General features: G+C 56.1%; 5 protein-coding genes across 7 annotated transcripts; all 5 read left to right on the forward strand.

Moving 5' to 3' along the window:
- Positions 1-10,514: 10,514 nt before the first annotated feature.
- LOC136389627 (butyrophilin subfamily 1 member A1-like) lies at positions 10,515-22,373 on the forward strand. Of its 2 annotated transcripts, none has more exons than XM_066361467.1 (10): positions 10,515-10,833; positions 12,019-12,115; positions 13,388-13,735; positions 15,253-15,534; positions 16,129-16,338; positions 16,599-16,619; positions 17,034-17,060; positions 18,467-18,493; positions 20,310-20,336; positions 21,188-22,373. In XM_066361467.1, the coding sequence occupies exons 2-10, from the start codon at positions 12,031-12,033 to the stop codon at positions 21,871-21,873; spliced, it is 1,713 nt and encodes a 570-aa protein (XP_066217564.1). In that variant the 5' UTR covers positions 10,515-10,833; positions 12,019-12,030; the 3' UTR covers positions 21,874-22,373. The 2 variants fall into 2 exon arrangements, with proteins under 2 accessions (XP_066217564.1, XP_066217563.1); XM_066361466.1 differs by lacking the exon at positions 10,515-10,833 and adding an exon at positions 10,905-11,087.
- A 10,760-nt stretch (positions 22,374-33,133) lies between these two features.
- On the forward strand, positions 33,134-120,927 carry LOC136387782 (butyrophilin-like protein 1). Of its 2 annotated transcripts, XM_066359818.1 has the most exons (10): positions 33,134-33,265; positions 34,426-34,522; positions 35,790-36,137; positions 37,656-37,937; positions 38,330-38,539; positions 115,622-115,642; positions 116,062-116,088; positions 117,472-117,498; positions 119,325-119,351; positions 120,206-120,927. In XM_066359818.1, exons 2-10 carry the CDS (start codon positions 34,438-34,440, stop codon positions 120,889-120,891), a joined length of 1,713 nt encoding a protein of 570 aa, XP_066215915.1. In that variant the 5' UTR covers positions 33,134-33,265; positions 34,426-34,437; the 3' UTR covers positions 120,892-120,927. The 2 variants fall into 2 exon arrangements, with proteins under 2 accessions (XP_066215915.1, XP_066215914.1); XM_066359817.1 differs by lacking the exons at positions 33,134-33,265; positions 34,426-34,522; positions 35,790-36,137; positions 37,656-37,937; positions 38,330-38,539 and adding exons at positions 110,970-111,362; positions 112,629-112,976; positions 114,492-114,773; positions 115,154-115,363.
- Positions 38,777-45,053, forward strand: LOC136389071 (butyrophilin subfamily 3 member A3-like). Its single transcript, XM_066360882.1, has 5 exons — positions 38,777-38,816; positions 39,240-39,266; positions 41,077-41,103; positions 42,956-42,982; positions 43,867-45,053. Exons 1-5 carry the CDS (start codon positions 38,777-38,779, stop codon positions 44,496-44,498), a joined length of 753 nt encoding a protein of 250 aa, XP_066216979.1. The 3' UTR covers positions 44,499-45,053.
- LOC136389159 (butyrophilin subfamily 1 member A1-like) lies at positions 59,144-77,100 on the forward strand. The gene is made up of 9 exons (XM_066360967.1): positions 59,144-59,435; positions 66,688-66,784; positions 68,043-68,390; positions 69,906-70,187; positions 70,551-70,757; positions 71,450-71,476; positions 72,878-72,904; positions 74,777-74,803; positions 75,693-77,100. The coding sequence occupies exons 2-9, from the start codon at positions 66,700-66,702 to the stop codon at positions 76,322-76,324; spliced, it is 1,635 nt and encodes a 544-aa protein (XP_066217064.1). The 5' UTR covers positions 59,144-59,435; positions 66,688-66,699; the 3' UTR covers positions 76,325-77,100.
- LOC136389235 (butyrophilin subfamily 1 member A1-like) lies at positions 66,287-99,135 on the forward strand. The gene is made up of 10 exons (XM_066361069.1): positions 66,287-66,372; positions 88,993-89,089; positions 90,327-90,673; positions 92,190-92,284; positions 92,344-92,471; positions 92,841-93,014; positions 93,707-93,733; positions 95,135-95,161; positions 97,024-97,050; positions 97,939-99,135. Exons 2-10 carry the CDS (start codon positions 89,005-89,007, stop codon positions 98,568-98,570), a joined length of 1,542 nt encoding a protein of 513 aa, XP_066217166.1. The 5' UTR covers positions 66,287-66,372; positions 88,993-89,004; the 3' UTR covers positions 98,571-99,135.
- Positions 120,928-124,436: the final 3,509 nt, after the last annotated feature.

Consider the following 124,436-nt stretch of genomic DNA (forward strand, 5'->3'; position numbering starts at 1 on the left):
ACCAGCCAATCACTCTTCTCTTTCTTTCACGCATCACACCCAGGTCACTAGACAATCCTGTCACTTCTGTCTTCCGAATGAGTCTCCCCTGTGTGTCCCCATGTAGCGCCCCCTACAGGCGGTCTGAGCAGTGGGGCCCAGACAGGACCTAGACTCGCGCCCACCCCGCTCTGCCCTGCGTCTCCCTCCGCAGGGGCCTCTGCACCGGCCGTGCTTCCCTCCTTCCGAGTCCCTTCTCCACGTGGTAGCTGAATGGCGGTGTGGGAGCGGAAGCCCGCTTGTTGTTCCTGGGGTATGAAATGGCAGGAAACGCTCACGCTGACAGATGAAACGATATGAGACCCGGATCTGCTTCCCAGCGGGAGGGGTGTGCGTGGGAGTAGATGTGGTGGCAGCTGGGAGACAGCTAAGCCAGCATTCACTAGACTGTTATTATTTTATTATTTTTGCTGAGAGGAGGGGAGATAGTGAGGCAGACTCCTGCATGCACCCCAACCAAGATCTACCCAGCAATCCCATCTAGGGCCAATGCTTGAGTACTGGATTATTTTTAGTGCCTGAGGCTGATATGCTCAGGGAGCTATCCTCAGTGCCGGGGCCCACAGGGCCCACTGGCTGTGGGAGGAGAAGAGGGACAGAAAGGGGAGAGGGAGGGGGAGGGAAGCAGATGGTCACTTTTCATGTGTGCCCTGACTGGGAATCAAACCCAAGACATCCATACACAAGGCCGACGCTCTATCCCAGGGGTCAGGAAACTTTTTAGCTGAGGGAGCCATGAATGCCACATATTTTAAAATGTAATTCCATGAGGACCATACAACGACCCGTGTACGTTAGGCATTAACCAATAAAAATTTGGTGTTGTCCCGGAGGACAGCTGTGATTGGCTCTAGTCACCCGCAACCATGAACATGAGCGGTAGGAAATGAATGGATTGTAATACATGAGAATGTTTTATATTTTTAATATTTTTTTTTTATTAAAGATTTGTCTGCGAGCCAGATGCAGCCATCAAAAGAGCCACACCTGGCTCGTGAGCCATAGGTTCCCGACCCCTGCTCTATCCACTGAGCCACCAGCCAGGGCCTAGACTCATTTTTTTAATGCCATCTCATTTAATTTTGTGTTTAAAACATTTTATAATAAAGGAAATACAAAACAGTTCAGTAAAATCATACAAATCAGATAAAAAACTTCAAAATGCCCTCCAGCTCTCTGAGGGTCAGAATGTGAAGCATGAGGTGTAGAAAGATGCCACTCTCGGTGCCCAGGCCACACCCAGACCGGCTGACTTGGGAACTGTGGGTGGCACGGAGGCGTCCGCAGTGCCCGCTGGCGCTGACGTGGTGTCAGCATGGCCTTGGGAGCTGTTGGAAATGCACACTCTTGGGCCCTGCGGGCGGGGCCTTGAAGTCTTTCTTGGCAAAACCCCTCAAGGTGATTGGGTGACCGGAGCCTGCGTCCCCAAGAGTCCCGCCGGCTGAGGAAGTTGACGCCGGGTTCTGGAGGGACCAGCTGTCAACGTCAGTGCAGAGCTGGGGACAGTGGGGCTGACCTCCTGTCCCCTCCACAGGGGAGGGCGTGTGTGCTCAGGACTGCAGTGGGCCGGGGATCCCACACCCAATCTGCAGGGACAGAGACGAGCGCCCTCCCGCGGTGAAGACATGACGGTGCCCCTGGGGCGCCCAGGGAGGGTGATGGCTCCCACCTCAGCCCCATCCGTGGCTGTGCGCTGGATCGGTTCGGGCCTCCTCTGCATGCGCAGGCCTGCCCACTGGGCAGCACTACCACGCTCTCCGCATCCGCATCTTGTGACTGCCTCGTTTCGGCTGCAAGGGCGGGCAGGGTGTGGGTTCATATGTCCCGGACCTCAATTTTTTGTTTTTAAACAAGTCTAGGGGCCCTGGCCGGTTGGCTCAGCAGTAGAGCGTCGGCCTAGCGTGCGGAGGACCCGGGTTCGATTCCCGGCCAGGGCACACAGGAGAAGCGCCCATTTGCTTCTCCACCCCTCCCCCTTCCTCTCTGTCTCTCTCTTCCCCTCCTGCAGCCAGGGCTCCATTGGAGCAAGGATGGCCCGGGCGCTGGGGATGGCTCTGTGGCCTCTGCCTCAGGCACTAGAGTGGCTCTGGTCGCACCATGGCGACGCCCCGGAGGGGCAGAGCATCTCCCCCTGGTGGGCAGAGCGTCGCCCCTGGTGGGCGTGCCGGGTGGATCCCGGTCGGGCAGATGCGGGAGTCTGTCTGACTGTCTCTCCCTGTTTCCAGCTTCAGAAAAATGCAAACAAACAAACAAACAAACAAAAACAAGTCTAGGTTAACTCCAACCATTTTTAAAAAATATATAGGTCTTCCCACAGCGTCCCACAGACAAAGGTTTCCCTGCCCCCCCATCCCCGGAGCTCCGCCCCTCCTCTTTTTTCCGAATCTCCACTTTAGATAACGGAGTCTTTGCTGAGAGGACCGTCTCTCTATGGGGTGCTGACTTCTCAGTGGAGGTGAAGGTTGGAGCCCCCCCTGGCCCCCCAGGAGTGCTCTGGGCGGGTAGATGTGGGCGGGGGCTCCCTGAATCCTGCCCACCGGAGCACAGGAGCATGTGGGGACGGAAGATGTGGGGAGAGGAGGGGAAGGACCGCGGTGGCCTGATTCCACTGCCACCGGTTTCAGAACACCAGGGACACGGAGCTCAGAGCCTCGTGCTGGGAACGCTTCTTCCTGTCCCTGTGCACGTGTCCCCTTTCACATTGTGTACGCAACGCTCTGTAAACTCTCCGAGTGTGAGCTGAGGAAGGAGAGGCCACTCCTCCTGTGGTCTGGGGGTGGTCGCAGCAGAGAGGAACGCAGCGGACCCTGTGGGGGTTGGGCGGTGAGCCCTCCAGAACCCGCCCCCGGCTGTGCATTCGCCCCGCTGAGCCCCCTCCACCCAGCAGCTATGAGGGGGCTCAGCCGGCAGCAGCCCCTCAGGGTGCGCTGGGCGGTGGCCTCTCATCTCTGAGAGGGGACCCCAAGAGCTCTGGGTTGTCCCACACCAGGGCCACCTGGGCTGTCAGTCTGCCTCTGCCCCCTCCGTGTGCACCTACAGCCCCCACGCAACGGGCTCGTCCCGGGGTGTCCCTGGTGCCCACATCTCTGTGGAGGGGGTTGTCACCAGGCAGAGCAATAGTTAGAAACCTGGGGAAGTGCCCCCTGTAGGGACTGCTGGGGGGTTCCTATATGAGCCCCTCCCCCGGGCCCATTTGTCCTGGGTCCTGTGACTCTCGGTAGCCCCGTCCTCCCCTCCCTTTCTCATTCCCCCCTGACCTGGGGACCTTTCAGAGAGACTGGCCTCTGTGGACTGATCCTGGCTGCTCCCTGGGGACTGGGGACTCCTCCCTCCCTCCCTCCCTCTCGTGTCTGGGCTTCTGGGACAGCAGTTGTCACCCTGCTGTTCCTCCTCCTCTAGCCCCTCCTGACTGGAGTGGGGGCGGCTCCCCCTGCCTCAGACCCCCCACCCGAAGTTCCGTCACCGTACAAACAGCCCCTCTACAACGTGGAGCCGTCTCCGTGGAATTCTGCTTCCTGAGGGGACCCTCGGTCTCCACTGTTCTCTCCTTGCCCTCAGCGGGCGGGCACGGGCTGGTTTCCCGCGAGGGGAGGGGAGGCTCCCTCACTCGGGGCTGTGCTCCGTCTCAGCAGAAACCGGGGTAGAGTCTCTGCTCCCCCCCCCCCCCCCGGGGCTCAGCCTTCAGCCCCTCCCCCTGCCTGACCGTCTGGCTCCGGCCTCTGAGTCAGTGTCCCAGGCTTTCACCGAGAGGTCAAGTGCCCACCGGCCTGGCCGTTCTCAGCTTCCCATTGCCGGGCGATCTGGGGCAGCTCCAGGGGGACCTGGGGGGGGTGTTAAACTGGGAACTGAGCCACTTCTCCAGCAATGCTCACCGGCTCTCCGTCCTCCCTGAGGGGTGTCCTAACTTGGATGCATCTGAGGTCCTCTGCCTTCTTGTCCCCGTGGCGGTGGGATTTTCTCCACTTCACCTGGTACCCGTCAGGTGGCCACGGTGTGAGGCTGTTCAGGGCAAGAGCCTCTATCTTCCTTGGTGCGGGGGCTTGGCCAGCTGTCAATCAACGCCCACTACGCCATGTGTGGGCAAGTGTGTCCGGGAACCTTCCGTAGGGGCAGCGTTGGGGCGAAAGGGGAGGCCGCACAGGGAGGAGAAAGTTTTGGATTTGGGGGACGTGGCAGAGCCACGGTATTTGGGCTTCTTGCAAAGAGAGGGTGTGTGTGTGTGTGTGTGTGTGTCTGCGTGTGTGTGTGTGTGCGTGTGTGTGTGCCTGCATGTGTGCATGTGTGTGCCTGCGTGTGTGCGTGGTGTGTGTGCCTGCGTGTGCGTGTGTGTGTGCCTGCGTGTGTGTGCGCATGTGTGTGTGTGCGCGCGTGATACATGACAGGAAAGACTGTTACCCTTTCATACCTCTGCGAGCAGAGAGATTGGGGAGCGAGGAGAGACAGTCCAATGTGTGGAGACCTGCTTGGACAGAGATGCTGACACAGTCCTAACATGCCCCGGTGGGAAGTCAGCTTTGCTGTTAAAAAAAAGAATAATAGCTTGAGCCCAAGGTCGCTGGCTTGAGCAAGGAGTCACTCGCTCTGCTGGAGCCCCCGGGTCAAGGCACATATGAGAAAGCAATGAACAACTAAGGAGCTGCAAGGAAGAATTGATGCTTTTCATGTCTTTCCTTCCTGTCTGTCTGTCCCTATCTGTCACTCTCTCTGTCTCTGCCAAAAAAAGAATAATATTGTTTTCTTTTTTTTTTCTTTTTTTTGTATTTTTCTGAAGTTGGAAATGGGGAGGCAGTCAGACAGACTCCCGCATGCGTCCAACCGGGATCCACCCGGCATGCCCACCAGGGGGCGATGCTCTGCCCATCTGGGGCGTTGCTCTGTTGCAACCGGAGCCATTCTAGCACCTGAGGCAGAGGCCACAGAGCCATCCTCAGTGCCTGGGCCAACTCTGCTCCAATGGAGCCTTGGCTGCGGGAGGGGAAGAGAGAGACAGAGAGGAAGGAGAGGGGGAGGGGTGGAGAAGCAGATGGGTGCTTCTCCTGTGTGCCCTGGCCGGGAATCGAACCCGGGACTCCTGCACGCCAGGCCACTGAGCCAACCGGCCAGGGCCTAATATTTTATTGAAACAAACATAAAACAGATAGAATGAAGCACATCTAAACTCTTCAGCAAGTGACTAAGCAGTGGGTTCCGTCCACACCACCGCAGGTCCACTCCCTGGTGTCCTTTCCTGTCCTGAACGCGCCCTCCCCCCCAGTCTACCAGGTAACTCCTTGCTTGTATAGCCCGCTCTCTAACTTCACCCACCAGGAACCCTACAGCCTGCGGACCCTGGCTCCTGGCTTCCTGCGCTGCAATCGGTCTGTGCACGTTTCTAAGCTCGGTCCCACCCTTTCTCAGTGACGCGCAGGGAAGCGCCCCTTCTGTCTGCCACGTGCGGCCACAAGGGGGCAGCAGAGCCCCACGGCCCCTGGCTAGTCCTGACTGGCCGCAAGTCTACTGTTGCCTGGGTTACTGCCCCCACCCACACAGCACCCTCCTTCTGGGAGCGTGCCACGTTGGGTGGTCCTGCCTCCTCCCTCTGAGACCTGCCGCTTTAGAGAAGATTTCTGCAGCATAGTGTTTGGAGCGTGGGGGTCTCCAGATTCTTTGGGTCACAGGCTCCATCCAGGAACTCACTTTGACCACGCAGTTAACAATTATGTTGTAAAACGTTATAAAGACATGTCAAAAGAGATAAGAGCAAGCTCTGTGCAGGGGTCTAGCCCCGGGGGGAATCCAGGGGTCCCACAGGAAGAGACAGCCTCGCCAGGAATCGAGTGAGAGAGCCGGATTCCTTTTTCTCTTTAGCATTTACTGCCAGGCAGCTCTCCCAAACGCTGGTCTAGCTTTATTTTTATACACACACACTAAGTTACAATCACATGGTATTCAGAATACATTGATTAATAATTGCTTTTGTTTCACTATGGTTACATATTTCTAGGCAACAGTTAATTCATTTCTATAAGCTATAAATCAGGTGGTAAGTCATTCAAAGTACAGTTATACAATAACTTGAACAGCAATAATAATATTGGTACAAACTTCTAAAAGGTCAGTACTGATTAATAACTCTACCTTATCTAATGTCCTATTGTCTAGTCAAATTTTATTTATTACTATATTCATACTCTAGTTAAGTTCTAACTCTATTTTTCTCAGAGTGTTCCACCACCTGCAGGTCAGGTATGCAAGAAGAAAGGAAAGTTTCTCTACTCTACCACATGAAAAGGCTAGGGAGGAAAAGTGATGAATTAAGTGAAGGCTGAAAGGTGCTCTGTGTATAGTAACTGTTTCCTACCTATTCATAAGTCACAATCTATTCTTTCTAACATGATTATTAAGAAGGAATTCTTCTACAAACAACCCTTTACGAGGGATATCATAGTCAGCCTCTTATGTCTATGAGCCCAGGCAAAGGGGCTTACAGGCTTTTCTGTGGAACTCACACCCTCTGTCTCATTTCCAAAGAAATTACTATGAATCTAGCAGGGGTCCCCAAACTTTTTACACAGAGGGCCAGTTCACTGTTCCTCAGACCATTGGAGGGCCGCCACATACAGTGCTCCTCTCACTGACCACCAATGAAAGAGGTGGCCCTTCCGGAAGTGCGGTGGGGGGCCAGATAAATGGCCTCAGGGGGCTGCATGCGGCCCGCGGGCGGGCCGTAGTTTGGGGACGCCTGATCTACAGGGAAAGCATGGTACTATTATCCCTGTGCCCTCAATGATAGCACACACCCAGAAAAGGGGGGATATAAAGCCAAATTAATTCAGAAGGTCAAAGGGGGAAGTATCATTGTGCCTTTTCTCTGCTGTGACTTTGTCAGCCAGCAGTTGTGGATCGGCTTCCGACAGCACTGAATTTTTAAAAACACTTTTATTCATTGATTTTTACAGAGGGTGGCGGGGTGAGAAGTATCAACTCATAGTTGTTTCAGTTTAGTTGTTCATTGGTTGCTTGTTGTATGTCCCTTGGTGGGGCAAGCCCAGGGGTTTTGAGGTGACCTCAGAATTTCAGGTTGACACTGTATGCACTGCACCATCACAGACCAGGCAAGAGTAAGATTTTTCTTTTTTAGATTTTATTTATTCATTTTAGATAGAAGAGAGAGAGAGAAAGGGGGAGAGGAAGAGAAGGGGGGGAGGAGCAGGAAACATCAAGTCTCATATGTGCCTTGACCAGGCAAGCCCAGGTTTTCGAACCAGTGAACTCAGCGTTTCAGGTTGATGCTTTATCCACTGTACCACCACAGGTCAAGATCCCATTGCCACATTTTAAAAATCACAGCTCATTTGCCGGACCAGGCGGTAGTGCAGTGTATAGATTGTCAGGACTGGGATGCGGAGGACCCGGGTTCGAAACCCTGAGGTCGCCAGCTTGAGTGCGAGCTCATCTGGTTTGAGCAAAGCTCACCAGCTTGAGCCCAAGGTCACTGGCTTGAACAAGGGGTCACTCTCTCTGCTATAGAACCCCCCCCCCCATGCAAGGCACATCTGAGAAAGCAATCAATGAACAACTAAAGAGCTGCAACGAAGAATTGATGCTTCTCATCTTTCTCCCTTCCTGTCTGTTTGTCCCTATCTGTCTCTCTGTCACAAACAAACAAACAAACAAAAAACAAAAAAACAAAAAACCCTGCTAATTTCATATTCACCTTTATTAAATGGCTTAGGTATTTACCCGGAGCTGCTCTGAAAGTGTTGAAGCAACTGAAAGATCAGAGGCGCTGTGGGCTGTTAAGGAGGGAAGGGGACTACTCACCTCGTTAGCGTCAGGATACTTTGTACTAGAGCAAGAAACATCACTCCTGGTTAGTGAACAGCTTTCATTTAAAAAAAAAAAAAAGACTTTACAGAGAGGTGAGGGGAACAAGAAATAATCAATTCATAGTTGCTTCACTTTAGTTATTCACTGTCGGATGTGCCTTTACCAGGCAAGCCCAGGGTTTTGAACCGGCAAGGTGAACATTCCAGGTCGGTGCTCTATCCACTGCCCACCACAGGTCAGGCTGTGAACAGCGTTTATTTCTTTATTTGTGTGTGTGTGTGTGTGTGTGTGTGTGTGTGTAAGATAGAGAGAGAGAGAGAGAGAGAGAGAGAGAGAGAGAGAGGGGAAGGGGGAATGGAAGGAGAGAGGCATCAACTCACAGTTGCATCACTAGTGTTGTTCATTGATTCCTTCCCTATGGGCCTAGACAGGAGCTCAGGCTGAGTCAGTGACCCTTTGCTCAAGCCAGCGATCTTGGCCTTCAAGCCAGTGACCTTTAGATTAAAGCCACCGATCCTGGGATCATGTCGATGACCCCCCCCCCCCTGCCCCAAGCCGGCGACCTGGGACCTCAGCATCTCAGGCCCGGCGCGCTCCACTGCGCCACCACCGGTCGGTCGGGAGGACAGCGTGTATTGTTTAAGCAGCCAGGACGGGACACCGGGGTGCGGGGAGAGGGCAGCGAAGTTGCTGATGTCCTTCCTGACAGCGCTTCCCGCGTCCTTCCTTCCGGTGTTCCTCAGGAAAATCTGCTGTCACCCCTCCCCCCAACACGGAATCAAAGGGCTGGGATTCTGGGGAGATAAGCTTCGGGCCCCATCATCCTGGGGCGTTTCTGAGTCCAAGGTCCCTTTCTGCTGCTCCAGGCCGGGACTAGTGAGTGCGCAGACGGGGTGGGCGGGCTGGGGGAGGGGCGCAGGGTTCTCTTTGCGACTCTACCCCGCCTCTTACAGTTCCTGGATTAAGGGTTATGGATGGCAGGGCGCTGCTCTTATTTAATCTGTTAGCATGTGGGAGAACGGAGAGGCAGGAATATAAATATGGTCGCCCAGCCCGTGTGCTGCTGAAGGGACCTCTAGACCAGGGAGCCGACGACAGGTTCCTGCGTGCTCACCACGTTCCAGACACGCGGGCAGGACACAGTGCCTCTTCTCGTGGATGTCACAGACACCCCACAGATGAGCCCACGTCAGGGCTGTGAACAGGGTGCCACAAACCCCTCGTCCAGTACGGGGCAGGCCATGGGGGTCGGGAGAGTGGTGAAGGCCCCCGGGGGAGGGGCACTAGGTGAGACCGCGGGTGACAGTCTGGTGGACAGAGAGCGGGAGCACCAGTGGGAAGGTCCCAGCTGGGAAAGCTGTGAGTGGGAGGACCTCCCCTGGGGCCAGGGAGGGAGCACTGGGGGGGGGGGATGGAGGACGGAGAGGAGGTCAGACAGGCCCCAGAGGCCTGAGCCACAGAGAAGAGGTTTAGGCAGAGGAATCCCTCCCAAGGACAAGGCAGAGAGTTCCCAGAAGCTGACTTGTGAGGACCTTGTCCTCGGAAGCACAGTGAACCCGAGGAGGTGAGGCTGGACGTGAGTCAGGGACCCCCATGGGGCGGCCGTGGCTTGGGCTGGATGACAAACGAGGGTGGCTTGGAGCCAGGTGCTGTCTGTGGCTCAGGGCACAGAACACAGCGTCTAGGATGGCCCCCATGCATCTGGTAGAGACCACTGTTGGACACAGGCTCCCCTCACTGGGAGAGGGACAGCCCAGGGACAGGGGCTGCAGAGATGGACCCTGAGCTCTGGGGCCTTCCCTGGGGCCTTCCCTGCATATCCTGAGGCCTGGCAAGGACAGGGTCTGAGTGACTGAACTCAGGCCGTGGACGATGTTAAATATTAGCAAGCCGCAGGGCCCTGCCCACTCAGCGTGGACAGGCCAGGGTCTTGGAGTCGGTCCTGAAAGGTCCTGATGCCTGGTGTGAACCCCTCGGCGGCCAGGTTGTGGGGCCCCTGGGTCGTGTGCTGGTGAAGAGGACAAACAGCTGTACTGGCAGCGTGTACAAAGCCTCGGGCCAGGGCGGTTACCAGCCAACAAGGGTCACTTCTGTCATGAGCAGACCTAGGCACACGGCTGTGCCACACTCAGTCCTACCTGTGGTTTAGAACAAACCCTGGCTAGCTGGCTCAGTGGAAGTGTCCACCCAGCCTGTGGAATTCCCGGGTTCAAATCCAGGTCTGCGTACACAGGAAAAGCACCCATCTGCTTCTCCACCTCTCCCCCTTTTCTCTCTCTCTTCCCCTCATGCAGCCATGGCTTGAATGGCTCTAGCAGGGTGGCCCCCGGCTCTGAGGATGGCTCCATGGTCTCAGGCTAAAATAGCTCAGTTGCTGAGCAACGGAGCACAGCTGCAGATGGGTAGGGCATGCCTGGTGGATCCCGTTGTGTGTGTGTGTGTGGGGGGCATGCGGGAGTCTGTCTCTCTGTCTTCCTGCCTCTCACCCTCTCACTAAAATAAAATAAAATAAAATAAAATAAAATAAAATAAAATAAAGACAAGCAACAGGAGTGTAGCAGCCTTTCCACACACGCGGCCCTGGCCTGAGCCTGTGTCCGCCCCCTGCAGGGCTGTTTCAGCCCCTGGGCCGCCCTCTGCTGCCCTGACTCCGCTGTGACCTCCAGACACCCGGGCGCTGTGCAGAGGGCAGGGCAGAGTCTGCGGGGCGCTCTCGGCAAGCTTTCGCTTTCTCCCGGTGGAAGGAGCCGGAGAAGGGCGGCTTCTTCACGCCTGGCCCCAGGGCCCGGTCCCCGCAGATGCCCCTGCAGCCGGGCCAGGCTCTGCGGCGCCCATCTCTCCGCACGAGGGTCCTGACACCAGCCTTGGGTCCGGCAGCAGGTTTGGGGCTCTGAGCGTGGACTCGGGGTCTGCCGGGGTCCCTGGTCCTTCTCTCGCTGCTGCTGCGTTTAGCGTCGCTCGGGCAGTCCCGGACTTTCGCAGCAGGTAAGCTGGTCCGGACACCGGGGATCCAGAGGAGGAAGCAGGGGGCGCGGGCTGGGAGGAGGGGCTGGTGGGTGCGGGCAGCGCGGGGAGATAGCGGAGCTGCAGGAAGTCCCGGGAGAGACGACCGGGATCCTCGCAGAGAGAGGAGAGTCCGCGCCGGTCCGTCCGCCCGTCCGTGGGCCTGACCGGGCACCTGCCGCACGCAGGGCCGTCCTAGGTCCTGAGCAGGAAAGGTGGGAGGGATGGAAACGAAGGTGAGTCACAGAAGCGCGCAGAGGAAGCGCACGTGCTGTGCTGGGAGCACGGTTTCCAGAGGGGAGAGGGGGGCTTAGTCTGTTCCGATGCTTCTCAGCGAGTCCCCGCTGTCATCAGGAGGCTAGGGGCAGACAGAACTATGAGCAGGGGCCCACACGTCCTTCCTGGGAGGGGACTGAGTCTGCAGGAAGACAGGGGACCCTCTGACCTGGGGAGTCACCGGTGGTGTGTAAACAATGGAGAGGAAGAGGGGCAGTGTCTCCCATGGACGCAGGGGATGAGGATGGAGGGACTCCTACCCCCCCCCCCCCTTCTCAGTGAGAGAAGAGAGAGAGACAGACTCCCGCATGCGCCCCACCCGGCATCATCCGGCAACCCCATGTGCGTCCATGCTCACAACCGAGCTATTCTAGTGCCCGAGCCAGAGGCTCCACGGAGCCATCCTGAGCGCGCTGGAAGCAGCCCAGCCTTGGCTGCAGGAGGGGAAGAGAGAGAGAGAGAGAAGGAGGAGGAGGGGAAGGGTGGAGATGCAAACAGTCACTTCTGTGTGCTCTGACAGAATCACCCCGGGACTTCCCCATGCCTGGACGTTACCACTGAGGCCACAGCCAGGGCTGGATTGTTTCTTCTGAGCAGCTTGTCCCTGCGCTGTGGGTGCCGTCCTGGGTGGGAAGGGATGGATGTTTCCCCCAGCAAACGTCAGGGTTCTCTAGCTCCACAGAGGCCTTCAAAGAAGACGGGAAAAGCCCATGTCAGTCCTTTCCTGGTATCAGGGTGGCGTGGGGCCCACCACGCCCTCAACGTAATGACCCAGGAGGGAAGGCTGTGCTCAGGCTGGGACAGCTGCCAGCCCCCAGCGCTGTGGTCCCTTGCGAGGTCCCCGAGCTCCCTCTGCTGGTCTCACCCGCCTCCCGCCCGGCATCTCCCCAGCTCCAGGCGGACATGGAGCGTCTCTGCAGCCTGGCTGTGCGCCGCCGTCTCAGCTCCCTGCTCCTGCTCCTCCCGCTGCTCTCTGGCGGGTCCACAGGTGAGTGTGTCCCTTCTCCTCCTGCTGCGCCTGGTGGGTGGGAGCCGGGAGAGTGGGGGGACACGTCCCCCCTCTGCCAGCTGTCTCCGTCCCCTGCCCCCGCAGTGGGGGCTGTTGGTGAAGGCCTGCCTCTGGATACTCCCCAACCACTAACTGTAGTCAGACATTTAAGAACATTTACCAAACCACGTTTTACAAGTCAGTTATCAGAAATGCAAGAACACTCTTCCCTCGCTCTCGCTTCCTTTCTCTTTTTAGCGCGTGTGTGCAACAGAGACACACAGACAGACAGACAGGAAGGCAGAGAGATGAGATGCATCAACTCATAGCTGCAGCACCGTAGTTGTTCATTGATTAATTTTCATACGTGCCTTGACCCAGGGGAAGGGGCTCCAGCCGAGCCAGTGACCCCTTGCTCAAGTCAGGTACCTGGGCTTCAAGAAGCGACCATGTAGTCATGTCTGTGATCCCATGCTCAAGGTGTTGACCCCGTGCTCATGCTGGTGAGACCGCACTGAAGCCAGTGACCTTGCTGGAGACATTGGTCTTTCGAACCTGGGTCCTCAGCATCTCATGCTGACTCTCTATCCACTGTGCCACCGCCTGGTCAGGCTGAGCTTTCTTTCTTAACAAGCAGTGTTTTGTGTTCCCGTGAGTGATGGGAGTGAGGACAGGATTGTAAAGAAAGTAGCAATTGTCTTTAGTTTTTGGGTCACAGGGAATTCAGCAGAGGGAAGGACAGGGCACCCACAGTTAGGGGCGGGGTGTGGCTGAGTGACCAGGAGCTCAGACCTGGGCCACCGGTGTGTGCTTTGCTCAGTTTCCAGTCCTGTCCTAGGAGGACCAGGGTGGAGCTGTGGTTCTCAGAGGGTGGTCCCCGGGCATCCCTGCCAGCTCCCTGGGGAACGACTTGGAAATGCACGTACGTCCTCGGGCCCCAGACCCACTGTGCAGAGGCTCTGGGGCGGGGCCCAGCGACCTGTGTCCAGGCCCCCTGCTGATTCCGATGCTCCCTGGACGAGAGAACCCGGCTTACAGCCCTTCCCGGAGGGGTGGGGACAGGAGCAGAGGGGATGAGGGGGTCGTTTTGACATCCTTTTGGGGTCACAAAGTTGTGGTCAGAGGACTGGGCCCTGACTCAGAGTCGTCACAGCTCAGCCCAGCAGAGCCAGTTAGATTGTCACTGGCCCCCACCTGCCGGGGCCCTCTGCCTGATGTTCCGACCTCCATTCAGCGTGTCCCCATTTCTCTCTCTTGTGTCTGTGTCCACAGAGGAGTTCTTGGTATTTGGACCCGGGGAACCCATTGTGGCAGTGCTTGGCGGGAACATCTCACTGCCCTGTCGCGTGGAACCGGGCATGAGTGCGGAGAACATGGAGCTGAGGTGGTTCCGCTCCAAGTTCTCCGAAGCCGTGTACGTCTATCAGAACGGCTGGGAGCAGACGGAGGAGCTGATGGCGCAGTACGCGGGGTGGACCTCGCTGGACAGGGAGTTCCTCACCCAGGGGCGGGCGGCCGTGGTCATCCACAAGGTCCAGGCCTCCGACAACGGGCTGTATTCCTGCTTCTTCAGAAAGGGACGCTTGTACGATGAGGCCACTTTGGAGCTGAAGGTGGCAGGTTGGTCACTTGATCGGTGCTCTGGGGTCCTGGAGTTGGGGGAACCTGGGGGACAAGGTCATTCAGCCGCTCATTTTGCAGACGAGGAAAGGGAGCCCATCCGCTCATCCGCTTACTCAGTACGGCACATGGAGGCCCTCCGCTGTGCCAGGTCCTGTCCGGGGCCCCTGGGGTGTTCCAGTGACTCCGAGGTCCCTGCCCTGTAGAGTTGTCGTCTGGAGACGGTACACAGACGCATAGTTAGATGGTAGGTTAGAGGGGATGTCAGGGGTCGTTAGGTCTTAGGATAAAAGGTCAAGAGGAGCAGTGGGAGGGGCCCTGAGTGTGGGGCGGGGCGGGAAGGGAGGTGTCACGGTCACACAGGGCTCTGACGGGTCCTCTTGACAATCTGAGCAAAAGTTCTGAGGAAGTCGGCGGTTAGCGGGTGCTCATCTGGGGTGAGGGTGCTAAGCTGAGGGAGCACTCCGTGTAAAACCCGAGCCAGGAGTGAGCTGTGTGTCTGGGCTCCCGAGGAGGCCATTGTGGTTTGTCTGTAAGATGAGTGAGCCAGTGGGAGGTGAGGGGTGACCATACCGGAAGACAGACCCCTGGTGTGGGTGGGATTGCTGCCCCCTCCCGCAGCTGTCAGGGAAAGTTCAGAGGGAGTGCTCACTCCAACGGGCGCTTGAGTTCACCAGCCAACGTCCTACAGCCCACTTGAGGTGTCCGGACGGACTAGGAGGTGAGGAGACAATGACTGGTTTCCAGCAGTGAACAAAACGAACAGTCCGTGTGGCCGGAGTGTGTGGCCCAGAGGAGCACAGGAGGTGGGAGCTGGGGTTGGGGTTCAGTAGAAAGAGCAGAGCGAGGGGAGGCAGACACCAGCTCATGGGGACGGTATGCTATGGACTTTGGATGCATCTCTGGGAGAAGTCTACCACGTGGTGCGGACGCACTCCCCTTGCAGAGGTGAGGCTGTCTGGGGTGAGCAGAGCTGAGGCGCAGGCGCAGGCGCAGTTACGTGGTGGGGAGGGTGGTCGCCTGGCCGCAGGAGCGGCACTAGGTTGCGCAGGGAGCATCAGAGAGCTCATGAGGTTTACAAAGTTGATCTAGCTGAGTGAGGAGATTTGGGGACGCAGACAGTTTCAGGGAGAAGACTGGGCTGCAGAGACTCCCAGGGTTTTGCTTTGGCTTCTGGGGAAAGACTTTTTCGTATTAAATAAGCATTGCACCAGAATGCGAGGCTCACCAAGCGATCTACCGGATAGCCAAGCAGATGCGACCACTGCACGCATGTCTCTGATGAGCAATTACTAGTTCTCAGGAGAGAGGACGTGAGAGCGTCACTGTCCGACATGGTTCACCCTATATTTACCTGGTAATTGGGGTCTTTATCACAGGAGGTGGTTTTACAACTTAGAGCACGTGCCCCCTTGCTCTACCCCTGTCCTCCCACAGGCAGGGGGACAGTGGGGTGCTCCCTGCCCCGATGTTGACATTTGAAAGACATGGTTGTATTTGTCCCCCCCCCCCCGCAGGTGTGGGCTCTGCGCCCCGAGTGCACATCACGGGGCCGAAGGAGGATGGCGTCCGCGTCGCGTGCAGCGCCTCAGGGTGGTTCCCGAAGCCACAGGTGCAGTGGAGAGACCTGAGTGGGGAGAAGTTGCTGGCCTTTTCTGAGGCCCACGCCCGAGACGCTGAGGGGCTGTACAGCGTGGAGGCCGCCCTGGTGGTGAGAGAGCGCTCCGCGGGCAACGTGACCTGCTCCCTGCTGAACCCCATCCTGGGCCAGGAGAAGGCGATGGCCATCTTCATCCCGGGTCCGTGCTGCTGGTCTCCCCGCGGAGCTGGAGGGGGCGGGGTCTCCCGGCGGAGCTGGAGGGGGCGGGGTCTCCGAGCGGAGCTGGAGGGGGCGGGGTCTCCCGGCGGAGCTGGAGGGGGCGGGGTCTCCCGGCGGAGCTGGAGGGGGGCGGGGTCTCCCGGCGGAGCTGGAGGGGGGCGGGGTCACCCGGCGGAGCTGGAGGGGGCGGGGTCTCCCGGCGGAGCTGGAGGGGGGCGGGGTCACCCGGCGGAGCTGGAGGGGGCGGGGTCTCCCGGCGGAGCTGGAGGGGGCGGGGTCTCCCGGGGAGCTGGAGGGGGTGGGGTCTCCGAGCGGAGCTGGAGGGGGGACAGGGTCTCCCGGGGAGCTGGAGGAGGCGGGGTCTCCCTGGGTTGATGGAGCGGGGCGGGGTCTCCCGGGGAGCTGGAGGGGGGCGGGGTCTCCCGGGGAGCTGGAGGAGGCGGGGTCTCCCTGGGTTGATGGAGGGGGACGGGGTCTCCTAGCAGATCTGGATGAGGGGGCGGAGCCGTGATCCCGCGGGGCGGGGCTGGGCTGTCCTGAACTAGGATTCTGATGGGTCCCTGGCTGGGTGCAGAGCCCTTCTTCCCCCAGGTGTCTCCCTGGCCACCAGGAATGTGGCTTTTCCTGGGGAGCCTGGCCGCGCTGGGGCTCCCACTCCTCGGGGCTGGCTATTACACCTGGAGACAGCACTCCATGTGGGCGAAGGCGCGCGGAGAACAGGCGAGGTTGCGCTGGGCTAAGAAGAAGGACAGGGAGACTAAGGAGAAGGCGTTGAAGGCCAGAGGTAAGGCTGGTGGCATGGAGGCCATTGCCGAGAGAGACAGGCCGGTGGCCATGCCAGACTCCAGGGCTTCAGTGCTCCAGAGAGACACAGGGCCCTCAGCCCGGAGCAGGAGGCTGCGGAGATTCAGGGAGGGCAGCTGGAAGCTTGGGCAGAGGGGGAGGTTGGAGTCGGAACTTGTGGGGTAGAGAGAGATCCTTTGTCGTGGGTGCCCAGGCTCACTGTCTTTCTGGGAATTCAGGATGGTTTTCTCTCTCTTTCAGATGAACTCCAGGCTCAGCTCGGTAAGTTCTGCTTCTTCTCCTGATCTGTTTGTGTCCCCTTCATGGGACACATTCTGGTTCTTTTTTCTTTTTTTAAGTGGGAGGAGGAGAAATAGTGAGACAAACTCTCACATAACATCTGGGGCTCATGCTCTAATCAAGTGAGCTATTTTTAGTGCCTGAGGAGCCACTTCCGATGAGCCCTCCTCAGTGCTCAGGGCCAACACTCAAACCAATTGAACTAGTGGCTGTGGGAAGGAAAAAGAGAGAGAAGGGAGAGAGGGAGGGGTGGAGAAGTGGATGGTTGCTGTGTGCCCTGAATGGTAATCAAACCCAGGACGTCCATATGCCAGGCTGATGCTCTATCCAGTGAGCCATCCGACCAAGGCTGACATTCTGGTTCTTAGCTCTTGTGTTTCCTGTGTTGTCTTTCAGAGTGGAGGAAGGCAGTTTACCTGGCTGGTGAGTGACTCTCCACATGTCCTTGGTACTCTGTCCCACCTGTGCCTGGGAGTCCCTGTCCTTGTTTCTGTCTCGGCACACACATGTGGACCCCTTTTCTTGGGGCGGAAGTGGGAGCCTGCGGGAAGTACAACCCTGGTCCCTGGGCTCCACGTACGGTGGCTTCCGTTTGGCCCCCAGTGCTGGGAACCAGGTTGGATGGAGGCCCCGGAGACTGTCATCACCCTGAGTCTCATTCCCGCCCTGACCCGCCCACCGTTTGGCTAGTTTTCTGGTCTTCAATGCCCCTGCTCCCGGTCAGCACCTGGAATGCAGCCACGTAAATAAACGAGGTCAATCAGTTTAGGATTGTGGCCTCCTCCCCCCCTGAGACACCAGCCAGGGAGTCTGTTCTTCCCAGTCCCTTAGGTGCTTGCTGATCAGAATGTCCTGGGAGGACCGGGTTACCACACAGGGGACGGGATGGGAGGGTGTCAGTGCCCCAGGACAGAGATGCTTAACTTTAGAACTAATTGACCTGAGAGAGATTGGCCCCCTTTACCCCAGAGCTCACCTCACACCCCTTCCTTAAGTTAATGCCTTTTGTGAGTTACACTTGTTTTATTTATTTTATATTTTTTAAATTAAGTGAGAGGCAGGAAGTCAGACTCTGGCATGTGCCCTGACCAGGATCCACCCTGCATCCTCCTTTCCAGGGGAGTTCTGCCCTTCTGGAACTGTTGCTCCATTGCTCGGCGACCAAGCTATTTTAGCACCTGAAGAGAGGCCATGGTACTATCTTAGTTTTTGGGGCCAACATGCTCGAACCAACAGAGCCATGGCTGCAGCATGGGGAGAGAGAGAAAGAGAGAGAGAGAGAGAGAGAGAGAGAGAGAGAGAGAGGGAGAAGGAGGGATGATTGCTTCTCCTGTGTGTCCTGGCTGAGAATCAAACACATAATATCCACGCACAGGGCACTGCTCTATCACTGAGCCAACAGGCCAGGGGCAAGTTATACCTTTATTAGAATGAGTTTGGACACAAAAGTGCTTAAATAGAACAATGGAAAAATTTATATTTTATTTCCTAAATGTTTTCCACACCAAGCATAGTTTTTGACCCCGAATGGCAGCCCCGAGCAGCAAGGGACACAGGAGATTTTGAGGTCGTTTCAGCACAGGACTGCTAAGTGGCCTACCACAGGTCACATGGCAGCAGCTGGCAGTGGTGGCACTCCGCCTGTAATGCAGGCTTCCTGGCTGGCGGTCGGGGTTTCCCGCCACCCCTGCTGGCCGCAGGTGGCAGAGGCCGTCCCCTCCCAGCCCCCGCCCTGTGGGTGGTCTCCCCTGTGGGACAGAGGAGGCAGGAGACGGGTGCTGAGCAGGCTTGTTGGGGCTGAGCTCTCACTGGGGTGTGTTCCCTTTCAGCCTGGAGGAAGGCCCAGCTGTATGCAGGTAAGGGACTCACTTCCTGTGGCCTCCCCTCCCCGGCCTTGACCCTGCTCCTTCTCTGTCAGTGCACCCCACACCAGGGTGGGGCTGGCGTCCCTGCTCTCCTTGTCACGTGTGTGCCCTCCATCTGAGAGTGCAGGGACCCCTCACTGGGACACAGCTCTTCTGCCTTGTGGGCCTGTCCTGGATTGCAGGTCACCGTTAGGGCCAGACATCCATCCTGAACACTCCCTGCTCTATTGGTACTTCTTCTTCCTTTCTTTTCTTTGGAATTTTTTTCTTAGTGAGAAGCAGGGAGGCAGAGAGGCAGACTCCTGAGTGTTCCCGACCGGGATCCACCCGGCATGCCCACCAGGGGGCGATGCTCTGCTGCAACTGGAGCCATTCTAGCGCCTGAGGCAGAGGCCATGGAGCCATCCTCAGCGCCCGGGCCAACTTTGTTCCAATGGAGCCTTGGCTGCAGGAGGGGAAGAGAGAGATAGAGAGGAAGGAGAGGGGGAGAGGAAGCAGATGGGCCCTTCTCCTGTGTGCCCTGGCCAGGAATCGAACCCGGGACTCCTGCACACCAGGCTGATGCTCTACCACTGAGCAAACCGCCCAGGGTCTGTATTCGTACTTCCTGGTGCAGTGACAGAGGAGAGGTCAGTCGTGAGGACAGATCAGCGATGTCTCTCTGGAAGGTGTCAGCGGTGCTGGGCATAGGACATGGACATCTTTGGGGGGCACAGCAGGGTCTCTCCTGGGAGCTTTCAGTCTCTCTGGGGAGCAGAGGACAGGTCACTATTTTTAGGTTCATCTTTATGGAAAGGGAGTTGATTTTTGCTTCCACAAACGGTGAAAAGAAGAAGAAAATCTGTTAGTGTCTGTCCTCTTACTGAACGCTTGTCTTTCCTGCTTTGACCTCGGTCTCCCTTCCTAGCCTTCTCTCATTGTCTCCTAACTGGGCGGGACTTCTCTGACCCTGGATCCAGAGTTCTCTGCACTCACAGCTCAGTCATCCTCTGAGTTCAGCCCAGACAGGCTGCGTTCTCTCTTCTCACGGCTTACAGACAACTTACAAATTCAGCTTAATCCGTTCTTCATTAATAAATGGACATTTTTCCCCCCTTAAGTGAGAAGCGGGGAGGCAGAGAGACAGAGTTTCGCATGTACCCTGACCGGGATGCACCTGGCTAGCCTCTTATGGGGCGTTGCTCTGCCGATCAGGGCCATTGTCCTGTTGCTTGGCAACCGAGGTATTTTAGTGCCTGAGGTGAGGCCATGGAGCCTCAGCGCCTGGGGACAATTTGCTCTAACTGAGCCACGGCTGTGTGAGGGGAACAGAGACATAGAGAGAGAGAGAAGGGGAGGGAAAGGGGTGGAGAAGCAGATGGTTGCATCTCCTGTGTGCCCTGACCAGGAATCAAACTTGGGACATTGACATGCTGGGCCAATGCTCTACCATGGAGCCAAACGGCCAGGGTGTAAATGGACATTTTCATACCCAGTTCTTTTCAAGAAAACCTAGCGTTCAGGATGGTTGTGTGGCTCAGGACTTGAGAAAGCAACTCTGATACTCAAGTCTGGGTCCCTGTGTTCAGGACGGCATCTGGACTCTCAGTGCCTGAGTGTTTAGCTTTATGGCTTAACTTTCATGGGGAGGTGGCAGCGTGACAACTGTGTGTGTGTGTGTGTGTGTGTGTGTATCAAAAAGAAACAGATGCACCAGCTGAGTGTTCCCCAAACACCTCCACTGTAAATCCTGCATCAGTGTGTTTCAGAAAAGTAGGTTCCGACCAATGTCTGCAAATCTCTGACGTGATACGTGGCTCTCTTGCAGATTGGCGGCAGGAGAAGTTCCCGTCCTGTGAGTGACTGTGTTTCTATTTATCAAGTGAGAGGCAGAGGTGGTGAGATAGACTTCCAGCATGCACCCCGACTAGGCTCCACCTGGTATCCCCCATCTGGGACAACGTTCTGCCCATCTGGGAGGGATACTCTGTTGCTCAGAAACCCAGCTATTCTAGTGCCTGAGGCAAGGCCACGGAGCCATTGTCAGTTCCTGGGGCCAAATAGATCATTCCAGGCATGGCTGCAGGAAGGGAAGAGAGAGAAAAAGAGAGAAGGGGGAGGTTGAAGGGTAGAGAAGCAGATGATCACTTCTCCTGTGTGCCCTGACTAGGAATTGAACCTGGGACTTCTACACGCCAGGTTGATACTCTATCGCTTAGCCAACCCGACAGGGCCAAGTGCTGTGTTTTCTGGGTGCTCCTCCAGCTGTCCCCACAACCTCGGCCCTCCTCAGTGCTCTGTGGTGATGGAGATGCCGGCGCCATCCCTGGAGCTGGGCTATCCTGAAATCTCCAGGATTGGATGAGGGCTTTTATGAGAAGGGTGTGATGTTCTGTTCTCTGTGTTTCCTGCTCTGGGATGGACGGAATACATGTTTAAACCATGTTTGGGGCTGGTGGCTCTGGCTGACACTGGAGATATTCCTCACTGTTGGTGTCCAGGTTGGTCCTCAAAGTCCATGTGACACATCTAACCCCAAATAAGTCCTGTGTTTCCTTCTCCTATTTGGAGGGCCGTGGGCTTGAGTCACAGGGCTCTCACCTCAGGGGGCTTAGCCGTCTCCCCCCTGCAGCTAAATGTGGGGGGAGTTGGTTCCGTGTTGAGGGGCAGGACAGGGCTTCTCAGCGTTTGCCCCTCTCTCTGCAGGGCTCGTCACCCTCGATCCAGACTCTGCTCATCCCGGCCTGGTCATCTCTCAGGAAAAGATGAGTGTGACCTTGAAGGACTCCCATGAAGACTCAGTTTCTACCTGCAGCGTGCTGGGCCTTGAGGGCATCACATCAGGGCGCTGGCACTGGGAGGTGGCGGTCTCCGATTCGGACAAAAGCCAGTGGGCTCTGGGGGTGTGCAGGGGGGATGTGAAAAGGAAAGGCTGGTACAGAGAGTCCCCAGAAAGGGGGTTCTGGGTCGTGGGGCGGCTTGAACGTGGCTATTGTGCCTGCACTGTCCCTGAGACTGTTTTTGAGAAGAGGTTTTCTGACAGGGTGGGGGTTTTCTTGGACTACGACGCAGGGGACGTCTCCTTCTACAACATGACTGATGGCTCCCACATCTTCTCTTTCCCTTCAGCCTCCTTCTCAGGGACCCTCTTTCCATATTTCATGTTGAGATCAGGGGGTGTGTCCCTGACCATCTGCCCCAAGGTGGGTGGGCCCGAGGGGCCTCCTGTGCCCCTGAGCCTCCCAGGGGCGGGGCTCAGCTCAGACTCTGGTGTTGATGAGGTTGAGTGTTCACTACTGTCCTTCAATGTGGAGCCCACGCTCCCGTCAGTGCCCTTTCCCATTCCTGACTTTCCTTCTGAAGATGAACTTTCCTTGTGGCTAAAGCTCTGAGGTCAGTCCCGCCAGGTGGAGAGTCACCCTCCTGCCCGGCTGCCGGCTCCGCCCGTGCGGTGACAAACACCGTCAGGTCCTGCCTTGTGCTCGGGCAGCAGGTTACGGAAGGTGACCGAGCTGGTTTGGGACAGGCCATATTTTGATGTGGACGTTGTTTTCCTCTCTGGAGTGAAACACATTTCATGGCCTCGTTTTACTGTTCGAACCCGAAGGGGCTGAGGGGCTGAGCTGCTCTGCAGAACCGAGTGGGGCTTCCTTCATCCAACGTGGGTTTGTGCAGAAAATCCGCTGGGCTCAGTGAGGGTCGTCTGCAGGTCTGTTCTGGGGGCTTCTCATGATCTGACTAGAAAAGTAGGCTCTCCAGAAATCTCCAGGGAAATGGATGGCTGAGGGCTTTAACCAGGAGAGGGGTCTGCTGTTCTGTTCTCTATGTTTCCTGTTCTGGGAGGGACGGAACCCTTGTTCAAACGCAGTAAAGTATCTGTTACGTGTGAGAAGGCTGTGCCGTGTTAATTTCGGGAACCAAGGAGAAGCCCGTGGGCCCCCCCTTTAGTGTGTTAGTACCGGGCAGAGAGAAGAGAATGCTACCCGTGGTCAGTGTGAATGAGTGACCCAGCGATCCCCCTTCTGGGACTGTATCTGAAGAAACCAAAACACTAATTCAAGAGAACACAGGCCCCTATGTTCACTGCAGCGTTCTTCACGGGAGCCCAGATGTGGGAGCAGCCCAGTGCCTGTCAGTAGGTGACTGGATAAACAATCTGTGCTATATTTACGCAATGCTATACTCTTCAGCTGCAAAGAAGGAAGGAACTCTTACCTTTTGCAGCAGCACAGATTGAGCTGGAGATTACTGTATGATGTTAAGTGAAATAAGCCAGGCAGAGAGACACAAATAGCGTATGATGTCACTCATATGTGTCATTGAATGAACTAAGTCAGCTAACAAACAGAATAGAAAGTGACTGCTGGATACAGGGAGCAGCCTGCCAGCGGTCAGAGGGGAGGGGCCGGGGGCCTGGTGAAAAAGGTGAAGGTGTAATCATATCAGCTTCAAGGCCTGAGCGGTGAAAGCCCGTAGTACCGTGAGAAGCAGGCGCTGGTGTGAAGGAGAGAGGTTTCTTCAAGAGCCAGCAGCCTGAGAAGACGGGGGAATGGCTGTCCCCGAAACCCCATGAATCTCTCAGTGCAGACAGGGTTTTTATGAGGAGGGAGATGGAGAGGGAATCAACAAAAATAGAACAAAGCAATCAGAAGGAAGGGGTTGGGAGTTCTCTGCTGGGTGTGGGTGGCTGGCACTCGTGCGGGCAGCTCGGGGTGTTCAGATCACTGGTGGAAGGTCCAAGAGTCTCCCGGAACCGGAGTATCTGAGGGTCGGCGTCTGTTCTTTGGTTGTTACAGGAACTGAAGCTAGCAAGCAAGTTATCGAGTAGGGGCGTTGTCCTCTGCAACAGGTGACCCCCCATCCCTGCTGTCAGGTTGTCCTCTGGGCCTTAAGCAGGACTCAGAAGTGGCCCAGTCAGTGTGGTGGGAGTGAGGAGGAGGAGGCCGCGTGAGGTGGGGTCATGTAACTCCTGCTTCCGTTTATTCTTCTTGCTCTGACGTTAACCTGTGATGCGCACTAGCTGAAGGGGAAACAGGCTTTCCAACTGTCACCTGTACTTGGAGAAAGCACTGGATCAATCACATATTGTCATTACAGACTACATCACTTTGCTCACTGAACTAGCAATATCGAATCATGGTTAGAAGAGCCACAGTGTGGATTTCACATTCTACAGAAACTCTTTGATAAGCTTACCCTGTAACTACATTCTTATTTAGCTCTATGTTATGGTAGTCAGACTAAGGTCAGTCAATAAGCAATATTACATATTTATTCCCAGTGACAAAGGGATTAAACATGCCCGGCCTGTGGTGGCGCCGTGGACAGAGCGTCAACCTGGAACGCTGAGGTGGCCGGTTTGAAACCCTGGGCATGCCCGGTCAAGGCACATAGGACAAGCAATCTATGAACAGCTGAAGTGAAGCGACTGTGAGCTTGTACTTCCTGTCCCTCCTCTCCTCTCTCTGCAAAATCCATCAGTGAGAATCTTTACCAGAAAAGGGATTAAGCGAGGGACAAAACATACCTAATAGAGAGACAGCAGTGTGGTCGGAGGTATGAGAGAGGGAGAGGTGGGGAGGTAGAGGGCGGCAGGGGGAGGTGGTGGGGGGTCAAGGGGATGAATGGTGATGGGAGAGGCTTGGGAGGTGAACACACAACATACAGTATACAGATGATGTATTGTGGAATTGCACCCATGAAACATGTAATTTCATGAACTAATCCCACCCCAATAAAATCAATACAAAACAAGTGAATGTCTTTCTAAAGGTTAAAAAGAGAAAGGTGGGCGTGAAGAAGAGAATTTCTAGGTGCAGGGTGAAGGTTAGAAAGCTGTGGCCGGGAGCATGCTTCCAGTCATCAGTGTATCGGCTCTAGTACTCCTAGGTCCAGTGGTAAGGTTAGTAGTAGTAATAATAATAATAATAGTAATAAAACCTTAGCAAAGAAAAGGAAGCAGGGCCCTGGGGACTTCGAGCTGCAGGAAGGAAGGTGTGCTCACTCTGCCTGCAGAGAACTCTGATTGGCTGTGCTTCTCTCTGCAGAGAACTCTAATTGGCTGTGGTTCTCTCTACAGAGAACTCTGATTGGCTGTGCTCTCTGCAGAGAACTCTGATTGGCTGTGGTTCTCTCTGTAAGAGGAAAACCAGAGTGGGAAGTGGAAGCCAGGAGTCAGGAGATCAGATCTGACCTGCTACTGATTAGAAACAAGGAGAGAAGTGGAAGCTTTGCATGTCTTCTGTATCTTCTGTGTTGTGTGGTTGTTTATACAAAGTAACCACTGTCTTCCGGCCTCTTCTCCGTACCCTTAGGTGTTCACAGAAGTTGTTGGGGGTTATGTTTAGATAGTCTTTGAGGTAACAGTCAGCTGAGTTGTGAATTGTGAGGCAATTTGCAATACAGATAGAGCAGTGTTAGTTACAGTGCCTGGGACTCTGTCTTCTCATTCTGTGGATAGGGTGAGAGTTTCTTCACTTGTCAGTAGAACTTTGTCTTTTTATTTATTTATTTATTTTTACTTTTTTCTTAAGTGAGAAGCAGGGAGTAAGAGAGACAGATTCCCGCATGCTACCCTACTGGGATCAACCTGGCATGCCCACCAGTGGGCAATGCTCTGCCCATCTGGGGTGTTGCTCCCTTGCTTGGCATCCGAGCTATTTTAGCACCTGAGGTGTTAGCCATGGAGTCATCTTCAGTGCCTGGGTCAACTTGCTCCAACCGGGCCAGGGCTGTGGGAGGAGAAGGGAGAGCGAAGGAGAGAACTGAGACGGGTAGGGGTGGAGAAGCAGATGGGTGTTTCTTCTGTGTGCCCTGACTGGGGATGGACCCAGGACATCCACACGCTGGGCTGTCACTCTACCACTGAGTGAACTGGTCAGGGCTACAAAGGATCTTAGTGAAAGTCTTTTTTTTTTTTTTTTTTTTTTAATGTGCCTTGACGCGGGCCTTCAGCAGACTGAGTAACCCCTTGCTGGACTCAGCGACGTTGGTCTCAAGCTGGTGAGCTTTTGCTCAAACCAGATGAGCCCTCACTCAAGCTGGCGACCTCGGGGTCTCGAACCTGGGTCTTCCACATGCCAGTCTGATGCTCTATCCACTGCGCTACCACCTGGTCTTAGTGAAAGTCTTGCTGGTGGTTTTCTAGCTTTTTCATTTCATCATATCAAAGATAGAGGATTTTTTTTGGATCAAAATTATTCTTCAAAAAGGGATTCAAGGTCAGTGTTGTGGTTGAGTTTGGCCCCTTCTGAGACCCCCTCCCCACTGCCCAACACCACCCAGAGTGCCTCTCAAAGATTCCTACCAGGTCTAGGGTTCTGGGGAACAGTTTGAAAACTGCTCACTTTATTCTAAAATCCTCTCCTTTGCTAAGATCCAGGGAGAGGTGACCTGGGATCCTGCATCGGTGCCCAGTCCTGCCCTTGGTCAGGTGTGGCTGCAGAGGGCATGGGGCAGGCAGGGCAGCGGTGCAGGTGGAAGCCAGGACCTCAGTTCTCGCGTTCTTACTGAATGGCTCGAGTGGACACTGGGGCTGACCCTCCTGTCTCCTCTGCAGGCAAGGATGGGCGTGCTCAGGACTGCAGTGGGCTGGCAATTTCTACACCCAATCTTCTGGGAGGGAGATGAGCGCCCTCCCGCGGTGAAGATGTGATGGTGCCTCTGGGGCGGTCATGGAGGGTGATGGCGCCCATGGAGGGTGATGGCTCCCACCCCAGCCCAGCAGCTGTGAGCTCCATGGGTTCGGGCCTCCACCGCATGCGCAGGCCTGCCCACTGGGCTACACTACCATACTCTCCGCATCCCGTGACTGCCTCATTCCGGCCGCAATGCTGGCAGGGTGCGGCTTCATATGTCTGGGACCTCAATTTTTTGTTTTTAAACATATCTGGGTTCACTCCAACCATTTAAAAAATATAGGTCTTCCCACAGCGTCCCACAGATTAATGTTTCCCTAGCCCCCACCCCCAGAGCTCTGCCCCCTCCTCTTTTTTCCGATTCTCTACTTTAGATGACGGAGTGTTTGCTGCGGGGACCACCTCTCTATGGGGTATTGACTTCTCCTCAGTGGAGGTGAGGATGGGGAGCCCCCTGAGCCCCTAAGAGTGCTCTGGGTGGGTGGATGTGGGCGGGGGCTCCCTGAATCCTGCCTGTCTGAGCCCAGGAGCTCCACTTGAGGCCTGACTCTGCCCTCCTGTGAGCTGGGGGGCTGGGGAAACAGGAGCCCCCTGTCCCTGCCACCCCCACCCGTCAGAAGCTCTGTGGTTGAATGTGACCTGTTACCCGTCCCCTGGCAGAAAGGCTTCCTTGACAGCTGTCTGGACCTCCACCCACCCAGGATGTCCAACTCTTGGTGGCGGGAAGGGAGGAGCAGGCTGACCCCCGTTCCAGGAGGCAGAGGTGGGTCTGTGGCTGGGAGGGCCCTTCAGCCGCTGCTGCCCGTGCCTGCCCCCTGGGTGCAGCTCCAGGGCTGGGCAGGACCCTCACTGGTCAGGGGGACAGCGAATGGGAGAGCCCTTCTTTCTGCTCTCCACTGCTCGCATTTTTAACTAAGAAAATGAAAGAATCACTTCACAGGAGGAGAGGAGAGAGTGGGAAGTGGTGAGCGGGTTAGTGAACAACTGGGACTTCCAGCTGTGAACTGGGTGTTTCTGGTACCACTCACTCTGGGTCTCCGGACACCCACAGGCAGAGTTCCAGGAGGGACTGCGCAGAACTGACTGGCTGGACAACCCAGGCTGGTCAAGGGACAGTGAAGATGCTATTTGCTTCCCAAGAGCTAGACTCTGTGGGTGGCAGGAAAGCAGGTGCAATGGATAAGGACAGTGCAGGTGGGTGTAGGTGGGCCAGGTGGGAGCAGGTGGGCACAGGTGGAAGCAGGTGGGCACAGGTGGAAGCAGGTGGGAGCAGGTGGGGGCAGGTGGGTGCAGGTGGAAGCAGGTGGGAGCAGGTGGGAGCAGGTGGGCACAGGTGGGAGCAGGTGGGAGCAGGTGGGAGCAGGTGGGAGCATTGGGAGCAGGTGGGAGCAGGCTGGCACAGGTGGGCGCAGGTGCGGACTTGTGGGAGCAGGGGGTGGCAGGAGGGCTGGGATGAGGTTAGGCACTGAGCTTCCCTGAGAAGGAAATGGGACACGGAAGTCCAGGGGGCACAGGGGACATTTGGGGAGCTGAGCCAGGGGCACAGGGCGCAGTCTGGGAGCAGCTCACTGGGTCGGGTGATGTGGGGAGAGGAGGGGAAGGACCGCGGTGGCCTGATTCCGATGCCACTGGTTTCAGAACACCAGGGACACGGAGCTCAGAGCCTCGTGCTGGGAATGCTTCTTCCTGTCCCTGTGCACGTGTCCCCTTTCACATTGTGTACGAAACGCTCTGTAAACTCTCCCGAGTGTGAGCTGAGGAAGGAGAGGCCACTCCTCCCATGGTCTGGGGGTGGTAGCAGAGGGGAATGCGGCTGACCCTGTGGTGGGTCGGGCGGTGAGTACCTCCAGAACTCGCCCCTGACTCTGCATTCGCCCCGCTGAGCCCCCTCCTCCCAGCAGCTCTCAGGGGCTCAGTTGGCAGCAGGCTTCTCAGGGTGCGCTGGACAGTGGCCTCACATCTGGAGAGGGGACATCAAGACTTCTGGATTGTCCCACACCAGGGCCACCTAGGCCACCAGTCTGCCTCTGCCCTCTCCGTGTTCATCTACAGCCCCCATACACTGGGCTCATCCCGGGGTGTCCCTGGTGCCCACATCTCTGTGGAGGGGGTTGTCACCAGGCAGGAACAATAGTTAGGAACCTGGGGAAGTGCCCCCTGTAGGGACTGCTGGGAGGATTTCTGTATGAGCCCCTCCCCGGGGCCCATTTGTCCTGGGTCCTGTGACTCTCGGTAGCCCCGTCCTCCCCTCCCTTTCTCATTCCCCCCTGACCTGGGGACCTTTCAGAGAGACTGGCCTCTGTGGACTGATCCTGGCTGCTCACTGGGGAGGGAGGGACTCCTCCCTCCCTCCCTCCCACTCGTGTCTGGGCTTCTGGGACAGCAGTTGTCACCCTGCTGTTCCTCCTCCTCTAGCCCCTCCTGACTGGAGTGGGGGCGGCTCCCCCTGCCTCAGACCCCCCACCCGCAGTTCCGTCACCGTATAAACAGCCCATCTACAACGTGGAGCCGTCTCCGTGGAATTCTGCTTCCTGCGGGGACCCTCGGTCTCCCACTCTTCTCTCCTCGCCCTCAGCGGGCGGGCACGGGCTAGTTTCCCGCGAGGGGAGGGGAGGCTCCCTCACTCGGGCCTGTGCTCCGTCTCAGCAGAAACCTGGAGAAGAGTCTCTGCTTCCTTCCCCCCCCCCCCCTCCGCTCAGCCTTCAGCCCCTCCCCCTGCCTGACCGTCTGGCTCCGGCCTCTGAGTCAGTGTCCCAGGCTTTCACCGAGGGGTCAAGTGCCCACCGGCCTGGCCGTTCTCAGCTTCCCATTGCCGGGCGATCTGGAGCTTCCCCATAGGGCCCTGCCCCCCGGGGAGGGTCAAAGCTGGGAAGTGAGGCCACTTCTCCACCACGCTTCCCTGTCCTCCGTTCGTGCACGTTTCTAAACTCGGTCCCACCCTTTCTCAGTGACGCGCAGGGAAGCGCCCCTTCTGTCTGCCACGTGCGGCCACAAGGGGGCAGCAGAGCCCCACGGCCCCTGGCTAGCCCGGACTGGCCGCAGGTCTACTGTTGCCTGGGTTACTGCCCCCCCCCACACAGCACCCTCCTTCTGGGGGCGTCCCACGTTGGGTGGTCCTGCCTCCTCCCTCTGAGACCTGCGGCTTTAGAGAAGATTTCTGCAGCAGAGGGTTCGGAGCGCGGGCGTCTCCAGACTCTTTGGGTCACAGGCTCCATCCAGGAACGCACTTTGATCACGGAGTTAACCATTATGTTGTAAAACGTTATACAGATAACATGTCAAAAGAGATAAGAGCAAGCGCAAGCATTGAATTTTTTTTTTTTAACAGCACACATTGACCTATGCCCAGGTTTTTATTTATTTATTTATTTATTTTAATTTTTATTTTATTTATTCATTTTAGAGAAGAGAGAGAGAGGGAGAGAGAAAGAGGAGAGAGAGACAGGAGGGAGTAGCTGGAAGCATCAACTCCCATATGTGCCTTGACCAGGCAAGCCCAGGGTTTCTAACTGGTGACCTCAGCGTTCCAGGCGGACGTTTTATCCACTGTGCCACCACAAGTCAGGGTCCCACACGGTCACTTTTTGAAATAACAGCTCACTCATATTCACCTTCATTTAATGACTTAGGCATTTACCCGGAGCTGCTCTGAAAGTGTTGAAGCAACTGAAAGATCAGAGGCGCTGTGGGCTGTTAAGGAGGGAAGCGAACTACTCACCTCTTTAGCGTCAGGATACTTCGTACTAGAGCAAGAAACATCACTCCTGGTTAGTGAACAGCTTTTATTTATTTATTTATTTATTTATTTATTTATTTTGTTTTTGAAAAGACTTTACAGAGAGGTGAGAAGAACAAGAAGTTATCAATTCATAGTTGCTTCACTTTAGTTATTCACTGTTGGATGTGCCTTTACCAGGCAAGCCCAGGGTTTTGAACCGGCAAGGTGAACATTCCAGGTCGGTGCTCTATCCACTGCACCACCACAGGTCAGGCTGTGAACAGCGTTTCTTTCTTTCTTTCTTTGTGTGTGTGTGTGTGTGTGTGTGTGTGTGTGTGTGTGTGAGAGAGAGAGAGAGAGAGAGAGAGAGAGAGAGAGAGAACGAGAGAGAGGCATGAACTCACAGTTACATCACTTGAGTTGTTCATTGGTTGTTTCTCATGTGCGCCTAGACAGGAGCTCAGGCTGAGCCAGTGACCCCTTGCTCAAGCCAGGGACTGTGGGCTTCAAGCCGGTGACCTCTGGGTTCAAGCCAGCGACCCTGGTATCATGTCGATGATCCCCACTCAAGCCGGCGACCCTGTGGTCAAGCCGGATGCCTGGGGACTTGGGACCTCAGCATCCCAGGCCCAGCGCGCTCCACTGCGCCACCACCGGTCGGGCAGGACAGCGTGTATTGTTAAAGCAGCTGGAACGGGACACCGGGGTGCGGGGAGAGGGCAGCGAAGTTCGCTGCTGATGTCCTTCCTGACAGCGCTTCCCGGCGTCGTTCCTTCCAGTGTTCCTCAGGAAAATCTGCTGTCACCCCTCCCCCCAACACGGAATCAAAGGGCTGGGATTCTGGGGAGATAAGCCTCCGGCCCCATCATCCTGGGGCGTTTCTGAGTCCAAGGTCCCTTTCTGCTGCTCCAGGCCGGGACTAGTGAGTGCGCAGACGGGGTGGGCGGGGCTTAGGGGTGGGCTGGGGGAGGGGCGCAGGGTTCTCTTTGCGGCTCTACCCCGCCTCTTAAAGTTCCTGGATTAAGGGTTATGGATGGCAGGGCGCTGCTCTTATTTAATCTGTTAGCATGTGGGAGAACGGAGAGGCAGGAATATAAATATGGTCGCCCAGCCCGTGTGCTGCTGAAGGGACCTCTCCACTGATAGATACGTGAATTCCAAACTGCCCTCTTGCTATTCCGCTTATCTGTCAGACCTCACCCTTACTGGACTATCGCCCCTGAGACAGAGGAATTCCAAAAAGTTGACAACCCGCCCCAAAGAGGGGCTCCAGACATACCAGGACTTTTGGTTCAACACCCACATGCTTGAAGCCCCCCAAGGAGGAGCATTCCGGACATACCAGGACTTTTGCCTCAGTATCCCCTCAGGCTCTCCCAAACACTATATAACTCGCCCCTAGTCTGTAACTGGTGCTCTTCTCGCCCGGGAGAAGTGCCCGGCAGGGTTCCTTTCTTCCTTTCAATAAAGCCTGTGACTCTGGTCTTTCGGACTCCCATGGATTCCAACATCCACCAGGGAGCCCACGACACGTGCCTGCGTGCTCACCACGTTCCAGACACGCGGGCAGGACACAGTGCCTCTTCTCGTGGATGTCACCGACACCCCACAGATGAGCCCATGTCAGCGCCGTGAACAGGGTGCCACCAACCCCTAGCCCAGTACGGGGCAGGCCATGGGGGTCGGGAGAGTGGTGAAGGCCCCCGGGGGAGGGGCACTAGGTGAGACCGCGGGAGAGAGTCTGGTGGACAGAGAGCGGGAGCACCAGTGGGAAGGTCCCAGCTGGGAAAGCTGTGAGTGGGAGGACCTCCCCTGAGTCCAGGGAGGGAGCACTGCGGGGGGAGGGAGGACGGGGAGGAGGTCAGACAGGCCCCAGAGGCCTGAGCCACAGAGAAGAGGTTTAGGCAGAGGAATCCCTCCCAGGGACAAGGCAGAGAGTTCCCAGGAGCTGACTTGAGAGGACCATGTCCTCAGAAGGACAGTGAACCCGAGGAGGTGAGGCTAGGTGTGGGGCAGGGACCCCCATGGGGCGGCTGCGGCTTGGGCTGGGTGACAAATGAGGGTGGCTTGGAGCCAGGTGCTGGCTGTGGCTCTGGACAGAGAGCACAGCATCTAGGATGGCCCCAAGCATCTGGCAGAGAAAACCGGGGGACACAGGCACCCCTCACTGGGACAGGAACAGTGCTGGAATGGGGGCTGCAGAGAAAGACCCCAAGCTCAGGGGTTTTCCCTGGGGCTTTTCCTGCATATTCTGCAGCCTGGCAGGACAGGGTCTGAGCGGCTGTACTCAGGCCATGGGCGATGCCAAATATTAGCAAGCCACAGGGCTCTGACCACTCAGTGTGGACAGGCCAGGGTCTTGGAGTCGGTCCTGAAACGTCCTTGTGCCTGGTGTGAACCCTCAGAAGCCCGGGTGTGGGGGCTTCTGTGTCATCTGTTGGTGAAGAGAAGACAAGCAGCTGTACCGTCCAGTTTGTATAATTCTCAGGCCAGGGTGATTACCAACCAACAAGGGTCACTTCTGTCATGGGCAGACCCAGGCACATGACTGTGCCACACTCAGTCCTACCTGTGGTTTAGAACAAACCCTGGCTAGCTGGCTCAGTGGAAGCGTCCACCCAACTTGTGGAAGTCCCGGGTTCAAATCCAGGTCAGTGCACACAGGAGAAACGCCCATCTGCTTCTCCACCTCTCCCCTTCTCTCTCTCTCTTCCCCTCATGCAGCCATGGCTTGAAAGGTTCTAGCAAGTTGGCTCCTGGCTCTGAGGATGGCTCCATGGTCTCAGGATAAACTAGCTCGGTTGCTGAGCAACGAAGCAGCAGCTGCAGATGGGTAGGGTATACCGGGTGGATCCCGTTGTGTGTGTGTGTGGGGGGCATGCGGGAGGTTGTCTCTGTCTTCCTGCCTCTCACCCTCTCAATAAAATAAAATAAAATAAAATAAAATAAAATAAAATAAAATAAAATAAAATAAAATAAGACAAGCAACAGGAGTGTAGCAGCCTTTCCACACACGAGGCCCTGGCCTGAGCCTGTGTCCGCCCCCTGCAGGGCTGTTTCAGCACCTGGGCCGCCCTCTGCTGCCCTGACCCCGCTGTGACCTCCAGACACCCGGGGCGCTGTGCAGAGGGCAGGGCAGAGTCTGCGGGGCGCTCTCGGCAAGCTTTCGCTTTCTCCCGGTGGAAGGAGCCGGAGAAGGGCGGCTTCTTCACGCCGGGGCCCCAGGGCCCGGTCCCCGCAGATGTCCCTGCAGCCGGGCCAGGCTCTGCGGCGCCCATCTCTCCGCACGAGGGGTCCTGACACCAGCCTTGGGTCCGGCAGCAGGTTTGGGGCTCTGAGCGTGGACTCGGGGTCTGCCGGGGTCCCTGGTCCTTCTCTCGCTGCTGCTGCGTTTAGAGGCGCTCGGGCAGTCCCGGACTTTCGCAGCAGGTAAGCTGGTCCGGACACCGGGGATCCAGAGGAGGAAGCAGGGGGCGCGGGCTGGGAGGAGGGGCTGGGAGGGTGCGGGCAGCGCGGGGAGATAGCGGAGCTGCAGGAAGTCCCGGGAGAGCCGGGCGGGATCCTCGCAGAGAGAGGAGAGTCCCTGCTTGCCGTCCGCCCACCCGTGGGCCTGACCGGGCACCTGCCGCACGCAGGGCAGTCCTAGGTCCGGAGCAGGAAAGGTGGGAGGGATGGAAACGAAGGTGAGTCACAGAAGCGCGCAGAGGAAACGCACGTGCTGTGCTGGGAGCATCTTTTCCGGGGGAGAAGGGAACTTGGTCTGTTCCGATGCTTCTCAGCCAGTCCCCGCTGTCATCAGGAGGCTAGGGGCCCACAGAACTATGATCAGGGGCCCACACGTCCTTCCTGGGAGGGGACTGAGTCTGCACCCTCTGACCTGGAGAGTCACCGGTGGTGTGCGAACAATGGAGAGGAAGAGGGGCAGTTTCTCCCATGGACGCAGGGGATGAGGATGGAGGGACCCCCCCCCCTTCTCAGTGAGAGAAGAGAGAGAGACAGACTCCCGCATGCGCCCCACCCGGCATCATCCGGCAACCCCCAGTGCGTCCATGCTCACAACCGAGCTATTCTAGCGCCTGAGGCAGAGGCTGCACGGAGCCATCCTGAGCGCGCTGGAACCAACCAGCCTTGGCTGCAGGAGGGGAAGAGAGAGAGAGAGAGAAGGAGGAGGAGGGGAAGGGTGGAGATGCAAACAGTCACTTCTGCGTGCTCTGACAGAATCACCCCGGGACTTCCCCGTGCCTGGACGGTACCACTGAGGCCACAGCCAGGGCTGGATTGTTTCTTCTGAGCAGCTTGTCCCTGCGCTGTGGGTGCCGTCCTGGGTGGGAAGGGATGAAGTTTTTCCCCAGCAAACGTAAGGGTTCTCTAGCTCCACAGAGGCTTTCAAAGAAGATGGGAAAAGCCCATGTCAGTCCTTTCCTGGTATCAGGGTGGCGTGGGGCCCACCACGCCCTCAACGTAATGAACCAGGAGGGAAGGCTGTGCTCAGGCTGGGACAGCTGCCGGCCCCCAGCGCTGTGGTCCCTTGCGAGGTCCCCGAGCTCCCTCTGCTGGTCTCACCCGCCTCCCGCCCGGCGTCTCCCCAGCTCAAGGCGGACATGGAGCGTCTCTGCAGCCTGGCTGTGCGCCGCCATCTCAGCTCCCTGCTCCTGCTCCTCCCGCTGCTCTCTGGCGGGTCCGCTGGTGAGTGTGTCCCTCCTCCTCCTGCTGCACCTGGTGGGTGGAAGCCGGGAGAGTGGGGGGACACGTCCCCCCTCTGACAGCTGTTTCCGCCCCCCTCCCCACAGTGGGGGCTGTTGGTGGAAGCCTCTCTCTGGATGCTCCCCAACCACTAACTGTAGTCAGACATTTAAGAACATTTACCAAACCACGTTTTACAAGTCAGCTATCAGAAATGCAAGAACACTCTCCCATCGCTCTCGCTTCCTTTCTCTTTTTAGCGCGTGTGTGTGCGACAGACACAGACAGACAGGAAGTCAGAGAGATGAGATGCATCAACTTATAGCTGTAGCACCTTAGTTCTTCATTGATTGATTTTCATACGTGCCTTGACCCAGGGGAAGGGGCTCCAGCCGAGCCAGTGACCCCTTGCTCAAGTCAGGTACCTGGGCTTCAAGCAGCGACCATGTGGTCATGTCTATGATCCCATGCTCAAGGTGTTGACCCCGTGCTCATGCTGCTGAGACCGCACTGAAGCCAGTGACCTTGGCTGGGGACATTGGTCTTTTGAACCTGGGTCCTCAGCATCTCATGCTGACTCTATCCACTGTGCCACCGCCTGGTCAGGCTGAGCTTTCTTTCTTAACAAGCAGTGTTTTGTGCTCCCGTGAGTGATGGGAGTGAGGACAGGATTGTAAAGGAAGTAGCAATTGTCTCTAGGTTTTGGGCCACAGGGAGTTTAGCAGAGGAGAAAGACAGGGCACCCACAGTTAGGGGCGGGGTGTGACTGAGTAACCAAGAGCTCAGACCTGGGCCACAGGTGTGTCCTTGCTCAGTTTCTGGTCCTGTCCTAGGAGGACCAGGGTGGAGCTGTGGTTCTCAGAGGGTGGTCCCCGGGCGTCCCTGCCAGCTCCCTGGGGAACGACTTGGAAATGCACGTCCTGGGTCCCCAGACCCGCTATGCAGAGGCCCTGGGGCGGGGCCCAGCGACCTGTGTCCAGGCCCCCTGTTGATTCCGATGCTCCCTGGACGAGAGAACCCGGCTTACAGCCCTTCCCGGAGGGGTGGGGACAGGAGCAGAGGGGGATGAGGGGGTCGTTTTGACATCCTTTTTGGGGTCACAAAGTTGTGATCAGAGGACTGGGCCCTGATTCAGAGTCGTCACAGCTCAGCCCATCAGGACAGGATGGACTGTCACTTGTCCCCACTTGCTGGGGCCCTCTGCCTGATGGTGTGTTCCGGCCTCCATTCAGCGTGTCCCCATTTCTCTCTCTTGTGTCTGTGTCCACAGAGGAGTTCTTGGTATTTGGACCCGGGGAACCCATTGTGGCAGTGCTGGGCGGGAACATCTCACTGCCCTGTCGCGTGGAACCCGGCATGAGTGTGGAGAACATGGAGCTGAGGTGGTTCCGCTCCAAGTTCTACAAAGCCGTGTACGTCTATCAGAACGGCTGGGAGCAGACGGAGGAGCTGATGGCGCAGTACGCGGGGCGGACCTCGCTGGACAGGGAGTTCCTCACCCAGGGGCGGGCGGCCGTGGTCATCCACAAGGTCCAGGCCTCCGACGACGGGCTGTATTCCTGCTTCTTCAGAAAGGGAGGCTTCTACGATGAGGCCACTTTGGAGCTGAAAGTGGCAGGTTGGTCACTTGATCGGTACTCTGGGGTCCTGGAGTTGGGGGAACCTGGAGGACAAGGTCATTCAGCCGCTCATTTTGCAGACGAGGAAAGGGGGCCCATCCGCTCATCCGCTTACTCAGTACGGCACATGGAGTCCCTCCGCTGTGCCAGGTCCTGTCCGGGGCCCCTGGGGTGTTCCAGTGAACCCGAGGTCCCTGCCCTGTAGAGTTGTCGTCTGGAGACGGTACACAGACGCACAGTTAGATGGTAGGTTAGAGGGGATGTCAGGGGTCGTTAGGTCTTAGGATAAAAGGTCAAGAGGAGCAGTTGGAGGGGCCCTGGGTGTGGGGCGGGGCGGGAAGGGAGGTGTCACGGTCACACAGGGGCTCTGACGGGTGCTCTTGACAATCTGAGCAAAAGTTCTGAGGAAGTCGGCGGTTAGCGGGTGCTTATTGGGGGTGAGGGTGCTAAGCTGAGGGAGCACTCCGTGTAAAACCCGAGCCAGGAGTGAGCTGTGTGTCTGGGCTCCCGAGGAGGCCATTGTGGTTTGTCTGTAAGATGAGTGAGCCAGTGGGAGGGGGTAAGGGGTGACCATACCGGAAGCCAGACCCCTGGTGTGGGTGGGATTGCTGCCCCCTCCCGCAGCTGTCAGGGAAAGTTCACAGGGAGTGCTCACTCCAACGGGCGCTTGAGTTCACCAGCCAAGGTCCCACAGGCCACTTGAGGTGACCGGACTGACTAGGAGGTGAGGAGGCAATGACTGGTTTCCAGCAGTGAACAAACGAACAGTCCGTGTGGCCGGAGTGTGTGGCCCAGAGGAGCACAGGAGGTGGGAGTTGAGGTTGGGGTTCAGTAGAAAGAGCAGAGCGAGGGGAGGCAGCCACCAGCTCATGGGGACGGTATGCTATGGACTTTGGATGCATCGCTGGGAAAAGTCTACCACGTGGTGCGGACTCACTCCCCTTGCAGAGGTGAGGCTGTCTGGGGTGAGCAGAGCTGAGGCGCAGGCGCAGTTACATGGTGGGGAGGGTGGTCGCCTGACTGCGCAGAGTGGCCCTGGGTTGGGCAGGGTGCATCAGAGAGCTCATGCGGTTTACAAAGTTGATCCAGCTGAGTGAGTAGATTTGGGGACGCAGACAGTTTTCAGGGAGAAGACTGGGCTGCAGAGACTTTCAGGGTTTTCCTTTGGCTTCTGGGGAAAGACAACTTTTTTGTATTAAATAAGCATTGCACCAGAATGCGAGGCTCACCAAGCGATCTACCAGATAGCCAAGCAGACACGACCACTGCACGCATGTCTCTGATGAGCAATTACTAGTTCTCAGGAGAGAGGACGTGAGAGCGCCACTGTCCCACATGGTTCACCCTATAATTACCTGGTAATTGGGGTCTTTATCACAGGAGGTGGTTTTAGAACTTAGAGCACGTGCCCCCTTGCTCTACCCCTGCCCTCCCACAGGCAGGGGACAGTGGGGTGCTCCCTGCCCCGATGTTGACATTTGAAAGACACAGTTCTAATTCCCCCCCCACCCCCGCAGGTGTGGGCTCTGCGCCCCGAGTGCACATCACGGGGCCGGAGGAGGATGGCGTCCGCGTGGCGTGCAGCGCCTCAGGGTGGTTCCCGAAGCCGCAGGTGCAGTGGAGAGACCTGAGCGGGGAGAAGTTGCTGGCCTTCTCTGAGGCCCACGCCCGAGACGCTGCAGGGCTGTACAGCGTGGAGGCCGCCCTGGTGGTGAGAGAACGCTCCGCGGGCAACGTGACCTGCTCCCTGCTGAACCCCATCCTGGGCCAGGAGAAGGCGATGGCCGTCTTCATCCCGGGTCAGTGCTGCTGGTCTCCCCGCGGAGCTGGAGGGGGGCGGGGTCTCCCGGGGAGCTGGAGGGGGCGGGGTCTCCGAGCGGAGCTGGAGGGGGCGGGGTCTCCCGGGGAGCTGGAGGGGGGCGGGGTCTCCCGGGGAACTGGAGGGGGCGGGGTCTCCCGGGGAGCTGGAGGGGGCGGGGTCTCCGAGCGGAGCCGGAGGGGGCGGGGTCTCCCGGGGAGCTGGAGGGGGGCGGGGTCTCCCGGGGAGCTGGAGGGGGCGGGGTCTCCCTGGGTCAATGGAGGTGGGGCGGGGTCTCCCAGCAGAGCTGGATGAGGGGGCGGGGCCGTGATCCCGCGGGCGGGGCTGGGCTGTCCTGAACTAGGATTCTGATGGGTCCCTGGCCGGGTGCAGAGTACTTCTTCCCCCAGGTGTCTCCCTGGCCACCAGGAATGTGGCTTTTCCTGGGGAGCGTGGCCGCGCTGGGGCTCCTGCTCTTTGGGGCTGGCTATTACACCTGGAGACAGCACTCCATGTGGGCGAAGGCGCGCAGAGAACAGGCGAGGTTGCGCTGGGCTAAGGAGAAGGACAGGCGGACTAAGGAGGAGGCGCTGAAGGCCAGAGGTAAGGCTGGTGGGCGTGGAGGCCAGTGCCGGGAGGGACAAGCCGGCGGCCATGCCAGACTTCAGGGCTTCAGCGCTCTAGGGAGACACAGGGCCCTCAGCCCGGAGCAGGAGGCTGTGGAGATTCAAGGAGGGCAGCTGGAAGCTCGGAGGTGGGAGTTTGGAGTCGGAACTTCTGGGGTAGAGAGAGATCCTTTGTCGTGGGTGCCCAGGCTCACTGTCTTTCTGGGCATTTAGAATGGTTTTCTCTCTTTCAGATAAACTCCAGGCTCAGCTCGGTAAGTTCTGCTTCTTCTCCTGATCTGTTTGTGTCCCCTTCATGGGACACATTCTGGTTCTTTTTTCTTTTTTTAAGTGGGAGGAGGAGAAATAGTGAGACAAACTCTCACATAACGTCTGGGGCTCATGCTCTAATCAAGTGAGCTATTTTTAGTGCCTGAGGAGACACTTCCAATGAGCCGTCCTCAGTGCCCAGGGCCAACACTCAAACCAGTTGAGCTACTGGCTGTGGGAAGGAAAGAGAGAGAGAAGGGAGAGAGGGAAGGGTGGAGAAGAAGTGGATGGTTGCTTTTCCTGTGTGCCCTGACTGGTAATTGAACCCGGGACGTCCATATGCCAGGCTGAAGCTCTATCCACTGAACCAGCTTACCAAGGCTGACATTCTGGTTCTTAGCTCTTGTGTTTCCTGTGTTGTCTTTCAGAGTGGAGGAAGGCAGTTTACCTGGCTGGTGAGTGACTCTCCACATGTCCTTGCTGCTCTGTCCCACCTGTGCCCGGGAGTCCCTCTCCTTGTTTCTGTCTCGGCACACACATGTGGACCCCTTTTCTTGGGGCGGAAGTGGGAGCCTGCGGGAGGTACAACCCTGGTCCCTGGGCTCCACGTACGGTGGCTTCCGTTTGGCCCCAGTGCTGGGAAGCAGGTTGGATGGAGGCCCCGGAGACTGTCATCACCCCGAGTCTCATTCCCGCCCTGACCCGCCCACCGTCTGGCTAGTTTTCTGGTCTTCAATGCCCCTGCTCCCGGTCAGCACCTGGAACGGAGTCACGTAAATAAATGGGGTGAATCAGTTTAGGATTGTGGCCTCCTCCCTCCCTGAGACACCAGCCAGGGAGTCTGTTCTCCCCAGTCCCTGAGGTGCTTGCTGATCAGAATGTCCTGGGAGGACCGGGTTACCACACAGGGGACGGGATGGGAGGGGTGTCAGTGCCCCAGGACAGAGATGCTTATCTTTAGAAATAACTGACCTGAGAAAGATTGACTCCTTTACCCCAGAGCTCACCTCACATCCTTGTCCTTAAGTTAATCCACTTTGTGAGTTATACTTTTTATTTAAATTAATGAGAAGAGAGAGGCAGAGACTGACTTCTGCATGTGCCTCAATCCAGATCCACCTGGCAAGCCCAGTAGCAGGTGAACTTCTGCCTATATGAGGGTTTGTTTGAATGATTGCCCGGCAACGGAGATTTTTTTTTTTTGTATTTTTCTGAAGCTGGAAACGGGGAGAGACAGACAGACTCCTGCATGAGCCCGACTGGGATCCACCCGGCACGCCCACCAGGGGCGACGCTCTGCCCACCAGGGGGCGATGCTCTGCCCCTCTGGGGCATCGCTCTGCCGCGACCAGAGCCACTCTAGCGCCTGGGGCAGAGGCCAAGGAGCCATCCCCAGCGCCGGGCCATCTTTGCTCCAATGGAGCCTTGGCTGCGGGAGGGGAAGAGAGAGACAGAGAGGAAGGAGGGGGGGGGGTGTGGAGAAGCAAATGGGCACTTCTCCTGTGTACCCTGGCCGGGAATTGAACCCTGGTCCCCCGCACGCCTGGCCGACGCTCTACCGCTGAGCCAACTGGCCAGGGCCTCAACGGAGATATTTTTAGCGCCTGAGGGGGGTATTGAGACATCCTCAGCACCTAGGGCCAAATTGCTCAAGTCAATAAAGACATGATTTCTGAGGAGAAGAGAAAAAGAGAGAGAGAGAGAGAGAAAGAAAGAGAGAGAGAGAAAGGGGAGGAGTGGAGAAGCAGATGGTCACTTCTCCTATGTGTCCTGTCTGGGAATCAAACCCAGGACATCTACATGCCGGCTGATGTTCTACCACTGAGCCAGCCAGCTGGGCCTGAGTTACATACACCTTTATTAGAAACAGATTAGACAGAAAAGTGTTTTCATACAACTATGGAATAATTTATATTTTATTTCCTAAACGTTTTCAATACCAACTATAATTTTTCACCCTCAATGGCAGCCCTGAGCATCAAGGGACACAGGATATTTTGAGATTGTTTCAGCACAGGACAGCTAAGCGGCCACCCACAGGTCACACGGCTGCGGCTGACAGTGGTGGCACTCCGCCTGTAATGAGGGCTTCCTGGCTGGCGGTTGGGGTTTCCCGCCACCCCTGCTGGCTGCAGGTGGCAGAGGCTGTCCCCTCCCCAGTCCCTGCCCTGTGGGTGGTCTCCCCTGTGGGACAGAGGAGGCAGGAGACGGGTGCTGAGCAGGCTTGTTGGGGCTGAGCTCTCACTGGGGTGTGTTCCCTTTCAGCCTGGAGGAAGGCCCAGCTGTATGCAGGTAAGGGACTCACTTCCTGTGACCTCCCCTCCCCGGCCTACACCCTGTCCCCTTCTCTGTCAGTGCACCCCACACCAGGGTGGGGCTGGCGTCCCTGCTCTCCTTGTCACGTGTGTGCCCTCCATCTGAGAGTGCAGGGACCCCTCCTTGGGACACAGCTCTTCTGCACTGTGGGCCCGTCCTGGATTGCAGATCACCGTTAGGGCCAGCCATCCGTCCTGAACACTCCCTGTTCTGTTGGTACTTCTTATCGTCTTTGTATTTTTCTGAAGTGAGAAGCGGGCAGTCAGGCAAGCAGACTACCTCATGCGCCTGACCGGGACCCAACCGGCATGCCCACCAGGGGGCGATGCTCTGCCCATCTGGGGTGTTGCTCTGCTGCAACTGGAGCCATTCTAGTGCCTGAGGCAGAGGCCATGGAGCCATCCCCAGCGCCCGGGCCAACTTTGCTCCAATGGAGCCTTGGCTGCGGGAGGGGAAGAGAGAGACAGAGAGGAAGGAGAGCGGGAGGGGTAGAGAAGCAGATGAGCACTTTTCCTGTGTGCCCAGGCCAGCAATCAAACCTGGGACTTCCACACACTGGGCCGATGCTCTAGCACTGAGCCAACCGGCCAGGGTCTCTATTGGTACTTCCTGGTGCAGTGACAGAGGAGAGGTCAGTCGTGAGGACAGATCAGTGATGTCTTTCTGGAAGGCGTCAGTGGTGCTGGGCATAGGACATGGGCATCTTTGGGGGGGCACAGCAGGGTTTCTCCTGGGAGCTTTCAGTCTCTCTGGGGAGCAGAGGACAGGTCAATATATATAGGTTCATTTATACAGATAGAGAGTTGATTTATTTTCTTCCACCAACCGTGAAAAGAAGAAGAAAATCTGTTAGTGTCTGTCCTCTTACTGAACGCTTGTCTTTCCTGCTTTGACCTCAGTCTCCCTTCCCAGCCTCCTCTCTGTTGCCTCCTAACTGGGCGGGACTTCTCTGACCCTGGATCCCGAATTCTCTGCACTCACGGCTCAGTCATCCTCCGAGTTCAGCCCAGACAGGCTGCGTTCTCTCTTCTCACGGCTTACAGACTACTTACAAATTCAGCTTAATCCGTTCTTCATTAATAAATGGATATTTCCCCCCCCCTTAAGTGAGAAGCGGGGAGGCAGAGAGACAGACTCCCGTGTGCACCCTGACCGGGATTCACCTGGCTAGCTTCTTATGGGGCGTTGCTCTGCCCATCTGGGGCCATTGTCCTGTTGCTTGGTAACCGAGCTATTTTAATGCCTGAGGTGAGGCCATGGAGCCATACTCTGCACCTGGGGCCAACTTGCTCTAACTGAGCCACAGCTCTGGGACGGGAAGGGAGAGATAGAGAGGGAGAGAGAAGGGGAGGGGAAGGGGTGGAGAAGCAGATGCTTGTTTCTCCTGTGTGCCCTGACCAGGAATCCAACTTGGGACATTGACATGCTGGCCCAATGCTCTACCATGGAGCCAAACGGCCAGGGTGTAAATGGACATTTTCATATCCAGTTCTTTTCAAGAAAACCTAGTGTTCAGGATGGTTGTGTGGCTCAGGACTTGAGAAAGCAACTCTGATACTCAAGTCTGGGTCCCTGTGTTCAGGACGGTATCTGGACTCTCAGTCTCTGAGTGTTTAGATTTATGGCTTAACTTTCATGGGGAGGTGGCAGCATGACAACTGTGTGTGTGTGTGTGTGTGTGTGTGTGTGTGTATCAAATAGACACAGATGCACCAGCTGAGTGTTCCCTGAATACTTCCGCTGTAAATCGGGCATCAGTGTGTTTCTTAAAAGTAGGTTCCGACCCAATGTTTGCAAATCTCTGATGTGACTCGTGGCTCTCTTGCAGATTGGCGGCAGGAGAAGTTCCCGTCCTGTGAGTGACTGTGTTTCTATTTATCAAGTGAGAGGCAGAGGTGGTGGGATAGACTTCCCGCATGCACCCCGATTAGGCTCCAGCCAGTAATCCCCATCTGGGACAACGTTCTGCCCATCTGGGAGGGATACTCTGTTGCTCAGAAACCCAGCTATTCTAGTGCCTGAGGCAAGGCGATGGAGCCATCGTCAGTACTGGGGGCCAACTTGCTGATTCCAGCCATGGCTGAAGGAAGGGAAGTGAGAGAAAGAAAGAGAGACAGAGAGAGAGAAAGGGGAGAGGGAGAAGGGTGGAGAAGCAGATGGTCACTTCTCCTGTGTGTCCTGACCAGGAATCAAACCTGGGACTTCTACATGCTGTGCCAATGCTCTACAGCTGAGCCAACCAGACAGGGCCGAGTGACTGTGTTTTCTGGGTGCTCCCCCAGCTGTCCCCACAACCTCAGCCCTCCTCAGTGCTCTGTGGTGATGGAGATTCCGGTTCCATCCCTGGAGCTGGGCTATCCTGAAATCTCCAGGGAAATGGATGGCTGAGGGCTTTAACCAGGAGAGGGGTCTGATGTTCTGTTCTCTGTGTTTCCCGCTCTGGGTTGGACGGACCCCTTGTTTAAACCGTGTTCGGGGCTGGTGGCTCTGGCTGACACTGGAGGTTAAATAGATATTCCTCACTGTTGGTGTCCAGGCTGGTCCTCAAGGTCCATGTGACACATCTAACCCCAAATAAGTCCTGTGTTTCCTTCTCCTGTTTGGAGGGCAGTGGGCTTGAGTCACAAGGCTGTCACCTCAGGGGGCTTAGACGCCCCCCATGTAGCTAAGTGTGGGGGGAGTTTGTTCCGTGTTGAGGGGCAGGACAGGGCTTCTCAGGGTTTGCCCTTCTCTCTGCAGGGCTCGTCACCCTCGATCCAGACTCTGCTCATCCCGGCCTGGTCATCTTTCAGGAAAAGATGCGTGTGACCTGGAAGGACTCTCATGAAGATCCAGGTTCTACCTGCAGCGTGCTGGGCCTTGAGGGCATCACATCAGGGCGCTGGCACTGGGAGGTGGCGGTCACTGACGGGGACAACAGCGAGTGGGCTCTTGGGGTCTGCAGGGGGGACGTGAAAAGGAAAGGCTGGTACAGAGAGTCCCCAGACAGGGGGTTCTGGGTCGTGGGGCGGCTTGAACGTGGCTATTGTGCCTGCACTGTCCCTGAGACTGATTTTGAGAAGTGGTTTTCTGACAGGGTGGGGGTTTTCTTGGACTACGACGCAGGGGACGTCTCCTTCTATAACATGACTGATGGCTCCCACATCTTCTCTTTCCCTCCAGCCTCCTTCTCGGGGACCCTCTTTCCATATTTCATGTTGAGATCAGGGGGTGTGTCCCTGGCCATCTGCCCCAAGGTGGGTGGGCCCGAGGGGTTTCCCGTGCCCCTGAGCCTCCCAGGGGCGGGGCTCAGCTCAGACTCTGGTGTCGATGAGGTTGAGTGTCCTCTCCTGTCCTGCAGTGTGGAGCCCATGCTCCTGTCACTGCCCTGACCCCCTCCTGACTCTCCTTCTGAAGATGAAGCTTCCTTGTGGCTAAAGCTCTGAGGTCAGTCCCGCCAGGTGGAGTGCCACCCTCCTGCCCGGCGTGCTGGCTCCGCCCGTGCGGTGACAAACACCGTCAGGTCCTGCCTTGTGCTCGGGCAGCAGGTCACAGAAGGTGACTGAGCTGGTTTGGGACAGGCCATATTTTGATGTGGAAGTTGTTTTCCTGTCTGGAGTGAAACACATTTCATGGCCTCGTTATACTGTTCGAACCCGAAGGGGGTGAGGGGCTGAGCTGCTCTGCAGAACCGAGTGGACCTTCCTTCATCCAACGTGGGTTTGTGCAGAAAATCCGCTGGGCCCAGTGACGGTCGTCTGCAGATCTATTTTGGGGGCTCCTCACCATCTGACTGGAAAAGTAGGCTCTCCAGAAATCTCCAGGGAAATGGATGGCTGAGGGCTTTAACCAGGAGAGGGGTCTGCTGTTCTGTTCTCTGTGTTTCCTGTTCTGGGAGGGATGGAACCCTTGTTCAAACGCAGTAAAGTATCTGTTACCTGTGAGAAGGCTGTGCCGTGTTAATTTCGGGAACCAAGGGGAAGCCCGTGGGCCCCCCCGTTAGTGTGTTAGTACCGGGCGGAGAGAGGAGAATGCTGCCCGGGTTCAGTGTGAATGAGTGACCCAGCGATCCCCCTTCTGGGACTGTATCTGAAGAAACCGAAACACTAATTCAAGAGGACACAGGCCCCTATGTTCACTGCAGCGTTCTTCACGGGAGCCGCGATGTGGGAGCAGCCCAGTGCCCGTCAGTAGGTGACTGGATAAAAAATCTGTGCTATATTTACTCAATGCCATACTCTTCGGCTGCAAAATGGAAGGAACTCTTACCTTCTGCAGCAGCACAGATCGAGCTGGAGATTACTGTATGATGTTAAGTGAAATAAGCCAGGCAGAGAGACACAAATAGCGTATGATGTCACTCATATGTGTCATTGAATGAACTATGTCAGCTAACAGACAGAATAAATAGAACCTGACTGCTGGATACAGAGAGCAGCCTGCCAGTGGTCAGAGGGGAGGGGCTGGGGGCCTGGTGAAAAAGGTGAAGGTGTAATCATATCAGCTTCAAGGCCTGAGCGGTGAAAGCCCGTGAGAGGCAGGCGCTGGTGCGAAGGAGAGAGGTTTCTTCAAGAGCCGGCAGCCTGAGAAGACGGGGGAACGGCTGTCCTGAAACCCCATGAATCTCTCGGTGCAGACAGCGTTTTTATGAGGAGGGAGATGGAGAGGGAATCAACAAAAATAGAACAAAGCAATCAGAAGGAAGGGGTTGGGAGTTCTCTGCTGGGTGTGGGTGGCCGGCACTCGTGTGGGCAGCTCGGGGTGTTCAGATCACTGGTTGAACGTCCAAGGGTCTTCCGGAACCGGAGTATCTGAGGGTCGGCGTCTGCTTCTTTGGTTGTTACAGGGACTGAAGCTAGCAAGCGAGTTATCGAGTAGGGGCGTTGTTCTCTGCAACAGGTGACCCCACATCCCTGCAGTCAGGTTGTCCTCTGGGCCTTAAGCAGGACTCAGAAGTGACACCGTCAGTGTGGTGGGAGTGAGGAGGAGGAGGAGGCCGCGTGAGGTGGGGTCATGTAACTCCTGCTTCCGTTTATTTTTCTTGCTCTGACGTTAACCCATGATGCGCACCAGCTGAAGGGGAAACAGGCTTTCCACCTGTCACCTGTACTTGGCCAGGGGAGAAAGCACTGGATCAATCACATATTGTCATCACAGACTACATCACTTTGCTCACTGAACTAGCAGTATTGAATCATGGTTAGAAGAGCCACAGTGTGGATTTCACATTCTACAGAAACTCTTTGATAAGCTTACCCTGTAATTATATTCTTATTTAGCTCTATGTTATGGTAGTCAGACTAAGGTCAGTCAATAAGCAGTATTACATATTCATTCCCAGTGACAAAGGGATTAAACATGCCCGGCCTGTGGTGGCGCCGTGGACAGAGCGTCAACCTGGAACGCTGAGGTGGCCGGTTTGAAACCCTGGGCGTGCCCGGTCAAGGCACATAGGACAAGCAATCTATGAACAGCTGAAGTGAAGCGACTGTGAGCTTGTACTTCCTGTCCCCCCTCTCCTCTCTCTGCAAAATCAATCAGTGAGAATCTTTACCAGAAAAGGGATTAAGCAAGGGACAGATCATACCTACTAGAGAGACAGCAGTGTGGTGGGAGGTATGAGAGAGGGAGGCGTGGGGAGGTAGAGGGCGGCAGGGGGAGGTGGTGGGGGGTCAAGGGGATGAATGGTGATGGAGAGGCTTGGGAGGTGAACACACAATATACAGTATACAGATGATGTGTTGTGGAATTGCACCCATGAAACATGTAATTTCATGAACTAATCCCACCCCGATAAAATGAATACAAAACAAGTGAATGTCTTTCTAAGGGTTAAAAAGAGAAAGGTGAGCGTGAAGAAGAGAGTTTCTAGGTGCAGGGTGAAGGTTAGAAAGCTGTGGCCGGGAGCATGCTTCCAGTCATCAGTGTATGGCCTCTAGTACTCCCAGGTCCAGTGGTAAGGTTAGTAATAATAATAATAATAATAATAATACCACAGCAAAGAAAAGGAAGCAGGACCCCAGGGACTCTGAGCTGCAGGAAGGAAGGTGTGCTCACTCTGCCTACAGAGAACTCTGATTGGCTGTGGTTCTCTCTGCAGGGAACTCTGATTAGCTGTGCTTCTCTCTGCAGAGAACTCTGATTGGCTGTGCTTCTCTCTGCAGAGAACTCTGATTGGCTGTGCTTCTCTCTGCAGAGAACTCTGATTGGCTGTGCTTCTCTCTGAAGGGGGAAGACCAGAGTGGGAAGTGGAAGCCAGGAGTCAGGTGATCAGATCTGACCTGCCACTGATTAGAAACAAGGAGAGAAGTGGAAGCTTTGCATGTCTTCTGTATCTTCTGTGTTGTGTGGTTTTGTACATAGTAACCACTGTCTTCCTGCCTCTTCTCTGTACCCTTAGGCGTTCACAGAAGTTGTTGGGGGTTATGTTTAGATAGTCTTTAAGGTGACAGTCAGCTGGGCTGTGAATGTGAGGCAATTTGCAATACAGATAGAGCAGTGTTAGATACAGTGCCTGGTACTCTGTCTTCTCATTCTGTGGAAAGGGTGAGAGTTTCTTCACTTGTCAATGTAGGTTTGTCTTCTTATTTATGTATTTATTTATCTTATTTATTTTTACCTTTTTCTTAAGTGAGTGAAAGATGGAAGACCCCTATATGCCGCCAATGTGCGAATGAGCAAAAGAGCAATCAGCCGAATAAACAGAATCAGGCTTTATTGGGAGCTCCGGGCGAGTTCACTGACCCTAGGACGCAGGTCTGTGAAGGCGCGCCCGGGTTAGGACTTTTGGGTTTTTTATATTTGCAGGAGGGGGTTGGTAACGGCCAGCGGGATGGGGGTTTGGTGAAGCGTGCAGTTCCCGGAACAACCTCAGGGATGATTCCGAGGACTTGGGCGGGTGCGGTTTCGGTGAGATTAGAACCTGCCGGAAAATTCAGGGCAAAGGAGGGTTTCACAACCCAACCCCAAGGCAACTACCGGACAGTGAGAAGCAGGGAGGATGAAAGAAAGATCCCTGCATGCTCCCCCACTGGGATCCACCGGGCATGGCCACCAGGGGGCGATGCTCTGTCTATCTGGGGCCGGTGCTCCTTTGCTTGGCAACCAAGCTCTTTTAGAACCTGAGGCGGTAGCCATGGCGCCATCCTCGGTGCCTGGGGTCAACTTGCTCCAACTGAGCCATGGCTGTGGGAGGAGAAGAGAGCGCGAAGGAGAGGAACGAGAGAGGGAGGGGTGGAGAAGCAGATGGGTGTTTCTCTTGTGTGCCCTGACTGGGAATGGACCCAGGACATCCACACGCTGGGCTGTGGCTCTACCACTGAGCCAATGGGCCAGGGCTGCAGAGGATCTTAGTGACAGTCTTGCTGGTGTTTTTCTAGCTTTTTATTTCATCATATCAAATAGAAAATTTAAAAAAAAAATATTTTATTTATTGATTTTTAGAGAGAGAGGGGGAGAGAGAAAGAGAGAGAGAGGGAGAGAGAGAGAGAAGGGGGAGGAGCAGGAAGCATCAACTCCCATATGTGCCTTGACCAGGCAAGCCCAAGGTTTCGAACTGGCAACCTCAGTGTTCCAGGTCGACGCTTTATCCCACTGCACCACCACAGGTCAGGCTGAGAGGAATTTTTTTTGATCAAAACTATTTTTCGAAAAGGGATACAGGGTCAGTGCTGTGGTCGAGGCTAGCCCCTCTTGGGGCCCCTCCCCACTGCCCAACACCACCCAGAGTGCCTCTCAAAGATTCCTACCAGCCCTGGCCGGTTGGTTCAGTGGTGGAGCGTCGGCCTGGCGTGCAGGGGTCCCGGGTTCGATTCCCGGCCAGGGCACACAGGAGAAGCGTCCATCTGCTTCTCCACCCCTCCCCCTCTCCTTCCTCTCTGTCTCTCTCTTCTCCTCCCATAGCCGAGGCTCCATTGGAGCAAAGATGGCCCGGGCGCTGGGGATGGCTCCTTGGCCTCTGCCCCAGGTGCTAGAGTGGCTCTGATCGCGGCAGAGCGACGCCCCGGAGGGGCAGAGCATCGCCCCCTGGTGGGCAGAGCATCGCCCCCGGGTGGGCGTGCCGGGTGGATCCCGGTCGGGCGCATGCGGGAGTCTGTCTGACTGTCTCTCCCCGTTTCCAGCTTCGGAAAAATACACACACAAAAAAAAGATTCCTACCAGATCTAGGATTCTGGGGAACACAGTTTGAAAACTGCTCACTTTATCTGTTTTCTAAAATCCCCTCCTTTGCTAAGATCCAGGGAGAGGCGACCTGGGATCCTGCATCGGTGCCCAGTCCTGCCTTGGTCAGGTGTGGCTGCAGAGGGCACGGGGCAGGCAGGGCAGCGGTGCAGGGGGAAGCCAGGACCTCAGTTCTCAAGTGTTCACTGAATAGCTCGAGTGGACAGTGGTGCTGACCCTCCTGTTTCGTCTGCGGTGGAGGGGGCGCCGGGTTCAGGACGGCAGTGGGCGGGCGATCCTACACCTTATGTGCTGGAACAGAGATGAGCGCCCTCCCGCAATGAAGACATGACGGTGCCCCTGGGGCACCCAGGGAGGGTGATGGCTCCCACCCCAGCCTGGCAGCTGTGCGCTGGGTCGGTTCAGGTCTCAGCTGCATCCGCAGGCCTGCCCACTGGGCTGCACTACCGTGCTCTCCGCATCCTGTGACTGCCTTGTTCCCGCCACAAGGGTGGGCAGGGTGCGGCTTCATATGTCCTGGACCTCAATATTTTGTTTATAAACAAGTCTACGTTCACTCCAACCACTTTTTAAAATATAGGTCTTCCCACAGCGTCCCACAGACAAAGGTTTCCCTGCCCCCCTAGCCCTGGAGCTCCGCCCCTCCTCTTTTTTTCAATTCTCCACTTTAGAGGACGGAGTCTTTGCTTCGGGGACCATCTCTCTATGGGGGACTGACTTCTCCTCAGTAGAGGTGAAGGTGGGGAGCCCCTGACACCCCAGGAGTGCTCTGGGCGGGTGGATGTGGGCACAGGCTCCCTGAATCCTGCCCATCTGAGCCCAGGAGCTCCGTGGGTGAATGTGACCTGTTACCCGCCCCCTGGCAGAAAGGCTTCCTTGTGACGTGGGCACTGCCTGGACCTCCACCCACCCAGGATGTCCAACTCTTGGAGGCAGGAAGGGAGGAACAGGCTGACCCCCATTTTCCAGGAGGCAGAGTGGGGTCTGTGGCTGGGAGGGCCCTTCAGCCGCTGCTGCCCGTGCCTGCCCCCTGGGTGCAGCTCCAGGGCCGGGCAGGACCCTCACTGGTCAGTGGGGACAGCAAAGGGGAGAGCCCAGGGTCGGGCAGCCTGGGCACAGTCATTGGGCGCCCTTCTTTCTGCTCTCCACTGCTCGCATTTTTTTTTTTTTTTTACAGAGACAGAGAGAGTCAGAGAGAGGGATAGATAGGGACAGACAGACAGGAATGGAGAGATGAGAAGCATCAATCATTAGTTTTTTGTTGCATATTGCGACCCCTTATTTGTTCATTGATTGCTTTCTCATATGTGCCTTGACTATGGGCCTTCAGCAGCAGACTGAGTGACACCTTGCTCGAGCCAGCGACCTTGGGTCCAAGCTGGTGGGCTTTTGCTCAAACCAGATGAGCCCACGCTCAAGCTGGCGACCTTGAGGTCTCAAATCTGGGTTCTCGGCATCCCAGTCCGATGCTCTATCCACTGCGCCACAGCCTGGTCAGGCTCCACTGCTCGCATTTTTAGCCAAGAAAGGATCACTTCACAGGAGGAAGGGACAGAGTGGGAAGTGGTGAGCGGGTTAGTGAACAACTGGGACCTCCAGCTGTGAACTAGGTGTTTCTGGTACCACTCACTCTGGATCTCCGGACACCCGAAGGCAGAGTTCCAGGAGGAACTGCGCAGAACTGACTGGCGGGACAACCCAGGCTGGTCAGGGGACAGTGAGGATGCTATTTGCCCCCCAAGAGGTAGACTTTGTGGGTGGCAGGAGGGCAGGTGCAATGGATAAGGACAGTGCAGGTGGGCACAGGTGGTTGTAGGTGGGCACAGGTGTTTGTAGGTGGGGACAGGTGGTCAAAGGTGGGTGCAGGTGGGAGCAGGTTGGTATAGGTGGGTTCAGGTAGGTGCAGGTGGGCACATGTGGGTGCAGGTACGCACAGGTGTGTGTAGATGGGCACAGATGTGTGTAGGTGGGCATAGGTGGAAACAGGTGGGTTCAGGTGAACGCATGTGGGCACAGGTGGGTGCAGGTTGGCCACAGGTTGGTGCAGGTGGCCACAGAAGGGTGTACGGTTCAGAAGGGCTGGGATGAGGTTAGGTACTGAGCTTCCCTGAGAAGGAAATGGGACACGGAAGTCCAGGGGGCACAGGGGACACCTGCAGGCTAATCCAAGGGTGCAGGGCAGAGTCTGGGAGCAGCTCACTGGGGCGGGAGATGTGGGGAAAGGAGGGGACTGAGGTGGTCTGATTCCACTGCCACTGGTTTCAGAACACCAGGGACATGGAGCTCAGAGCCTCGTGCTGGGAACGCTTCTTCCTGTCCCTGTGCACGTGTCCCCTTTCACATTGTGTACGCAACGCTCTGTAAACTCTCCCGAGTGTGAGCTGAGGAAGGAGAGGCCACTCCTCCTGTGGTCTGGGGGTGGTCGCAGCAGAGGGGAACAGGGCTGACCCTGTGGGGGTTGGGCGGTGAGCCCTCCAGAACCCGCCCCCGGCTGTGCATTCGCCCCGCTGAGCCCCCTCCTCCCAACAGCGAGCTTCCCTGGGGGCTCAGCCGGCAGCAGGCCCCTCAGGTTGTGCTGGGCAGTTGCCTCACATCTGGAGAGGGGACCCCAAGAGCTCTGGGTTGTCCCACACCAGGGCCACCTTGGCTGTCAGTCTGCCTCTGCCCCGTCCGTGTGCACCTACAGCCCCCACGTCCCTGGGTGTCCCTGGTGCCCACATCTCTGTGGAGGGGGGTTGTCACCAGGCAGAGCAATAGTTAGAAACCTGGGGAAGTGCCCCCTGTAGGGACTGCTGGGGGGTTCCTATATGAGCCCCTCCCCCGGGCCCATTTGTCCTGGGTCCTGTGACTCTCGGTAGCCCTGTCCTCCCCTCCCTTTCTCATTCCCCCCTGACCTGGGGACCTTTCAGAGAGACTGGCCTCTGTGGACTGATCCTGGCTGCTCACTGGGGGACTGGGGACTCCTCCCTCCCTCCCTCCTTCTCGTGTCTGGGCTTCTGGGACAGCAGTTGTCACCCTGCTGTTCCTCCTCCTTTAGTCCCCTCCTGACTGGAGTGGGGGCGGCTCCCCCTGCCTCAGACCCCCACCCGCAGTTCCGTCACCGTACAAACAGCCCCTTTACAACGTGGAGCCGTCTCCGTGGAATTCTGCTTCCTGCGGGGACCCTCGGTCTCCACTCTTCTCTCCTCGCCCTCAGCGGGCGGGCACGGGCTGGTTTCCCGCGAGGGGAGGGGAGGCTCCCTCACTCGGGGCTGTGCTCCGTCTCACAGAAACCGGGGCAGAGTCTCTGCTTCCTTCTCCTCCCCCCCCCCCCCCCCCCCGGGGCTCAGCCTTCAGCCCCTCCCCCTGCCTGACCGTCTGGCTCCGGCCTCTGAGTCAGTGTCCCAGGCTTTCACCGAGGGGTCAAGTGCCCACCGGCCTGGCCGTTCTCAGCTTCCCATTGCCGGGCGATCTGGAGCGTCCCCATAGGGACCTGCCCCCCGGGGAGGGTCAAAGCTGGGAAGTGAGCCACTTCTCCACCACGCTCCCCTGTCCTCCGTTCGTGCGGCCACAAGGGGGCAGCAGAGCCCCACGGCCCCTGGCTAGTCCTGACTGGCCGCCGGTCTACTGTTGCCGGGGTTACTGCCCCACCCACACAGCGCCCTCCTTCAGGGCGCGTCCCACGTGGGGTGGTCCTGTCTCCTCCCTCTGAGACCTGCGGCTTTAGAGAAGATTTCTGCAGCAGCGGGTTCGGAGCGCGGGGTCTCCAGACTCTTTGGGTCACAGCCTCCATCCAGGAACGTACTTTGACCACGGAGTTAACTATTATGTTGTAAACGTTGTACAGATAACACGGTAAAAGAGATAAGAGCAAGCTCTGAATTTTTAAAAACAATTTTATTCATTGATTTTAATGGGGGAAAAGAGCCAGAAGTATCAACTCATAGTTGCTTCACTTTAGTTGTTGATTGGTTTCTTGTTGTATGTCCCTTGGGGGTGTATGCCAGGGGGGTTTTGTGGTGACCTCAGCTTTTCAGGTTGACACTCTATCCACTGCGACATTACGGGCCAGGCAAGAGTAGCTTTTTCTCTTCTTTTCTTTTCTTTTTTTCCTTCTTTCTTCTTTTCTTTTTTTAAAATTTATTTTAGTTATTCATTTTAGGGAGAAGAGGCGGGGGGAGCAGGAAGCATGAACTCTCACGTGTGGTGTGCCTTGACCAGGCAAGCCCAGGGTTTCAAACTGGTGACCTCAGTGTTCCAGGCTGACATTTTATCCACTGTGCCACCACAGGTCAGGATCCCACACGGTCACTTTTTGAAATAACAGCTCACTCATATTCACCTTTATTAAATGGCTTAGGTATTTACCCGGAGCTGCTCTGAAAGTGTTGAAGCAACTGAAAGATCAGAGGCGCTGTTAAGGAGGGAAGCGAACTACTCACCTCGTTAGCGTCAGGATACTTCATACTAGAGCAAGAAACATCACTCCTGGTTAGTGAACAGCTTTTATTAAAAAAAAAAAAAGACTTTACAGAGAGGTGAGGGGAACAAGAAATAATCAATTCATAGTTGCTTCACTTTAGTTATTCACTGTCGGATGTGCCTTTACCAGGCAAGCCCAGGGTTTTGAACCGGCAAGGTGAACATTCCAGGTCGGTGCTCTATCCACTGCCCACCACAGGTCAGGCTGTGAACAGCGTTTATTTCTTTATTTGTGTGTGTGTGTGTGTGTGTGTGTGTGTGTGTGTGTGTGTGTGTGTGTGAGAGAGAGAGAGAGAGAGAGAGAGAGAGAGAGAGAGAGAGGAAGGGAGAGAAGCATGAACTCACAGTTACATCACTTGAGTTGTTCATTGGTTGTTTCTCATGTGCGCCTAGACAGGAGCTCAGGCTGAGTCAGTGACCACTTGCTCAAGCCAGGGACTGTGGGCTTCAAGCCGGTGACCTCTGGGTTCAAGCCGGCGACCCTGTGGTCAAGCCGGATGCCTGGGGACTTGGGACCTCAGCATCCCAGGCCCAGTGCGCTCCACTGAGCCACCACCGGTCGGGCAGGACAGCATGTATCGTTAAAGCAGCCGGGAGGGGACGCCAGGGTGTGGGGAGAGGGCAGCGAAGTTCCCTGCTGATGTCCTTCCTGACAGCGCTTCCCGCGTCCTTCCTTCCGGTGTTCCTCAGGAAAATCTGCTGTCACCCCTCCCCCCAACACGGAATCAAAGGGCTGGGATTCTGGGGAGATAAGCTTCGGGCCCCATCATGCTGGGGCGTTTCTGAGTCCAAGGTCCCTTTCTGCTGCTCCAGGCCGGGACTAGTGAGTGCGCAGACGGGGTGGGCGGGCTGGGGGTGGGCGCAGGGTTCTCTTTGCGGCTCTACCCCCCCCCCCCCAAAGTTCCTGGATTAAGGGTTATGGATGGCAGGGCGCTGCTTTTATTTAATCTGTATTTGCATGTGGGAGAACGGAGAGGCAGGAATATAAATATGGTCGCCCAGCCCGTGTGCTGCTGAAGGGACGCCTCCGCCAAGGAGCCGACGACAGGTTCCTGCGTGCTCACCACGTTCCAGATACGCGGGCAGGACACAGTGCCTCTTCTCGTGGATGTCACAGACACCCCACAGATGAGCCCACGTCAGGGCCGTGAACAGGGTGCCACCAACCCCTCGTCCAGTACGGGGCAGGCCATGGGGGCCGGGAGAGTGGTGAAGGCCCCCAGGGGAGGGGCACTAGGTGAGACCGCAGGAGAGAGTCTGGTGGACAGAGAGCGGGAGCACCAGTGGAGAGGTCCTTGCTGGGAAAGCTGTGAGTGGGAGGACCTCCCCTGAGGCCAGGGAGGGAGCACTGGGGGTGGGGGGAGGGAGGACGAGGAGGTCAGACAGGCCCCAGAGGCCTGAGCCACAGAGAAGAGGTTTAGACAGAGGAATCCCTCCAAGGACAAGGCAGAGAGTTCTCAGAAGCTGACTTGAGGGGACCTTGTCCTCGGAAGGACAGTGAACCTGAGGAGGTGAGGCTGGACATGAGTCAGGGACCCCCATGGGGTGGCCGCGGCTTGGGCTGGGTGACAAATGAAGGTGGCTTGGAGCCAGGTGCTGGCTGTGGCTCTGGACAGAGAGCACAGCATCTAGGATGGCCCCAAGCATCTGGCAGAGAAAACCAGGGGACACAGGCACCCCTCACTGGGACAGAACAGTGCTGGAATGGGGGCTGCAGAAAAAGACCCTGAGCTCAGAGGTTTTCCCTGGGGCCTTTCCTGCATATTCTGCAGCCTGGCAGGACAGGGTCTGAGCGGCTGTACTCAGGCCGTGGGCGATGCCAAATATTAGTGTTGGGCAGATAAAATATATTATGTTCACTTTGTTAAAGACAGCGCTGCCCACGTGAGGCCGTCGCCCAGGTGATATTAATGTGTGTTGAGAATCCTTGTAGCCTGGGGCTTGGTTTTGGGATTAAGCCTTTCCCACCCTTTTTGATGTGGGGTGGTACAATCCAATCATGCCTCAGAGAAGTGACTTTGTATTAGAGACTTCCCTATTTTGTATATTGGATTAGAGGTTGTGAAGCTACAATATAAAATGGGTACGGAGCGGGAGCTTGCTCTCTTGGTTCCTGGGATGATTAGAGGAGAGAGCAGAGCAGGAGGCCACGTGGAGGAGGCCAGGAGAAGCAGCCAATATGGCGGAGTGCTGAGTGAGATGCCAGTTTGTGTAGAGTTTGTATCTGGGATAAGGAAGGAGATGGGGAACTGAGGAGATTAAGGCTGGTGAGCTAGAAACCTTTAATTCTAGGAAACTCGGTGTAAAGCCAGGAGCCACGGCCAGGACCACAATCAAAGCAGCCCAGCCCATGCAGGTTCGCATTGGATTCGGACAGTCGGTAAAGAAACAACGGAGCCACAAACTGGTGGGCCATAGTCTTTAATCCTAGCTTGCACTCGGCGGGCAAGTAAAAATACACACTGGGCTCCAAAACCCAATCACATTCAGTGCTCACAAAGCCACTGACTTATCCGAGTTTCCTAGAATCAAAGGTTTCTAGCTCACCAGCCTTATTCTCCTCAGTTCCTGTTGGGCAGATAAAATGTATTATGCTCACTTTGTTAAAGAGGTCGTTGCCCAGGTGGTATTAATGTGTGTTGGGGTGGGCTAAAGGCAGGCAGAATCCTTGTAGCCTGGGGCTTGGTTTTGGGATTAAGCCTTTCCTACCCTTTTTGGTGTAAGGTGATACAATCCTATCATGCCTCAGAGAAGTGACTTTGTATTAAGAGACTTCCCTATTATGTATATTGGATTAAGGGTTTGGATTTCTACACTATAAAATGGGAACGGAGCAGGAGTTTGGCTCTTGGTTCCTGAGGTTAGCATGAGAGAGCGGAGAGAGGAGAGCCAGCAGCTAAAGGAGGCCACGTGGAGGAGGCCAGGAGAAGCAGCCAAGATGGCGGAGTGCTGAGTGAGATGCCAGTTTGTGTAGAGTTTGTATTTGGGATAAGGAAGCAGATGGGGAACTGAGGAGAAGAAGGCTGGTGAGCTAGAAACCTTTGATTCTAGGAAACTCGGATAAGTCAGTGGCTTTGTGAGCACTGAGTGTGACTGGGTTTTGGAGCCCAGTGTGTATTCTTACTTGCCCGCCGGGTGCAAGGTAGGATTAAAGGCTATGGCCCATCAGTTTTTGGCTCCATGGTTTCTTTACCGACTGTCCGAATCCAATGCGAACCTGCATGTGAATGGCCACGATGGCGGCTCCTGGCCTTACAGTTCCCATCTCCTTCCTTATCCCAGATACAAACTCTGCACAAACTGGCATCTCACTCAGCACTCCGCCATCTTGGCTGCTTTTCCTGGCCTTCTCCACGTGGCCTCCTCCCGCTGCTGGCTCTATTCTCTCTGCTCTCTCATGCTAACCTCAGGAACCAAGAGCCACAAACTTCCGCTCCGTTCCCATTTTATAGTGTAGAAATCCAAGCCCTTAATCCAATATACATAATAGGGAAGTCTCTAATACAAAGTCACTTCTCTGAGGCATGATAGGATTGTACCACCTTACACCAAAAAGGGTGGGACAGGCTTAATCCCAAAACCAAGCCCCAGGCTACAATGATCCCCAACACACATTAATATCACCTGGGCGACGGCCTCCTCGTGTTATCTTTAACAAAGTGAGCATAATACATTTTAACTGCCCAACACTCGGATAAATCAGTAGCTTTGTGAGCACTGAATGTGAGTGGGTTTTGGAGCCCAGTGTGTGTTTTTACTTGCCCGCCGGGTGCAAGCTAGAATGAAAGAAAATGGCCTATCAGTTTTTGGCTCCATTGTTTCTTTACCGACTGTCCGAATCCAATGTGAGCCTGCATGGGCCGGGCTGCTGTGATAGTGGCCCTGGCCGTGGCTCCTGGCTCTACAATTAGCAAGCCACAGGGTCCTGACCACTCAAGTGTGGACAGGCCAGGGTCTTGGAGTCAGTCCTGAAAGGTCCTTGTGCCTGGTGTGAACCCTCGGAAGCCTGGTTGTGGGGGTCTTCTGTGTCATTTGTTGGTGAAGAGAAGACAAGCAGCTGTACTGGCCAGTTTGTATAATTCTCAGGCCAGGGTGATTACCAACCAACAGGGGTCACTTCTGTCATGGGCAGACCTAAGCACATGACTGTGCCACACTCAGTCCTACCTGTGGTTTAGAACAAACCCTGGCTAGCTGGCTCAGTGGAAGCGTCCACCCAGCCTGTGGAAGTCCTGGGTTCAAATCCAGGTCAGGGCACACAGGAGAAGTGCGCGTCTGCTTCTCCACCCCTCCCCTTCTCCGTCTCTCTTCCCCTCATGCAGCCATGGCTTGAAAATTTCTAGCAAGTTGGTTCCCAGCTCTGAGGATGGTTCCATGGTGTAAAGCCAGGAGTCACAGCCAGGGCCAGGGCTATCAGGGCTGCCATCACAGCCGCCCAGCCCATGCAGGTTCGCATTGGATTCGGACAGTCGGTAAAGAAACAGCGGAGCCAAAAACTGGTGGGCCATAACCTTTAATCCTACCTTGCACCCGGTGGGCAAGTAAAAATACACTCTGGGCTCCAAAACCCAGTCACACTCAGTGCTCACAAAGCCACTGAGTTATCCGAGTTTCCTAGAATCAAAGGTTTCTAGCTCACCAACCTTATTCTCCTCAGTTCCCCATCTTCTTCCTTATCCCAGATACAAACTCTACACAAACTGGCATCTCACTCAGCACTCCGCCATCTTGGCTGCTTCTCCTGGCCTCCTCCACGTGGCCTCCTTCCGCTGCTGGCTCTACTCTCTCCGCTCTCTCATGCTAACCTCAGGAACCAAGAGCCAAGTCCCGTTCTGCCCCCATTTTATAGTGTAGCTTCACAACCTTTAATCCAATATACAAAACAGGGTAGTCTCTAATACAAAGTCACTTCTCTGAGGCATGATTGGATTGTACCGCCGTACAGCAAAAAGGGTGGGAAAGGCTTAATCCCAAAACCAAGCCCCAGGTTACAACGATCTCCAACACACATTAATATCACCTGGGCGATGGCCTCTTTAACAAAGTGAGCATAATACATTTTATCTGCCCAACACATGGTCTCAGGATAAACTAGCTCGGTTGTTGACCAACGGAGCAGCAGCTGCAGATGGGTAGGGCATCCCGGTGTGTGGGGGGGAGGGGCATGCAGGAGGTTGTCTCTGTCTTCCTGCCTCTCGCCCTCTCAGTAAAATGAAATTAAAAAAAAAAAAAAAAAAAAAAGACAAGCAACAGGAGTGTAGCAGCCTTTCCACACGCGGCCCTGGCCTGAGCCTGTGTCCGCCCCCTGCAGGGCTGTTTCAGCCCCTGGGCCGCCCTCTGCTGCCCTGACCCCGCTGTGACCTCCAGACACCCGGGCGCTGTGCAGAGGGCAGGGCAGAGTCTGCGGGTGCTCTCGGCAAGCTTTCGCTTTCTCCCGGTGGAAGGAGCCCGAGAAGGGCGGCTTCTTCACGCGGTGGCCCCAGGTCCCGGTCCCCGCAGATGCCCCTGCAGCCGGGCCAGGCCCTGCTGCGCCCATCTCTCCGCACGAGGGGTCCTGACACCAGCCTTGGGTCCGGCAGCAGGTTTGGGGCTCTGAGCGTGGACTCGGGGTCTGCCGGGGTCCCTGGTCCTTCTCTCGCTGCTGCTGCGTTTAGAGTCGCTCGGGCAGTCCCGGACTTTCGCAGCAGGTAAGCTGGTCCGGACACCGGGGATCCAGAGGAGGAAGCAGGGAAGGAGGGGCTGGGTGGGTGCGGGCAGCACGGGGAGATAGCGGAGCTGCAGGAAGTCCCGGGAGAGCCGACCGGGATTGTTGGTCAAATAAGTTTGTAAATGTGATATATATGTTTGCTCGCTTGTGACTTATATTGGGTGTGGGGGACAGGCTATAAGCAGGCCAGGTCATTGTAGCCTGGGGTTTGGTTTTGGGACTAAGCTTTCCCCCACACCCTTGAATGATTGTATTATCTGGGTGGTGCACTCTCATGAGGAATCCAATTATGCCTTGGATGGGTGACTTTGTATCGGAGACTTCCTTGTTTGTATATTGGATTAAGGGATTTTGGTTTTCTACACTATAAAGTGGGACAGACCAGGAGCTTGGACACACAGTTCCTGCTATCACAATTGCAGGGGCTTCCCTGATCCCTTGTCCTTCATGGGAAGAGCTGGTTTTCTGCTTTTCCCTTGTCTTCTTTTGTGGTTTGCCTGTCTTGGTGAGACACCAATAAATAGGATGGCCCCCCGTCCTCTGACTCCGCCATTTCTTTATCGTCTGCCCGAATCCAATGGGAACCTGCATGTGAATGGCCACGATGGCGGCTCCTGGCCTTACAACCGGCGTAGTTTCCGGCAGGATTCAGAGATTGGTATGGAGGCACCACCCTTGATGGGTGGGATAGAGTACTGGTTGCTGCTCTGGCTCCCCATGGCTGTCCTTTTAGGGGCCATGGGCTACATGTTTTTTATTCAAGAGGAACTGCCCGAGGTCAAAAGCTTCAGTATGAATTGCAAATAGAACGGCAGAAAAGGCTGGAATTGGAGCGAGCACTGGAGAAGGAATTACGGGTTCGCGAGTTGCAGTTTACCCTGGAAGTTGAACGTGTTCACCGGCAGTTGTTGGAGAAACAACTGCGGATTCAAGAGCTCGAGTCTCAGCTTCTGGCCAAAAGCCAGCAGCCACAGGAGCCTAAACGGTCACCAAAGGAGCAGCAGCATCCGTGCCGGTGGATTGGCTTTGAGTCAGCGGGAGCAGGCGCTTGCGACTCCTCTTCTGAGGATGAGAAGGCTCAGGCTGAAGCTGCCATACACACACTGAGAGCCCGACCAGTTGTCGCCAAGAAGGTAAAAACCCAGCAACAAAGAGTCCCTCAGGGGCAGCCACAGCCTCCAGCCCAGGTAATGGAACACTCTGTGGTCCGGCCCTATACCCAGGCAGAGCTGATGGAGTTGGGGGCACAATTTAGGCAGAAACCTACTGAATCCCTGGTAGCCTGGTTACTATGATTATGGGATATAGGGGTGGATGGCATCATGCTCTCCGGAACAGAGATGGAGAAATTGGCCGCCATTACCACACACTCTTCCTTGAGGCAGCGTCTTCAGAACTGCCATGGCAACCCAGGAGACCATACCCTATTAGAATGGGTGATGGCTGCCATTCGTATGGTCTGGCAGAATGCTGGAGAACTGCCGGGGGCAATGAGTCGGTGGCAGTGCTACAGTGAGTTAGTAAAGGTCCTTGGAGAACTAGGTATGAAGAATGCTGTTTTCAACCCTGGGTCTCGTGGGCCAGACGAGGAAGTGTTTACGGCCAAAATGAGGGAATTTGTCCTTGCTAGCGCCCCGTCAGCCCTTTTTGGGTCACTTGTGGCTATCTTGGGCCCCTATGTGGGGCAGCCCATCAATGCAGTTACACAGATGGTAGCAGATTTGGGAGAGCTGGAGGCCGCTCGGGATCATAAAGCAGTGAGGGCTGCTGCCTATGTTTCCCCCCAACTAACAAGGGAAACGGGCCTGTAAAGGTTACCCGAACACAGATGTGGGTAGACTTGATTGCAGCTGGAGCAGATAAGGGGAAATTGGATGGCCAGTCTAATAAAATTCTTTTGGAGCTTTGGCGGCAGCTTAAACCAGAACAGAAGTTCCAGCCACTGAGAAGAAAGGCCCCAGCAGCTACCAATAAAATGTTTGGTGCGCGCACAGCTCGGTTACAAGATTATATGATAGAGACGGCCGAGGGAGAGGGGAACTCCCAAGACCCACTGTACCAGTTTGAATAAGAAAAAGGCCGAGGGACCCGTCTAACGGGGATGGGCGGGGACCGGAGGCCACATGTGGAACTGGCTATCCACTGGTCCCCTTCCAATGTACAACAGGTGTTGGCCTTGGTGGATACAGGTGCAGAATGTTCCCTTCTCTATGGAAACCCAGAGCGGTTTGCTGGGACCCCAGTGGCCATTGACGGTTATGGGGGCCAAACTGTTCAAGTGAAGCCAATAACTATTCCATTGGGGATAGGGAGACTGCCTCCTAAGCCATATAAGGTGTATGTATCTCCTATTCCTGAATATATTTTGGGGGTAGATGTCTTGCAAGGACTGTGGTTGGAAACTACAGCTGGGGAGTTCCGGCTGCGGATCAGGGTTGTGAAGGCAGTATTGCGGGGACATGCATCACATTCCCCTTTGCAATTACCCGTCCCTCGGCGTGTGACTAACACCAAGCAGTACCGCCTGCCAGGTGGTTATGAAGAAGTCACAGGGACAATCCTTGAACTAGAAAAGGTGGGGATCATCCGGCCAGCACACAGTCCTTACAACTCCCCAGTATGGCCTGTGCGCAAAGCAGATGGAACCTGGAGAATGACAGTAGATTACAGGGAACTTAATAAAGTTGTTCCCCCTTTGCACGCTGCTGTTCCTTCGATAGCTAACATGATGGATCGGCTAAGCCATGAGTTGGGGACATACCACTTTGTGGCAGACTTGGCCAATGCTTTTTTCTCTATTGATATAGCCGCAGAGAGTCAAGACCAATTTGCCTTCAGTTGGGAAGGGAGACAATGGACCTTTACAGTGTTACCCCAGGGCTATTTGCATAGCCCCACCTTGTGCCATGGGCTGGTGGCTGCTGACGAGGCTAAATGGAAACAGCCAGAGGTAGTCCGCATGTACCATTATATTGATGATATTATGCTAACTAGTGATTCTCTTTCAGAATTGGAGCAAGCAGTCCCTACCCTGCTATCCCATTTGAAAGCATGTGGCTGGGCAGTTAACGAGAACAAATTACAAGGACCTGGGTTAAATAAATCTGTTAAATTCTTGGGAGTTGTCTGGTCGGGTAAGACAAAAGTTATCCCTGACGCAGTTATAGATAAGATTCAAGCCTACCCCGTGCCCACTACGGTAAAACAGTTACAGGAATTCTTAGGTTTGTTGGGGTATTGGCGAGCATTTATACCGCATTTGGCTCAGTTACTACGCCCCTTGTACAACCTTATTCGAAAGGGGGTTCGCTGGGATTGGACTGAGCAGGCGTAAGGTTCATTTGCAGCTGCTAAGAGAGCTGTCAAGGTGGCACAGGCCTTGAATGTGTTTGATCCTGCCAGGCCCTGTGAGCTGGATGTTCATGTAACCTCGGAGGGGTTTGGATGGGGCTTGTGGCAGCGGACAGAGCGGCAACCTACGGCAACCTATTGGATTTTGGTCCCAATTGTGGAAAGGTGCTGAAGTTCGTTACTCATTAGTAGAGAAGCAGCTGGCAGCTGTGTATGCTGCCCTCCTGGCAACTGAGAGTATTACAACCACAACACCAGTTACAGTCAAAACAACATACCCTATAGCTGGATGGGTGAGAGATTGGGCAACTAAACCACGTAGTGGTATGGCCCAAATGTCTACCCTGGCCAAGTGGGGTGCCTATCTGCAACAACGCTGTGCTCTTAGCACCAGCCCATTGAGAGCAGAACTGCAGGAAGTCTTGGGTCCAGTCACCTATGCGACTTTAGAGTCAGGTGCAACTGGGGCTCAGGAGGCAGAACCTGAGGTCAGTCCCTACCAGGAGGGGCGGGTGCCCATCCCTGAAGATGCCTGGTATACTGATGGTTCCAGCAGGGGCCAACCTGCCAAATGGACGGCTATCGCCTTCCATCCGGCCACTGAGACTATTTGGATGGACACGGGTACAGGCCAAAGCAGCCAATGGGCAGAATTAAGAGCTGTTTGGCTAGTTGCCCATAATGAACCTTCACCTCTGGTGATCTGTACTGACAGTTGGGCTGTCTATCGTGGACTGACCCTTTGGATTGCTACTTGGCACATTAACCAGTGGATGGTAATGCACCGTCCATTATGGGGTCAGGCCATGTGGCAGGACTTATGGGAAATAGGACACCAGAAGCAGGTGACAGTATATCATGTCACAGGGCATGCCCCTCTAGCCCATCCTGGGAATGATGAGGCAGATACGTTGGCAAGGGTGCGATGGTTGGAGACTGCACCTGCAGGTGATGTGGCACAGTGGCTCCACCGGCGCCTGCTCCATGCAGGACAGAAAACTATGTGGGCTACGGTTAAGGCTTGGAACTTGCCTGTGTCCTATGCAGAGGTACTTGCAGCCTGTGAGCAATGTGCAGTATGTTCCAAGGAACACCCTCGGAGACCACTGGTGTCACCTGGACAGATCCAGAGGGGTCATGTCCCACTGACACGATGGCAGATAGACATCATTGGACCCTTACCAAAGTCAGAAGGGTACCAGTATGCAGTCACTTGTGTAGATACTGCCACCGGGCTGCTTGCTGCTTACCCCGCTCGTAACCCTGACCAGAGGGCAGTCATACAGGCTCTGGACCGCCTGAGTGCTGCATACAGGCGACCGCTGGTCCTTGAAAGTGACAATGGTACCCACTTCACTGGTTCAACGGTGAGGCAATGGGCTCAAAAGCTGGGGGTGGACTGGAAGTACCATGTTCCCTACCACCCCCAGGCTGCTGGTATCATTGAGCGTTATAATGGACTCTTAAAGCAGGGACTGCGACAGGAGGGGGGCACCGGCTCTCTTACTGGATGGACATGCCGCTTATGGACAGTACTTCGGATTTTGAATGAGCAACCTCGACGGGGATGCCCAGCTCCAGTAGAGGCCCTCCTGCATCGGACAGCTGCCCCTATTCAGTTGCAGATACGCACCAAGGACATTTTACTCAAGCCAGGTTTCGGACAGCAGGGCAACGTGCTCTTGCCTGCTCCAACAGCCCTTCTTAAAGGACAATGGCTTCAATGGACTTGGCCCTGGACTGTACAGGCCCCCCATCTGAGATGGGTGGCCTTGTTGGCACCATGGGGAAAGGGGTTAGAGGTGGACCTCCAGTTAACTCCTTGGGCAACCAGCACCTGGCCACCTAAGGTAGAAGTGTATTATCCCTTGAGTGCTCAAGGGGACAGCATTTTGAAGGGCACCTTTGTAATTTCTTTATGGCCAATAATGAGTTCCCCTATTTTACTACACATAGAACCAGCAGATGCTGGTGTATTGGCCAATAAGGTTTGGTATGCCCGCTCAGGGCGGCCTCTGGTGCCAGCTACGGTGCTGTCTGCAGACAAAACTCTGGCCTGTATTCTGCCAGAGGGAAAGGATTTGCCTCTCTTGGTGCCACTGACAGCTCTCTCATTTCGCCTATAGTTTTTGATCTGTTAATCCTATTGCTGTAGTTGGTACTATTTCTGTTTATGCAATGTATCCTACTCCTTGCACAGTGACCATCATGGAAGATGCCTGTGGTTTAGATTGTAAAGCGAGCAAAAGGGGTGGAATGTTGGTCAAATAAGTTTGTAAATGTGATATATATGTTTGCTCGCTTGTGACTTATATTGGGTGTGGGGGACAGGCTATAAGCAGGCCAGGTCGTTGTAGCCTGGGGTTTGGTTTTGGGACTAAGCTTTTCCCCACACCCTTGAATGATTGTATTATCTGGGTGGTGCACTCTCATGAGGAATCCAATTATGCCTTGGATGGGTGACTTTGTATCGGAGACTTCCTTGTTTGTATATTGGATTAAGGGATTTTGGTCTTCTACACTATAAAGTGGGACAGACCAGGAGCTTGGACACACAGTTCCTGCTATCACAATTGCAGGGGCTTCCCTGATCCCTTGCCCTTCATGGGAAGAGCTGGTTTTCTGCTTTTCCCTTGTCTTCTTTTGTGGTTTGCCTGTCTTGGTGAGACACCAATAAATAGGATGGCCCCCCGTCCTCTGACTCCGCCATTTCTTTATCGTCTGCCCGAATCCAATGGGAACCTGCATGTGAATGGCCACGATGGCGGCTCCTGGCCTTACAGGGATCCTTTACCCTGAGACAGCAACCTCGCAGAAAGAGAGGAGAGTCCGCGCCGGTCCGTCCGCCCGTCCGTGGCAGGACCCGGCACCTGCCGCACGTAGGGCCGTCCTTGGTCCTGAACAAGAAAGGGTGGGAGGGATGGAAACGAAGGTGAGTCACAGAAGCGCGCAGAAACAGCGCACGTGCTGTGCTGGGAGCACCTTTTCCAGGGGGGAGAGAGGAACTTGGTCTGTTCCGATGCTTCTCAGGGAGTCCCCGCTGTCATTAGGAGGCTAGGGGCCCACAGAACTGTGAGCAGGGGCCCACACGTCCTTCCTGGGAGGGGACTGAGTCTGCAGGAGGACAGGGGACCCTCTGTCCTGGGGAGTCACCGGTGGTGTGCGAACAATGGACAGGAAGAGGGGCAGTGTCTCCCATGGACGCCAGCTGATGAAGAAGGAGGGACTTCTACCCCCCCCCTCCGTTCTCAGTGAGAGAAGAGAGAGAGACAGACTCGCTTATGAGCCGCAACCGGAATCCACCCGGCAACTCCCAGTGCGTCCCTGCTCAGAACCGAGCTCTTTTAGCGGCCGAGCCAGAGGCTGCAGGAGCCGTCCTGAGCGCGCTGGAACCAACCAGCCAGGCTGCAGGAGGGGAAGAGAGAGAGAGAGAGAGAGAGAGAGAGAAGGAGGAGGAGGGGAAGGTGGAGATGCAAACAGTTACTTCTGTGTGCTCTGACCGGAACCAACCCGGGACTTCCCCACGCCAGGCCTACGCTAACACTGAGCAAACCGGCCAGGGCTTGGTCTGTCTTTTTCTGAGCAGCTTGTCCCTGCGCTGTGGGTGCCGTCCTGGGGTGGGAAGGGATGAAGTTTTTCCCCAGCAAACGTAACGGTTCTCTGGCTGCACAGAGGCCTTCAAAGAAGACGGGAAAAGCCCATGTCAGTCCTTTCCTGGTATCAGGGTGGCGTGGGGCCCACCACGCCCTCAACGTAATGACCCAGGAGGGAAGGCTGTGCTCAGGCTGGGACAGCTGCCAGCCCCCAGCGCTGTGGTCCCTTGCGAGGTCCCCGAGCTCCCTCTGCTGGTCTCACCCGCCTCCCGCCTGGCGTCTCCCCAGCTCCAGGGGGACATGGAGCGTCTCTGCAGCCTGGCTGTGCGCCGCCGTCTCAGCTCCCTGCTCCTCCTCCTCCAGCTGTTCGCTGGCGCGTCCACAGGTGAGTGTGTCCCTCCTCCTGCTGCTGCGCCTGGTGGGTGGGAGCTAGGAGGGTGGGTGGGCACTTCCCCCTTCTGCCGGCTGTCTCCGCCCTCCCCGGAGTGGGGGCTATAGGTGAAGGCCTTTCTCTGGATGCTCCCCAACCACTAACTGTAATCAGACATTTAAGAACATTTACCAAACCACGTTTTACAAGTCAGCTATCAGAAATGCAAGAACACTCTTCCCTCACTTTCGCTTCCTTTCTCTTTTTAGCGCGCAGGTGCGCCAGAGACAGACAGACAGACAGATAGTCAGAGGGGAAGGCAGAGGGAAGAGACGCATCAACTTATAGCTGCAGCACCTAAGTTGTTCACTGATTGATTTTCACACGTGCCTTGACCCAGGGGAAGGGGCTCCAGCCGAGCCAGTGACCCCTTGCTCAAGTCAGCTACCTGGGCTTCAAGCAGCGACCATGTGGTCATGTCTATGATCCTTTGCTCAAATACTGATCCCGTGCTCAAGGCAGTGACCTTGGCTGGTGACCTTGGGGTGTTGAACCCGGGTCCTCAGCATCTCATGCTGACTCTCTATCCACTGTGCCACCGCCTGGTCAGGCTGAGCTTTCTTTCTTAACAAGCAGTGTTTTGTGTTCCCGTGAGTGATGGGAGTGAGGACAGGATTGTAAAGGAAGTAGCAACTGTCTCTAGTTTTTAGGTCACAGGGAGTTCACCAGAGGAGAAGGACAGGGCACCCACAGTTAGGGGCGGGGTGTGGCTGAGTGACCAGGAGCTCAGACTGGGCCACAGGTGTGTGCTTTGCTCAGTTTCCAGACCTGTCCTAGGAGGACCAGGGTGGAGCTGTGGTTCTCAGAGGGTGGTCCCCGGGCGTCCCTGCCAGCTCCCTGGGGAACGACTTGGAAATGCACGTCCTCGGGCCCCAGACCCACTGTGCAGAGGCTCTGGGGCGGGGCCCAGCGACCTGTGTCCAGACCCCCTGCTGATTCCGATGCTCCCTGGACATGAGAACCCGGCTTACAGCCCTTCCCGGAGGGGTGGGGACAGGAGCAGAGGGGGATGAGGGGGTCGTTTTGACATCTTTTTGGGGTCACAAAGTTGTGATCAGAGGACTGGGCCCTGATTCAGAGTCGTCACAGCTCAGCCCATCAGGACAGGATGGACTGTCACTTGTCCCCACCTGCTGGGGCCCTCTGCCTGATGGTGTGTTCCGGCCTCCATTCAATGTGTCCTCATTTCTCTCTCTTGTGTCTGTGTCCACAGAGGAGTTCTTGGTGTTTGGACCCGGAGAACCCATTGTGGCAGTGCTGGGCGGGAACATCTCACTGCCCTGTTGCGTGGAACCGGGCATGAGTGCGGAGAACATGGAGCTGAGGTGGTTCCGCTCCAAGTTCTCCGAAGCCGTGTACGTCTATCAGAACGGCTGGGAGCAGACGGAGGAGCTGATGGCGCAGTACGCGGGGCGGACCTCGCTGGACAGGGAGTTCCTCACCCAGGGGCGGGCGGCCGTGGTCATCCACAAGGTCCAGGCCTCCGACGACGGGCTGTATTCCTGCTTCTTCAGAAAGGGACGCTTGTACGATGAGGCCACTTTGGTGCTTAAGGTGGCAGGTTGGTCACTTGATCGGCACTCTGGGGTCCTGGAGTTGGGGGAACCTGGGGGACAAGGTCATTCAGCCGCTCATTTTGCAGACGAGGAAAGGGAGCCCATCCGCTCTTCCGCTTACTCAGTAGGGTACACGGAGGCCCTCCGCTGTGCCAGGTCCTGTCCGGGGCCCCTGGGGTGTTCCAGTGAACCCGAGGTCCCTGCCCTGTAGAGTTGTCGTCTGGAGACGGTACACAGACGCATAGTTAGATGGTAGGTTAGAGGGGATGTCAGGGGTGGTTAGGTCTTAGGATAAAAGGTCAAGAGGAGCAGGGGGAGGGGCACTGGGTGTGGGGCGGGGCGGGAAGGGAGGTGTCACGGTCACACAGGGGCTCTGCCGGGTCCTGTTGACAATCTGAGCAAAAGTTCTGAGGAAGTTGGGGGTTAGCGGGTGCTTATCTGGGGTGAGGGTGCTAAGCTCAGGGAGCACTCAATGTAAAACCCGAGCCAGGAGTGAGCTGTGTGTCTGTGCTCCCGAGGAGGCCATTGTGGTTTGTCTGTAAGATGAGTGAGCGAATGGGAGGTGGTAAGGGGTGACCATACCGGAAGCCAGACCCCTGGTGTGGGTGGGATTGCTGCCCCCTCCCGCAGCTGTCAGGGAAAGTTCACAGGGAGTGCTCACTCCAACGGGCGCTTGAGTTCACCAGCCAACGTCCCACAGGCCACTTGAGGTGACCGGACTGACTAGGAGGTGAGGAGGCAATGACTGGTTTCCAGCAGTGAACAAACGAACAGTCCGTGTGGCTGGAGTGTGTGGCCCAGAGGAGCACAGGTGGTGGGAGTTGGGGTTGGGGTTCAATGGAAAGAGCAGAGCGAGGGGAGGCAGACACCAGCTCATGGGGACGGTATGCTATGGACTTTGGATGCATCTCTGGGAGAAGTCTACCACGTGGTGCGGGAGCACTCCCCTTGCAGAGGTGAGGCTGTCTGGGGTGAGCAGAGCTGAGGCGCAGGCGCAGTTACGAGGTGGGGAAGATGGTCGCCTGGCCGCAGGAGCGGCACTGGGTTGGGCAGGGTGCATCAGAGAGCTCATGAGGTTTATACAGTTGATCCAGCTGAGTGAGGAGATTTGGGGACGCAGACCGTTTTCAGGGAGAAGACTGGGCTGCAGAGACTCCCAGGGTTTTGCTTTGGCTTCTGGGGAAAGACTTTTTCGTGTTAAGTAAGCATTGCACCACAATGCGAGGCTCACCAAGCGATCTACCGGATAGCGAAGCAGACACGACCACTGCACGCATGTCTCTGATGAGCAATTACTAGTTCTCAGGAGAGAGGACGTGAGAGCGCCACTGTCCCACATGGTTCACCCTATATTTACCTGGTAATTGGGGTCTTTATCACAGGAGGTGGTTTTACAACTTAGAGCACGTGCCCCCTTGCTCTACCCCTGCCCTCCCACAGGCAGGGGGACAGTGGGGTGCTCCCTGCCCCGATGTTGACATTTGAAAGACACGGTTCTATTTCTCCCCCCCGCCCCGCAGGTGTGGGCTCTGCGCCCCGAGTGCACATCACGGGGCCGGAGGAGGATGGCGTCCTCGTGGCGTGCAGCGCCTCAGGGTGGTTCCCGAAGCCGCAGGTGCAGTGGAGAGACCTCCGTGGGGAGAAGTTCCTGGCCTTCTCTGAGGCCCACGCCCGGGACGCTGCAGGGCTGTACAGCGTGGAGGCCGCCCTGGTGGTGAGAGAGCGCTCCGCGGGCAACGTGACCTGCTCCCTGCTGAACCCCATCCTGGGCCAGGAGAAGGCGATGGCCATCTTCATCCCGGGTCAGTGCTGCTGGTCTCCCCGTGGAGCTGGAGGGCGGCGGGGTCTCCCGGGGAGCCGGAGGGGGCGGGGTCTCCCGGGGAGCCGGAGGGGGCGGGGTCTCCCGGGGAGCTGGAGGGGGCGGGGTCTCCCGGGGAGCTGGAGGGGGCGGGGTCTTCCTGGGAGCTGGAGGGGGGCGGGGTCTCCCGGGGAGCTGGAGGAGGCGGGGTCTCCCGGGGAGCTGTAGAGGAGGCGGGGTCTCCTAGGGTTGATGGAGGGGGGCGGGGTCTCCCAGCAGAGCTGGATGAGGGGGCGGGGCCATGATCCCGCGGGCGGGGCTGGGCTGTCCTGAACCAGGATTCTGATGGGTCCCTGGCCGGGTGCAGAGCCCTTCTTCTCCCAGGTGTCTCCCTGGACAGCAAGAATGTGGCTTTTCCTGGGGAGCGTGGCCGCGCTGGGGCTCCTGCTCCTCGGGGCTGGCTATTACACCTGGAGACAGCACTCCATGTGGGCGAAGGCGCGCGGAGAACAGGCGACGTTGCGCGGGGCTAAGGAGGACAGGCAGACTAAGGAGGAGGCGCTGAAGGCCAGAGGTGAGGCTGGTGGGCGTGGAGGCCGGTGCCGAGAGGGACAGGCCGGTGGCCATGTCAGACTCCAGGGCTTCAGCTCTCCAGGGAGACACAGGGCCCTCAGCCCGGAGCAGGAGGCTGCGGAGATTCAGGGAGGGCAGCTGGAAGCTCGGGGGTGGGAGTTCGGAGTCGGAACTTGTGGGGTAGAGAGAGACCCTTTGTCGTGCATGCCCAGGCTCACTGTCTTTCTGGGAGTTCAGGATGGTTTTCTCTCTCTTTCAGATGAACTCCAGGTTCAGCTTGGTAAGTTCTGCTTCTTCTCCTGGTCTGTTTGTGTCCCCTTCATGGGACACATTCTGGTTCTTTTTTCTTTTTTTAAGTGGGAGAGTAGAAATAGTGAGACAAACTCTCACATAACGTCTGGGGCTCATGCTCCAATCAAGTGAGCTACTTTTAGTGCCTGAGGAGACACTTCCAATGAGCCGTCCTCAGTGCCTAGGGCCAAGACTCAAACCAATTGAGCTAGTGGCTGTGGGAAGGAAAGAGAGAGAGAAGGGAGAGAGGGAGGGGTGGAGAAGTGGATGGTTGCTGTGTGCCCTGACTGGTAATCGAACCTGGGACGTCCATAGGCCAGGTTGAAGCTCTATCCATTGAACCAGCTGAGCAAGGCTGGCATTCTGGTTCTTAGCTCTCGTGTTTCCTGTGTTGTCTTTCAGAGTGGAGGAAGGCAGTTTACCTGGCTGGTGAGTGACTCTCCACATATCCTTGATGCTCTGTCCCACCTGTGCCCGGGAGTCCCTCTCCTTTTTTCTGTCTCGGCACACACATGGGGACCCCTTTTCTTGGGGCGGCAGTGGGAGCCTGCGGGAGGTACAACCCTGGTCCCTGGGCTCCACGTACGGTGGCTTCTGTTTGGCCCCCAGTGCTGGGAACCAGGTTGGATGGAGGCCCCAGAGACTGTCATCACCCCGAGTCTCATTCCCGCCCTGACCCGCCCACCGTCTGGCTAGTTTTCTGGTCTTCAATGCCCCTGCTCCCGGTCAGCACCTGGAACGGAGTCACGTAAATAAACGGGGTGAATCAGTTTAGGATTGTGGCTTCCTCCCTCCCTGAGACACCAGCCAGGGAGTCTGTTCTCCCCAGTCCCTGAGGTGCTTGCTGATCAGAATGTCCTGGGAAGACTGGGTTACCACACAGGGGACGGGATGGGAGGGTGTCAGTGCCCCAGGACAGAGATGCTTATCTTTAGAAATAACTGACCTGAGAAGGATTGGCCCTCTTTACCCCAGAGCTCACCTCACACCCCTTCCTTAAGTTAATGCCTTTTGTGAGTTATACTTTTTATTTAAATTAATGAGAAGAGAGGCAGAGACAGACTTCTGCATGTGCCTCAATCCAGATCCACCTGGCAAGCCCAGTAGGTGGTGAAGTTCTGCCTATATGATATGAGGCTTTGTTTGCATCATTGCCCGGCAACCGATATATTTTTAGCGCCTGAGGGGGCTATTGAGACGTCCTAAGCACCTGGGGCCAAATTGCTCAAGCCAATCAAGCCATGACACCTGAAGAGAAGAGAAAAAGAGAGAGAGAGAGAGAGAGAGAGAGAGAGAGAGAGAAAGGGGAGGAGTGGAGAAGTCACTTCTCCTGTGTGCCCTGTCTGGGAATCAAACCCAGGACATCTACATGCCGGCTGATGTTCTACCACTGAGCCAGCCAGCTGGACCTGAGTTACACCTTTATTAGAAACAGATTGGACAGAAAAGTGTTTTCATACAACTATGGAATAATTTATATTTTATTTCCTAAACGTTTTCAATACCGACTATAATTTTTCACCCCCAATGGCAACCCTGAGCAGCAAGGGACACAGGATATTTTGCGATTGTTTCAGCACAGGGCAGCTCAATGGCCACCCACAGGTCACATGGCAGCAGCCGGCAGTGGTGGCACTCCGCCTGTAATGAGGGCTTCCTGGCCTGAGGTCGGGGTTTCCCGCCACCCCTGCTGGCCGCAGGTGGCAGAGGCCGTCCCCTCCCCAGCCCCCGCCCTGTGAGTGGTCTCCCCTGTGGGACAGAGGAGGCAGGAGACGGGTGCTGAGCAGGCTTGTTGGGGCTGAGCTCTCACTGGGGTGTGTTCCCTTTCAGCTGGAGGGAAGGCCCAGCTGTATGCAGGTAAGGGACTCACTTCCTGTGGCCTCCCCTCCCCGGCCTCCACCCTGTCCCCTTCTCTGTCTGTGCACCTCACACCAGGGTGGGGCTGGCGCCCCTGCTCTCCTTGTCACGTGTGTGCCCTCCATCTGAGAGTGCAGGGACCCCTCCTTGGGACACAGCTGTTGTGCACTGTGGGCCCGTCCTGGATTGCAGGTCACCGTTAGGGCCAGCCATCCATCCTGAACACTCCCTGTTCTATTGGTACTTCTTATCGTTTTTGTATTTTTCTGAAGTGAGAAGCGGGCAGGCAGGCAGCAGACTACCTCATGTGCCCGACCTGGACCCACCAGGCATGCCCACCAGGGGGCGATGCTCTGCCCATTTGGGATGATGCTCTGCTGCAACTGGAGACATTCTAGACCCTGAGACAGAGGCCATGGAGCCATCCTCAGCGCTCGGGCCAACTTTGCTCCAATGGAGCCTTGACTGCGGGAGGGGAGGAGAGAGACAGAGAGGAAGGAGAGGGGGGAGGGGTGGAGAAGCAGATGGGCGCTTCTTCCGTGTGCCCTGGCCGGGAATCGCACACAGGACTGCCACACGCTGGGCTGATGCTCTAGCACTGAGCCAACCGGCCAGGGTTTCTATTGGTACTTCCTGGTGCAGTGACAGAGGAGAGGTCAGTCGTGAGGACAGATCAGCGATGTCTCTCTGGAAGGTGTCAGCGGTGCTGGGCATAGGACATGGCATCTTTGGGGGGGGGCACAGCAGGGTTTCTCCTGGGAGCTCTCAGTCTCTCTGGGGAGCAGAGGACAGGTCAGTATATATAGGTTCATCTATACAGATAGAGAGTTGATTTTTTTTCTTCCACCAACTGTGAAAAGAAGAAGAAAATCTGTTAGTGTCTGTCCTCTTACTGAACACTTGTCTTTCCTGCTTTGACCTCGGTCTCCCTTCCCAGCCTCCTCTCTGTTGCCTCCTAACTGGGCGGGACTTCTCTGACCCTGGATCCCGAGTTCTCTGCACTCACGGCTCAGTCATCCTCCGAGTTCAGCCCAGCCAGGCTGCATTCTCTCTTCCCACGGCTTACAGACAACTTATAAGATCAGCTTAATTTGTTCTTCATTAATAAATGGACATTTCCCTTCCCCCCCTTATATGAGAAGCAGGGAGGCAGAGAGACAGAGTTTCGCATGTACCCTGACCGGGATTCACCTGGCAAGCTTCTTATGGGGTGTTGCTCTGCCCATCTGGGGCCATTGTCCTGTTGCTTGGTAACCGAGCCATTTTAATGCCTCAAGTGAGGCCATGGAGCCATCCTCTGCACCTGGGGCCAACTTGCTCTAACTGAGCCACAGCTCTGGGATGGGAAGGGAGAGATAGAGAGGGAGAGAGAAGGGGAAGGAAAGGGGTGGAGAAGCAGATAATTGTTTCTCCTGTGTGCACTGACCGGGAATCGAACTTGGGACATTGACATGCTGGGCCAATGCTCTACCATGGAGTCAAACGGCCAGGGTGTAAACGGACGGTTTCATACCCAGTTCTTTTCAAGAAAACCTAGTGTTCAGGATGGTTGTGTGGCTCAGGACTTGAGAAAGCAACTCTGATACTCAAGTCTGGGTCCCTGTGTTCAGGACGGTATCTGGACTCTCAGTCGCTGAGTGTTTAGATTTTTGGCTTAACTTTCATGGGGAGGTGGCAGCGTGACAACCGTGTGTGTGTGTGTGTGTGTGTGTGTGTGTGTGTGTGTGTGTGTGTGTATCAAAAAGAAACAAATGCACCAGCTGAGTGTTCCCTGAATACTTCCCCTGTAAATCGGGCATCAGTGTGTTTCAGAAAAGTAGGTTCCGACCCAATGTCTGCAAATCTCTGGCGTGACACGTGGCTCTCTTGCAGATTGGCGGCACGAGAAGTTCCCGTCCTGTGAGTGACTGTGTTTCTATTTATCAAGTGAGAGGCAGGGCGGTGGTGAGATAGACTTCCCGCATGCACCCCGACTAGGCTCTAGCCAGTAACCCCATCTGGGACAACGTTCTGCCCATCTGGGAGGGATGCTCTGTTGCTCAGAAACCCAGCTATTCTAGTGCCTGAGGCAAGGCCATGGAGCCATCCTCAGTGCCTGGGGCCAACTCGCTCATTCCAGCCATGGCTGAAGGAAGGGAAGTGAGAGAAAGAAAAAGAGACAGAGAGAGAGAAAGGGGAGAGTGGGAAGGGTGGGGAAGCAGATGGTCACTTCTCCTGTGTGCCCTGACCAGGAATCGAACCAGGGACTTCTACACGCTGGACTGACACTCTACCAGTGAGCCAACCAGACAGGGCCTAGTGACTGTGTTTTCTGGGTGCTCCTCCAGCTGTCCCCACAACCTCGGCCTTCCTCAGTGCTCCGTGGTGATGGAGATTCCGGCACCATCCCTGGTGCTGGGCTCTCCTGAAATCTCCAGGGAAATGGATGGCTGAGGGCTTTAACCAGGAGAGGGGTCTGATGTTCTGTTCTCTGTGTTTCCTGCTCTGGGATGGACGGACCCCTTGTTTTAACCGTGTTCGGGGCTGGTGGCTCTGGCTGACACTGGAGGTTAAATAGATATTCCTCACTGTTGGTGTCCAGGCTGGTCCTCAAGGTCCATGTGACACATCTAACCCCAAATAAGTCCTGTGTTTCCTTCTCCTGTTTGGAGGGCAGTGGGCTTGAGTCACAGGGCTCTCACCTCAGGGGGCTTAGCCGTCTCCCCCCTGCAGCTAAGTGTTAGGGGGAGTTGGTGCCCGTGTTGTGGGGCAGGACAGGGCTTCTCAGGGTTTGCCCCTCTCTCTGCAGGGCTCGTCACCCTCGATCCAGAGTCTGCTCATCCCGGCCTGGTCATCTCTCAGGAAAAGATGAGTGTGACCTTGAAGGACTCCCATGAAGACTCAGTTTCTACCTGCAGCGTGCTGGGCCTTGAGGGCATCACGTCAGGGCGCTGGCACTGGGAGGTGGCGGTCACCGACGGGGACAACAGCGAGTGGGCCCTGGGGGTCTGCAGGGGGGATGTGAATAGGAAAGGCTGGTACAGAGAGTCCTCAGACAGGGGGTTCTGGGTCGTGGGGCGGTTTGAACGTTGCTATTGTGCCTGCACTGTCCCTGAGACTGTTTTTGAGAAGAGGTTTTCTCACAGGGTGGGGGTTTTCTTGGACTACGACGCAGGGGACGTCTCCTTCTACAACATGACTGATGGCTCCCACATCTTCTCTTTCCCTCCAGCCTCCTTCTCGGGGACCCTCTTTCCATACTTCAGGTTGAGATCAGGGGGTGTGTCCCTGGCCATCTGCCCCAAGGTGGGTGGGCCCGAGGGGCCTCCTGTGCCCCTGAGCCTCCCAGGGGCGGGGATCAGCTCAGCCTCTGGTGTCGATGAGGTTGAGTGTCCTCTCCTGTCCTGCAGTGTGGAGCCCACGCTCCCGTCACTGCCCTGACCCCCTACTGACTCTCCTTCTGAAGATGAACTTTCCTTGTGGCTAAAGCTCTGAGGTCAGTCCCGCCAGGTGGAGTGCCACCCTCCTGCCCGGCTGCCGGCTCCGCCCGTGCGGTGACAAACACCGTCAGGTCCTGCCTTGTGCTCGGGCAGCAGGTTACAGAAGGTGACCGAGCTGGTTTGGGACAGGCCATATTTTGATGTGGAAGTTGTTTCCCTTCTGGAGTGAAACACATTTCATGGCCTCGTTATACTGTTCGAACCCGAAGGGGGTGAGGGGCTGAGCTGCTCTGCAGAACCGAGTGGGGCTTCCTTCATCCAACGTGGGTTTGTGCAGAAAATCCGCTGGGCCCAGTGACGGTCGTCTGCAGATCTATTTTGGGGGCTCCTCACCATCTGAGCTGAAAAGTTGGCTCTCCAGAAATCTCCAGGGAAATGGATGGCTGAGGGCTTTAACCAGGAGAGGGGTCTGCTGTTCTGTTCTCAGTGTTTCCTGTTCTGAGAGGGACGGAACCCTTGTTCAAACGCAGTAAAGTATCTGTTACGTGTGAAGAGGCTGTGCCGTGTTAATTTCGGGAACCAAGGGGAAGCCCGTGGGCCCCCCTTTAGTGTGTTAGTACCGGGTGGAGAGAGGAGAATGATATCCAGGTTCAGTGTGAACGAGTGACCCAGCGATCCCCCTTCTGGGACTGTATCTGAAGAAACCGAAACACTAATTCAAGAGGACACAGGCCCCCATGTTCACTGCAGCGTTCTTCACGGAGCCGCGATGTGGGAGCAGCCCAGTGCCTGTCAGTAGATGACTGGATAAAAAATCTGTGCTATATTTACGCAATGCCATACTCTTCGACTGCAAAATGGAAGGAACTCTTACCTTCTGCAGCAGCACAGATCGAGCTGGAGAATACTGTATGATGTTAAGTGAAATAAGCCAGGCAGAGAGACACAAATAGCATATGATCTCACTCATATGTGTCATTGACTGAACTAAGTCAGCTAACATACAGAATAGAAAGTGACTGCTGGATACAGGGAGCAGCCTGCCAGCGGTCAGAGGGGAGGGGCCGGGGGCCTGATGAAAAAGGTGAAGGTGTAATCATATCAGCTTCAACGCCTGAGCGGTGAAAGCCCGTAGCACCATGAGAGGCAGGCGCTGGTGTGAAGGAGAGAGGTTTCTTCAAGAGCCGGCAGCCTGAGAAGACGGGGGAACGGCTGTCCCGAAACCCCATGAATCTCTCGGTGCAGACAGGGTTTTTATGAGGAGGGAGATGGAGAGGGAATGAACAAAAATAGAACAAAGCAATCAGAAGGAAGGGGTTGGGAGTTCTCTGCTGGGTGTGGGTGGCCGGCACTCGTGCGGGCAGCTCGGGGTGTTCAGATCAATGATGGAAGGTCCAAAAGTCTCCCGGAACCGCTGTATCTGAGGGTCGGCGTCTGCTTCTTTGGTTGTTACAGGGACTGAGGCTAGCAAGCGAGTTATCGAGTAGGGGCGTTGTTCTCTGCAACAGGTGACCCCACATCCCTGCAGTCAGGTTGTCCTCTGGGTCTTAAGCAGGACTCAGAAGTGGCCCCGTCAGTGTGGTGGGAGTGAGGAGGAGGAGGCCGCGTGAGGTGGGGTCATGTAACTCCTGCTTCCATTTATTCTTCTTGCTCTGACGTTAACCCGTGATGCGCACCAGCTGAAGGGGAAACAGGCTTCCCAACTGTCACCTGTACTTGGCCAGAGGAGAAAACACTGGATCAATCACATATTGTCATTACAGACTACATCACTTTGCTCACTGAACTAGCAATACTGAATCATGGTTAGAAGAGCCACAGTGTGGATTTCACATTCTACAGAAACTCTTTGATAAGCTTACCCTGTAACTACATTCTTATTTAGCTCTATGTTATGGTAGTCAGACTAAGGTCAGTCAATAAGCAGTATTACATATTCATTCCCAGTGTCAAAGGGATTAAACATGCCCGGCCTGTGGTGGCACCGTGGACAGAGCGTCAACGTGGAACGCTGAGGTGGCCAGTTTGAAACCCTGGGCGTGCCCGGTCAAGGCACATGGGACAAGCAATCTATGAATAACTGAAGTGAAGCGACTGTGAGCTTGTACTTCCTGTCCCCCCTCTCCTCTCTCTGCGATATCAATCAGTGAGAATCTTTACCAGAAAAGGGATTAAGCAAGGGACAAATCATACCTACTAGACAGCAGTGTGGTGGGAGGTATGAGAGAGGGAGAGGTGGGGAGGTAGAGGGCGGCAGGGGGAGGTGGTGGGGGGTCAAGGGGATGAATGGTGATGGAGAGGCTTGGGGAGGTGAACACACAACATACAGTATACAGATGATGTATTGTGGAATTGCACCCATGAAACATGTAATTTCATGAACTAATCCCACCCCAATAAAATCAATACAAAACAAGTGAATGTCTTTCTAAGGGTTAAAAAGAGAAAGGTGGGCGTGAAGAAGAGAGTTTCTAGGTGCAGGGTGAAGGGCAGAAAGCTGTGGCCGGGAGCATGCTTCCAGTCATCAGTGTATCGGCTCTAGTACTCCCAGGTCCAGTGGTAAGGTTAGTTATAATAATAATAATAATAATAATAATAATAATAATAATTAAACCTTAGCAAAGAAAAGGAAGCAGGGCCCTGGGGACTCCGATCTGCAGGAAGGAAGATGTGCTCACTCTACCTGCAGAGAACTCTGATTGGCTGTGCTTCTCTGCAGAGAACTCTGATTGGCTGTGCTTCTCTGCAGAGAACTCTGATTGGCTGTGCTTCTCTCTGTAAGAGGAAAACCAGAGTGGGAAGTGGAAGCCGGGAGTCAGGCGATCAGATCTGACCTGCCACTGATTAGAAACAAGGAATGAAGTAGAAGGTTTGCATGTCTTCTGTATCTTCTGTGTTGTGTGGTTGTCTGTACATAGTAACCACTGTCTTCCTGCCTCTTCTCTGTACCCTTAGGCGTTCATAGAAGTTGTTGGGGGTTATGTTTAGATAGTCTTTGAGGTAACAGTCAGCTGGGTTGTGAATTGTGAGGCAATTTGCAATACAGATAGAGCAGTGTTAGATACAGTGCCTGGGACTCTGTCTTCTCATTCTGTGGATAGGGTGAGAGTTTCTTCACTTGTCCATGGAACTTTGTCTTTTTATTTATTTATTTATTTTTACTTTTTTCTTAAGTGAGAAGCAGGGAGTAAGAGAGACAGATTCCCTCATGCTACCCTACTGGGATCAACCTGGCATGCCCACCAGTGGGCAATGCTCTGCCCATCTGGGGCGTTGCTCCCTTGCTTGGCATCCGAGCTATTTTAGCACCTGAGGTGTTAGCCATGGAGTCATCTTCAGTGCCTGGGGTCAACTTGCTCCAACCGGGCCAGGGCTGTGGGAGGAGAAGGGAGAGCGAAGGAGAGAACTGAGACGGGTAGGGGTGGAGAAGCAGATGGGTGCTTCTCCTGTGTGCCCTGACTGAGGATGGACCCAGGACATCCACACGCTGGGCTGTCACTCTACCACTGAGTGAACTGGTCAGGGCTACAAAGGATCTTAGTGAAAGTCTTTTCTAGCTTTTTCATTTCATCATATCAAAGATAGAGGATTTTTTTTGGATCAAAATTATTCTTCAAAAAGGGATTCAAGGTCAGTGTTGTGGTTGAGTTTGGCCCCTTCTGGGACCCCCTCCCCACTGCCCAACACCACCCAGAGTGCCTCTCAAAGATTCCTACCAGATCTAGGGTTCTGGGGAACAGTTTGAAAACTGCTCACTTTATCTGTTTTCTAAAATCCCCTCCTTTGCTAAGATCCAGGGAGAGGTGACCTGGGATCCTGCATCGGTGCCCAGTCCTGCCCTTGGTCAGCTGTGGCTGCAGAGGGCACGGGGCAGGCAGGGCAGCGGTGCAGGTGGAAGCCAGGACCTCAGTTCTCGCGTTCTTACTGAATGGCTCGAGTGGACACTGGGGCTGACCCTCCTGTCCCCTCTGCAGGAAAGGGCGGGCGTGCTCAGGACTGCGGTGGGCGGGCGATCCCACCCCTAATCTGCTGGGAGGGAGATGAGCGCCCTCCCGCAGTGAAGATGTGATGGTGTCTCTGGGGCGCCCAGGGAGGGTGATGGCTCCCACCTCAGCCCAGAAGCTGTGCGCTCCATGGGTTCGGGCCTCCACCACATGCGCAAGCGCAGGCCTGCCCACTGGGCTACACTACCGTACTCTCGGCATCCTGTGACTGCCTCATTCCGGCGGCAACGGCGGCAGGGTGCGGCTTCATATGTCCGGGACCTCGATTTATTGTTTTTAAATATATCTAGGTTCACTCCAACCATTTTTTAAAATATAGGTCTTCCCACAGCGTCCCACAGATTAATGTTTCCCTAGCCCCCCACCCCCGGAGCTCCGCCCCCTCCTCTTTTTTCTGATTCTCCACTTTTGACGACGGAGCGTTTGCTGCGGGGACCACCTCTCTATGGGGTACTGACTTCTCCTCAGTGGAGGTGAGGATGGGGAGCCCCCTGAGTCCCTAAGAGTGCTCTGGGCGGGTGGATGTGGGCGGGGCTCCCTGAATCCTGCCCGTTTGAGCCCAGGAGCTCCACTTGAGGCCTGACTCTGCCTTCCTGTGAGCTGGGGGGCTGGGGAAACAGAAGCCCCCTGTCCCTGCCACCCCCCCCCCCCTCAGAAGCTCTGTGGGTGAATGTGACCTGTTACCCGCCCCCTGGCAGAAAGGCTTCCTTGTCAGCTGTCTGGACCTCCACTCACCCAGGATGTCCAACTCTTGGCGGCTGGAAGGGAGGAGCAGGCTGACCCCCGTTCCAAGAGGCAGAGGTGGGTCTGTGGCTGGGAGGGCCCTTCAGCCGCTGCTGCCCGTGCCTGCCCCCTGGGTGCAGCTCCAGGGCCGGGCAGGACCCTCACTGGTCAGTGGGGACAGCAAAGGGGAGAGCACAGGGCCGGGCAGCCTGGGCACGGTCATTGGGCGCCCTTCTTTCTGCTCTCCACTGCTCGCATTTTTAACCAAGAAAATGAAAGGATCACTTCACAGGAGGAGGGGAGAGAGTGGGAAGTGGTGAGCGGGTTAGTGAACAACTGGGACCTCCAGCTGTGAAGTAGGTGTTTCTGGTACCACTCACTCTGGGTCTCCGGACACCCGAGGGCAGAGTTCCAGGAGGGACTGCGCAGAACCGACTGGCGGGACAACCCAGGCTGGTCAGGGGACAGTGAGGATGCTATTTGCCTCCCAAGAGCTAGACTCTGTGGGTGGCAGGAAAGCAGGTGCAATGGATGAGGACAGTGCCGGTGGGTGTAGGTGGGCCAGGTGGGTGCAGGTGGGCGCATGTGGAAGCAAGTGGGCACAGGTGGGGGCAGGTTTGAACAGGTGGGCGCAGGTGGAAGCAGGTGGGAGCAGGTGGGTGAAGATGAGGCCAGGTGGGAGCATTGGGAGCAGGCTGGCACAGGTTTGCACAGATGGGAGCAGGTTGGCACAGGTGGGCGCAGGTGTGGACTGGTGGGAGCAGGGGGTGGCAGGAGGGCTGGGATGAGGTTAGGCACTGAGCTTCCCTGAGAAGGAAATGGGGCACGGAAGTCCAGGGGGCACAGGGCCCAGTCTGGGAGCAGCTCACTGGGGCGGGAGATGTGGGGAAAGGAGGGGACCACGGTGGCCTGATTGTGATGCCACTGGTTTTCAGAACACCAGGGACACAGAGCTCAGAGCCTCGTGCTGGGAACGCTTCTTTCTTTTTTTAAATTTATTTTTATTTATTCATTTTAGAGAGGAGGGAGGGAGGGAGAGAGAGAGAGAAAGAGAAAGAGAGAGAGAGAGAGAGAGAGAGAGAGAGAGAGAGAGAGAGAAGAAGGAGGGAGGAGCCTGAGGCATCAACTCCCATATATGCCTTGACCAGACAAGTGCAGGGTTTTGAACCGGCGACCTCAGTGTTCCCAGGTCGATGCTTTAACCACTGCACCACCAGAGATCAGGCTAGGGAACACTTCTCCCTGTCCCTGTGCACGTGTCCCCTTTCACATTGTGTACGAAACGCTCTGTAAACTTTCCTGAGTGTGAGCTGAGGAAGGAGAGGCCACCCCTCCTGTGGTCTGGGGGGTGGGCGCAGCAGAGAGGAACACAGCTGACCCTGTGGGGGGTCGGGCGGTGAGCCCTCTGGAACCCGCCCCTGGCTCTGCATTCGCCCTGCTGAGCCCCCTCCTCCCAGCAGCGAGCTTCCCTGGGGGCTCAGCCGGCAGCAGTTCTTCAGGGTGCGCTGGGAGGTGGCCTCACATCTGGAGAAGGGACATCAAGGGCTCTGGGTTGTCTCAGACCAGGGCCACCTCGGCCGCCAGTCTGCCTCTGCCACCTCCGTGTGGACCTACAGCTCCCACGTCCCGGGGTGTCCCACATGTCTGTGGAGGGAGGGTTGTCACCAGGCAGAAGCAATAGCTTTGAACTTGGGGAAGTGCCCCTGTAGGGACTGCTGGGGGCATTTCTGTATGAGCCCCTCCCCCGGGCCCATTTGTCCTGGGTCCTGTGACTCTCGGTAGCCCCGTCCTCCCCTCCCTTTCTCATTCCCCCCTGACCTGGGGACCTTTCAGAGAGACTGGCCTCTGTGGACTGATCCTGGCTGCTCCCTGGGGGGCTGGGGACTCCTCCCTCCCTCCCTCCCTCCCTCCCTCCCTCCCTCCCTCCCTCCCTCCCTCCCTCCCTCCCTCCCTCCCTCCCTCCCTCTCGTGTCTGGGCTTCTGGGACAGCAGTTGTCACCCTGCTGTTCCTCCTCCTCTAGCCCCTCCTGACTGGAGTGGGGGGCGGCTCCCCCTGCCTCAGACCCCTCCCCGCAGTTCCGTCACCGTACAAACAGCCCCTCTACAACGTGGAGCCGTCTCCGTGGAATTCTGCTTCCTGCGGGGACCCTCGGTCTCCCACTCTTCTCTCCTCGCCCTCAGCGGGCTGGGCACGGGCTGGTTTCCCGCGAGGGGAGGGGAGGCTCCTTCACTCGGGGCTGTGCTCCGTCTCAGCAGAAACCGGGGCAGAGTCTCTGCTTCCTCCCCCCCCCCCCCCCCCCCCCCCCCGGCTCAGCTTTCAGCCCCTCCCCCCTGCCTGACCGTCTGGCTCCGGCCTCTGAGTCAGTGCCCCAGGCTTTCACCGAGGGGTCAAGTGCCCACCGGCCTGGCCGTTCTCAGCTTCCCATGCCGGGCGATCTAGAGCGCACCCAGGGGACCCTGTCCCCCGGGGCGTCAAAGCTGGGAAGTGAGGCCCCTTCTCCACCACGCTCCCCTGCCCTCCGTTCGTGCACGTTTCTAAGCTCGGTCCCACCCTTTCTCGGTGACCGACACGGAAGCGCCCTTCTGTCTGCCACGTGCGGCCACAAGGGGGCAGCAGAGCCCCACGGCCCCTGGCTAGCCCGGACTGGCCGCAGGTCTATTGTTGCCCTGGTTACTGCCCCACCCACACAGCACCCTCCTTCTGGGCGCGTCCCACGTGGGGTGGTCCTGCCTCCTCCCTCTGAGACCTGAGGCTTTAGAGAAGATTTCCGCAGCAGAGGGTTCGGAGCGCGGGGTTCTCCAGACTTTTTGGGTCACAGACTCCATCCAAGAACGTACTTTGACCACGCAGTTAACCACTATGTTGTAAACGTTATACAGATAACACTTCAAAAGAGATAAGAGCAAGCTTTGAATTTTTAAAAATAATTTTATTCATTGATTTTTATGGGAGGGGCGGAGCCAGAAATATGAACTCATAGTTGCTTCACTTTAGTTGTTGATTGGTTTCTTGTTGTATGTCCCTTGGGGGTGTATGCCAGGGGGATTTTGAGGTGACCTCAGGTTTTCAGGTTGACACTCTATCCACTGTGACATTACCGGCCAGGTGAGAGTAAGCCTTTTCTCTTCTTTTCTTCTTTTCTTTCTTTCTTCTTTTCTTTTCTTTTTTTAAATTTTAGTTATTCATTTTAGGAAGAAGAGACGGGGGTGGGGGGGGGGAGCAGGAAGCATCAACTCCCACGTGTGGTGTGCCTTGACCAGGCAAGCCCAGGGTTTCAAACTGGTGACCTCAGCGTTCTAGGCTGACGTTTTATCCACTGTGCCACCAGAGGTCAGGATCCCACAGGGTCACTTTTTGAAATAACAGCTCACTCATATTCACCTTTATTTAATGGCTTAGGTATTTACCCGGAGCTGCTCTGAAAGTGTTGAAGCAACTGAAAGATCAGAGGCGCTGTGGGCTGTTAAGGAGGAAAGCGGACTACTCACCTCGTTAGCGTGAGGATACTTCATACTAGAGCAAGAAACATCACTCCTGGTTAGTGAATAGCTTTTATTTATTTATTTATTCATTCATTTATTAGTTTTTGAAAAGACTTTACAGAGAGGTGAGAGGAACAAGAAGTTATCAATTCATAGTTGCTTCACTTTAGTTATTCATTGTCGGATTTGCCTTGACCACGCAAGTCCAGGGTTTTGAACCGGCAATGTGAACATTCCAGGTCGATGCTCTATCCCAGGGGTCCCCAAACTTTTTACACAGGGGGCCAGTTCACTGTCCCTCAGACCGTTGGAGGGCCGGACTATAAAAAAACAACAACTATGAACAAATCCCTATGCACACTGCATATATCTTATTTTAAAGTAAAAAAACAAAAACAAAACGGGAACAAATAAAATATTTAAAATAAAGAACAAGTAAATATAAATCAACAAACTGACCAGTATTTCAATGGGAACTATGCTCCTCTCACTGACCACCAATGAAAGAGGTGCCCCCTTCCGGGGGCCGGATAGATGGCCTCAGGGGGCTGCATGTGGCCCGCGGGCCGTAGTTTGGGGACCCCTGCTCTATCCACTGCACCACCACAGGTCAGGCTGTGAACAGCGTTTATTTCTTTGTGTGTGTTTGTGTGTGTGTGTGTGTGTGTGTGTGAGAGAGAGAGAGAGAGAGAGAGAGGAAAAAAGAGAAGAATGAACTCACAGTTACATCACTTGAGTCGTTCATTGATTGTTTTTCATATGCGCCTAGACAGGAGCTCAGGCTGAGTCAGTGACCCCTTGCTCAAGCCAGTGACCCTGGTATCATGTCGATGATCCCCACTCAAGTCGGCGACCCTGTGGTCAAGCCAGATGCCTGGGGACTTGGGACCTCAGCATCCCAGGCCTGGCGCGCTCCACTGCGCCACCACCGGTCGGGCAGGACAGCGTGTATTGTTAAAGCAGCCGGTAGGGGACGCAGGGGTGCGGGGAGAGGGCAGCGAAGTTCCCTGCTGATGTCCTTCCTGACAGCGCTTCCCGGCGTCCTTCCTTCCAGTGTTCCTCAGGAAAATCTGCTGTCACCTTCTCCCCCCAACACGGAATCAAAGGGCTGGGATTCTGGGGAGATAAGCTTCCGGCCCCATCATCCTGGGACGTTTCTGAGTCCAAGGTCCCTTTCTGCTGCTCCAGGCCGGGACTAGTTAGGGCGCAGTCGGGGTGGGTGGGGTTTAAGGGCAGGCTGAGGGTGGGGCGCAGGGTTCTCTTTGCGGCTCTACCCCCCCCCCCCCCTAAAGTTTCTGGATTAAGGGTTATGGATGGCAGGGCGCTGTCCTTATTTAATTTCTGTTTGCATGTGGGAGAACAGAGAGGCAGGAATATAAATCTGGTCACCCAGCCCATGTGCTGCTGAAGGGACGCCTCCTCCAGGGAGCCGACAACAGGTTCCTGCGTGCTCACCACGTTCCAGACACGCGGCAGGACACAGTGCCTCTTCTCGTGGATTTCACAGACACCCCAGAGATGAGCCCATGTCAGGGCCGTGAACAGGGTGCCACCAACCCCTCGTCCAGTACGGGGCAGGCCATGGGGGTCGGGAGAGTGGTGAAGCCCCCTTCCCCCCCAGACAGGGGCACGTTAGGTGAGACCGCGGGTGACAGTCTGATGGAGAGAGATCTGGAGCACCAGTGGGAAGGTCCAAGCTGGGAAAGCTGTGAGTGGGAGGACCTCACCTGGGGCCAGGGAGGGAGCACTGGGGGGGGGGGGAGGGAAGACGGGGAGGAGATCAGACAGGCCCCAGAGGCCTGAGCCCCAGAGAAGAGGTTTAGGCAGAGGAATCCCTCCAAGGGACAAGGCAGAGAGTTCCCAGAAGCTGACTTGAGGGGACCTTGTCCTCGGAAGGACAGTGAACCCGAGGAGGTGAGGCTGGACATGAGTCAGGGACCTCCATAGGGCGGCCGAGGCTTGGGCTGGGTGACAAATGAGGGTGGCTTGGAGCCAGGTGCTGGCTGTGACTCTGGACAGAGAGCACAGCATCTAGGATGGCCCCAAGCATCTGGCAGAGAAAACCGGGGGACACAGGCACCCCTCACTGGGACAGGAACAGCGCCGGAATGGGGGCTGCAGAGAAAGACCCCGAGCTCAGGGGTTTTCCCTGCGGCCTTTCCTGCATATCCCGCGGCCTGGCAGGCAGGGTCTGAGCCGCTGAACTCAGGCCATGGGCGATGTCAAAATATTAGCAAGCCACAGGGCCCTGACCACTCAGTGTGGACAGGCCAGGGTCTTGGAGTCGGTCCTGAAAGGTCCTTGTGCCTGGTGCGAACCCTCGGAAGCCTGGTTGTGGGGGCTTCTGGGTCATCTGTTGGTGAAGAGAGGACAAACAGCTGTACTGGCCAGTTTGTACAAAGCCTCGGTCCAGGGTGATTACGAACCAACAGGAGTCACTTCTGTCATGAGCAGACCTAGGCACACGGCTGTGCCACACTCAGTCCTACCTGTGGTTTAGAACAAACCCTGGCTAGCTGGCTCAGTGGAAGCGTCCACCCAGCGTGTGGAAGTCCCGGGTACAAATCCAGGTCAGGGCACACAGGAGAAACGCCCATCTGCTTCTCCACCCCTCCCCTTCTCTCTCTCTCTTCCCCTCATGCAGCCATGGCTTGAAAAGTTCAAGCAAGTTGGCCCCTGGCTCTGAGGATGGCTCCAGGGTCTCAAGCTAAACTAGCTCGGTTGCTGAGCAATGGAGTAGCAGCTGCAGATGGGTAGGGCATACTGGGTGGATCCTGGTTGGGGAGGATGCCAGAGTCTGTCTCTCTGACTTCCTGCCTCTCGCCCTCTCACTAAAATAAAATAAAATAAAAGACAAGCAACAGGAGTGTAGCAGCCTTTCCACACGCGGCCCTGGCCTGAGCCTCTGTCCGCCCCCTGCAGGGCTGTTTCAGCACCTGGGCCGCCCTCCGCTGCCCTGACCCCGCTGTGACCTCCAGACACCCGGGCGCTGTGCAGAGGGCAGGGCAGAGTCTGCGGGGCGCTCTCGGCAAGCTTTCATTTCTCCCGGTGGAAGGAGCCGGAGAAGGGCGGCTTCTTCACGCCGGGGCCCAGGGCCCGGTCCCCGCAGATGCCCCTGCAGCCGGGCCAGGCTCTGCTGCACCCATCTCTCCGCACGAGGGTCCTGACACCGGCCTTGCGTCCGGCAGCAGGTTTGGGGCTCTGAGCGTGGACTCGGGGTCTGCCGGGGTCCCTGGTCCTTCTCTCGCTGCTGCTGCGTTTAGAGTCGCTCCGACAGTCCCGGAGTTTCGCAGCAGGTAAGCTGGTCCGGACACCGGGGATCCAGAGGAGGAAGCAGGGAAGGAGGGGCTGGGTGGGTGCGGGCAGCGCGGGGAGATAGCGGAGCTGCAGGAAGTCCCTGGAGAGCCGGGCGGGGATCCTCGCAGAGAGAGGAGAGTCCCTGCTTGCCGTCTGCCCGTCCGAGGGCCTGATGGGGCACCTGCCGCACGCAGGGCCGTCCTTGGTCCGGAGCAGGAAATGGAGGGAGGGATGGAAACGAAGGTGAGTTACAGAAGTGCGCAGAGGAAGCGCACGTGCTGTGCTGGGAGCAACGTTTCCAGAAGGGAGAGGGGGGCTTAGTCTGTTCCAATGTTCCAGCGAGTCCCCGCTGTCATTAGGAGGCTAGGGGCGGACAGAACTATGAGCAGGGGCCCACACGTCCTTCCCGGGAGGGGACTGAGTCTGCACCCTCTGTCCTGGGGAGTCACCGGTGGTGTGTAAACAATGGACAGGAAGAGGGGCAGTGCCTCCCATGGACGCAGGGGATGAGGATGGAGGGACTTCTACCCCCCCCCCTTCTTAGTGAGAGAAGAGAGAGAGAGAGACAGACTCCCGCATGCGCCCCACCCGGGATCATCCGGCAACCCCCATGTGCGTCCGTGCTCACAACCGAGCTATTCTATGGCCTGAGCCAGAGGCTCCACGGAGCCATCCTGAGCGCTCTGGAAGCAGCCCAGCCTTGGCTGCAGGAGGGGAAGAGAGAGAGAGAGAAGGAGGAGGAGGGGAAGGGTGGAGATGCAAACAGTCACTTCTGCGTGCTCTGACAGAGTCACCCCGGGACTTCCCCGTGCCTGGACGGTACCACTGAGGCCACAGCCAGGGCTGGATTCTTTTCTTCTGAGCAGCTTGTCCCTGCGCTGTGGGTGCCGTCCTGGGGTGGGAAGGGATGGATGTTTTCCCCAGCAAACGTAAGGGTTCTCTGGCTCCACAGAGGCTTTCAAAGAAGATGGGAAAAGCCCATGTCAGTCCTTTCCTGGTATCAGGGTGGCGTGGGGCCCACCACGCCCTCAACGTAATGAACCAGGAGGGAAGGCTGTGCTCTGGCTGCGGACAGCTGCCAGCCCCCAGCGCTGTGGTCCCTTGCGAGGTCCCCGAGCTCCCTCTGCTGGTCTCACCCGCCTCCTGCCCGGCGTCTCCCCAGCTCGAGGAGGACATGGAGCGTCTCTGCAGCCTGGCTGTGCGCCGCCGTCTCAGCTCCCTGCTCCTGCTCCTCCAGCTGTTCGCTGGCGGGTCCGCTGGTGAGTGTGTCCCCCCTCCTCCTGCTGCTCCTGGTGGGTGGGAGCTAGGAGGGTGGGGGGACACGTCCCCCCTCTGCCAGCTGTCTCCGCCCGCCCCAGTGGGGGCTGTTGGTGGAGGCCTCTCTCTGGATGCTCCCCAACCACTAACTGTAGTCAGATATTTAAGAACATTTACTAAGCCATGTTTTACAAGTCAGCTATCAGAAATGCAAGAACACTCTCCTCTGGCTTTCGCTTCCTTTCTCTTTTTAGCATGTGTGTGCAACAGAGACACACAGACAGACAGACAGGAAGGCAGAGAGATGAGATGCCTCAACTCGTAGCTGCAGCACCTTAGTGGTTCATTGATTGATTTTCATACGTGCCTTGACCCAGGGGAAGGGCTCCAGCCGAGCCAGTGACCCCTTGCTCAAGTCAGGTACCTGGGCTTCAAGCAGCGACCATGTGGTCATGTCTGTGATCCCATGCTCAAGGTGTTGACCCCGTGCTTATGCTGGTGAGACCGCACTGAAGCCAGTGACCTTGGCTGGGGACATTGGTCTTTCGAACCTGGGTCCTCAGCATCTCATGCTGACTCTCTATCCACTGTGCCACCGCCTGGTCAGGCTGAGCTTTCTTTCTTAACAGGCAGTGTTTTGTGCTCCCGTGAGTGATGGGAGTGAGGACAGGATTGTAAAGGAAGTAGCAATTGTCTCTAGTTTTTGGGTCACAGGGAGTTCACCAGAGGAGAAGGACAGGGCACCCACAGTTAGGGGCGGGGTGTGGCTGAGTGACCAGGAGCTCAGACTGGGCCACAGGTGTGTCCTCTGCTCAGTTTCTGGTCCTGTCCTAGGAGGACCAGGGTGGAGCTGTGGTTCTCAGAGGGTGGTCCCCGGGCATCCCTGCCAGCTCCCTGGGGAATGACTTGGGCGCAGAGGCTCTGGGGCGGGGCCTGGCGACCTGTGTCCAGGCCCCCTGCTGATTCCGATGCTCCCTGGACGTGAGTACCCGGCTTACAGCCCTTCCCGGAGAGGTGGGGACAGGAACAGAGGGGGATGAGGGGGTCGTTTTGACATCCTTTTGGGGTCACAAAGTGTTGGTCAGAGGACTGGGCCCTGACTCAGAGTCGTCACAGCTCAGCCCATCAGGACAGGATGGACTGTCACCTGTCCCCACCTGCCGGGGCCCTCTGCCTGATGGCGTGTTCCGGCCTCCATTCAGCATGTCCCATTTCTCTCTCTTGTGTCTGTGTCCACAGAGGAGTTCTTGGTGTTTGGACCCGGAGAACCCATTGTGGCAGTGCTGGGCAGGAACATCTCACTGCCCTGTGGCCTTGCATCAGGCATGAGTGTGGAGAACATGGAGCTGAGGTGGTTCCGCTCCAAGTTCTCCGAAGCCGTGTACGTCTATCAGAACGGCTGGGAGCAGACGGAGGAGCTGATGGCGCAGTACGCGGGGCGGACCTCGCTGGACAGGGAGTTCCTCACCCAGGGGCGGCGGCCGTGGTCATCCACAAGGTCCAGGCCTCCGACAACGGGCTGTATTCCTGCTTCTTCAGAAAGGGACGCTTGTACGATGAGGCCACTTTGGTGCTTAAGGTGGCAGGTTGGTCACTTGATCGGCACTCTGGGGTCCTGGAGTTGGGGGAACCTGGGGGACAAGGTCATTCAGCCGCTCATTTTGCAGACGAGGAAAGGGAGCCCATCCGCTCTTCCGCTTACTCAGTAGGGTACACGGAGGCCCTCCGCTGTGCCAGGTCCTGTCCGGGGCCCCTGGGGTGTTCCAGTGAACCCGAGGTCCCTGCCCTGTAGAGTTGTCGTCTGGAGACGGTACACAGACGCATAGTTAGATGGTAGGTTAGAGGGGATGTCAGGGGTGGTTAGGTCTTAGGATAAAAGGTCAAGAGGAGCAGGGGGAGGGGCACTGGGTGTGGGGCGGGGCGGGAAGGGAGGTGTCACGGTCACACAGGGGCTCTGCCGGGTCCTGTTGACAATCTGAGCAAAAGTTCTGAGGAAGTTGGGGGTTAGCGGGTGCTTATCTGGGGTGAGGGTGCTAAGCTCAGGGAGCACTCAATGTAAAACCCGAGCCAGGAGTGAGCTGTGTGTCTGTGCTCCCGAGGAGGCCATTGTGGTTTGTCTGTAAGATGAGTGAGCGAGTGGGAGGTGGTAAGGGGTGACCATACCGGAAGCCAGACCCCTGGTGTGGGTGGGATTGCTGCCCCCTCCCGCAGCTGTCAGGGAAAGTTCACAGGGAGTGCTCACTCCAATGGGCGCTTGAGTTCACCAGCCAACGTCCCACAGGCCACTTGAGGTGACCGGACTGACTAGGAGGTGAGGAGGCAATGACTGGTTTCCAGCAGTGAACAAACGAACAGTCCGTGTGGCCGGAGTGTGTGGCCCAGAGGAGCACAGGTGGTGGGAGTTGGGGTTGGGGTTCAATGGAAAGAGCAGAGCGAGGGGAGGCAGACACCAGCTCATGGGGACGGTATGCTATGGACTTTGGATGCATCTCTGGGAGAAGTCTACCACGTGGTGCGGGAGCACTCCCCTTGCAGAGGTGAGGCTGTCTGGGGTGAGCAGAGCTGAGGCGCAGGCGCAGTTACGAGGTGGGGAAGATGGTCGCCTGGCTGAGCGCAGTGGCACTGGGTTGGGCAGGGTGCATCAGAGAGCTCATGAGGTTTATACAGTTGATCCAGCTGAGTGAGGAGATTTGGGGACGCAGACCGTTTTCAGGGAGAAGACTGGGCTGCAGAGACTCCCAGGGTTTTGCTTTGGCTTCTGGGGAAAGACTTTTTCGTGTTAAGTAAGCATTGCACCACAATGCGAGGCTCACCAAGCGATCTACCGGATAGCCAAGCAGACACGACCACTGCACGCATGTCTCTGATGAGCAATTACTAGTTCTCAGGAGAGAGGACGTGAGAGCGCCACTGTCCCACATGGTTCACCCTATATTTACCTGGTAATTGGGGTCTTTATCACAGGAGGTGGTTTTACAACTTAGAGCACGTGCCCCCTTGCTCTACCCCTGCCCTCCCACAGGCAGGGGGGCAGTGGGGTGCTCCCTGCCCCGATGTTGACATTTGAAAGACACAGTTCTAATTCTCCCCGCCCCCCCGCAGGTGTGGGCTCTGCGCCCCGAGTGCACATCACGGGGCCGGAGGAGGATGGCGTCCTCGTGGCGTGCAGCGCCTCAGGGTGGTTCCCGAAGCCGCAGGTGCAGTGGAGAGACCTCCGTGGGGAGAAGTTCCTGGCCTTCTCTGAGGCCCACGCCAGGGACGCTGCAGGGCTGTACAGCGTGGAGGCCGCCCTGGTGGTGAGAGAGCGCTCCGTGGGCAACGTGACCTGCTCCCTGCTGAACCCCATCCTGGGCCAGGAGAAGGCGATGGCCATCTTCATCCCGGGTCAGTGCTGCTGGTCTCCCCGTGGAGCTGGAGGGCGGCGGGGTCTCCTGGGGAGCCGGAGGGGGCGGGGTCTCCCGGGGAGCTGGAGGGGGCGGGGTCTCCCGGGGAGCTGGAGGGGGCGGGGTCTTCCTGGGAGCTGGAGGGGGGCGGGGTCTCCCGGGGAGCTGGAGGAGGCGGGGTCTCCCGGGGAGCTGTAGAGGAGGCGGGGTCTCCTAGGGTTGATGGAGGGGGGCGGGGTCTCCCAGCAGAGCTGGATGAGGGGGCGGGGCCATGATCCCGCGGGCGGGGCTGGGCTGTCCTGAACCAGGATTCTGATGGGTCCCTGGCCGGGTGCAGAGCCCTTCTTCTCCCAGGTGTCTCCCTGGACAGCAAGAATGTGGCTTTTCCTGGGGAGCGTGGCCGCACTGGGGCTCCTGCTCCTCGGGGCTGGCTATTACACCTGGAGACAGCACTCCATGTGGGCGAAGGCGCGCGGAGAACAGGCGACGTTGCGCGGGGCTAAGGAGGACAGGCAGACTAAGGAGGAGGCGCTGAAGGCCAGAGGTAAGGCTGGTGGGCGTGGAGGCCGGTGCCGAGACGGACAGGCCGGTGGCCATGCCAGACTCCAGGGCTTCAGCTCTCCAGGGAGACACAGGGCCCTCAGCCCGGAGCAGGAGGCTGCGGAGATTCAGGGAGGGCAGCTGGAAGCTCGGGGGTGGGAGTTCGGAGTCGGAACTTGTGGGGTAGAGAGAGACCCTTTGTCGTGCATGCCCAGGCTCACTGTCTTTCTGGGAGTTCAGGATGGTTTTCTCTCTCTTTCAGATGAACTCCAGGTTCAGCTTGGTAAGTTCTGCTTCTTCTCCTGGTCTGTTTGTGTCCCCTTCATGGGACACATTCTGGTTCTTTTTTCTTTTTTTAAGTGGGAGAGTAGAAATAGTGAGACAAACTCTCACATAACGTCTGGGGCTCATGCTCCAATCAAGTGAGCTACTTTTAGTGCCTGAGGAGACACTTCCAATGAGCCGTCCTCAGTGCCTAGGGCCAAGACTCAAACCAATTGAGCTAGTGGCTGTGGGAAGGAAAGAGAGAGAGAAGGGAGAGAGGGAGGGGTGGAGAAGTGGATGGTTGCTGTGTGCCCTGACTGGTAATCGAACCTGGGACGTCCATAGGCCAGGTTGAAGCTCTATCCATTGAACCAGCTGACCAAGGCTGGCATTCTGGTTCTTAGCTCTCGTGTTTCCTGTGTTGTCTTTCAGAGTGGAGGAAGGCAGTTTACCTGGCTGGTGAGTGACTCTCCACATATCCTTGATGCTCTGTCCCACCTGTGCCCGGGAGTCCCTCTCCTTTTTTCTGTCTCGGCACACACATGGGGACCCCTTTTCTTGGGGCGGCAGTGGGAGCCTGCGGGAGGTACAACCCTGGTCCCTGGGCTCCACGTACGGTGGCTTCCATTTGGCCCCCAGTGCTGGGAACCAGGTTGGATGGAGGCCCCAGAGACTGTCATCACCCCGAGTCTCATTCCCGCCCTGACCCGCCCACCGTCTGGCTAGTTTTCTGGTCTTCAATGCCCCTGCTCCCGGTCAGCACCTGGAACGGAGTCACGTAAATAAACGGGGTCAATCAGTTTAGGATTGTGGCTTCCTCCCCCCCTGAGACACCAGCCAGGGAGTCTGTTCTCCCCAGTCCCTGAGGTGCTTGCTGATCAGAATGTCCTGGGAAGACTGGGTTACCACACAGGGGACGGGATGGGAGGGTGTCAGTGCCCCAGGACAGAGATGCTTATCTTTAGAAATAACTGACCTGAGAAGGATTGGCCCTCTTTACCCCAGAGCTCACCTCACACCCCTTCCTTAAGTTAATGCCTTTTGTGAGTTATACTTTTTATTTAAATTAATGAGAAGAGAGGCAGAGACAGACTTCTGCATGTGCCTCAATCCAGATCCACCTGGCAAGCCCAGTAGGTGGTGAAGTTCTGCCTATATGATATGAGGCTTTGTTTGCATCATTGCCCGGCAACCGATATATTTTTAGCGCCTGAGGGGGCTATTGAGACGTCCTAAGCACCTGGGGCCAAATTGCTCAAGCCAATCAAGCCATGACACCTGAAGAGAAGAGAAAGAGAGAGAGAGAGAGAGAGAGAGAGAGAGAGAGAGAGAAAGGGGAGGAGTGGAGAAGTCACTTCTCCTGTGTGCCCTGTCTGGGAATCAAACCCAGGACATCTACATGCCGGCTGATGTTCTACCACTGAGCCAGCCAGCTGGACCTGAGTTACACCTTTATTAGAAACAGATTGGACAGAAAAGTGTTTTCATACAACTATGGAATAATTTATATTTTATTTCCTAAACGTTTTCAATACCGACTATAATTTTTCACCCCCAATGGCAACCCTGAGCAGCAAGGGACACAGGATATTTTGCGATTGTTTCAGCACAGGGCAGCTCAATGGCCACCCACAGGTCACATGGCAGCAGCCGGCAGTGGTGGCACTCCGCCTGTAATGAGGGCTTCCTGGCCTGAGGTCGGGGTTTCCCGCCACCCCTGCTGGCCGCAGGTGGCAGAGGCCGTCCCCTCCCCAGCCCCCGCCCTGTGAGTGGTCTCCCCTGTGGGACAGAGGAGGCAGGAGACGGGTGCTGAGCAGGCTTGTTGGGGCTGAGCTCTCACTGGGGTGTGTTCCCTTTCAGCTGGAGGGAAGGCCCAGCTGTATGCAGGTAAGGGACTCACTTCCTGTGGCCTCCCCTCCCCGGCCTCCACCCTGTCCCCTTCTCTGTCTGTGCACCTCACACCAGGGTGGGGCTGGCGCCCCTGCTCTCCTTGTCACGTGTGTGCCCTCCATCTGAGAGTGCAGGGACCCCTCCTTGGGACACAGCTGTTGTGCACTGTGGGCCCGTCCTGGATTGCAGGTCACCGTTAGGGCCAGCCATCCATCCTGAACACTCCCTGTTCTATTGGTACTTCTTATCGTTTTTGTATTTTTCTGAAGTGAGAAGCGGGCAGGCAGGCAGCAGACTACCTCATGTGCCCGACCTGGACCCACCAGGCATGCCCACCAGGGGGCGATGCTCTGCCCATTTGGGATGATGCTCTGCTGCAACTGGAGACATTCTAGACCCTGAGACAGAGGCCATGGAGCCATCCTCAGCGCTCGGGCCAACTTTGCTCCAATGGAGCCTTGACTGCGGGAGGGGAGGAGAGAGACAGAGAGGAAGGAGAGGGGGGAGGGGTGGAGAAGCAGATGGGCGCTTCTTCCGTGTGCCCTGGCCGGGAATCGCACACAGGACTGCCACACGCTGGGCTGATGCTCTAGCACTGAGCCAACCGGCCAGGGTTTCTATTGGTACTTCCTGGTGCAGTGACAGAGGAGAGGTCAGTCGTGAGGACAGATCAGCGATGTCTCTCTGGAAGGTGTCAGCGGTGCTGGGCATAGGACATGGCATCTTTGGGGGGGGGCACAGCAGGGTTTCTCCTGGGAGCTCTCAGTCTCTCTGGGGAGCAGAGGACAGGTCAGTATATATAGGTTCATCTATACAGATAGAGAGTTGATTTTTTTTCTTCCACCAACTGTGAAAAGAAGAAGAAAATCTGTTAGTGTCTGTCCTCTTACTGAACACTTGTCTTTCCTGCTTTGACCTCGGTCTCCCTTCCCAGCCTCCTCTCTGTTGCCTCCTAACTGGGCGGGACTTCTCTGACCCTGGATCCCGAGTTCTCTGCACTCACGGCTCAGTCATCCTCCGAGTTCAGCCCAGCCAGGCTGCGTTCTCTCTTCCCACGGCTTACAGACAACTTATAAGATCAGCTTAATTTGTTCTTCATTAATAAATGGACATTTCCCTTCCCCCCCTTATATGAGAAGCAGGGAGGCAGAGAGACAGAGTTTCGCATGTACCCTGACCGGGATTCACCTGGCAAGCTTCTTATGGGGTGTTGCTCTGCCCATCTGGGGCCATTGTCCTGTTGCTTGGTAACCGAGCCATTTTAATGCCTCAAGTGAGGCCATGGAGCCATCCTCTGCACCTGGGGCCAACTTGCTCTAACTGAGCCACAGCTCTGGGATGGGAAGGGAGAGATAGAGAGGGAGAGAGAAGGGGAGGGAAAGGGGTGGAGAAGCAGATAATTGTTTCTCCTGTGTGCACTGACCGGGAATCGAACTTGGGACATTGACATGCTGGGCCAATGCTCTACCATGGAGTCAAACGGCCAGGGTGTAAACGGACGGTTTCATACCCAGTTCTTTTCAAGAAAACCTAGTGTTCAGGATGGTTGTGTGGCTCAGGACTTGAGAAAGCAACTCTGATACTCAAGTCTGGGTCCCTGTGTTCAGGACGGTATCTGGACTCTCAGTCGCTGAGTGTTTAGATTTTTGGCTTAACTTTCATGGGGAGGTGGCAGCGTGACAACCGTGTGTGTGTGTGTGTGTGTGTGTGTGTGTGTGTGTGTATCAAAAAGAAACAAATGCACCAGCTGAGTGTTCCCTGAATATTTCCCCTGTAAATCGGGCATCAGTGTGTTTCAGAAAAGTAGGTTCCGACCCAATGTCTGCAAATCTCTGACGTGACACGTGGCTCTCTTGCAGATTGGCGGCACGAGAAGTTCCCGTCCTGTGAGTGACTGTGTTTCTATTTATCAAGTGAGAGGCAGGGCGGTGGTGAGATAGACTTCCCGCATGCACCCCGACTAGGCTCTAGCCAGTAACCCCATCTGGGACAATGTTCTGCCCATCTGGGAGGGATGCTCTGTTGCTCAGAAACCCAGCTATTCTAGTGCCTGAGGCAAGGCCATGGAGCCATCCTCAGTGCCTGGGGCCAACTCGCTCATTCCAGCCATGGCTGAAGGAAGGGAAGTGAGAGAAAGAAAAAGAGACAGAGAGAGAGAAAGGGGAGAGTGGGAAGGGTGGGGAAGCAGATGGTCACTTCTCCTGTGTGCCCTGACCAGGAATCGAACCAGGGACTTCTACACGCTGGACTGACACTCTACCAGTGAGCCAACCAGACAGGGCCTAGTGACTGTGTTTTCTGGGTGCTCCTCCAGCTGTCCCCACAACCTCGGCCCTCCTCAGTGCTCTGTGGTGATGGAGACACTGGCGCCATCCCTGGTGCTGGGCTCTCCTGAAATCTCCAGGGAAATGGATGGCCGAGGGCTTTAACCAGGAGAGGGGTCTGATGTTCTGTTCTCTGTGTTTCCTGCTCTGGGTTGGATGGACCCCTTGTTTAAACCGTGTTCGGGGCTGGTGGCTCTGGCTGACACTGGCGGTTAAATAGATATTCCTCACTGTTGGTGTCCAGGCTGGTCCTCAAGGTCCATGTGACACATCTAACCCCAAATAAGTCCTGTGTTTCCTTCTCCTGTTTGGAGGGCAGTGGGCTTGAGTCACAGGGCTCTCACCTCAGGGGGCTTAGCCATCTCCCCCCTGCAGCTAAGTGTGGGGGGAGTTGGTGCCCGTGTTGTGGGGCAGGACAGGGCTTCTCAGGGTTTGCCCCTCTCTCTGCAGGGCTCGTCACCCTCGATCCAGAGTCTGCTCATCCCAGCCTGGTCATCTCTCAGGAAAAGATGAGTGTGACCTTGAAGGACTCCCATGAAGACTCAGTTTCTACCTGCAGCGTGCTGGGCCTTGAGGGCATCACGTCAGGGCGCTGGCACTGGGAGGTGGCGGTCACCGACGGGGACAACAGCGAGTGGGCCCTGGGGGTCTGCAGGGGGGATGTGAATAGGAAAGGCTGGTACAGAGAGTCCCCAGACAGGGGGTTCTGGGTCGTGGGGCGGTTTGAATGTGGCTATTGTGCCTGCACTGTCCCTGAGACTGTTTTTGAGAAGAGGTTTTTTGACAGGGTGGGGGTTTTCTTGGACTACGACGCAGGGGACGTCTCCTTCTACAACATGACTGATGGCTCCCACATCTTCTCTTTCCCTCCAGCCTCCTTCTCGGGGACCCTCTTTCCATACTTCAGGTTGAGATCAGGGGGTGTGTCCCTGGCCATCTGCCCCAAGGTGGGTGGGCCCGAGGGGCCTCCTGTGCCCCTGAGCCTCCCAGGGGCGGGGATCAGCTCAGCCTCTGGTGTCGATGAGGTTGAGTGTCCTCTCCTGTCCTGCAGTGTGGAGCCCACGCTCCCGTCACTGCCCTGACCCCCTACTGACTCTCCTTCTGAAGATGAACTTTCCTTGTGGCTAAAGCTCTGAGGTCAGTCCCGCCAGGTGGAGTGCCACCCTCCTGCCCGGCTGCCGGCTCCGCCCGTGTGGTGACAAACACCGTCAGGTCCTGCCTTGTGCTCGGGCAGCAGGTTACAGAAGGTGACCGAGCTGGTTTGGGACAGGCCATATTTTGATGTGGAAGTTGTTTCCCTTCTGGAGTGAAACACATTTCATGGCCTCGTTATACTGTTCGAACCCGAAGGGGGTGAGGGGCTGAGCTGCTCTGCAGAACCGAGTGGACCTTCCTTCATCCAACGTGGGTTTGTGCAGAAAATCCGCTGGGCCCAGTGACGGTCGTCTGCAGATCTATTTTGGGGGCTCCTCACCATCTGAGCTGAAAAGTTGGCTCTCCAGAAATCTCCAGGGAAATGGATGGCTGAGGGCTTTAACCAGGAGAGGGGTCTGCTGTTCTGTTCTCAGTGTTTCCTGTTCTGAGAGGGACGGAACCCTTGTTCAAACGCAGTAAAGTATCTGTTACGTGTGAAGAGGCTGTGCTGTGTTAATTTCGGGAACCAAGGGGAAGCCCGTGGGCCCCCCTTTAGTGTGTTAGTACCGGGTGGAGAGAGGAGAATGATATCCAGGTTCAGTGTGAACGAGTGACCCAGCGATCCCCCTTCTGGGACTGTATCTGAAGAAACCGAAACACTAATTCAAGAGGACACAGGCCCCCATGTTCACTGCAGCGTTCTTCACGGAGCCGCGATGTGGGAGCAGCCCAGTGCCTGTCAGTAGGTGACTGGATAAAAAATCTGTGCTATATTTACGCAATGCCATACTCTTCGACTGCAAAATGGAAGGAACTCTTACCTTCTGCAGCAGCACAGATCGAGCTGGAGAATACTGTATGATGTTAAGTGAAATAAGCCAGGCAGAGAGACACAAATAGCATATGATCTCACTCATATGTGTCATTGACTGAACTAAGTCAGCTAACATACAGAATAGAAAGTGACTGCTGGATACAGGGAGCAGCCTGCCAGCGGTCAGAGGGGAGGGGCCGGGGGCCTGATGAAAAAGGTGAAGGTGTAATCATATCAGCTTCAACGCCTGAGCGGTGAAAGCCCGTAGCACCATGAGAGGCAGGCGCTGGTGTGAAGGAGAGAGGTTTCTTCAAGAGCCGGCAGCCTGAGAAGACGGGGGAACGGCTGTCCCGAAACCCCATGAATCTCTCGGTGCAGACAGGGTTTTTATGAGGAGGGAGATGGAGAGGGAATGAACAAAAATAGAACAAAGCAATCAGAAGGAAGGGGTTGGGAGTTCTCTGCTGGGTGTGGGTGGCCGGCACTCGTGCGGGCAGCTCGGGGTGTTCAGATCAATGATGGAAGGTCCAAAAGTCTCCCGGAACCGCTGTATCTGAGGGTCGGCGTCTGCTTCTTTGGTTGTTACAGGGACTGAGGCTAGCAAGCGAGTTATCGAGTAGGGGCGTTGTTCTCTGCAACAGGTGACCCCACATCCCTGCAGTCAGGTTGTCCTCTGGGTCTTAAGCAGGACTCAGAAGTGGCCCCGTCAGTGTGGTGGGAGTGAGGAGGAGGAGGCCGCGTGAGGTGGGGTCATGTAACTCCTGCTTCCATTTATTCTTCTTGCTCTGACGTTAACCCGTGATGCGCACCAGCTGAAGGGGAAACAGGCTTCCCAACTGTCACCTGTACTTGGCCAGAGGAGAAAACACTGGATCAATCACATATTGTCATTACAGACTACATCACTTTGCTCACTGAACTAGCAATACTGAATCATGGTTAGAAGAGCCACAGTGTGGATTTCACATTCTACAGAAACTCTTTGATAAGCTTACCCTGTAACTACATTCTTATTTAGCTCTATGTTATGGTAGTCAGACTAAGGTCAGTCAATAAGCAGTATTACATATTCATTCCCAGTGTCAAAGGGATTAAACATGCCCGGCCTGTGGTGGCACCGTGGACAGAGCGTCAACGTGGAACGCTGAGGTGGCCAGTTTGAAACCCTGGGCGTGCCCGGTCAAGGCACATGGGACAAGCAATCTATGAATAACTGAAGTGAAGCGACTGTGAGCTTGTACTTCCTGTCCCCCCTCTCCTCTCTCTGCGATATCAATCAGTGAGAATCTTTACCAGAAAAGGGATTAAGCAAGGGACAAATCATACCTACTAGACAGCAGTGTGGTGGGAGGTATGAGAGAGGGAGAGGTGGGGAGGTAGAGGGCGGCAGGGGGAGGTGGTGGGGGGTCAAGGGGATGAATGGTGATGGAGAGGCTTGGGGAGGTGAACACACAACATACAGTATACAGATGATGTATTGTGGAATTGCACCCATGAAACATGTAATTTCATGAACTAATCCCACCCCAATAAAATCAATACAAAACAAGTGAATGTCTTTCTAAGGGTTAAAAAGAGAAAGGTGGGCGTGAAGAAGAGAGTTTCTAGGTGCAGGGTGAAGGGCAGAAAGCTGTGGCCGGGAGCATGCTTCCAGTCATCAGTGTATCGGCTCTAGTACTCCCAGGTCCAGTGGTAAGGTTAGTTATAATAATAATAATAATAATAATAATAATAATAATAATAATAATAATAATTAAACCTTAGCAAAGAAAAGGAAGCAGGGCCCTGGGGACTCCGATCTGCAGGAAGGAAGATGTGCTCACTCTACCTGCAGAGAACTCTGATTGGCTGTGCTTCTCTGCAGAGAACTCTGATTGGCTGTGCTTCTCTGCAGAGAACTCTGATTGGCTGTGCTTCTCTCTGTAAGAGGAAAACCAGAGTGGGAAGTGGAAGCCGGGAGTCAGGCGATCAGATCTGACCTGCCACTGATTAGAAACAAGGAATGAAGTAGAAGGTTTGCATGTCTTCTGTATCTTCTGTGTTGTGTGGTTGTCTGTACATAGTAACCACTGTCTTCCTGCCTCTTCTCTGTACCCTTAGGCGTTCATAGAAGTTGTTGGGGGTTATGTTTAGATAGTCTTTGAGGTAACAGTCAGCTGGGTTGTGAATTGTGAGGCAATTTGCAATACAGATAGAGCAGTGTTAGATACAGTGCCTGGTACTCTGTCTTCTCATTCTGTGGATAGGGTGAGAGTTTCTTCACTTGTCAATGGAACTTTGTCTTTTTATTTATTTATTTATTTTTACTTTTTTCTTAAGTGAGAAGCAGGGAGTAAGAGAGACAGATTCCCGCATGCTCCCCCACTGGGATCAACCTGGCATGCCCACCAGTGGGCAATGCTCTGCCCATCTGGGGAGTTGCTCCCTTACTTGGCATCCGAGCTATTTTAGCACCTGAGGTGTTAGCCATGGAGTCATCTTCAGTGCCTGGGGTCAACTTGCTCCAACCGAGCCAGGGCTGTGGGAGGAGAAGGCAGAGCGAAGGAGAGAACTGAGACGGGTAGGGGTGGAGAAGCAGATGGGTGCTTCTCCTGTGTGCCCTGATTGGGGATGGACCCCGGACATCCACACGCTGGGCTGTCACTCTACCACTGAGTGAACTGGTCAGGGCTACAAAGGATCTTAGTGACAGTCTTGCTGGTGGTTTTCTAGCCTTTTCATTTCATCATATCAAAGATAGAGGATTTTTTTTTTTGATCAAAATTATTCTTCAAAAAGGGATTCAAGGTCAGTGTTGTGGTTGAGTTTGGCCCCTTCTGGGACCCCCTCCCCACTGCCCAACACCACCCAGAGTGCCTCTCAAAGATTCCTACCAGATCTAGGGTTCTGGGGAACAGTTTGAAAACTGCTCACTTTATCTGTTTTCTAAAATCCCCTCCTTTGCTAAGATCCAGGGAGAGGTGACCTGGGATCCTGCATCGGTGCCCAGTCCTGCCCTTGGTCAGCTGTGGCTGCAGAGGGCACGGGGCAGGCAGGGCAGCGGTGCAGGTGGAAGCCAGGACCTCAGTTCTCGCGTTCTTACTGAATGGCTCGAGTGGACACTGGGGCTGACCCTCCTGTCCCCTCTGCAGGAAAGGGCGGGCATGCTCAGGACTGCGGTGGGCGGGCGATCCCACCCCTAATCTGCTGGGAGGGAGATGAGCGCCCTCCCGCAGTGAAGATGTGATGGTGCCTCTGGGGCGCCCAGGGAGGGTGATGGCTCCCACCTCAGCCCAGAAGCTGTGCGCTCCATGGGTTCGGGCCTCCACCACATGCGCAAGCGCAGGCCTGCCCACTGGGCTACACTACCGTACTCTCGGCATCCTGTGACTGCCTCATTCCGGCGGCAACGGCGGCAGGGTGCGGCTTCATATGTCCGGGACCTCGATTTATTGTTTTTAAATATATCTAGGTTCACTCCAACCATTTTTTAAAATATAGGTCTTCCCACAGCGTCCCACAGATTAATGTTTCCCTAGCCCCCCACCCCCGGAGCTCCGCCCCCTCCTCTTTTTTCTGATTCTCCACTTTTGACGACGGAGCGTTTGCTGCGGGGACCACCTCTCTATGGGGTACTGACTTCTCCTCAGTGGAGGTGAGGATGGGGAGCCCCCTGAGTCCCTAAGAGTGCTCTGGGCGGGTGGATGTGGGCGGGGCTCCCTGAATCCTGCCCGTTTGAGCCCAGGAGCTCCACTTGAGGCCTGACTCTGCCTTCCTGTGAGCTGGGGGGCTGGGGAAACAGAAGCCCCCTGTCCCTGCCACCCCCCCCCCTCAGAAGCTCTGTGGGTGAATGTGACCTGTTACCCGCCCCCTGGCAGAAAGGCTTCCTTGTCAGCTGTCTGGACCTCCACTCACCCAGGATGTCCAACTCTTGGCGGCTGGAAGGGAGGAGCAGGCTGACCCCCGTTCCAAGAGGCAGAGGTGGGTCTGTGGCTGGGAGGGCCCTTCAGCCGCTGCTGCCCGTGCCTGCCCCCTGGGTGCAGCTCCAGGGCCGGGCAGGACCCTCACTGGTCAGTGGGGACAGCAAAGGGGAGAGCACAGGGCCGGGCAGCCTGGGCACGGTCATTGGGCGCCCTTCTTTCTGCTCTCCACTGCTCGCATTTTTAACCAAGAAAATGAAAGGATCACTTCACAGGAGGAGGGGAGAGAGTGGGAAGTGGTGAGCGGGTTAGTGAACAACTGGGACCTCCAGCTGTGAAGTAGGTGTTTCTGGTACCACTCACTCTGGGTCTCCGGACACCCGAGGGCAGAGTTCCAGGAGGGACTGCGCAGAACCGACTGGCGGGACAACCCAGGCTGGTCAGGGGACAGTGAGGATGCTATTTGCCTCCCAAGAGCTAGACTCTGTGGGTGGCAGGAAAGCAGGTGCAATGGATGAGGACAGTGCCGGTGGGTGTAGGTGGGCCAGGTGGGTGCAGGTGGGCGCATGTGGAAGCAAGTGGGCACAGGTGGGGGCAGGTTTGAACAGGTGGGCGCAGGTGGAAGCAGGTGGGAGCAGGTGGGTGAAGATGAGGCCAGGTGGGAGCATTGGGAGCAGGCTGGCACAGGTTTGCACAGATGGGAGCAGGTTGGCACAGGTGGGCGCAGGTGTGGACTGGTGGGAGCAGGGGGTGGCAGGAGGGCTGGGATGAGGTTAGGCACTGAGCTTCCCTGAGAAGGAAATGGGGCACGGAAGTCCAGGGGGCACAGGGCCCAGTCTGGGAGCAGCTCACTGGGGCGGGAGATGTGGGGAAAGGAGGGGACCACGGTGGCCTGATTGTGATGCCACTGGTTTTCAGAACACCAGGGACACAGAGCTCAGAGCCTCGTGCTGGGAACGCTTCTTTCTTTTTTTAAATTTATTTTTATTTATTCATTTTAGAGAGGAGGGAGGGAGGGAGAGAGAGAGAGAAAGAGAAAGAGAGAGAGAGAGAGAGAGAGAGAGAGAGAGAGAGAGAGAGAGAAGAAGGAGGGAGGAGCCTGAGGCATCAACTCCCATATATGCCTTGACCAGACAAGTGCAGGGTTTTGAACCGGCGACCTCAGTGTTCCCAGGTCGATGCTTTAACCACTGCACCACCAGAGATCAGGCTAGGGAACACTTCTCCCTGTCCCTGTGCACGTGTCCCCTTTCACATTGTGTACGAAACGCTCTGTAAACTTTCCTGAGTGTGAGCTGAGGAAGGAGAGGCCACCCCTCCTGTGGTCTGGGGGGTGGGCGCAGCAGAGAGGAACACAGCTGACCCTGTGGGGGGTCGGGCGGTGAGCCCTCTGGAACCCGCCCCTGGCTCTGCATTCGCCCTGCTGAGCCCCCTCCTCCCAGCAGCGAGCTTCCCTGGGGGCTCAGCCGGCAGCAGTTCTTCAGGGTGCGCTGGGAGGTGGCCTCACATCTGGAGAAGGGACATCAAGGGCTCTGGGTTGTCTCAGACCAGGGCCACCTCGGCCGCCAGTCTGCCTCTGCCACCTCCGTGTGGACCTACAGCTCCCACGTCCCGGGGTGTCCCACATGTCTGTGGAGGGAGGGTTGTCACCAGGCAGAAGCAATAGCTTTGAACTTGGGGAAGTGCCCCTGTAGGGACTGCTGGGGGCATTTCTGTATGAGCCCCTCCCCCGGGCCCATTTGTCCTGGGTCCTGTGACTCTCGGTAGCCCCGTCCTCCCCTCCCTTTCTCATTCCCCCCTGACCTGGGGACCTTTCAGAGAGACTGGCCTCTGTGGACTGATCCTGGCTGCTCCCTGGGGGGCTGGGGACTCCTCCCTCCCTCCCTCCCTCCCTCCCTCCCTCCCTCCCTCCCTCCCTCCCTCCCTCCCTCCCTCCCTCCCTCCCTCCCTCCCTCTCGTGTCTGGGCTTCTGGGACAGCAGTTGTCACCCTGCTGTTCCTCCTCCTCTAGCCCCTCCTGACTGGAGTGGGGGGCGGCTCCCCCTGCCTCAGACCCCTCCCCGCAGTTCCGTCACCGTACAAACAGCCCCTCTACAACGTGGAGCCGTCTCCGTGGAATTCTGCTTCCTGCGGGGACCCTCGGTCTCCCACTCTTCTCTCCTCGCCCTCAGCGGGCTGGGCACGGGCTGGTTTCCCGCGAGGGGAGGGGAGGCTCCCTCACTCGGGCCTGTGCTCCGTCTCAGCAGAAACCTGGAGAAGAGTCTCTGCTTCCTTCTCCCCCCCCCCCCCCCCCCCCCCCCCCCGGCTCAGCTTTCAGCCCCTCCCCCTGCCTGACCGTCTGGCTCCGGCCTCTGAGTCAGTGCCCCAGGCTTTCACCGAGGGGTCAAGTGCCCACCGGCCTGGCCGTTCTCAGCTTCCCATGCCGGGCGATCTAGAGCGCACCCAGGGGACCCTGTCCCCCGGGGCGTCAAAGCTGGGAAGTGAGGCCCCTTCTCCACCACGCTCCCCTGCCCTCCGTTCGTGCACGTTTCTAAGCTCGGTCCCACCCTTTCTCGGTGACCGACACGGAAGCGCCCTTCTGTCTGCCACGTGCGGCCACAAGGGGGCAGCAGAGCCCCACGGCCCCTGGCTAGCCCGGACTGGCCGCAGGTCTATTGTTGCCCTGGTTACTGCCCCACCCACACAGCACCCTCCTTCTGGGCGCGTCCCACGTGGGGTGGTCCTGCCTCCTCCCTCTGAGACCTGAGGCTTTAGAGAAGATTTCCGCAGCAGAGGGTTCGGAGCGCGGGGTTCTCCAGACTTTTTGGGTCACAGACTCCATCCAAGAACGTACTTTGACCACGCAGTTAACCACTATGTTGTAAACGTTATACAGATAACACTTCAAAAGAGATAAGAGCAAGCTTTGAATTTTTAAAAATAATTTTATTCATTGATTTTTATGGGAGGGGCGGAGCCAGAAATATGAACTCATAGTTGCTTCACTTTAGTTGTTGATTGGTTTCTTGTTGTATGTCCCTTGGGGGTGTATGCCAGGGGGATTTTGAGGTGACCTCAGGTTTTCAGGTTGACACTCTATCCACTGTGACATTACCGGCCAGGTGAGAGTAAGCCTTTCTCTTCTTTTCTTCTTTTCTTTCTTTCTTCTTTTCTTTTCTTTTTTAAATTTTAGTTATTCATTTTAGGAAGAAGAGACGGGGGTGTGGGGGGGGAGCAGGAAGCATCAACTCCCACGTGTGGTGTGCCTTGACCAGGCAAGCCCAGGGTTTCAAACTGGTGACCTCAGCGTTCTAGGCTGACGTTTTATCCACTGTGCCACCAGAGGTCAGGATCCCACAGGGTCACTTTTTGAAATAACAGCTCACTCATATTCACCTTTATTTAATGGCTTAGGTATTTACCCGGAGCTGCTCTGAAAGTGTTGAAGCAACTGAAAGATCAGAGGCGCTGTGGGCTGTTAAGGAGGAAAGCGGACTACTCACCTCGTTAGCGTGAGGATACTTCATACTAGAGCAAGAAACATCACTCCTGGTTAGTGAATAGCTTTTATTTATTTATTTATTCATTCATTTATTAGTTTTTGAAAAGACTTTACAGAGAGGTGAGAGGAACAAGAAGTTATCAATTCATAGTTGCTTCACTTTAGTTATTCATTGTCGGATTTGCCTTGACCACGCAAGTCCAGGGTTTTGAACCGGCAATGTGAACATTCCAGGTCGATGCTCTATCCCAGGGGTCCCCAAACTTTTTACACAGGGGGCCAGTTCACTGTCCCTCAGACCGTTGGAGGGCCGGACTATAAAAAAACAACAACTATGAACAAATCCCTATGCACACTGCATATATCTTATTTTAAAGTAAAAAAACAAAAACAAAACGGGAACAAATAAAATATTTAAAATAAAGAACAAGTAAATATAAATCAACAAACTGACCAGTATTTCAATGGGAACTATGCTCCTCTCACTGACCACCAATGAAAGAGGTGCCCCCTTCCGGGGGCCGGATAGATGGCCTCAGGGGGCTGCATGTGGCCCGCGGGCCGTAGTTTGGGGACCCCTGCTCTATCCACTGCACCACCACAGGTCAGGCTGTGAACAGCGTTTATTTCTTTGTGTGTGTTTGTGTGTGTGTGTGTGTGTGTGTGTGAGAGAGAGAGAGAGAGAGAGAGAGGAAAAAAGAGAAGAATGAACTCACAGTTACATCACTTGAGTCGTTCATTGATTGTTTTTCATATGCGCCTAGACAGGAGCTCAGGCTGAGTCAGTGACCCCTTGCTCAAGCCAGTGACCCTGGTATCATGTCGATGATCCCCACTCAAGTCGGCGACCCTGTGGTCAAGCCAGATGCCTGGGGACTTGGGACCTCAGCATCCCAGGCCTGGCGCGCTCCACTGCGCCACCACCGGTCGGGCAGGACAGCGTGTATTGTTAAAGCAGCCGGTAGGGGACGCAGGGGTGCGGGGAGAGGGCAGCGAAGTTCCCTGCTGATGTCCTTCCTGACAGCGCTTCCCGGCGTCCTTCCTTCCAGTGTTCCTCAGGAAAATCTGCTGTCACCTTCTCCCCCCAACACGGAATCAAAGGGCTGGGATTCTGGGGAGATAAGCTTCCGGCCCCATCATCCTGGGACGTTTCTGAGTCCAAGGTCCCTTTCTGCTGCTCCAGGCCGGACTAGTTAGGGCGCAGTCGGGGTGGGTGGGGTTTAAGGGCAGGCTGAGGGTGGGGCGCAGGGTTCTCTTTGCGGCTCTACCCCCCCCCCCTAAAGTTTCTGGATTAAGGGTTATGGATGGCAGGGCGCTGTCCTTATTTAATTTCTGTTTGCATGTGGGAGAACAGAGAGGCAGGAATATAAATCTGGTCACCCAGCCCATGTGCTGCTGAAGGGACGCCTCCTCCAGGGAGCCGACAACAGGTTCCTGCGTGCTCACCACGTTCCAGACACGCGGCAGGACACAGTGCCTCTTCTCGTGGATTTCACAGACACCCCAGAGATGAGCCCATGTCAGGGCCGTGAACAGGGTGCCACCAACCCCTCGTCCAGTACGGGGCAGGCCATGGGGGTCGGGAGAGTGGTGAAGCCCCCTTCCCCCCCAGACAGGGGCACGTTAGGTGAGACCGCGGGTGACAGTCTGATGGAGAGAGATCTGGAGCACCAGTGGGAAGGTCCAAGCTGGGAAAGCTGTGAGTGGGAGGACCTCACCTGGGGCCAGGGAGGGAGCACTGGGGGGGGGGGGAGGGAAGACGGGGAGGAGATCAGACAGGCCCCAGAGGCCTGAGCCCCAGAGAAGAGGTTTAGGCAGAGGAATCCCTCCAAGGGACAAGGCAGAGAGTTCCCAGAAGCTGACTTGAGGGGACCTTGTCCTCGGAAGGACAGTGAACCCGAGGAGGTGAGGCTGGACATGAGTCAGGGACCTCCATAGGGCGGCCGAGGCTTGGGCTGGGTGACAAATGAGGGTGGCTTGGAGCCAGGTGCTGGCTGTGACTCTGGACAGAGAGCACAGCATCTAGGATGGCCCCAAGCATCTGGCAGAGAAAACCGGGGGACACAGGCACCCCTCACTGGGACAGGAACAGCGCCGGAATGGGGGCTGCAGAGAAAGACCCCGAGCTCAGGGGTTTTCCCTGCGGCCTTTCCTGCATATCCCGCGGCCTGGCAGGCAGGGTCTGAGCCGCTGAACTCAGGCCATGGGCGATGTCAAAATATTAGCAAGCCACAGGGCCCTGACCACTCAGTGTGGACAGGCCAGGGTCTTGGAGTCGGTCCTGAAAGGTCCTTGTGCCTGGTGCGAACCCTCGGAAGCCTGGTTGTGGGGGCTTCTGGGTCATCTGTTGGTGAAGAGAGGACAAACAGCTGTACTGGCCAGTTTGTACAAAGCCTCGGTCCAGGGTGATTACGAACCAACAGGAGTCACTTCTGTCATGAGCAGACCTAGGCACACGGCTGTGCCACACTCAGTCCTACCTGTGGTTTAGAACAAACCCTGGCTAGCTGGCTCAGTGGAAGCGTCCACCCAGCGTGTGGAAGTCCCGGGTACAAATCCAGGTCAGGGCACACAGGAGAAACGCCCATCTGCTTCTCCACCCCTCCCCTTCTCTCTCTCTCTTCCCCTCATGCAGCCATGGCTTGAAAAGTTCAAGCAAGTTGGCCCCTGGCTCTGAGGATGGCTCCAGGGTCTCAAGCTAAACTAGCTCGGTTGCTGAGCAATGGAGTAGCAGCTGCAGATGGGTAGGGCATACTGGGTGGATCCTGGTTGGGGAGGATGCCAGAGTCTGTCTCTCTGACTTCCTGCCTCTCGCCCTCTCACTAAAATAAAATAAAATAAAAGACAAGCAACAGGAGTGTAGCAGCCTTTCCACACGCGGCCCTGGCCTGAGCCTCTGTCCGCCCCCTGCAGGGCTGTTTCAGCACCTGGGCCGCCCTCCGCTGCCCTGACCCCGCTGTGACCTCCAGACACCCGGGCGCTGTGCAGAGGGCAGGGCAGAGTCTGCGGGGCGCTCTCGGCAAGCTTTCATTTCTCCCGGTGGAAGGAGCCGGAGAAGGGCGGCTTCTTCACGCCGGGGCCCAGGGCCCGGTCCCCGCAGATGCCCCTGCAGCCGGGCCAGGCTCTGCTGCACCCATCTCTCCGCACGAGGGTCCTGACACCGGCCTTGCGTCCGGCAGCAGGTTTGGGGCTCTGAGCGTGGACTCGGGGTCTGCCGGGGTCCCTGGTCCTTCTCTCGCTGCTGCTGCGTTTAGAGTCGCTCCGACAGTCCCGGAGTTTCGCAGCAGGTAAGCTGGTCCGGACACCGGGGATCCAGAGGAGGAAGCAGGGAAGGAGGGGCTGGGTGGGTGCGGGCAGCGCGGGGAGATAGCGGAGCTGCAGGAAGTCCCTGGAGAGCCGGGCGGGGATCCTCGCAGAGAGAGGAGAGTCCCTGCTTGCCGTCTGCCCGTCCGAGGGCCTGACCGGGCACCTGCCGCACGCAGGGCCGTCCTTGGTCCGGAGCAGGAAATGGAGGGAGGGATGGAAACGAAGGTGAGTTACAGAAGTGCGCAGAGGAAGCGCACGTGCTGTGCTGGGAGCAACGTTTCCAGAAGGGAGAGGGGGGCTTAGTCTGTTCCAATGTTCCAGCGAGTCCCCGCTGTCATTAGGAGGCTAGGGGCGGACAGAACTATGAGCAGGGGCCCACACGTCCTTCCCGGGAGGGGACTGAGTCTGCACCCTCTGTCCTGGGGAGTCACCGGTGGTGTGTAAACAATGGACAGGAAGAGGGGCAGTGCCTCCCATGGACGCAGGGGATGAGGATGGAGGGACTTCTACCCCCCCCCCCTTCTTAGTGAGAGAAGAGAGAGAGAGAGACAGACTCCCGCATGCGCCCCACCCGGGATCATCCGGCAACCCCCATGTGCGTCCGTGCTCACAACCGAGCTATTCTATGGCCTGAGCCAGAGGCTCCACGGAGCCATCCTGAGCGCTCTGGAAGCAGCCCAGCCTTGGCTGCAGGAGGGAAGAGAGAGAGAGAGAAGGAGGAGGAGGGGAAGGGTGGAGATGCAAACAGTCACTTCTGCGTGCTCTGACAGAATCACCCCGGGACTTCCCCGTGCCTGGACGGTACCACTGAGGCCACAGCCAGGGCTGGATTCTTTTCTTCTGAGCAGCTTGTCCCTGCGCTGTGGGTGCCGTCCTGGGGTGGGAAGGGATGGATGTTTTCCCCAGCAAACGTAAGGGTTCTCTGGCTCCACAGAGGCTTTCAAAGAAGATGGGAAAAGCCCATGTCAGTCCTTTCCTGGTATCAGGGTGGCGTGGGGCCCACCACGCCCTCAACGTAATGAACCAGGAGGGAAGGCTGTGCTCTGGCTGCGGACAGCTGCCAGCCCCCAGCGCTGTGGTCCCTTGCGAGGTCCCCGAGCTCCCTCTGCTGGTCTCACCCGCCTCCTGCCCGGCGTCTCCCCAGCTCGAGGAGGACATGGAGCGTCTCTGCAGCCTGGCTGTGCGCCGCCGTCTCAGCTCCCTGCTCCTGCTCCTCCAGCTGTTCGCTGGCGGGTCCGCTGGTGAGTGTGTCCCCCCTCCTCCTGCTGCTCCTGGTGGGTGGGAGCTAGGAGGGTGGGGGGACACGTCCCCCCTCTGCCAGCTGTCTCCGTCCCCCCCCCCCAGTGGGGGCTGTTGGTGGAGGCCTCTCTCTGGATGCTCCCCAACCAATAACTGTAGTCAGACATTTAAGAACATTTACCAAACCACGTTTTACAAGTCAGCTATCAGAAATGCAAAACCACTTCTCCTGTGGCTCTCGCTTCCTTTCTCTTTTTAGCATGTGTGTGCAACAGAGACACACAGACAGACAGACAGGAAGGCAGAGAGATGAGATGCATCAACTCATAGCTGCAGCACCTTAGTTGTTCATTGATTAATTTTCATACGTGCCTTGACCCAGGGGAAGGGGCTCCAGCCGAGCCAGTGACCCCTTGCTCAAGTCAGGTACCTGGGCTTCAAGCAGCGACCATGTGGTCATGTCTGTGATCCCATGCTCAAGGTGTTGACCCCGTGCTCATGCTGCTGAGACCGCACTGAAGCCAGTGACCTTGGCTGGGGACATTGGTCTTTCGAACCCGGGTCCTCAGCATCTCATGCTGACTCTCTATCCACTGTGCCACCGCCTGGTCAGGCTGAGCTTTCTTTCTTAACAAGCAGTGTTTTGTGTTCCCGTGAGTGATGGGAGTGAGGACAGGATTGTAAAGAAAGTAGCAATTGTCTTTAGTTTTTGGGTCACAGGGAATTCAGCAGAGGGAAGGACAGGGCACCCACAGTTAGGGGCGGGGTGTGGCTGAGTGACCAGGAGCTCAGACTGGGCCACCGGTGTGTGCTTTGCTCAGTTTCCAGTCCTGTCCTAGGAGGATCAGGGTGGAGCTTGGTTCTCAGAGGGTGGTCCCCGGGCATCCCTGCCAGCTCCCTGGGGAACAACTTGGAAATGCACGTCCTCAGGCCCCAGACCCGCTGCGCAGAGGCCCTGGGGCGGGGCCCAGCGACCTGTGTCCAGGCCCCCTGTTGATTCCGATGCTCCCTGGACGAGAGAACCCGGCTTACAGCCCTTCCCGGAGGGGTGGGGACAGGAGCAGAGGGGATGAGGGGGTCGTTTTGACATCCTTTTGGGGTCACAAAGTTGTGGTCAGAGGACTGGGCCCTGACTCAGAGTCGTCACAGCTCAGCCCAGCAGAGCCAGTTAGATTGTCACTGGCCCCCACCTCCCGGGGCCCTCTGCCTGATGTTCCGACCTCCATTCAGCGTGTCCCCATTTCTCTCTCTTGTGTCTGTGTCCACAGAGGAGTTCTTGGTGTTTGGACCCGGAGAACCCATTGTGGCACTGCTGGGCGGGAACATCTCACTGCCCTGTGGCCTTGCATCAGGCATGAGTGTGGAGAACATGGAGCTGAGGTGGTTCCGCTCCAAGTTCTCCGAAGCCATGTACGTGTATCAGAACGGCTGGGAGCAGACGGAGGAGCTGATGGCGCAGTACGCGGGGCGGACCTCGCTGGACAGGGAGTTCTTCACCCAGGGGCGGGCGGCCGTGGTCATCCACAAGGTCCAGGCCTCCGACAACGGGCTGTATTCCTGCTTCTTCAGAAAGGGACGCTTGTACGATGAGGCCACTTTGGAGCTGAAGGTGGCAGGTTGGTCACTTGATCGGTGCTCTGGGGTCCTGGAGTTGGGGGAACCTGGGGGACAAGGTCATTCAGCCGCTCATTTTGCAGACGAGGAAAGGGAGCCCATCCGCTCATCCGCTTACTCAGTACGGCACATGGAGGCCCTCCGCTGTGCCAGGTCCTGTCCGGGGCCCCTGGGGTGTTCCAGTGAACCCGAGGTCCCTGCCCTGTAGAGTTGTCGTCTGGAGACGGTACACAGACGCATAGTTAGATGGTAGGTTAGAGGGGATGTCAGGGGTGGTTAGGTCTTAGGATAAAAGGTCAAGAGGAGCAGTGGGAGGGGCCCTGGGTGTGGGGCGGGGCGGGAAGGGAGGTGTCACGGTCACACAGGGGCTCTGACGGGTCCTCTTGACAATCTGAGCAAAAGTTCTGAGGAAGTCGGCGGTTAGCGGGTGCTCATCTGGGGTGAGGGTGCTAAGCTGAGGGAGCACTCCGTGTAAAACCCGAGCCAGGAGTGAGCTGTGTGTCTGGGCTCCCGAGGAGGCCATTGTGGTTTGTCTGTAAGATGAGTGAGCCACTCGGAGGTGGTAAGGGGTGACCATACCGGAAGCCAGACCCCTGGTGTGGGTGGGATTGCTGCCCCCTCCCGCAGCTGTCAGGGAAAGTTCACAGGGAGTGCTCACTCCAACGGGCGCTTGAGTTCACCAGCCAACGTCCCACAGCCCACTTGAGGTGACCGGACTGACTAGGAGGTGAGGAGGCAATGACTGGTTTCCAGCAGTGAACAAACGAACAGTCCGTGTGGCCGGAGTGTGTGGCCCAGAGGAGCACAGGTGGTGGGAGTTGGGGTTGGGGTTCAGTAGAAAGAGCAGAGCGAGGGGAGGCAGACACCAGCTCATGGGGACGGTATGCTATGGACTTTGGATGCATCTCTGGGAGAAGTGTACCACGTGGTGCGGACGCACTCCCCTTGCAGAGGTGAGGCTGTCTGGGGTGAGCAGAGCTGAGGCGCAGGCGCAGTTACGTGGTGGGGAGGGTGGTCGCCTGGCCGCAGGAGCGGCACTAGGTTGCGCAGGGTGCATCAGAGAGCTCATGAGGTTTATACAGTTGATCCAGCTGAGTGAGGAGATTTGGGGACGCAGACAGTTTCAGGGAGAAGACTGGGCTGCAGAGACTCCCAGGGTTTTCCTTTGGCTTCTGGGGAAAGACTTTTTCGTGTTAAGTAAGCATTGCACCAGAATGCGAGGCTCACCAAGCGATCTACCGGATAGCCAAGCAGACACGACCACTGCACGCATGTCTCTGATGAGCGATTACTAGTTCTCAGGAGAGAGGACGTGAGAGCGCCACTGTCCCACACGGTTCACCCTATATTTACCTGGTAATTGGGGTCTTTATCACAGGAGGTGGTTTTACAACTTAGAGCACGTGCCCCCTTGCTCTACCCCTGCCCTCCCACAGGCAGGGGACAGTGGGGTGCTCCCTGCCCCGATGTTGACATTTGAAAGACACAGTTCTAATTCTCCCCCCCCCCTCCCGCAGGTGTGGGCTCTGCGCCCCGAGTGCACATCACGGGGCCGGAGGAGGATGGCGTCCGCGTCGCGTGCAGCACCTCAGGGTGGTTCCCGAAGCCGCAGGTGCAGTGGAGAGACCTGAGTGGGGAGAAGTTCCTGGCCTTCTCTGAGACCCACGCCCGGGACGCTGCAGGGCTGTACAGCGTGGAGGCCGCCCTGGTGGTGAGAGAGCGCTCCGCAGGCAACGTGACCTGCTCCCTGCTGAACCCCATCCTGGGCCAGGAGAAGGCGATGGCCATCTTCATCCCGGGTCAGTGCTGCTGGTCTCCCCGCGGAGCTGGAGGGGGCGGGGTCTCCCGGCGGAGCTGGAGGGGGCGGGGTCTCCCGGCGGAGCTGGAGGGGGCGGGGTCTCCCGGCGGAGCTGGAGGGGGCGGGGTCTCCCGGGGAGCTGGAGGGGGGACAGGGTCTCCCGGGGAGCTGGAGGGGGGACAGGGTCTCCCAGTGGAGCTGGACGGGGGTGGGGTGGGGTGGAGTCTCCCAAGGTAGTTAGAGGTGGGCGGGGTCTCCCAGGGTTGATGGAGGGGGGCGGGGTCTCCCAGCAGATCTGGATGAGGGGGCGGGGCCCTGATCCCGCGGGCGGGGCTGGGCTGTCCTGAACTAGGATTCTGATGGGTCCCTGGCCGGGTGCAGAGCCCTTCTTCCCCCAGGTCTCTCCCTGGCCACCAGGAATGTGGTTTTTCCTGGGGAGCGTGGCCGCACTGGGGCTCCTGCTCTTTGGGGCTGGCTATTACACCTGGAGACAGCACTCCATGTGGGCGAAGGCGCGCAGAGAACAGGCCAGGTTGCGTTGGGCTAAGGAGAAGGACAGGCAGACTAAGGAGGAGGCGCTGAAGGCCAGAGGTAAGGCTGGTGGGCGTGGAGGCCGGTGCCGAGAGGGACAGGCCGGTGGCCATGCCAGACTCCAGGGCTTCAGCTCTCCAGGGAGACACAGGGCCCTCAGCCCGAAGCAGGAGGCTGTGGAGATTCAAGGAGGGCAGCTGGAAGCTCGTGGGTGGGAGTTTGGAGTCAGAAGTTCTGGGGTAGAGAGAGATCCTTTGTCGTGGGTGCCCAGGCTCACTGTCTTTCTGGGAGTTCAGGATGGTTTTCTCTCTCTTTCAGATGAACTCCAGGCTCAGCTTGGTAAGTTCTGCTTCTCCTCCTGGTCTGTTTGTGTCCCCTTCATGGGACACATTCTGGTTCTTTTTTCTTTTTTTAAGTGGGAGGAGGAGAAATAGTGAGACAAACTCTCACATAACATCTGGGGCTCATGGTCTAATCAAGTGAGCTATTTTTAGTGCCTGAGGAGACACTTCCAATGAGCTCTCCTCAGTGCCCAGGGCCAACACTCAAACCAGTTGAGCTACTGGCTGTGGGAAGGAAAGAGAGAGAGAAGGGAGAGAGGGAGGGGTGGAGAAGTGGATGGTTGCTTCTCCTGTGTGCCCTGACTGGTAATGGAACCCGGGACGTCCATATGCCAGGCTGAAGCTCTATCCACTGAGCCATCGACCAAGGCTGACATTCTGGTTCTTAGCTCTCGTGTTTCCTGTGTTGTCTTTCAGAGTGGAGGAAGGCAGTTTACCTGGCTGGTGAGTGACTCTCCACATGTCTTTGATGCTCTGTCCCACCTGTGCCCGGGAGTCCCTCTCCTTCTTTCTGTCTCGGCACACACATGTGGACCCCTTTTCTTGGGGCGGAAGTGGGAGCCTGCGGGAGGTACAACCCTGGTCCCTGGGCTCCACGTACGGTGGCTTCCGTTTGGCCCCAGTGCTGGGAAGCAGGTTGGATGGAGGCCCCGGAGACTGTCATCACCCCGAGTCTCATTCCCGCCCTGACCCGCCCACCGTCTGGCTAGTTTTCTGGTCTTCAATGCCCCTGCTCCCGGTCAGCACCTGGAACGGAGTCACGTAAATAAACGGGGTCAATCAGTTTAGGATTGTGGCCTCCTCCCTCCCTGAGACACCAGCCAGGGAGTCTGTTCTCCCCAGTCCCTGAGGTGCTTGCTGATCAGAATGTCCTGGGAGGACCGGGTTACCACACAGGGGACGGGATGGGAGGGCTGTCAGTGCCCCAGGACAGAGATGCTTAACTTTAGAACTAACTGACCTGAGAGAGATTGGCCCCCTTACCCCAGAGCTCACCTCACACCCCTTCCTTAAGTTAATGCCTTTTGTGAGTTACACTTGTTTTATTTATTTTATATTTTTTAAATTAAGTGAGAGGCAGGAAGTCAGACTCTGGCATGTGCCCTGACCAGGATCCACCCTGCATCCTCCTTACCAAGGGAGTTCTGCCCTTCTGGAACTGTTGCTCCATTGCTCGGCGACCAAGCTATTTTAGCACCTGAAGAGAGGCCATGGTACTATCTTAGTTTTTAGGGCCAACATGCTCGAACCAACAGAGCCATGGCTGCAGCATGGAGAGAGAGAGAGAGAAAGAGAGAGAGAGAGAGAGAGAGAGAGAGGGAGAAGGAGGGATGATTGCTTCTCCTGTGTGTCCTGGCTGAGAATCAAACACATAATATCCACGCACAGGGCACTGCTCTATCACTGAGCCAACAGGCCAGGGGCAAGTTATACCTTTATTAGAATGAGTTTGGACACAAAAGTGCTTAAATAGAACAATGGAAAAATTTATATTTTATTTCCTAAATGTTTTCCACACCAAGCATAGTTTTTGACCCCGAATGGCAGCCCTGAGCAGCAAGGGACACAGGAGATTTTGAGGTCGTTTCAGCACAGGACAGCTAAGTGGCCTACCACAGGTCACATGGCAGCAGCCGGCAGTAATGCAGGCTTCCTGGCCTGAGGTCGGGGTTTCCCGCCACCCCTGCTGGCCGCAGGTGGCAGAGGCCGTCCCCTCCCCAGCCCCCGCCCTGTGGGTGGTCTCCCCTGTGGGACAGAGGAGGCAGGAGACGGGTGCTGAGCAGGCTTGTTGGGGCTGAGCTCTCACTGGGGTGTGTTCCCTTTCAGCCTGGAGGAAGGCCCAGCTGTATGCAGGTAAGGGACTCACTTCCTGTGGCCTCCCCTCCCCGGCCTTGACCCTGCTCCTTCTCCGTCTGTACACCCCACACCAGGGTGGGGCTGGTGTCCCTGCTCTCCTTGTCACGGGTGTGCCCTCCATCTGAGAGTGCAGGGACCCCTCACTGGGACACAGCTCTTCTGCCTTGTGGGCCTGTCCTGGATTGCAGGTCACCGTTAGGGCCAGACATCCATCCTGAACACTCCCTGCTCTATTGGTACTTCTTCTTCCTTTCTTTTCTTTGGAATTTTTTTCTTAGTGAGAAGCAGGGAGGCAGAGAGGCAGACTCCTGAGTGTTCCCGACCGTGATCCACCCGGCATGCCCACCAGGGGGCGATGCTCTGCTGCAACTGGAGCCATTCTAGTGCCTGAGGCAGAGGCCATGGAGCCATCCTCAGCGCCCGGGCCAACTTTGCTCCAATGGAGCCTTGGCTGCAGGAGGGGAAGAGAGAGATAGAGAGGAAGGAGAGGGGGAGAGGAAGCAGATGGGCCCTTCTCCTGTGTGCCCTGGCCAGGAATCGAACCCGGGACTCCTGCACACCAGGCTGATGCTCTACCACTGAGCAAACTGCCCAGGGTCTGTATTCGTACTTCCTGGTACAGTGACAGAGGAGAGGTCAGTCGTGAGGACAGATCAGTGATGTCTTTCTGGAAGGTGTCAGCGGTGCTGGGCATAGGACATGGGCATCTTTGGGGGGCACAGCAGGGTCTCTCCTGGGAGCTCTCAGTCTCTCTGGGGAGCAGAGGACAGGTCACTATTTTTAGGTTCATCTTTATGGAAAGGGAGTTGATTTTTGCTTCCACAAACGGTGAAAAGAAGAAGAAAATCTGTTAGTGTCTGTCCTCTTACTGAATGCTTGTCTTTTCTGCTTTGACCTCGGTCTCCCTTCCTAGCCTTCTCTCATTGTCTCCTAACTGGGCGGGACTTCTCTGACCCTGGATCCACAGTTCTCTGCACTCACAGCTCAGTCATCCTCCGAGTTCAGCCCAGACAGCCTGCGTTCTTTCTTCTCACGGCTTACAGACAACTTACAAATTCAGCTTAATCCGTTCTTCATTAATAAATGGACATTTTTCCCCCCTTAAGTGAGAAGCGGGGAGGCAGAGAGACAGAGTTTCGCATGTACCCTGACCGGGATGCACCTGGCTAGCCTCTTATGGGGCGTTGCTCTGCCGATCAGGGCCATTGTCCTGTTGCTTGGCAACCGAGGTATTTTAGTGCCTGAGGTGAGGCCATGGAGCCTCAGCGCCTGGGGACAATTTGCTCTAACTGAGCCACGGCTGTGTGAGGGGAACAGAGACATAGAGAGAGAGAAAGGGAAGGAAAGGGGTGGAGAAGCAGACGGTTGCATCTCCTGTGTGTCCTGACCAGGAATCGAACTTGGGACATTGACATGCTGGCCCAATGCTCTACCGTGGAGCCAAACGGCCAGGGTGTAAATGGACAGATTCATCTCCCCAGTTCTTTTCAAGAAAACCTAGCGTTCAGGATGGTTGTGTGGCTCAGGACTTGAGAAAGCAACTCTGATACTCAAGTCTGGGTCCCTTTGTTCAGGACGGTATCTGGACTCTCAGTCTCTGAGTGTTTAGCTTTATGGCTTAACTTTCATGGGGAGGTGGCAGCGTGACAACTGTGTGTGTGTGTGTGTGTGTGTGTGTGTGTGTGTGTATCAAAAAGAAACAGATGCACCAGCTGAGTGTTCCCCAAACACCTCCACTGTAAATCCTGCATCAGTGTGTTTCAGAAAAGTAGGTTCCGACCAATGTCTGCAAATCTCTGACGTGACACGTGGCTCTCTTGCAGATTGGCGGCAGGAGAAGTTCCCGTCCTGTGAGTGACTGTGTTTCTATTTATCAAGTGAGAGGCAGAGGTGGTGAGATAGACTTCCCGCATGCACCCCGACAAGGCTCCACCTGGTATCCCCATCTGGGACAATGTTCTGCCCATTTGGGGCGGCCGCTCTGTTGCTCAGAAACCCAGCTATTCTAGTGCCTGAGGCAAGGCCATGGAGCCATCGTCAGTACTGGGGGCCAAATAGATCATTCCAGCCATGGCTGCAGGAAGGGAAGAGAGAGAAAAAGAGAGAAGGGGGAGGTTGAAGGGTAGAGAAGCAGATGATCACTTCTCCTGTGTGCCCTGACTAGGAATTGAACCTGGGATTTCTACACGCCAGGTTGATACTCTATCGCTTAGCCAACCCGACAGGGCCAAGTGCTGTGTTTTCTGGGTGCTCCTCCAGCTGTCCCCACAACCTCGGCCCTCCTCAGTGCTCTGTGGTGATGGAGATGCCGGCGCCATCCCTGGAGCTGGGCTATCCTGAAATCTCCAGGAAAATGGATGGCTGAGGGCTTTTATGAGAAGGGTGTGATGTTCTGTTCTCTGTGTTTCCTGCTCTGGGATGGACGGAATACATGTTTATACCATGTTTGGGGCTGGTGGCTCTGGCTGACACTGGAGATATTCCTCACTGTTGGTGTCCAGGTTGGTCCTCAAAGTCCATGGGACACATCTAACCCCAAATAAGTCCTGTGTTTCCTTCTCCTGTTTGGAGGGCCGTGGGCTTGAGTCACAAGGCTCTCACCTCAGGGGGCTTAGCTGTCCCCCCATGTAGCTAAGTGTGGGGGGAGTTGGTGCCCGTGTTGTGGGGCAGGACAGGGCTTTTCAGGTTTGCCCTCTCTCTGCAGGGCTCGTCACCCTCGATCCAGACTCTGCTCATCCCGGCCTGGTCATCTCTCAGGAAAATATGCGTGTGACCTTGAAGGACTCCCATGAAGACTCAGTTTCTACCTGCAGCGTGCTGGGCCTTGAGGGCATCACGTCAGGGCGCTGGCACTGGGAGGTGGCGGTCTCCGATTCGGACAAAAGCCAGTGGGCTCTGGGGGTGTGCAGGGGGGATGTGAAAAGGAAAGGCTGGTACAGAGAGTCCCCAGAAAGGGGGTTCTGGGTCGTGGGGCGGCTTGAACGTGGCTATTGTGCCTGCACTGTCCCTGAGACTGTTTTTGAGAAGTGGTTTTCTGACAGGGTGGGGGTTTTCTTGGACTACGACGGAGGGGATGTCTCCTTCTACAACATGACTGATGGCTCCCACATCTTCTCTTTCCCTCCAGCCTCCTTCTCAGGGACCCTCTTTCCATATTTCATGTTGAGATCAGGGGGTGTGTCCCTGACCATCTGCCCCAAGGTGGGTGGGCCCGAGGGGCTCCCTGTGCCCCTGAGCCTCCCAGGGGCGGGGATCAGCTCAGACTCTGGTGTTGATGAGGTTGAGTGTTCACTACTGTCCTTCAATGTGGAGCCCACGCTCCCGTCAGTGCCCTTTCCCATTCCTGACTTTCCTTCTGAAGATGAACTTTCCTTGTGGCTAAAGCTCTGAGGTCAGTCCCGCCAGGTGGAGAGTCACCCTCCTGCCCGGCTGCCGGCTCCGCCCGTGCGGTGACAAGTACCGTCAGGTCCTGCCTTGTGCTCGGGCAGCAGGTCACAGAAGGTGACCGAGCTGGTTTGGGACAGGCCATATTCTGATGTGGAAGTTGTTTTCCTGTCTGGAGTGAAACACATTTCATGGCCTCGTTATACTGTTCGAACCCGAAGGGGGTGAGGGGCTGAGCTGCTCTGCAGAACCGAGTGGGGCTTCCTTCATCCAACGTGGGTTTGTGCAGAACATCCGCTGGGCTCAGTGAGGGTCGTCTGCAGGTCTGTTTTGGGGGCTCCTCACCATCTGACTGGAAAAGTTGGCTCTCCAGAAATCTCCAGGGAAATGGATGGCTGAGGGCTTTAACCAGGAGAGGGGTCTGCTGTTCTGTTCTCAGTGTTTCCTGTTCTGAGAGGGACGGAACCCTTGTTCAAACGCAGTAAAGTATCTGTTACGTGTGAGAAGGCTGTGCCGTGTTAATTTCGGGAACCAAGGAGAAGCCCGTGGGCCCCCCTTTAGTGTGTTAGTACCGGGTGGAGAGAGGAGAATGCTACCCGGGTTCAGTGTGAATGAGTGACCCAGCGATCCCCCTTCTGGGACTGTATCTGAAGAAACCGAAACACTAATTCAAGAGGACACAGGCCCCTATGTTCACTGCAGCGTTCTTCACGGGAGCCCAGATGTGGGAGCAGCCCAGTGCCTGTCAGTAGGTGACTGGATAAACAATCTGTGCTATATTTACTCAATGCCATACTCTTCGGCTGCAAAATGGAAGGAACTCTTACCTTCTGCAGCAGCACAGATCGAGCTGGAGAATACTGTATGATGTTAAGTGAAATAAGCCAGGCAGAGAGACACAAATAGTGTATGATCTCACTCATATGTGTCATTGACTGAACTAAGTCAGCTAACATACAGAATAGAAAGTGACTGCTGGATACAGGGAGCAGCCTGCCAGCGGTCAGAGAGGAGGGACCGGGGGCCTGGTGAGAAAGGTGAAGGTGTAATCATATCAGCTTCAACGCCTGAGCGGTGAAAGCCCGTAGCACCTTGAGAGGCAGGCGCTGGTGTGAAGGAGAGAGGTTTCTTCAAGAGCCAGCAGCCTGAGAAGACGGGGGAACGGCTGTCCCGAAACCCCATGAATCTCTCGGTGCAGACAGGGTTTTTATGAGGAGGGAGATGGAGAGGGAATCAACAAAAATAGAACAAAGCAATCAGAAGGAAGGGGTTGGGAGTTCTCTGCTGGGTGTGGGTGGCTGGCACTCGTGCGGGCAGCTCGGGGTGTTCAGATCACTGGTGGAAGGTCCAAGAGTCTCCCGGAACCGGAGTATCTGAGGGTCGGCGTCTGTTCTTTGGTTGTTACAGGGACTGAAGCTAGCAAGCGAGTTATAGAGTAGGGGCGTTGTCCTCTGCAACAGGTGACCCCCCATCCCTGCTGTCAGGTTGTCCTCTGGGCCTTAAGCAGGACTCAGAAGTGGCCCCGTCAGTGTGGTGGGAGTGAGGAGGAGGAGGCCGCGTGAGGTGGGGTCATGTAACTCCTGCTTCCGTTTATTCTTCTTGCTCTGACGTTAACCTGTGATGCGCACTAGCTGAAGGGGAAACAGGCTTTCCAACTGTCACCTGTACTTGGAGAAAGCACTGGATCAATCACATATTGTCATTACAGACGACATCACTTTGCTCACTGAACTAGCAATATCGAATCATGGTTAGAAGAGCCACAGTGTGGATTTCACATTCTACAGAAACTCTTTGATAAGCTTACCCTGTAACTACATTCTTATTTAGCTCTATGTTATGGTAGTCAGACTAAGGTCAGTCAATAAGCAATATTACATATTTATTCCCAGTGACAAAGGGATTAAACATGCCCGGCCTGTGGTGGCGCCGTGGACAGAGCGTCAACCTGGAATGCTGAGGTGGCCGGTTTGAAACCCTGGGCATGCCCGGTCAAGGCACATAGGACAAGCAATCTATGAACAGCTGAAGTGAAGCGACTGTGAGCTTGTACTTCCTGTCCCTCCTCTCCTCTCTCTGCAAAATCAATCAGTGAGAACCTTTACCAGAAAAGGGATTAAGCAAGGGACAAAACATACCTAATAGAGAGACAGCAGTGTGGTAGGAGGTATGAGAGAGGGAGAGGTGGGGAGGTAGAGGGCGGCAGGGGGAGGTGGTGGGGGGTCAAGGGGATGAATGGTGATGGGAGAGGCTTGGGAGGTGAACACACAACATACAGTATACAGATGATGTATTGTGGAATTGCACCCATGAAACATGTAATTTCATGAACTAATCCCACCCCAATAAAATCAATACAAAACAAGTGAATGTCTTTCTAAAGGTTAAAAAGAGAAAGGTGGGCGTGAAGAAGAGAATTTCTAGGTGCAGGGTGAAGGTTAGAAAGCTGTGGCCGGGAGCATGCTTCCAGTCATCAGTGTATCGGCTCTAGTACTCCTAGGTCCAGTGGTAAGGTTAGTAGTAGTAATAATAATAATAATAGTAATAAAACCTTAGCAAAGAAAAGGAAGCAGGGCCCTGGGGACTTCGAGCTGCAGGAAGGAAGGTGTGCTCACTCTGCCTGCAGAGAACTCTGATTGGCTGTGCTTCTCTCTGCAGAGAACTCTGATTGGCTGTGCTTCTCTCTGCAGAGAACTCTAATTGGCTGTGGTTCTCTCTGCAGAGAACTCTGATTGGCTGTGCTCTCTGCAGAGAACTCTGATTGGCTGTGCTTCTCTCTGTAAGAGGAAAACCAGAGTGGGAAGTGGAAGCCAGGAGTCAGGAGATCAGATCTGACCTGCTACTGATTAGAAACAAGGAGAGAAGTGGAAGCTTTGCATGTCTTCTGTATCTTCTGTGTTGTGTGGTTGTTTGTACAAAGTAACCACTGTCTTCCGGCCTCTTCTCCGTACCCTTAGGCGTTCACAGAAGTTGTTGGGGGTTATGTTTAGATAGTCTTTGAGGTAACACTCAGCTGGGTTGTGAATTGTGAGGCAATTTGCAATACAGATAGAGCAGTGTTAGATACAGTGCCTGGTACTCTGTCTTCTCATTCTGTGGATAGGGTGAGAGTTTCTTCACTTGTCAGTAGAACTTTGTCTTTTTATTTATTTATTTTTACTTTTTTCTTAAGTGAGAAGCAGGGAGTAAGAGAGACAGATTCCCGCATGCTACCCTACTGGGATCAACCTGGCATGCCCACCAGTGGGCAATGCTCTGCCCATCTGGGGCGTTGCTCCCTTGCTTGGCATCCGAGCTATTTTAGCACCTGAGGTGTTAGCCATGGAGTCATCTTCAGTGCCTGGGTTCAACTTGCTCCAACCGGGCCAGGGCTGTGGGAGGAGAAGGGAGAGCGAAGGAGAGAACTGAGACGGGTAGGGGTGGAGAAGCAGATGGGTGTTTCTTCTGTGTGCCCTGACTGGGGATGGACCCAGGACATCTACACGCTGGGCTGTCACTCTACCACTGAGTGAACTGGTCAGGGCTACAAAGGATCTTAGTGAAAGTCTTTT

The sequence above is a fragment of the Saccopteryx leptura genome, chromosome 1 (assembly GCF_036850995.1).
Source record: "Saccopteryx leptura isolate mSacLep1 chromosome 1, mSacLep1_pri_phased_curated, whole genome shotgun sequence".
NCBI classification, from domain to species: Eukaryota; Metazoa; Chordata; class Mammalia; order Chiroptera; family Emballonuridae; genus Saccopteryx; species Saccopteryx leptura.

What these genes read in the sequence shown, in the direction of transcription:
- LOC136389627 (XM_066361466.1), top strand. An exon ending in GAAGGCAGTTTACCTGGCTG is followed by an intron (nt 17,061 to 18,466) that starts GTGAGTGACTCT and finishes GTTCCCTTTCAG; the next exon opens with CCTGGAGGAAGGCCCAGCTG. An exon ending in GAAGGCCCAGCTGTATGCAG is followed by an intron (nt 18,494 to 20,309) that starts GTAAGGGACTCA and finishes GCTCTCTTGCAG; the next exon opens with ATTGGCGGCAGGAGAAGTTC.
- LOC136389071 (XM_066360882.1), top strand. Translation starts at nt 38,777, where the DNA reads ATGGTTTTCTCTCTTTCAGATAAACTCCAGGCTCAGCTCG. An exon ending in TAAACTCCAGGCTCAGCTCG is followed by an intron (nt 38,817 to 39,239) that starts GTAAGTTCTGCT and finishes GTTGTCTTTCAG; the next exon opens with AGTGGAGGAAGGCAGTTTAC. An exon ending in GCAGGAGAAGTTCCCGTCCT is followed by an intron (nt 42,983 to 43,866) that starts GTGAGTGACTGT and finishes TTCTCTCTGCAG; the next exon opens with GGCTCGTCACCCTCGATCCA.
- LOC136389159 (XM_066360967.1), top strand. Translation starts at nt 66,700, where the DNA reads ATGGAGCGTCTCTGCAGCCTGGCTGTGCGCCGCCGTCTCAGCTCCCTG. An exon ending in TTTGGTGCTTAAGGTGGCAG is followed by an intron (nt 68,391 to 69,905) that starts GTTGGTCACTTG and finishes CCCGCCCCGCAG; the next exon opens with GTGTGGGCTCTGCGCCCCGA. An exon ending in GATGGCCATCTTCATCCCGG is followed by an intron (nt 70,188 to 70,550) that starts GTCAGTGCTGCT and finishes GGCCGGGTGCAG; the next exon opens with AGCCCTTCTTCTCCCAGGTG.
- LOC136389235 (XM_066361069.1), top strand. Translation starts at nt 89,005, where the DNA reads ATGGAGCGTCTCTGCAGCCTGGCTGTGCGCCGCCGTCTCAGCTCCCTG. An exon ending in GATGGCCATCTTCATCCCGG is followed by an intron (nt 92,472 to 92,840) that starts GTCAGTGCTGCT and finishes CTCCCTGGACAG; the next exon opens with CAAGAATGTGGCTTTTCCTG. An exon ending in GCACGAGAAGTTCCCGTCCT is followed by an intron (nt 97,051 to 97,938) that starts GTGAGTGACTGT and finishes CTCTCTCTGCAG; the next exon opens with GGCTCGTCACCCTCGATCCA.
- LOC136387782 (XM_066359817.1), top strand. Translation starts at nt 111,011, where the DNA reads ATGGATGTTTTCCCCAGCAAACGTAAGGGTTCTCTGGCTCCACAGAGG. An exon ending in GATGGCCATCTTCATCCCGG is followed by an intron (nt 114,774 to 115,153) that starts GTCAGTGCTGCT and finishes GGCCGGGTGCAG; the next exon opens with AGCCCTTCTTCCCCCAGGTC. An exon ending in GAAGGCCCAGCTGTATGCAG is followed by an intron (nt 117,499 to 119,324) that starts GTAAGGGACTCA and finishes GCTCTCTTGCAG; the next exon opens with ATTGGCGGCAGGAGAAGTTC.